The 121896-nt window shown below is 46.0% G+C and overlaps 5 protein-coding genes and 1 long non-coding RNA gene across 21 annotated transcripts; 4 read left to right on the forward strand and 2 right to left on the reverse strand.

Annotated features, from left to right (window-relative positions):
* Positions 1-9886: 9886 nt before the first annotated feature.
* On the forward strand, positions 9887-26157 carry ZBTB8B (zinc finger and BTB domain containing 8B). Of its 5 annotated transcripts, XR_009156614.1 has the most exons (6): positions 9887-10510; positions 12500-13599; positions 19474-19652; positions 20479-24405; positions 24599-24698; positions 26094-26157. XR_009156614.1 is itself a non-coding variant. In XM_058195999.1 (4 exons), the coding sequence occupies exons 1-4, from the start codon at positions 10164-10166 to the stop codon at positions 20779-20781; spliced, it is 1929 nt and encodes a 642-aa protein (XP_058051982.1). In that variant the 5' UTR covers positions 9887-10163; the 3' UTR covers positions 20782-26157. The 5 variants fall into 5 exon arrangements, 2 of the variants coding, with proteins under 2 accessions (XP_058051982.1, XP_058051983.1); XR_009156612.1 differs by having other exon boundaries at positions 20479-24698; XR_009156613.1 differs by having other exon boundaries at positions 24599-26157.
* A 4860-nt stretch (positions 26158-31017) lies between these two features.
* On the forward strand, positions 31018-64614 carry ZBTB8A (zinc finger and BTB domain containing 8A). Of its 6 annotated transcripts, none has more exons than XM_058196158.1 (6): positions 31064-31151; positions 32652-32748; positions 36867-37821; positions 44878-45047; positions 57903-58231; positions 58894-64614. In XM_058196158.1, the coding sequence occupies exons 3-6, from the start codon at positions 36885-36887 to the stop codon at positions 58907-58909; spliced, it is 1452 nt and encodes a 483-aa protein (XP_058052141.1). In that variant the 5' UTR covers positions 31064-31151; positions 32652-32748; positions 36867-36884; the 3' UTR covers positions 58910-64614. The 6 variants fall into 6 exon arrangements, 5 of the variants coding, with proteins under 5 accessions (XP_058052140.1, XP_058052141.1, XP_058052139.1 ...); XR_009156617.1 differs by lacking the exons at positions 31064-31151; positions 32652-32748 and adding an exon at positions 31816-31948 and having other exon boundaries at positions 58894-59050; positions 59701-64614; XM_058196157.1 differs by lacking the exon at positions 32652-32748 and having other exon boundaries at positions 31018-31151.
* Positions 64615-64746: 132 nt separating this feature from the next.
* ZBTB8OS (zinc finger and BTB domain containing 8 opposite strand) lies at positions 64747-75884 on the reverse strand. Of its 2 annotated transcripts, none has more exons than XM_058196170.1 (7): positions 75536-75884; positions 75199-75223; positions 74048-74169; positions 72043-72125; positions 71549-71601; positions 71018-71054; positions 64747-64945 (listed from the first exon to the last, which is right to left on the reverse strand). In XM_058196170.1, exons 1-7 carry the CDS (start codon positions 75621-75623, stop codon positions 64904-64906), a joined length of 450 nt encoding a protein of 149 aa, XP_058052153.1. In that variant the 5' UTR covers positions 75624-75884; the 3' UTR covers positions 64747-64903. The 2 variants fall into 2 exon arrangements, with proteins under 2 accessions (XP_058052153.1, XP_058052152.1); XM_058196169.1 differs by lacking the exon at positions 64747-64945 and adding an exon at positions 67184-67413 and having other exon boundaries at positions 75536-75880.
* A 116-nt stretch (positions 75885-76000) lies between these two features.
* Positions 76001-86685, forward strand: RBBP4 (RB binding protein 4, chromatin remodeling factor). Of its 2 annotated transcripts, none has more exons than XM_058196163.1 (12): positions 76001-76216; positions 77331-77478; positions 78814-78959; positions 79387-79560; positions 80137-80252; positions 80344-80504; positions 80663-80789; positions 80998-81075; positions 81334-81410; positions 81494-81551; positions 84891-85001; positions 85747-86685. In XM_058196163.1, the coding sequence occupies exons 1-12, from the start codon at positions 76201-76203 to the stop codon at positions 85810-85812; spliced, it is 1278 nt and encodes a 425-aa protein (XP_058052146.1). In that variant the 5' UTR covers positions 76001-76200; the 3' UTR covers positions 85813-86685. The 2 variants fall into 2 exon arrangements, with proteins under 2 accessions (XP_058052146.1, XP_058052145.1); XM_058196162.1 differs by lacking the exon at positions 76001-76216 and adding an exon at positions 76356-76502.
* An 818-nt stretch (positions 86686-87503) lies between these two features.
* Positions 87504-101787, reverse strand: SYNC (syncoilin, intermediate filament protein). Of its 5 annotated transcripts, XM_058196167.1 has the most exons (5): positions 100519-100637; positions 98565-98925; positions 95808-96761; positions 89006-89130; positions 87504-88516 (listed from the first exon to the last, which is right to left on the reverse strand). In XM_058196167.1, the coding sequence occupies exons 3-5, from the start codon at positions 96759-96761 to the stop codon at positions 88456-88458; spliced, it is 1140 nt and encodes a 379-aa protein (XP_058052150.1). In that variant the 5' UTR covers positions 98565-98925; positions 100519-100637; the 3' UTR covers positions 87504-88455. The 5 variants fall into 5 exon arrangements, with proteins under 5 accessions (XP_058052150.1, XP_058052151.1, XP_058052149.1 ...); XM_058196168.1 differs by lacking the exon at positions 98565-98925 and having other exon boundaries at positions 95808-96766; positions 100519-101787; XM_058196166.1 differs by lacking the exon at positions 98565-98925 and having other exon boundaries at positions 100519-101785.
* A 2236-nt stretch (positions 101788-104023) lies between these two features.
* Positions 104024-120576, forward strand: LOC131204670 (uncharacterized). The gene is made up of 2 exons (XR_009156618.1): positions 104024-117840; positions 118226-120576. It is a non-coding gene; the product is annotated as an uncharacterized LOC131204670 (long non-coding RNA).
* The last annotated feature ends 1320 nt before the right edge of the window (positions 120577-121896 follow it).

The following is a 121896-nucleotide window of genomic DNA, read 5'->3' on the forward strand; positions in this document are numbered from 1 at the left end:
TGTCTTTGCACAGAATTGGATACGGACTAATATTCCCGGGATAGGGCCCGGGATAGGGGTTATTCCTCTGCCCTGGTTCTCCTAGATCTCTCAGCGGCTTTTGATACCATCGACCATGGTATCCTGCTGCGACGGTTGGGGAGTTTAGGAGTGGGAGGCACCGTGTTTCGGTGGTTCTCGTCCTATCTCTCCGATCGATCGCAGACGTTGACCTCGAGGCGCCTCATTTGTGGGGTGCCACAGGGATCGGTTCTCTCGCCTCTCCTGTTCAACATCTATATGAAGCCGCTGGGTGAGGTCATCAGTGGTTTTGGGGTGAGTTATCAACTGTACGTGGATGACACCCAGCTGTACATTTCCACCCCTGACCACCCCAATGAAGCTGTCGAAGTGTTGTCTCGGTGTTTGGAGGCCGTGTGGGTCTGGATGGGGAGAAACAGGCTCAAGCTCAACCCCTCCAAGACTGATTGGCTGTGGATGCCAGCATCCCGGTACAGTCAGCTGCAACTGCGGCTGACTGTTGGGGGCGAATCATTGGCCCCAATGGAGAGGGTGCGCAATCTGGGGGTTCTCCTGGATGGACGGTTGTCTTTTGAAGATCATTTGGCGACCGTCTCCAGGAGAGCTTTTTTTTTTCTACCAGGTTTGCCTGGTCCCTTTCTAGACCGGGATGCCTTATGCACGGTCACTCACGCCCTCATCACTTCTCGCCTGGACTACTGCAATGCTCTCTACATGGGGCTCCCCTTGAGGAGCACCCGGAGGCTTCAGTTGGTCCAGAATGCAGCTGCGCGGGTGATAGAGGGAGCCACTCGTGGCTCCCATATAACACCAATCCTGCGCAGGCTGCACTGGCTACCTGTGGTCTTCCAGGTGCACTTCAAGGTGTTGGTTATCACCTTTAAAGCGCTCCATGGCATAGGACCGGGATATCTTCTGGACCGCCTTCTGTTATCACATGCCTCCCACCGACCGGTACGCTCCCATAGAGAGGGTCTCCTCAGGGTGCCGTCAGCCAAACAGTGTCGGTTGGCGACCCCCAGGGGGAGAGCCTTCTCGGTGGGGGCACCTACCCTCTGGAACAAGCTTCCCCCAGGACTTCGACAACTTCCTGACCTCCGGACTTTTCGCCGTGAGCTGAAGACGTATCTATTCTTCCGAGCAGGACTGGCTTAATAGGGGTTTTTAATTCATTTTTAAATGGGGTTTATTTTGTTTTATTTTATATTCTGTATTTTATATTTAAATTTAGGCCATATGGAATAAGTTTTTTAAATAGTTTTTATTGTAATATATTGTATTGTTTTATTTGGCTGTTCACCGCCCTGAGTCCTTCGGGAGAAGGGCGGTATAAAAATTAAATTATTATTATTATTATTATTATTATTATTATTATTATTATTATTATTATTATTATTATTATTATTATTATTATTATTATTATTATTATTATTATTATTATTATTCCTTCAGAGGCATTGATAATAAGAAAAGTATACGACTGTGCAGAAATGGATAGGTTGTCTATGGAAATGAAAGAGAGAGAAGAATCTGAGTACCAAGTTTGGAGTAGATGGTATACCTGGCTTGAGAACAGGAGTAAAATTAATGTACAAGATGTAAAATGTATAATAGATAATGTATAATGATATAATGATATAATATTGATGATAATTTGATTATATGTGAGTAGATATTACTATAACTTAAACAATTGTATAATATAGGTATTCTGTCTCCTTCCCCACTTTGGAGCAACGAGCTGGCCTTCAGCCAGTGGATTCACGGCTCTTATCAATCCTGGAAGAGAAATCGCAGCTGTATGCCAAAGTTCAAACAAATGACTCACAGAGTAAGACTTTCAGCTCTCTTTGAAATGGTTCAGCTAATTTTTGCTTCCCGTGAAATGAGAGCAGTCCCAAAGCTCCTTATATATCCTGTGGGGTGGGGCTCCTGCCCCATCCTTCCCTTTGATGACGCCGCCTCTCTAATCTTCTGAAGCGCGGGTCGATCCAAGCTTGATTATTATTATTGTCAGCTGGGTCTGAAGGCATAGCCAGGGGAAGGGAGGAATCAGGGGATGACGGCCTCATTACGTCCTCCGACTGGTTTGGTTCTGGCTCCTGGAGCTGGGCCAAAGGAATCGGTGCTCCTGAAGTAAGCCTTACTGGCCCTTCCCCCTCACTCTCGGAGTCACTTTCGGGCATGGGGTCAGGTTCAGGGGCTGGAGTCACAACAATAGGATAGTGAACCATAGAAATAGAATCTATGTAAATATGAATGTTATGGATGATATTGTTATTAATATGGAAAAGCTGTGATAAGTGAAAATTTGTGTTTTGTGTTTTAAATGTTCAAAAATTTTAATATTTATTTTTTTTTAAAAAAAGGAGTGGGGAGAGTATTGAGCCCTGTGGCATACCATAAAAGAGCAGCCATAGGCTGGATCTGTCACTTCCTATTCGCACCGATCGGGATGAACTTTAGAGAAAGGAGCCAAATCCAGCACAAAACTGCACCGCCCAGCCCTAAACCCCACATCCCAAAAGGATGCCATGGTAGATGATATCAAAGGCCACTAAAAGGTCAAAGAGACCAAAGATGCTTGCACTAGCCCCATGCACCAGCCTCTGCTGATCTTGGCAGAGGTCATCCGCAAACCGACCAAGGCTCTTTCAGTTCTGTAGCCTGAATCTTGATTGGAAAAAGTCCACCTAGGACCCTCTGAAGGTGCCAAGCAAAACATCTTTTTCTACCATCTTCCCTAAAATGTGAAGGTAGGAAACGGGTTGAAAATTGTCCAGGCAGGTAGGACCAAGTGATGGTCTTTTTGAGGAGGGGGCTAACCAAGGTCTCCTTAAAAGGCCCCAGGAACATTCCCTCCTGCAATGAAGAGTTTAGCCTGGACCCATCTGCTGGTCACCATCCCAGAGGCTTTTACCAAACAGGAGGGAGATGGATCTAAGTGACAGGTAGTTGCACTGACAGTGTAAATTGTATGGTAAAGTAAATTGCATGTAAATTGTATCATTGCACCCACAAAGCCACCAGGAACTAAAAGGTGGTGGTGAAAATTAACTGAGGTGGATACAAAGCCTTCATCCAGTGAATCCCAAAGTGTTGGCAGGCAGAGTTCATTGGTTCGTGTGCCCTTCACTGCTGTCCAGCAGTTGTCTGTGTGTTAATGCCTCGCTTTCTGAGAAAGGCAGCTTGCCTCTACATGCCAGAGACTAGATAAAGTGTTTAAGAGAGACAAAGAGACAAAACAATATAAGAACCTAAGTATGTAGGTGAACATTAAAATGATAGCTTGCTTGCTCTATGCTAACATCCTAATTGAAGACTTCAGATTATTTAGTTTTATTTTTCATTATCTAGCAGTTAAGTACTACTAGAAGAAAATCTTGTATTAAAGGAAACCGTTCTTAAGTAATATGCTGGTATCAGTTTATTTCTGACAAATGGTAAATCAAATAAAAATGTTTTTTTTTAAAAGAACAGTTCTATAGAAGGAATACTCCAGACATCTACCAACTCTCATTTCATTCCTGGGGTTATTAAAATGGGAGTTTGATCCCTGAATTCTTTCTGAAATGTATGTGACCACCAATATTTGCAACACAGGACTCTGTTTGCCATAGAAGATTATAGAGATGTTCAAGCACCTTCCAAATATGGGATTACTAGGTTTCCATAAATCTGGGTTTTCCCTGGCCATGTCCTTACATTTCTGGGTAACAGAACAGCCAGGACAAATAATGCTTAAACTTTTAAAGGTTTAACAATGCCCTGGCTGATGTCATTTTCCTTTTAAGTTCTTGCTCTTGTCAGGCTGGCTTGTGGCAGGGCAAGGATGACGTTTGCTGACCTATTGATCAGCCGAAATGTCAATGGTGCAGACCCGCAGCATCCACATTTTGGCTGATCTGCTCCTGGCTGGAGATGGGGCAGGGCCAAGGCTCTGGGCCAGATGGGTTGGGAGTAGAAGTGCAGCCATAGGGTCGCAAGACTGAAGCTGCTGATGCCACTTCAGGCCTTCTTTGCTTTGGAGAAGAGACCTGATTGTCCCCGTGCCCTGGGACAAGAAGCAGCGACTTTGGGTTTTTAAATTAGGACGAATGGCTCTTCCCTCAAGCCCTTCCTTGGCAAGATGGCTATAATAATGCTGACCTCGTTTGCTAAATGGCTGGGACAATGAATGAGACTTTGATTTGCAGCAGTAACATTCCTTATTATTGTCCTGAAAACCTCGCGGTCCCTTTACAGATTATAAACAAGAGTAGCTTGGAAACAGCTGTTGGGGGTAGCAGCTGGAAGGCCCGGCTGGGAAGGTCCCCTGCTGTGGCAGCGGCTTCTTGGATCCCACCTGAGCTCTTTGGCAGGGACCCTCAAAAGTCCCCTCCCCCACAGAGACAGAGGAAGATTCCTGCCCCTCCCACTCAAAAATGTGCCTTTGAACAAAGAGGCGATTGAAGGTATCGATTGCAAGGTTACCTTCCCAGAGGGCTGTGCCCTGGACACACAGAGCAGGCTCTTCCATAATTCCACTTTTGGGAAAAAGGAACAATTATTGGGTAAATAATGGTATTCCAGAAGAAGGGAGGCCGGCCCTTTTAAGCACGTCTGTTGACACACAGGGACACCTTCCTCTCCTGCTGGGCAGCTGTGGTGAAGCTGACTTTGGGGCAGTGCTGATTGGAAGCAGATGGTGTGAATCCATGGGATGCTCTTCGCTGGCCAAGCGTATCTGGGAGGGGGGGAGGCATTAGCCACCCCTGAAGCCCCAGAGGGGCCTTAATCAGGCAAGCAAAAGTCTGATGCAAAATAGCACAAGGAGCAGCAATCACACAGGCAGAGGGGCTCCTTTCTCTCACAAACTAAGACCCACAAGCAATAATTAACAGGGGACTATCCTGCCTTCATTCATGACCAGTAGAAGCAGCCAATTAAAAACAAAAGTACAGTTGGGACTTTGCCAATCAACTGAACTGTTGCCCACAAGCAACAATTCAACAGACAATGTAAGGAGAAACTCAATACTGAGAACAGAAGTTGCCTTTGGAAGTCGTGGGTGCTTCATCACTGGAGGCTTTTAAGTAGAGACTGAACAGCCACTTGTCAGAAATGGTATGGTCCTGCTTTAGCAGAGGGTTGGACTAGAACAGGGGTCACCAACTGATGGTCTGTGGACCACTGGTGGTCCGCAGAAAAATTATTTGCATTTTTTATATTGCACTAAATCAGGGGTCCTCAAATTACGGGCCCTGGGCTGGATATGAGCAATGAACACTTGCTGCAGAGTCTCCTCTTTTGGGGTCTTTTTGTGCAGGTCAGAGGGGGCAGAAATTCTGACTCAGGGTCTGTTTCAGCCACCTGGTGCGGGGCTTTGGACAAAGGCTGGAGGGAAGAGCTGCTGGTGGCGAAGAGCCAGAGGGCCTTGTTCCAGTGGGACTGCATCATGGCCAGGAACTGGCTAACCATCTCAGCCCGCTGAGCATCCAGGTGCCGGTACCTGGCCTTGCACTCCTGCAGGTCTTCCCTCTGCTCGTAGTCCTCAGTGAGGTGCTTCTGCTGAGCCTCCTTCTTGGTCAGATCCAATTTGAACTGAGCCAGCTGTTTTGCCAACTCTTTCTTATGGTGGCTGCTTAGCTCCAACAACTGCTTCCTGTTGGGGTCCTAATGAGCCCGGGCGGGTGGTCCAGCAGTGGGTAGGAGGGGAGGGGTGAGTAGAGGCCAGCAAGGCACCCCTTGATGTGAGTGACATCAAGTTGGCCACGCCCACCCAGTTACATGACCACCTAGCCATACTCACCCAGTTGGTCATTACGCAGATCATATTAGTGGTCCTCAGGATTTAAAATTATGAATTTAGTGGTCCCTGAGGTCCGAAAGGTTGGTGACCCAAGGTCCCTTCCAGCTCTATTCTGATTTTGGTTGATTGGTTGATTGAAGGCTTGAGGGAAAGGCATAGCACGGAAGAGAAGAGGCCTGGAATGAACTGCCCTTGGGGGAACCTGTTGGAATTGTGGCATAATTCCAGCCCCCAAGGCCTTGTGGGGCTTCTCCCCATCTATGGATTCACAAATGCCCAATTGACATTCATTTGGAGTCATTTTAGGAGGAGCTGAGTTAGGAGAGTGTCTTGTGTGAGCAGTGGCTGGCTAGCTGGAATAGGGAGTAAAGATGTGTTTATTTTTTGCTTTGTCTACTGGGGATGCCTGCAGGTGTGGCCAAGAAAAGCCCAGATGGTTCCTGTGGTGGAGCAATTAAAGCTCTGGGATTTTGCAGATGGAGCTTTTAATTGCCCCATTCTGGGTCCATTTTTACTTTTTCAATTGCACTTTAGGGACATCCCTGCATCCCATCTACCTCTTTCCTCTGACCATACCAGATACTTTCCAGTCATGTCAAATCTTTTGGGCTTGGCATATCAAAAATTCAGAAAATACCAAATTCAATTCTGCTAGTAGATCACTGCCTCCCGAACAAAAGAGACACAATTCTTTACCTATTCATTTATTTAAAAAAATACAGTTCAATAAGGAGTGTTGCTACACATTACATAAAGAAACATCAAATAATTACAGAAATGAAATTAAATAAAATACAAGTAAAACAAACTCATTTTGCAGTGTCTGCTTAAAAGCACAGCTCTCTTGTGTGATTTCCGGAGGGTCCAGAGCCTCAAGGTTTTGTGTGATCCAATGGCAACCCAAGGTGGATTCAGAAAAAACACCCAAAACAGGAAGGGAAGCCGTCTTCCTTTTCTGGCGCTAAGGCATTGTGCTTGTGATGGCCACACTAGTCAACACTCCCAGACCAAGAGCCTGATGCTGCAGGGGAAATGCAGCCTGGAGTCTTCCAGATGATTCCTCCAAGGTCTGTGCTGAGCACAGCTGGATGCGGGAGATCAGCCAAAGCCACTAAGAGCACTTCCAGGAAGAAGCTCAGGTCGAAAAGAAGTCAAGTCAAACATGTGACTAGATCATCAGATGAATAGAATTCCTGCAGCAGACGATTCTGCACGTTTGGGTTTGAAGATGTATCGGAGTTGGGGAAATGAAGACAGAAAGATCAGGAATTGATCTGAAATGAAGAATGGGGCAAAAATGCTTCTTACATAGAAGTAGGAGGACTTCTGTGGAGAAATAAAAGCAAGCGGGAATGAGATACGAAAGCAAATGAGACGAGACCTGGGTCAGAGCTGAATGTGCTCAGTGAAGGGGGAGTGAAAAAATGTGATAGAATGTATCCAATCACAAAACAGATTTACCAAGTGAATAAAACAATATGTGAAGTTAAGGGAATGGGGTAAAAGGAAAAGGGGGGGGGGTGTAGCTAGGTATGCAAAATCAGGCAGTATAGAAAAGCCCTCCTCAACTGGGGCTCCCAGATTACCAGACTCATATTGATTTAGGATGATGGAAGTCCAACGCATCCTGAGTCTGGCAGGTAGCAGGGAGATAAAATTAGTGGACCAGCAAAATGCTGTGAATATAATTTTCTTGGACTTCAGCAAGGCATTTAATAAAATGGACCACAACCTACTACTTGATAAGATAGAAAAATGTGGGATAGACAGCATCACCACCCGATGGATTTGTAACTGGCTGATCAACCTTACTCAATATGTAGTTCTTAATGGAACTGCACGTACGTGGAGGGAAGTAAGCAATTGGGTACCCCCAGGTTCTGTCTTTTTTTTTCTTTATAAAAAGTTTTATTGGTCAAAAAAGATTTATGCAAATACATATCAGGTATGGTAAATTTTCATTTTTCTTATACATGATAAGAATTTTACTCAAAATTTTAAACACATACAACAGCCATATGGCAAGCAGGTGAAACGAAGTAGCTAAGTTTCAATCTTACATACACAATGAGGAAGGGTCAAGAATAATCAGAATATCATACGAAAGAGAATAAGGAAAACCAACGCAATACCAAATATCTTTATCACTTCCTAGTTTTGGATCTCAGAACTCTGGGTTCAACCTGACCCAACTCCAGGGCCGCAACAGCGGCAGCCGCCTCCGCCCCATGGTCTATAACCTCCCCTTCTTCAACTCCTGGGTCATCTAAATCCAAGAGGGCTTTGTGTTCCTCCACGTAGGCCGCAGCCTCCGCAATTGTACTAATTTTTTTCGTAATGCCCTCCCGGAAAATCATCAATCCCTCTGGCATCAGCCATCTGAAGCCCACTCCCTTCTGGTACAATTTGCTTGATAAAAAGTAATATTTCTTTCTCATTTCACGTACCTGTCTGGGAATCTGCCTCAGAATGGCTATCTCCCTGCCCCTATAAGTCAGTGCCCCACTCCTATGTTTTCTAAAATTTCATCTCTCGTCTCTCTTTTCACAAATTTGACATGAACCTCTCTAGGAACTGCATGCGTGCATATTGTGAATTAACTCTATAAACTCGATCCACATCCCAATTCATAAAATCAACACCTCTCCCAAGAAATTCTCCCAACAGTTTAGTCACAACATCTCTCAAGTCTTCTTGGTCCACTTCTTCCAAATTTTGAAACCTAAGGAAATAAGACATTTTATCCATCTGTAGTCCAAGCACAGCATTGCTTGTCGTCTCCCTCTTTCTGCACTGCCGCATCTCACCCTCAGACCTTCCACTTTCTGCTTATTTTCTGCTGAGACTTGTTGAGTATCCTTTAAATCCTTTTGGATAGTCACAATTTCTGCTCTTATTTCATCCAGTTTCTTGTCCATATTAGATAACTTTTCCAGAATTCTCTCCATTTCTCCAGCAGTTGGTCTCTGACCTTTTGCCATTTAAAAAAAAAAAATTTTCAAAATCCTCAGGCAAGCACAGTATCCTTATAATTTCCTCCGGATCCACCAGGGGGCACTCACAGGAGCAACGAGTCCAGAGTACAGTTAATCAACCAGGAAGCCGAAGTGATGTCATCAAGATTCTCATAGTGAAGGCGGAAGCTGGACGCCACCATTGTTCCCCAGAGGGAGGGGGGGCCTCAAACCCTCCCTCCTAAATTTCTCCATCACCTCTTCTCTCCAGAGCTCCACAAAACCGGTAATCTTGTTATTTTAAGTTCTCCTCTCTCCAAAGTGATTCGTACTCCTTCCAGTCGCAGGGGAGAAAAAAAAAAAAACCCCCCCGCACTCCGGAGTACTCCACTCACGTTTGCCGATATTCCCTTCCCTTCTTCATTCCTCAATTCTTCTCCGTTCCCTGTTCACCACCAGGCTGCTGCAATTATAAATCCAAAGCCCCGGTGTCACCGGGCACAGCGGCCCAGGCGACGACCAAAGTAATGGCCGCGGCCTGTGGCCTCCGATCCCCGCCGAGCCTAGGACGCGCCAGCATCGGTCCCCCCAGTCCTGTATATCGGCTGGGAGACCCCTGGCGAGCCGTCCGTACGGCAGGTGTCCTTTTCGGAACACCTGGCCCCTAAGGGCCTCGGCGGCGGCCGGATTCGGACACTGGAGGCAGGAGAAGCCTTCCAGACGTCCGTTGCCACCGGACACCGGAAGTCGTCTCCCTCCCCCAGGTTCTGTCTTAAACCCAGAATTCTTCAATATCTTCATCAAGGATTTAGACAAGGGGATAGATGGGGAACTCATCAAATTTGCAGATGACACTAAACAGGAATCACCGACATTCCAGAAGATAGGCTCAAGATACAGAAGGATTTTGACAGACTTGAACACTGGGCCATATATAACAAAATGAAATTAAATCTGGAGAAAAGTAAAGTTTAACAGGGGAAAAAAAGCAAATGTACAGGTACAGATTAGGTGAAACTTGGCTCAATAGTAGTACCTGCAAGAGGGATCTTGGAATCCTAGTGGACAACCATTTAGATCAGGGGTTAGATCAGAATTCTGGGAGTTGAAGTCCACAAGTCTTAAAGTCGCCAAGGTTGGAAACCCCTGATTTAGATATTAATTTAAAGTTGCCAAGGTTGGCAACCAGCCAGCATTAAAAGCTTTAATCCCAGAGCGGACTACAGCCTAGTGTGCCAAAGGACTCTGGTCTTTGGCTGATGCAAGAAGCTTCCCCGTTTAAGCCGCTGTCCCTGAACTTCAGCAACTTTTAAGATACGTGGACTTCAACTCCCAGAGTTCCCCAGCCACCCTGATGCCTTGAAGGCCGCACATCTTCAATTTGCTGAGCCGCTGCAATGAAGGCGGCGTCGCTGGGCTGGAGCCCCGGGACGCCCGGCTGGCTCTCTTCGGCCTCCCCCTCCTCGCGTTCTCCTCACAGACCGTCCGCCATCCTTTCTCCGCCCCCCCAACCCCACTCCAGCCCCGGCCGAGGAGACTGCAAGTCCCGGCAGCCCCACAGAAGCCCCGGGGGTGGGGGGTGGGGGCTCCGTTGGCGATTGGCGCCGAGCAGGGTGGGCGGCCCCTGCAAGCGGGCTGGCTGCCGGTGCCCCTGCCGGGGGGGGGGGGGCTCTGAGCGCGCGTGCGCGTGCCCGCCTGGGGGGAGGGGGGGCCGGCAGCAGCCGCGGCGGGCGAGGCGAGGCAGGTGAGGTTGCGCTGCTTGGCCGGGAGGCCGGCAGGATGGGCGACCGCCGCCCTCTCTCCGGAGGCGGCCGAGCTGAGCTGACCCCAAGCCGGCCTCCCTCTCGCGCTTGCGGCCGCTGCATCGCTGGGACGGCGGAGGGTCTGGTGTAGCGGGCGGGGTCGGACTAGAAGACCTCCGAGGAGCCTCCGGGAGCCCGCGCTTCGCCTGGCGGGAGGGCAGCGCCGACGGAAGGCAGCGGGCGGGGCTGCTGGGCGCGAAGGGCTCCGTCCCTCGGTCTCCCGGCGGGTCCGCGAGGGGCGCCTCGGATGGGCGCGGAGGGAGGGAGGGAAGCGCCTCTGGCTTCGGCCCCGCCGCGCTCCTGGGGCTTCGTTGCAGGCCGGCCTGGAGGGTCCCCTGGCTGCCTTCCAGCCCCCACCGGGGCCGAACACCCCCCGCCCGCCTCCCGGATGATCAGCCCCGGGCAGAGCGGAGGCTGCCATCCACTGCGGAGCCCTCGGACTGATGCGCCGCTGGGGTTTCAGGAAAGCTCCGCCAGCACTAAGGAGCCCTCAGGGCTGCGCTTGCCTCGGTGGTACAAATGCAGGTTCATTGAAGAAATCCTGGTTTGTTAGACAACGGTTGAAGCATGAGAGCCAAAACCTGCTCCTGCTGCTGCTGCTGCTGCTGCTTCACAGGCCCTTCATTCCTCTGAACCTGGTGGTTCATTTAGCCCTGACTGTGAATCTCCTATGCTTGAATATCTCACTCCTGGGGCCACTAAGCCAAATGAATGGGAAGCCCTCAGTTCTGATTGACTTATTTAGAGAAAGGGATCCTGATAAGCATCTGCCGTCCTGTTTTGTGGGTTTGTGAATGAATACTCACCCTCTGAGGGGAAGGAGGAGTAGGATCTGTGGGGCTCCCCTGGTCCCATCACAGCTTTTGCTTCCAACTCCAGGCAGAAGGAACCCAAGGACTTCTAACCTGGAGGCGGAAACCATCATCTCTGTGGCTATAATATTACAGCAAAGAGTGCCCTTACAAAGGCCGAGGCCAGAAGGGAGGCTGGATGGCCTTGCCTTCCTTTCCTGCAAAACCCTGAGATGTTGAGGCTCAGCCCCTTTAATCTGGTACAGTTCTTGTAGTTGCAAACAAAGAGAAAAGTGGAAAATCCTGGCGGTTGCCTTAGTCAGGAAAAGGAAGTTTCCAGTTGGAGGAGAAAGAGCTTGCTTGCAGCTGCTTGGAGAGAGGGAGGGATGTTCTGAAAGTGAAAATGGCTGGGAAAATCTTACAAGCAGAGGCAGGGATGGGATTGCCAGGATCCAGAGGTTGGTGTGTGTTTTCCTTTCTGGCAATGTTGGAAGTTTTTGTTCCTAGGACTGACAGGTCCCCGTGGAGGTTTTCGGTGTGTGTATGTGTATAAAGGACAATCCTGCAAAGTCTCCCATTTGGTCTAGGACAAGGGTCTCCAACCTTGGTCCCTTTAAGACTTGTGGACTTCAGCTTTGCTGGCTGAGGGACTCTGGGAGTTGAAGTCCACAAGTCTTAAAGGGACCGAGGTTGGAGACCCCTGGTCTAGGAAAAGAATACTTTGCAAGGTACCCCATAGGAGCAGAAGGGGAAGACAAGTGGAAGCAGAGAAAGGGGGAGTGGCATTCTTGTTCCTGTTTGCCTCCCCCCCCCAAAAAAAAAGTTCTGGAAGTTTCTGCATCCAGTCATTGGGTTACCCAGAAATAAACCAAAGTTTGTGTGCAGCTCACTGGGAACTCCTAAGTTAAGTCGATGTCAGGGCCATCCAGGTGTGATAACCCAGATTAGTGTTTCTCAACCTGGCCTCAACTCCCAGAACTCCACAGCTAGCACTTGATGCTTAGGTATTCTGGGAATTGAAGTCCGTGCATTTTAAAACGTCCAAAGCCGAGAAACCCTGGATTAGATAGAGTGCAGAACTGAGAGAGGAAAAGGACTCCTGATGACCTAGGATTCCCACTGCGGCTTCTCTATCCACAGCCCTTTGAAGACCTCCAAGAGAGGCTGCCAAAGTTCAGCTGAGGCCACCCTGGAGGTGGCCTCGGCTTGCCTCCATGCCCTGGAGCTGCGTGACCTCGCTTGGTCCTCCTTTTCCTTGCAGGGCCCCCTGACCGCTCCCAGCTGCAGAGCCATGGAGATGCAGTCGTACTACACCAAACTCCTGAGCGAGCTGAACGAGCAGCGGAAGAGGGACTTCTTTTGTGACTGCAGCATCATAGTGGAAGGGAGGATTTTCAAGGCCCACAAGAACATTCTCTTTGCCAACAGCGGCTACTTCCGAGCTTTGTTGATCCACTACATTCAGGACAGTGGCCGGCATAGCACAGCTTCTCTGGACATTGTGACCTCGGAAGCCTTCTCCGTTATCCTGGACTTCCTTTATTCAGGTAAGCTGGATCTTTGTGGGGAAAACGTGATTGAGGTCATGTCCGCTGCCAGCTACTTGCAGATGACTGACGTGGTCAACTTCTGCAAGACGTACATTCGATCATCGTTGGACATCTGCAGGAAGATCGAGCGAGAAGCTGCCTTCTACCAGGCGGACAGTGGGAGCTCCGCCAGCTCTGCCTGCCAAGGCCCATCCTGTGGTGCCAAGTCCCAATGCTCAGCCTCCGCTTCCTCTCTGCAGGACAAGGATGGCGTCCCGGACTGCCCACAAGGGCCTCCCCCCTGCGGGGACTGCAGCAGCTGCCATCATCATCTGGACCTCCTGGCCAGGGAGCCCACTGGCCGCGAGTCTCCGGATGACACCAGTTCCTCGGCACCCAAGGTGATCGAGCCAAAGGTCGAGTTTGATGTGGACGAGGTGGAAGTTGGGGAACGTCTACAGCAGTACCCCACTCCCTTGACGATCGAGCAAATTGAAGAGGGGCTTCACGGGGGGCAGGCCATGGACCTGGCATGCAGCAGCTACCACATGAAACAGGTTCTCGAAGCCTTGCTGCGCAACAGCGCCTCCCAAAGGAAAGATGAGATGGTCCATCCTTTTGTGCGTGGCTTTGAGGGCCGGCCAGAAGATGCCGGCTTGCCCATGAGCTCCATGATGGACCTTCACAGTGACTGGTATGGAGATGACACAGGTAAGCGGAGTAGGGTGCAGCTTCTCCCTCTGCAAGGGGCTTGTTTTCTGATTCAGTGATTTCACAGTGTTTCATTCCTGTGTGGAACTGAGGTAATAAGGTGCATTAAAATAGCCGGGCTCCAAAGGAAGAATGAATCTTAATTCCACAATCTAAAGCTTCTGGGAAGGTGCAGAATTCAACAAGTATTTAATAAAGGTAGTCCTTGACATGCGACCATTTATTTAATGATTTAAGTTACAACCGCACTGAAAAAAATGACTTGCAACCAATCCTCACCGCAATCCCACGCTGATGTGATCAGTCTCCAGGTGCTAGGCAAGAGGCCTCCGTTCATGGCACTTGCAGCCTCCTGGGCTCGTGGGATCGCTCTTTGTGAGCTTCCCAGCTGGCTCCAACAAAGTCAAGGGGAGAAGCCAGGTTTCCCTAATGTTTGCATGATTCACGTAACAACTGCAGTGGAAATTATGGTCCCAGTTGTGGATGTAAGTTGGGGGATACCTGTATTAGTGTTGGGATTCTCCCTTCTGCTTCATTTTCCTTGCGCCCCTTCCGAAAGATGATGGGCAGGTTATGATGAAGGGAGAATGAAATGTCATAAAATGAAACCATTCATTCATTCATTCTGCTGTCTTTGTAACCTGCCCACAATCTCCACTTAGGATAAGTCTTGGATTTAAAAGTGCTTTCCAATTGTTCAGTGAGAATGCGGAAGGCACAAACAGTTGAGGATACCTTTAAATGGTTCTACCTGTTTCAAAGGCTCTTGCATTGAAGAGCAGACTCGGGCATTTAGAGAGGAGCACTTGACCCCTGCCTCTCCGTGGGATGCAGCCATAAACCACCTAATGACGACGTCTCGCTGAGCTGTTTATGAAACTACTGGCAAATGTTCCTCTTTGATGAAGGAATGTCCATCTTCTGAAATTCTGTAACTTACACAAATTGAAATTAGAAGTTGAAGTTGTGTACTTTTCGATATTGACTTTGAAAGATGTTTGATTTATTTACTTACTTATTTATTAAATTTATATGCCACCCATCTCGCTATCCAAAGTGTCTCCGGGTGGCTGACAATGCAGTCCTTTAATGCAGATCCAGAAGGTGGATGGCTTCAGGGGAAATCTAATTAATTTAGAAAGGACTCTGTATATTTTACGTTAGTCTACTCAGCATGGACTAGAATTTGGGATTGATGGTTCTTTCTAAGAAAATCTCCTTTCATGGCCTCCGAGAGAGCATTTTCATCAGCCTAAGAGACAGAAAAGTTACCAAGCAGCAATTTTCAAAACTAAAGGAAAAAAAAAACAAATTTCAGAAATTGCATCTTTGATCCATGAAGTGCTTGCATCTGAACTTCAGTTACCATTTGCTGGGCTTTCTGGTTTTTCTTTGAAGACGTTTCACTTCTCATCCAAGAACAACCATGACCTGGATGATTGAGAATCTCTATCTATTGGCTGAATTCCTTCATTATTTTTTTTTCTATACCATCCTTCTCTCCCAAAGGACTCAGGGCGGTTTACAGCCATTAAAAACTTATACAAAACAAAAGTTAAAAACATAATTAAAAAACTGATTATAAATGGCCTAATAAAATTAAAACAATACAAAACCACTATAAAACCCCCAGTTAAAATTTTTCCATCAAGCTAGCCCCGCACGGTGAAATAATATAATATAATATATTATAAATATAAAATAAAATTTATATAAATATAAAATAAAAAAGTCTTGAGCTCGTGCTTAAAAGACCGGAGGTTGGGAAGTTGGTGCAACCCAGGAGGCAACTCGTTCCAAAGGGCAGGGGCCCCCACAGAGAAGGCCCTCCCCCTGGGGGCCGCCGGTCTACATTGTTTGGCTGACGGCACCCTGAGAAGGCCCTCCCTGTGGGAGCGCACAGGCTGATGGGAGGCTATAGGTGGCAGTAGGCGGTCCCGTAAGTAACCCAGTCCTATGCCAAACTGACTTTATCATAGTACCTTTTAAAGATTTGTTCTGTAAAACTGTACATGAAACATGAATGACACCAAAGGAAATTAATCCAGGAAAGATTAAATATACCTGTTATAAGAGAATTTCAGTTAAAGCTCACATCTTAGTCCTGATCAATGTATTTATCTACTGGGGCTTTGCTGGTTTTAGCCTAATGGAAACTGCCCTTCATTTGCACAAGTCCCAAGACAGCTAAGTGTTAGAGAAGAATAAGCAATGTGCACATTAATATGGACTAGGGGTGACATGATAGCAATCTTCCAATATTTGAGGGGCTGTCACAGAGAAGAGTGGAGGTCAGCCTCTACTCCAAAGACCTGAGGGCAGGAGAAGAAGCAATGGATAGAAACTTATCAAGGACTGGTCCAACCTAGAACCTAAACTGGTCCAACCTAGAACACTCAATCAGTGGGACCAGAAGTTGTGAGTGCTCCTTCACTGGAAATTTTCAAGAAGAGACTGGGCAAGCTATTTGCCCAGAATGGAATAAGGGTCTCCTGCCATGGGCAGGAGATTGAAACAGAAGACCTCCAAGGTCCCTTCCAACTCTGTTATTCTGTATCAGGGGGTCCTTAGATATTTTGGCATTTCCACTTGTTCAGTGCCTTTAGGACTGTGAAAATATGGATATAAAGTAGTCCTAAACTCAAGGCCAATGTTTGTGGAACTTTTAAGATATGTGGACCTGCTGGCTGGGGAATTCTGGGAGCTGAAGTCCACACATCTTAAAATTTGCAAGATAAAGAAACTCTGCTTGATTCATGACTTGGTCTCTCAGCCTCTGTCCTTTATCTGCTTCAAGGAATTATTGCTGCTTCTACCCTCCTGACCTTCTGTAAGGGCCTGAAGCCCCCCCTCCCCCCTCCCCGCATCATGCTGAAGGTGGATGGATTAAGAGAAAATCTTTCTCCTTTCTTCCCCATTTTTAAAATTGTAATGTTATTGTTATTAGAATATTTATTTTTCACGGTTTTATTGATCTTTAGTGCTGTAAGTGTCCAGAGTCACCTTGAGGTGAGATGGATTGCAAAGAAATCAAATATAGATGACTAATGGCCAACTCTACTGCTGGTCCTTTTTTTAGAAGGCCAGGAGCCCTTTGAGGCCAAGGGACCAGCTGTGTGGGCTACCTCTTCTTCTGCTTTCTCTCTTCTCACAGGCTGGCTGGCTGGGGCTTCCCTCACGTTTCCTCCCCAGAAAAGAGCCCGTCGTTCTCCCTGCCTGGAGGAAAGCGGTCCTGGGGACAGGAAGGTCTTCACTTGGTCTCCCCTTTGCCCTCATGTCAGTTTCCTTTTCCCTGTTGGGGTGGTGGTGGCAGCAGCAAGGTCCCCCACTCCTGCCTGCTTTGGTATCCCACCTTGAATCAATTTTAAACCAGTTGGGCTTCAGCTCCCAGAATCCCCCAGCAGCTTTGGGAGCTGAAGTCCAGTGGCTTGAAGTGGCCAGTGTGGAAAGCGCAGAAGAGGAGCTGGGACCCTAATATTAGGCTAAGTGAAAAGTGGAATTAAAAATATAGGATAACTGAAAGTTACGGGTAGTCCTCGATTTATGACCACAATTGAGCCCAAAATTTCTGTTGCTCAGCAAGACAGTTGTTAAGGGGGTTTGCCTCATTTTACGACTTCCCTTGCCCCGGTTATTAACTGCGTTGCTGCAATTAAGTTAGTAAGATGGAGGTTAAGTGAATCTGGCTTCCCCATTGAAGTTGCTCCCCAGAAGGTCATAAAAGGTCCCTGCGACATTGCAACCTTCATAAATACATGCCGGTTACCAAGCATTCAAACTCTGATCCCATGATCAAGGGGATGCTGCACTGGTCATAGGTGTGAAAAATGGCCATAAGTCACTTTTTTCAGTGCCGCTGTAACCTTGAATGGTCGCTAAACAAGTGATTGTAAGTCAAGGAATACCTGTACTCAAATGTTTGTACCAGGTATATCTAAAAAGAATACACACTGTACATCAGTGGTCCCCAACCTTTTTGCTTCCACGGATCAGTGGCGGTGGCTTCAGTGGTCTCGTTGCCAGGCGGAAATGCTTTCACGCATGCAACCTGAAACATGCAGATGCTCAAATGAAATTTCACATGCTTGCCTGCCTCTTCAGCGGCCCGCTTCTCAACGGGCTGCAGCCCTGTAGCGGCCCAGGTGTTGGTGGGCTCCCTGCTGTACATCAACACAGAACGTGAATCCAGCCAATTCGTAAAAAGCAGCAGCATTCCCAGCAGGCTTCGGAGCATTGGCCCCTAGAGCTGCTTCAGGCTATGTGGGGCAAGTCTTTGTATCGCTGCTACCTTTGGTCGCTCATGTGCCACTAATGGCTTTCTGTGAGATGCTCTGGAGCAGAATGACTCCAAAAGGCTGGGATTACACATGAGCTCAGCCCTGGGTTACCTGTGCAGCAGCGGGCCAAAATGATGCAAACCTGGGGAGGTGGAAGGCAGAATAGAGGGGGCCAGAGTTGGAAGGGACCCTTTGAGGTCAGCGAGTCCACCCTCTTGATAGTGGTGTGTGCACTTGCACACAGCCATAATACACTCAAATCTGTGATCATGATTTACAATTTTTTATGCCACTTTCCAGCCTTTACAAATGGTTTCTGGCAAAAACACCACAAAAAGTAGTTGTAAAATCAGGTTGGCATTGGCCATGATGACGGTCATGATCTACAATGGAAATTCTGGACTCCATTAAAGTTGTACTACCTGTAGAGGACTCCCCAGTGGGCTCCCAAGGCAAACCACTGACTTTAGGGTGAGGGGGAATTCGGAAGCGTCTTTCTCCCCAGCCTCCAATTTCTTGGTCGTAGCATTGCACCAGCTACCACAGTGAAGTCTGTATATATGCTTGCTACAGGATATATGTATGTATGTATGTGTGTGTGTGTATATATATATTTCTTTTCATAGGTTTTCACAGGTATAGGTATGTAGGTATATAGGTATATATATGTATATGTATATATGTAAGGTGGCTTAGTGGCTAAGATGCTGAGCTTGTTGATCAAAAGGTTCAGCAGTTTGAATCCCTAGCGCCGCGTAATGGGGTGAGCTCCCGTTACTTGTCCCAGCTTCTGCCAACCTAGCAGTTTGAAAGCACGTAAAAATGCAAGTAGAAAAATAGGGACCACCTTTGGTGGGAAGGTAACAGCGTTCCGTGTGCCTTTGGCGTTGAGTCATGCTGGCCACATGACCACGGAGACGTCTTCAGACAGCGCTGGCTCTTCGGCTTTGAAACGGAAATGAGCACCGCCCCCTAGAGTTGGGAACGACTAGCATGTATGGGCGAGGGGAACCTTCACCTTTATGTATATATATATGTATATATGTGTGTGTGTGTGTGTGTGTGTACATACATACATACATATATACATACTCATAGTAAAGGTAAAGGTTCCCCTCACATATATGTGCTAGTCGTTGCTGACTCTAGGGGGCGGTGCTCATTTCCGTTTCAAAGTCAAAGAGCCAGCGCTGTCCAAAGACGTCTCCATGGTCATGTGGCCGGCATGACTCAGATGCCAAAGGCGCACGGAACGATGTTACCTTCCCACCAAGGTGGTCCCTATTTTTCTACTTGCATTTTTACGTGCTTTCAAACTGCTAGGTTGGCAGAAGCTGGGACAAGTAACAGGAACTCACCCTGTTACAAGGCAGCACTAGGGATTCGAACCGCCGAGCTGCCGACCTTTTGATCAACAAGCCCAACGTCCTAGCCCCTGAGCCACTGTGTCCCCAGATACATATACATACATACATATATATATCCTGTAGCAAGCAAAGAGCAATAGAATTCTCTTTCCCCTCCCAAATGTTTGCACTGTTATTTTTAAATCCCCTCTTTTGAAATGGTCCCAAATGCTGTTTCCCTCCCCCCACAGGTGATGTCCTTGTGGTGCCCATCAAGCTGCACAAGTGCCCGTTTTGCCCCTACACAGCGAAGCAGAAGGGCATCCTGAAGCGCCACATCCGCTCCCACACCGGAGAGAGGCCCTACCCCTGCGAAGTTTGTGGCAAGCGCTTCACGCGCCAGGAGCACCTCCGGAGCCACGCCTTGAGTGTAAGTGGCACGTCGGCTGCACCCGCTCATCCGGGGAAGCCGTGTTCCCATCGCAACGGGTGATCAGCTTGTGGATGTCAGGGAGGGTTTTGGAAAAGGGCTGGGCATGACTTGGGCCGGTACAGGTAAGACACAGAGTTTGGGGCATCAGCCACATTGTTTGTTCATTGTACAAATCTTTATGGCTGCCCAACTCACACCCGGTGACCCTGGGCAGCTCACAACATTAACATACACCACCCATTTTCCCCACCCCCACAAGGTAGCAGCAACATAATCATACCAACCCCTTGATCGCTCCTTCTCCATGCAGCTGATGGGGGGGGGGCAGTCGTACTTCTGGGGGAAGGATGTTCCATAAGGAAGGGGCCACCCCCAAGAAGGCTTTTTGTTGTGGTCCCAACAGATGACAATCCCGTAATGTGCCCTGCCTTCCTGTTCGGGTGGGCCGGGTGGATGGAAGATGGGAGATTATAGGTGATCCTTCAAATAGCCTGGCCCAAGGCCATGCGGGGCTTTAAAAGTGACAACCAGCACCTTAACTGGGCCGGAAGCAGATTGCACCTCTTGCAAAGGAGGTGGCCATGCTTGTCTGGGCTGCTGCGTTCTGCACGGATTGAAGCTTCTGAAGGCTCTTTGGGGGCAGCCCCACGTAGAGTGCATTACACTAGTGCAGACGGGAGGAGACCAGGGCGTGGATATTTGAGATGGGCATGTTGGTCCAGGAATGGGCATAACCAGTGGACAACCCAAAGTTGGGCAAAGGCCCTCCTGCCTACGACTGCCACCTGTGGTTGACCATCCTGCTTGATTTCTGGATCTGCAGGTCCATCGGTCCAACAAGCCCATCATCTGCAAAGGCTGCCGGCGGACGTTCACCAGCAGCCTGACTCAAGGCTTGCGTCGCTTTGGCTTGTGCGACAGTTGCACGTGTGTCACCACCACGCATGAAGATTCCGTGCCCATCAACCTCAGCCTCATGGAGCCTTCCTCCGAAGGGCCGGAAAAAAGTGACCCAGACAACGACTGGCCCATCTACGTTGAATCGGGGGATGAAAACGATCCACCTGAGGATGAGGAGGCTGATCCCGACCATAAGCAGGGCCTCCATGAAGAAGCACTGATGTAGCAGTCCGGTGGGGGGGAGGGAGGAGGGGAGGAGGGAGAGGCTGGGCCACGGTTGTGAATCCCTTTTCCTTATTATGGGTGGATCGACCCATACGGTTACCTAGAATTGCATGAAGGTGAGTCCTTTTTATATAAAAAGAAACAATTCTCTTTTGGTGACCACAGATGGACTTTGTCATTCCAAAAGGTCTTTTTCAATGGTCGTTGCTGTGCATGACTTATTTGGAAAGGATTCCAGGTTCAAGGGTGGGACCAACAGGACTCCCAGCTGCAGTTTCGAGAGGTTGGGTGCCTTTTGCAGCCGGCCTCTTCTCTGCTTACTTGATGCAGCCTCTCTTTTTCCTCCCTACTGCTGCTTTTTCCTTGAAGTACCCTTTGGATCCAGAAAAGATTTGGAGGCACAAGCTTTCCTTCCTCCCTCCCTCCCTGTTCTGATCTTTAATTCTAACTTAGAAATGTAAACATGACTCTGTCCGTGGAAAAACTGGAAACTTCATTACCAGTTTGATGCTTGAATTGAAGAAGAACTGCTACAACAGAATCCTAATTTTTAGATATTTTTATCACTAACTTTAATGGATGCTTCGGCTCTGCCTCAAGTCAAGGGCACATAAAAAGTTTACAAATCTCTGGAGTAACAACCTTGGGGATTGCAGTGCCTCGGGCACTGACGTGCTTTGTGCTTAAACCAAAGGGCCCCTTTTGTCTTGAGCTGTGTGTCGGTGGCAGGGCTTCATGGCTGCACTTGATGAGAGTGGAGCAGAAAGTCTGAAGTTCATTTCTCAGCATTTCCAACTGAAACACCAAGATATTTTGCTACCTGACTGGCTCAGTATCAGCAGCTGCCTTCATTTCTTGAACCCAAAGCCGACGGGTGCTGTGGCTGGCTCCATGTGCGCAGTGCAAGCTACCACAGTGGATGTACTGCTTGTGGGCCCTTAATCAATGTCGGCACATGGTTCATACTTCTAGGAAGAAATATGAGAGGGAAGCTGATGGTACTCCGGAGCCAGAGGCAGGGACACGTGGCCTCAAGTGCTGTTGAGTAGAGCTCCAGCATCTTCACTGGTGGCTGAGCTGGGACCTCTGGCAGGGCCCAGCAAAGAGCATGGAATGAGCCGGTCAGGTCAAAGTTCATAGAACTCCACTTTGCCCTTGTGCATTGCAAAAGCAATGCTATGAAAGATTTCTGGGAATATCCACGTTCTGGACCTGGTGGGTGGGGGGAAATTGGGCCCTTGCAGGGTCCCCTTTCTGGTGGTGATTATATTGTGAACACGGAGTCACCAATGAGCCACAATTCTTCAGTTTACTGCCTCACTTCTTTCCAGGATACGTGCCTCTCGTTGCACAGATACATGGTAATATGGGTAGATTGTGTTGTATCGTCTTACAAGTTTGTCTCGTGTGTGTTCTATGTTTTAAAAAAATACAGTTTCAACTTTGCTTTATTTCCATTGATGGCATACACTAGGGATTTGGTTTCCTATAGAATGTGAAATTACTCAATTTATGTCCTCAGGTTGAATTTCGAGAGGCTATTTAAACAATCTGGGGAGCTATCAAAACACATTGGATATAACGGAACAAAGTTACCAAAGGAAAAGCCAATGAAAATCAAAAGTGTAAAATTGTATGTAGTGGTTTGTAGCTTCCGTATTCAGATTAAATTCACCTTCCCCATCCTGGTGTCAACCTTACCAGGTAGACCAGGCAGGAAAATAACCAGATAAATTAATTCTACTTTATTGTAAAGTTACATTCATAGAACCTTGCAAGTCCGAAGGTACAATTCTCCTGCCATCACCTTTACAGTCTGAGAAACTAGGGAAGGTCTCTCTTCGGCCTCTTGCCCCACCCGCTCTCCAACTGTGGACTAAGCTGTCTCTAGGCAGCCTCTCTCCCCATCTCACAAGGCGTTTCCCACATGTTGGTACACCTGGTGACCTTCCCAGTGTGCTGGACTAGCTCCCACCTGGCTCTACAGACTAGAAATTGTGGAGATTAATCTGGAGCATCTGAACAGCACCAACCCAGGTAGTTGGAGCAGAAAGACCTGGTTTCTAGTTCTCCCTAAGACATGGAAGTCAATGTTAGCCAATCACACCCTCTGTAAAAGCTGGTTAAAAAATCTGCTTACTTGTTCTTTAAAAACAGAATTGTCCCTCCTCTGCTTCCATATTTCCCAAGTGCAAATCCCCAAGGTGATTATTGAAAAAGTTCAAAATGGTGCGTGTGATTACACAATCAAAGCCCTGCTGTTTTGTGTAGCTGCTCCTTTGACTTCTTTTATTTTCCCTCATTTGCCTTTACATTGTCAGGTTCCAAGGAATTGGGGTAGGTGTACATCCCACAACCTGGTTCCCCTCAAGTGTGCTGAACTACCTCTGACCAACTCAGCACTGCAGCAGTCTAAGCTGCGCCCACTTTAGCTCATGGCTCTGCCTGGACTGGATTGTGGTATAAACCCATCTTGGCAGAGCATTATTTTTCTGCCATGGCCTCTGGATGAAGATGTTGTTTCTGGCTCGGGAGTCAGAAGATGTAAATTGCCTTCAGTGGACCTGGTGTAAATACTAAAGTTCTGTCCACCATCCAGGAGGCAGCCTGAAGGTGCATAAAGTAGATTAGGCTTTGCTCCTTGGAGGAAGTCAGGAGATGGGCAATGATGAGGAATAGCATGAAGCATTGAGAGAGAGTAGCAGGAGCAGCAAACATCACAATCTCCTGAAGGGAGAGGTGAGACCATTAATCCAACTGGGTTGTGGGCTTCTGCAGTGGTCAAAATGCAGTATTGCAGGCTAATTCTGCCGGCTGCCAGCAGTTCGATTCTAACCGGCTCAAGGTTGACTCAGCCTTCCCTCCTTCTGAGGTTGGTAAAATGAGGATCCAGATTGTTGACGGAAATAGGCTGACTCTAAACCATTTAGAGAGGGCTGTAAAACTCTGTGAAGTGGTATATAAATCTATAAATAGCAGTGCTATTGCTATTCTGGCTTGGAGAGAAAAGTCAAGATGGTCCATGCTCAACACAAATCTGGTGATTAATGGACAGAATGCTGCAGTTTTCTTGGTGATAAAGGTTTACTGTAAAGCTCTTCCGTGGTTTAGGGACTCTTGTTTGCATCAGACAATTCAATCTGGTTTCAGTAATTTTCTTGAGAGTAGAAAATGAAGCTTATTTATATAAGGGGAAAGAGGAGAGAATTCTTATCAACATTCCCATTCTGGTCAAAACTAGGGGTTATTTTGTTCATCCCATTTGTGTTTCATGAAATTGTATTGTCTTTGGCTTCCCTGTGAGGACACACCACCTGCATATTCCTTTCATCCTGCAAATGCTAAATTCTATTATATTTCTGTGAAGCCTTTTAGTCTAATCCAAATTTGGCATTTTGATAAGCAATGCTTAAAAAGAATGGAAACAGGCTTATTCCTAATATAATTTTGATTACTTTTCTATGAGCCCAAGAAACTGTTTGAGCTTAGTTAGTTCAAAACTATTTCCCTTTACTTAAAAGATGCAGTTGAGAGATTAACAGCCTTGTTTTCTTGACTGCTTATCAGCCTCAGAGGTCTCCCCTGCTGGGAAGTCCCATTGACTGAAGAAGACAACTGCTTCTAGGTAGGCTTCAGCCTCTCCAAAGTTTCTTTTATTTTGTTTTCAATGAGTAGTAAGTTTTTAAACCACAGATCTTTAAACTGATGATTTTTAAATAAAATTGTTTTGTTTGGTTTCCTCTCTGACTACAAAATTTAAATCTTTATGGGATTTAATGAGTCAAAATTCTTCCTTAACTTCTGCTTTTATATCACAGGAGCTTATTGAATGGAAACTTAAAGCAAGCTCCTTGAAAAGATAGATTTAAAGACACCCACGCAAAACTTTCATAAATCTTGAATTTCAAGACTTCAAAGGTAGGCAGGCTGGTGCTAAAGTTGCATTTAAATTTAGTGAAATTACATGTATTGCTTGAGGTCTCCCTCAAATCAAGCTCACCTCCTTGTGCTTCCCATGGATCGTTGTTACCGAAACCAGGTGCCTTTTCTACTCCTGGGATGTTTGAAATTCCCAGTTTACCCAGAACTCTGGTGGTTTCCCATTCTAAGCAAATCCGACTTTGTTTAGTTATTATTATAAATTCCTGATTATTCAATAATTTTAAGAGGGTCTGGGGACGCTTGAAAATCTGTTTTCAAACTGTTGTAGGAAAAATGTGCTTTTAAATGAGGAACCAAAATGTTGGGAGATGGATTCAACTAAGGCTTTTTTACTGACATGCACAACTATAGTGACAGCTGGGATTCCCAAAAAATTGCCCCAAATCCCACAAGGTTACAGGTTATGTACACTCTGGAAGGCAACTGGACTTTCTTGTTTTTTCTTTTGAAGACGTTTCACTTCTCAAAAGAAACAAAGTCCAGTTGCCTCCAACTGCCGTCCAGCTGGGTGGGTGATTGGGGGAAGCACCTTTGGGACAACCATGACCTGGATGACTGAGAAGCTCTACAGACTTCTACTCTCTGAAATGTTACAGTAATTAAAAATGGCAAAGGCAACTTGAAGACACATGGACTCCAACTCCCAGAATTCCCCAGCCAACATGCTGGTGAGTCCACAAATCTTAATGCTGTCAAGATTTAAGAAATGCTGACATAGACACCAGGAAAGGAAAATATTTGGCATAGATCTTGATAACCAGAACGTAGCATCTGATCAGAACATGGCTTGGCCTTGCTGTGGGCTGCTTTTCCATCAGAAGCTCCAAGCCGTCTTTTCTCCTGAGACACCAAGCACTTTCTTTCCTAAACGACATCTTTCGTGGTGCCCAAAGTTCAACTTCTTTCACGCCAAGGAAAAGACAACCTAGTTACCTGTCTCCTTCCACTCCAAGCTTATGAGGCAGCTTTCAGTCAACTGCTGCTTGGAATTCCTCGTGGCCATCATTTATGTTAGCTAGAATATTATTTTTATACGACAAAAAAATAAAATAAATGCACACCAGGGGCAGAAAATTCAAAAGAAACCTGAAAAAGATTCATCTACAAGCAAGCAAAATCTGGGAAATTAGTCTGTGTGAAATAGTTCTCCAGTGCTGTCCACCATTGGCCTGTGTTTGTAAGCAACCCCTCCCGATGTTGGGTTTGTCTCAAGGCAAAAGGGTTGGAAATAAACCAAAGCAGAGAATCGACCTTGCCCACATTGTGTTATTTTCTCTGCAGGATGTGGAACAAATAGGAAATGCTTTGGTAGTTTTGTTTCCACATTGGTGCATCATTAAGTCTTTGTATGTTTGTGTCATGTCTCTTCAGATAGCTGTAGCAGCCCAGGACTTTTGGAACTGACTGTGAACAAAATAAAGTTTTGACAACAATATGAACTTGGTAAGGCTTATGCCAGTATTTTTTGGGGAGGGATTACATGATTGAACCCAAAATTACAGTTGTAAATTGTTGTGGTCATTAAGCAGGGCAGCATGTTACAGTTCCTGATTTCATGACTCTTTTTTTTTTTTGCAGTGATCATTAAGTGAATCCATTTTCAGCAATGGGCATAAGTGAAGGGTAGTTTCTGGCAAAACCTGTCATAAACCATGGTCATGTGACTGAGGTGCTGCAAAATGCAATCCCATGACTGCGGGGGCGGGGGGCGCTTTGGAACCTTGAAACCAGGTGATAAATGCCTTTGGGGAGTCTGGTTGTAAGTCAAGGACTACCTGAAACTGTTTCTCTTGAGAAAGGCAATCTCAATTGTGGACAATCTTGTCTTTTTGTGTGGAATTTCTGTGATTCGTCAGTCTTGCTGTACACACTACAGGAGGGGTGTATTAGTCCATGGTGGCAAAAAAAAAATTAGGAGTCGTTAGCACTTTTTCCAAGTAACAAGTAACCAAGGAACTCAAGCCAGGGGTGAAATCTACTTACCTTCCTTACTGGTTTGGAAGGGCACGCGCCCCACACGCAGACTTGCGCATGCACAAAAGGTAAAAGACACATTACGCCCCAAACTAGTGGCTGGATCGCGCAATCCGGTCCAATCTGGAAGCATTTCACCCAAGCTCTATTCAATGACCCTTAGAGAACTGGGCGAGCTACATTGATCAAAAATCTAGAATGAGGGTTCATTCAACCAGCCCGACCCTGGGAAACCATCCCAGCTCCCCAGGTCTGTTCTGAGAAAAGAAAGATGGGTCCCTCTATCTGTGTGTGGACCATAGAAGGTTAAACACTGTCAGTTTAGAAATTTTTACCCCCTGCCCTTCATGAAAAACATGCTGGCCCATCTGGCAAAAGGGAAAATTTTCACAAAGCTAGACCTGCGAGAAGCATACTACTGAGTTAGGATCAAAGAGGACGATGAGTGGAAGACAGCGTTCAACTGCCCCTTAGGGTGTCTCTAGTTCAGAGACCTCTTATATAGACTGCAAGGAGCCCCTGCGGTCCTCATGCAGCTGATAAATGAGGTGCTGCACGAACATACAAAGGGGTGCCGATATATTTAGATGACATTTTAATCTATTCAGAAACTATGGTGAAGCATATCAGGCTGATGCAGGCAGTACTAAAGAAACTCCATGCTGCTTAGCTATACACTAAACTTTCTAAATGTGAGTTCCATCAAAACAAGATTGATTACTTGGGTTACTGAATATCCCACAAAGAGATAGAAATGGACCTAGAGAAAGTCTGTGCAGTACTGGACTGGGCTCCACTCCACACCAGGAAACAACTGCAGAACTTTTTGGGATTCGCAAACTTCTATTGGCAATTCATCCCGTTGCTTGCACGAATCACTCTCCACGTCACGAACGATAAAAACAGCCAGCCGCTCCAATGGACAATGAACTGTCAAGCAGCGTTTGAGTAATTTAAACACCTGTTTGTAGCCAAGCCAGTCCAAAGCTCCTTTTGTCATCCAAGTTGATGCCAGCAGTGTGGTTATGAGGGCAGTCCTCCTACAAAGAAATCAGGAGGGGCCCCCGCAACCATGTGTCTATACATCCAAAAAACTCACCAACATCAAGTGACGGTGAACCGTTTGAAAAAAAGAGGCATACGCATTGCGATGGGCATTATTTACATGGAACACTTCCTGACGGTGGTCAAGGCTTCTTTCAAGGTTTGGACAGATCACAAAAATATAGAGGCCCCACCCCCAAAATAGCTGTCACCTAAACAAGTTTGATGGGCGCAATACTTCAATCGCTTCAATTTCACACTGAAATACCTCCCAGGGGAAAAAAAATCTTCCTAGCTGATGCACTATTTAGCATTCCTCCATATTAATGAATGCCTCACTCTTAAGCCAGAAATAGTCAGACCAGTCATCCTTCCCACCAACTAGCAGCCCCAGTAACCATCAGGGCACAAACAAAACCAAGGGCCCCAAAAACTGAAGCCACCTTAAAAGGAACCTTAGAGGGAGACAAATGCTTCCAGAAACATAAGGATGAATGCAGATGAGAGATGGTTTGGCTTGGGTGGGAGCTAAATTGTTTGTCCCGAAAAGCCAGAGACTGCTAATTCTAGAGAAAAGCCATGACTTTATAACTGCGGAACATTTCGGGTTCATAAAAATGCTCCATTTGATCAAATGACAGTTTTGGTGGCCATCGCTGAAAAAGGACATTGAAGGGTATATCGCAAGCTGCCCAGTATGTGCCTCAACGAAATGACAACAAAGAGAAAGCACCAGGACTCCTTCAAACAGTAGCAGAGCCTAGCGCTCCATGGAAACTCCGAGAGCTCAGGAAATACGGTGATCTGGGTCATAATGGATCTATTCTCCAAACAAGTACATTTTGCAGCCTCCCAAAATATCCCTTCTGCCCATACCTTGGCTAAACTTTTCATGAAACATTGTCTTTAGCATGGGGCTCGGCAATGCATAATCTTTGATTGTAGAGTCCAATTCACCTGGAAGATTTGGCAGGAGTTTCTGGAACTTTTGGGGACCTCTAAGCTCTAAGCTCCAGTAACCATCCCCAAATTAATGGGGTGTGTGAATGAGCAAATGGGGTTCTAGAACAGTACCTAAGATGTTATGTAAACTACCAGCAAGACAACTGGACGGAGCACCTTCCGTTTGCTGAAGTAGCATACAATAATTCTGTCCATAGCAGCACAGGCTTCACCCCATTCAAGGTGGCCATGGACCAAGACTTTGCCTCAATACTGGAATTACCCCATCACCTCTCTCAAAGACTGGGTGACCCAATTACAAGACAGCTGGCCATTAGCTAGAAAATGGCTAGAAGAGGCGAGAGACACCTATGAAAAGCAAGCAGACAAAAATGCACAAAGTCTAAAGACTTTAATGTAGGAGATCAGGTGTATCTGTTTACCAAGTACTTGCAATCCAGGCAACCCTCAAAAAAACCAGGGCCCAAGTACGTTGGACCTTTTCCCATTAAATGCCTGATTAACCCAGTCACAGTAGAGCTCGAACTGCCCAAATAATTCAGGTGCATCCACCCAATTTTCCACTGCAATCTGCTGAAACCTGAGGTGCTCTTCCCTCCCACGTCCAATGCCACCTCGCCCCACCTGAGCCTCTCATGATCAAAGGGGAGCAGCATTTCAAAGTCAAAGACATTCTGGATTCCTGCAAACACTGGTGGAAGATCGAGTACCTGGTGGCATGGAAAGACTTTCCCACTTCCGAAACTGAGTGGGTGGACCTTAAGCATGTTAAAGCCACCAAATTCCTTAAATGCTTCCACAACCAATACCCTGACAAACCAAGGTGATCTAATCCTGGTTTTCCTTGTTCTCTTTCTCTCTCTCCCTCTTTCCCTCCCTCCCTCCCTCCCCCCTTTCTTCTTTTGCAGGACTAATGTCCTTGTCAAGGGGGGCAGCGTGTCAGGATCTCCATCATTGGCCTGGCCCCTTGCTGGGTTCCTGCCACCCAATGAGAAGGAGGGAGGAGGCATTGGGGGCAATCCACACCTGTGCATCTAATGGTGGGAAATGGGGAGGTGATGGTGGTGAAATGTCACTTTTTTCAATGACATAACTGAAAGGTCACTAAATGAATGGTTGTAAGATGAGGACTATCTGTATACATAGGATTAAAAAGCATTTGGAAGAGTGTACTGTTTGCAGTTCAATCTACAAGTGTTTAATGTGCATAGCAATTGAACAAAATTGAACTACTGTGTGTGTAACGTAGGACAACCAAACCAAAAACAAATATCACTTATCCTCTTTGCCCATAAAGTTTTCCAAAATGAACTGAATCTTCATTCAAGATAAAGATCTGAAGAGTCAAGATTGGAACTGGATGAGAGCCAGCTGTTTCTCAATGAGGACTTGTAAATTAGGTAGTCTATGGGAATCTTGGCTGAATCATATGCCAGGTTAACCCTCCTTTGGTAAAGTTGAGACTTCCTCTAAGTAAATCACACACACACCAATTTTATCGAAAGCCACTTTCGCTGCGATCCAGCTGGGTAATAATTGCGGGAGCTCCGGAGGATGGACTGAAGGACGGGCGCAGCAGCTCCGGGAGGGCCGGGCGCCCTTCTCTGCCCTGGGCGGCGGGGGAGCGAATGGCCTCCGGGGCTTGCTAGAAAAGCCCTGAAAGAGATCGCGCACAAACACGGCTGTTCTTCGGGTCATCCCGGGGCCCGTCAGATGCCTCGGGCAGTTTTCAGTCTCAGCCGGAAAAGAGGCGCTTCTAACCACCCGGTTCCTCGCCCGTCCAGGGACCGCAGCCGCCCCGGCATCCTTCGATCCCTTTTGGCGAGCTTTGCGCCGCCCGGAGCTCGCCCGGCCGCTTGGACTCGGTCAGAGGCGACAGGAGCTCGGCCCTTTCCCCCGCCAGCTGATCCCACCCGGCCGGCGAGACCGTTCTTGCGGGCGCAACCACGGCCGGGCATCCGCCTCCTCGGACCCGGGGGACGCGGCGAAGGCCGGGCGGGAGGAGGCGGAACCGGCGGGCGGCCCGGAGAACTCCGGCCGTGGGGAGCCCCCGGCCCGACGGGAGCGGGCGGGCGAGGCCAGGGCGCCGGCGGGCGTTCCGGGGGCGCCTGGGAGGGCAGCGCCAGCCGGACGGGCGCCAGGACGGGCGGGGCAGCGGCGGGGGGCGCCCGGCGGGACCGAGGCGGCGAGGACGGGCGCGCGCGGCCAGACGGAGAGCGGGGGGCGCGCTTGGCTCCTGCCGCGCTCGCTGCGTTGCCCCTTTAATTGTGTCCCCGGCCCTCGGGCGCCTCTCTCCACCGCCCACGTCAGCAGCCACCTTTGTTTCTCTCCGGCCGGGCTGCGGGCGGCGGAGCCCGCCACGCTCCGCACCGCCACCCCCGCCTCGCCCGCCTTCCAGCCGCCTCCGGAGCCGCAGCCAGCCCAGCCCAGCCCAGCCTCCGCCGAGCGGTAAGTCACCAGCGGCGCCTGGCAGCAGCCCCGGCGAGCAGGGCGTCGGGTGGGCTGAGGGCGCTCCACGGCCTCTGCCACGCCCGCCCGGAAAGGTGCCCGCCGGCGCCCCCAGAGCCCGGCGCCCCAGCGGCCCCGGGGGGGCGGCCGGGCGCCATTTGCCGCCGTCGCCGCCCCGGGCGCAGCGCTCGCTCCTCGCAACAAAGGGCGGCGCGGCCGATGCTGCCGGGCGCGGCGCTGAGAGCCGGGCGCCCGGGACGGCCCCGAACCGGGCCCCGAGCGGGCAGGGCGACGGTGCGGAGGGCGGGCGGGGGAGCGCGAGGGAGCGGCGGTGCCCCCCGCGAGCCTCCAGGGGCTCCGCACCAGAGCCGCTGCCTTGGCGGGCTGCCGGGGCTCCCGACGGCCGAGCAGCCAATTCGGAAGCGCGGCCAAAGACTGACGGCGCCCTCGGCCAATACGCCGCCGCGCTCCCTCTTCGGCCGGGCTGGCCCCGCCGCTGCCCCGGCTGCCCGCTCGGCGCTCACGGCGGCGGCGGCCGGTTGGGCGTCCGCAGGCGGCGCATCTCGCATCTCCCTTCCGCCCCCGGGCGGCCACGGCGCGGGAGTCTCTTCGGTGGCCGCGCTGGGCCGTCCTCGGAGCGCACCTGAAGGGCGGGGACCCTCCGGCTGCCCCGGCGCCTCGCAAATGGCGGTTTGCACGCCGCGCCCCGCTCCGCTGCCCGCGAAGGCGGCTTGGCCCCCGCCGGACCCAGCGGCGCCTTCCCGGGGAGCCTCCCGCGGGACCCTCCGGCCTGCAAGGCAAGAGCGGAGGGGCGGGAAGTGCCCCTTCTCCCTCCCCCAGCCCCGGCCTTCCTTCCAGGCGCAGGCCGGAGATGCTGCCCGAACCGCGCCAGCGAGGGACGCCCAGCCTCCGGGGACTTAAGCGGGCTAGCCGCGGGTCTCCTCGCCCGGAGGCTTCTGCCGCCCTGACGAAACCAGCCGGGCAACGCGGAGAGATTCGCCCTGCGCGTCTCCACCTGAGCAGCTGCTTCGAATGGCCAGAAGCCTCGCGGGGAAGGCTGGCTTGGGGGGGGAGGCGGTGGCTGGCACCGGGTCCCGAGGCCCTTTAGCCGCCTCCAGAACTCCGTGCTCCTCCCTGGTCTTGGTCAAAGGCCCGGAGCATTTGGGAAGAAGGGAAGAAGGGACCAGCAGCCAAAACCACCGTAATGGAGAATCAACCCCCCAACCCCCCCAACCCCTCACATAGGATGCCAGTTTGGAATGAATGTGTGGCGCTAATCAACCATCGATTCCGGTGGACCCTTCAGATCTAAGAAGTGTCCCATTCCCAGGCAAGGCACTAACGGTTTGCACAGCACCCCAAGCCAAGTTTGGGTAAACTACCCATCAAGGTGCCTTGCTTTGTAACCAAGATTGAAGCTGCCTGATCAGAACCTGGTTGGTGGCATTTTGAATTTTGCACAGACCACATCCTGTAACCTAATTTATATTTCTTTATAAGATTATCAACTGCCTGCATTCTGAAAGTCTTCCTTATAAAGTCCAGTTAGGACAACAGTGGCTGAGATGCAGCAGACAGCTGGGGAAGAAGGTGCCATGTGGGTATCCAAGCTTTTGGGGTTAGTTTGTTGTGTGAGGATGGCCATTGATTAAACGGGCTGATTGCAAAACAAAAATAGGTCTGCAGGGGGACATTTTTGCTGAGGAATAAACCAGACTGGACAGGACTAAAATAGAGTAACCTACAGACTAGACTGAAAGAGAAGAGCTTTCCCAAGGTAACCACGGCTGGCCCAGGATGATGTTATGAGGGGTGTGAGGCAGGTTGAGGATTCTTTTCCTCTCCTAGCTGCAAACTTCCTGATAGTTACATCAGCTGCCTTAAGTGCAGTCCTGTGTGTGGCTGAAAATGACCAACTCTTTAAATGTGTGGTATGGATTTGGGGGGCTGCAGACTGTAAATTCCTGCTGCAAATATTTAGAGCCACTGACCCGGAGATTCTCCTGAGGATGAAGGGACTGCTTGTACCAAATTCTGCCCCGTTTGGCAGGGTAGCAGAAAATACTGGGGTTCCTGTGTGAACCTCACTGGTTAAAGGAGACACAGAAATTGATTTTCTGTTGTAGAGATGCTGCTTGTGTGGCTGAAAAGTATGCTGTGCTGTTTTCCATAAGGTTCTGTAAGTACCCTGAGACAATCTTGGGTTTCTTAGAAGCATCCTGAGAATTTTAGGAAGTTTTAACTAGGCATTTCTTGTGTCCAGTTTTTCTTTTTTAATACTGTAATTAGCCCAATTTCCAGTTGCTCCAGGGATCGCAGCAGGACTGTGTACCTTGTTTCCCCCAAAATAAGACACCCCTGATAATAAGCCCAATCGGGCTTTTGAGTGCATGGCAATAAGGCCAAGCGCTTTATAGTTTTTTCAACCCTGAAATAAACGCTTGGCCTTATTTTCTGGGAAACACGGTAGTAATTACTGTAGTTAAAGTAGCGGAGAAAAACAAAATAATAAGCTCATTCAGAACTAGCCAGAAATAAGCAAATATTGCTAAGTATGGGTAATCCTTGATTTATGATCTCAGTTGGGACAAGAATTTCCATTGCTAAGCAAGGCAGTCAGTAAGTGAGTCACCACTGATTTTGCCACCTTTTTTTAAACCACAGTTAAGTGAACCACGTGGTCATTAAGTTATGGTGGCTTCTGTTCACTGGAACATGACAACTGCCGTAAATACAGTTGCCATGTGCCCAAATTTTGATCTCACGGCTGGGGATGGTATGATGGTTGTAGGGACCAGTTGTCACTTTTAGGATTATAGAATCCTAGGGCTGGAAGGGACCTTGATCTTCTAGTCTAAACCCTGCCCAAGGCAGGAGAGCTTATTACATGCTGGATAAATGGCTGCCCAATCTTTTCTTGAAGACCTCCAGCAATGGAGCACCCACAACTCTAGGATGCAAGATGCTTTATTGATTAATTCTTCTCACTGTCAGGAAATTTCTCTTTAGTTCCAGATTAGATCTCTTTTTAATGAGCATCCACCCATTGCTTCTTGTTCTGCCCTCAGGTGCCTTGGAGAATAAGAACTCCCTCCTCCCTCTGATTGCTCTTCAAGTACAGAAAGACGGCTCTCGGGTCTCCCCTGAGTCTTCTCTTCTTCAGACTACACGTACCTAGTCATGCCCTCAATCGTTTATCCAATGGTTGTCTCAGCCCCCTTATCATCTTTGTTGTTCTTCTCTGCACTCCTTCTAGGGTTTCACCATCTTTTTGTATCTTGGTGACTAGCACTGGATGCAGTATTCCGAGTATGGTCTCAGTACTGCCGTATAGGGCGGTATTATCAATTCTTAAGGTTCCGATGCTGTCCCTCTGTTGATGCAGCCTAGGATTGCATTGGCTTTATTGGCAGCTGCAGCACACTGCTGGCTCACATTTAAGTGATTGTCCACTAGGACTCCCAAGATCCTTCTCAGAGTTACTGCTGTTGAGCCAAGTACTATCTATTCTATTCCTGCGTATTTGGTTTTTCTACCTAAGTACAGGACCTTACTTTTGAATTACATCTTGTTGGATAGGGTTCAAGATTTTTCTGGATCTTAAGCCAATCTTCTAAAATGTTGGCTATTCCCCCCCCCAGTTTGGTATCGACTGCAAATTTGATGAGTTCCCCTTCTATCTCCTCATATTATCCCCTCATACTCAATCCTACATTCTTCAGTACCCCTTAAACTTTAAACTAAACGAAGGTTTTTAAGTCAGGACTGTCAAAACTCAGCTGCAGAATGGCCAAAGTTTCTCCACAAGCTTCCCAATCAGGCAGCTTTTTGACTCCCTCTCTCTACCCTTAACCAATTCTGGGGAAAAGGGGTTCCTGTGCAGTTGTGGAAAATTGATGAGAAGTGAATGTGGAAAGGGGATTCACGCGCACCAACAACAACTTAGCTTACATGCCACCTGCTAGCACGCCAATCAATGCAGCGTGTTTAGCTGTATTCACACAACACTAAACATTTCTGGAATTAGCCAATTGTGTAAACCCAGAAACCTTAACAACTCAGAGTCAGAAAGAGGATAATAGAATCATAGAATTGGAAAGGACCTAAGAGATCATCACATCACTGCCCCTGCATACTACACTATACCATCCCCAAAACATATAACTCCAAAATATCTTGGGTCAATTGTTAATCAAAGCTATTTTGTACAGATCCCAAAATCTGGTCACTTTGTAGTAAGGGCTGTGCACTAACTAGCTATGGAGAAGGAAGAAAGTGATAGAGAGGCTGGAAAGAGAAGGCTTCCACTACAGCAATATTTTTCAACCTTAGCAACATTAAAATATGTGGATTTCAACTCCCAGAATTCCCCTCCCAGCATGACTGCCTGAGGAATTCTGGGAGTTGGTCCACACTTCTTAAAGTCGCCAAGGTTGAGAAACACTGCACTATAGAAACAATCGCTACACTTTGGTAGCTACTGAAACCGCTTTCAAACATTGGGAGCCCCTAAGCGCTGCACCTTGCTGCTTTCCAGCCAGGGGGAGAGAGCAGATATAATGATTGACACTGCATGAGGGTTGGTGTGATGCTAGGCAGGAAGGAAGAAACAGCTGATGACTATTCCGCCCTGCATCTTGCCAGATCCAGCAGCCAGGCAAGGAGCAACACCATGGAAGCCACTGCAATGTATTAATGCTCACTAGTAGAGCAGGAACAGTGCTGGGGATGCCAGGGTGTGTTTGTGTGTGCGCGTGCATGCACACGCTTGCCTGAAGAATTGTTTCTAATATTTGCTGTCTTTCTCAACCTCAATAGCTTTAAGTTAGGAGGATTTCAGCTCCCAGGCCGACGTCCCCAGTCAGCATTAAAAGCTCTTAGCCCAGAACAGGCTAATAACAATCATCTCCTGCAGTGGGGAATGCAAAATGAATCCTGGGAACCTGGCTGGGGAATTCTGGGAGATGAAGTCCATCCATCTTAAAGCAGCCAAGGTGGAGAGTGTAGTACTGGGCTCCCACAATTTCATTATTTAAATCATTCTTCTCTTTAGAACCCTATGGACTAGAGCCTTGTTTCTCTTTGGGGGAATACATAATTCCATGCTTTTAGTTAAAGAAGGCTTCTAGGATCAGTTCTCAGCATCTTCAGGTAAGCCAGGAGGGATTTGCTGCCTCTTGGAGTGAGCGAGCCATTCTATGCCCAGCAGTCCAGCTCACCCCTTCCGTCTGACTTCCTAGCAGATGGGGGCTGCTGCAGAGGGTTGGCTGGTGGGAACTGGAAGATGGGCCTTTTCTGCAGTGGCCCCTGCTCTGTGGAACTTCCTTCCCTCAGAGATTAGTAGAGGCCCAACCCTCTTAGCCTGTCAAAAAGCTCTAAAAACCGGGCTGTGTTCCCATAGGGCATTGAAGGTGCTAAGGGCCCAGCTTCCTGCCTCTACTGTTAACTGGCTAAGCATCTTGGCTAGTTATTTTGTGATGTTTTTGATTGTTTTTAAAATACTTTTGATTCAATTAATTGTTTTTATACTCTTGGGATTATAGGTCACTCAGAGTCATTGACTGAGATGGGCAGCTACACAAATAGCTATAGGAAATGAATGAATGAATGAATGGGTGTATCTCTCTGTCCCAAGGTCTGAATATAGCTTCCTGTTAAAAACCTTGCAGCCGCTGTGGGTATGTAAAAATAGGCCCTCTCTCTGCTCTTTTGCAGCGTAAACCCGGTTTCAGAATGGAGATTTCTTCCCACCAGTCCCACCTCTTGCAGCAGTTAAATGAGCAGCGCCAGCAGGATCTGTTCTGCGACTGCAGCATCCTGGTGGAAGGGAAGGTCTTCAAAGCCCACCGCAATGTGCTCTTCGCCAGCAGCGGCTACTTCAAAATGCTCCTCTCCCAGTGCTCCAAGGAGGCCGGCCAGCCCACCACCACCACTTTCCAGGCCTTTTCCCCAGAGACCTTTTCGGTGATTCTGGATTTTGTGTATTCAGGCAAACTCTCCCTCACTGGCCAGAATGTGATCGAGGTCATGTCAGCCGCCAGCTTCCTGCAGATGACCGACGTCATCAGCGTCTGCAAGACTTTCATCAAGTCATCCCTGGACATCAGTGAGAAGGAGAAGGACCGCTATTTCAGTCTCTCGGACAAGGAGGTCAGTTCCAATGGAGTGGAGCGCTTGTGCTTGTACAGTGCCGGCTGGAGAGCGGAGTCCAGCCCCCCCCATTCCCACCTCAGCCCCGACCGAGGGACGTGCGTGATCAACAGCAACTCTTGGACCAATTTCAGCTACTACCCGTCCGCCCCAAGAGCCGCCCAGCCTCTCTCCAAACACGACCAAAGACAGGAATCCCTGAAGAAAAGCAGGCATTTGGGGCTGGCCCAGCCTGCGGATGGGCCCCCCTACAAAGTGAACAAGCTGGAAGACCGGGCTGCCGAGCAGGCGAGCCACGCTCCTCCGTCTGAAGAGGAGCTCCAGGTGGACTCGGAAGGAGATTCCTGTCCCGCCGGCTACCAGTACGGGCAGGGCTCGGATGCAGTCGCAAGAGGGCTGGCTGTGCCCCAGCACGAGCACGAATTGCCCCATTCTGCCAGCAAGTCCAAGTCTTCCAAAGCCGAAGAGCAGTACCCCAGCATGCCCTCTGTCTTGGGGGTCATGGGGAATTGGGCTGAGGGTAAGAGCCTTGGCACTTCCCAAGCTTTGGCAGAAGCTCAGTCAGGGGTGGGAAATTAACAGGCGTGGCTCCCTCAGAATTGCTAGTTCTTGGGAAGTTCCAGGAGACGCGCCATGAATGTTTGCTGAGTGCTGTGCAGGACTCAGTGGATTTTGGAAACTGGGCTCTTTAGCAGAGGTTTCGCTCTGTTGCTGTCTTTTCGCTCCCTTTGCTTAAGGGGAAGGTGGTGGTGGGTGGCCGAGGCAGGGTTCTTGGGGCATGTTGGGCACAGAGTGAAGCCCATCCTGTTGGAGCTGGCCCCAGCAGGTTTTGACCTGGCATAGCAATGTGTTAGCTCTCCTGGGTAAACCAGACAGGAAATGGGACTAATGAGCTAATTCTACTTTATTCTAAAAGTATATTAAGAGAATCTTGCAAGTCTGATGGTAGAAACTTCCTACTGCCGCTTTTAGCTGCTTGATCCATTAGGGTGGATCCTTCCTAAGTTTCCTCCTCTGATGGTTAAGCCGCTGGATGCTCCCCCTTCTCTGATCCTTCCCTGGGCAGCATCTCTTTCCTTTGTCCCCGGAGGTCATTCCTAAATACTGTTTTCTATTGCCTGCCCAAGACAGTTTGCTGCCAGAAGCAGATCCACCAATGACCTCCCTCACCGTTATTAGAAAATGCTGTCTGACTGAAAGACACAATTCTGCTTTCTTTGATCCTTTGCTCAAGTTGACCAGATGTTGCATCCAGCTGCACAGCAGGGCAACCCATTGAATGTGTCCTAACTGCATTTGTTCTAAAGAGGCTTTTCATGTAACTCACATGAGCTATTCACAATTCACTTTTTTTTTTAATTTAAGAGAAATAAACTCTAGGAGTTGTGTCTTCCCCAGCTGAGTGCCCACCAGCTGTCTTGGGCAGCCTAGCTCTTTAGCACACAGATGGTATGAATTATAGCACACAGCTAGAAGGGATCGGTTGGAGAAGAGCGTCTGAATGGGTTTTTGTATGAACTTAAGTAGTCACATAGTTTAGTTCAGTTGACTAGTGTGGCATCATTCAAGATTGCCATCAGCTTCTTCCTGCAGTCCCCAACTTGAGCAAGTGATTCTGGGCAGCTAACAACCATCTATTTGTATTGCACCACCACCACCACCATCATCATCATCATCATCATTATTATTTTATTTACACAAAATGACAGTATACACAGCAAACGAGATAACTATGCTAGATTTTGTATCATAGATCACTAGTCTAACACTTCCCAAGCGTTTAGGACTGCTGATGTATCGGCCAATTATGCGAGCAGATCCCAGTAAGGTGGCCTTCTGCAGCTGACCAATGGTGATCTTGTCAGCGCCAATTGCTTTTAAGTGCTTGCCTAGGTCTTTAGGCACAGCTCTCCGTGTGCTGAGTACCACTGGAACCACCTGCACTGGTTTATGCCAGAGTCTCTGCAATTCAATTCTCAAATCTTGATATCAGGTGACTTTTTCAAGTTGTTTCTCATCGATTCTGCTGTCACCAGGTATAGCAATGTCGACTATCCACACTTTTTTCTTTTTCACAATCGTGATATCCGGGGTATTGTGTTCCAAAACTTTATCAGTCTGTATTCGGACTGTTTTGCATGCTCATTTTCAATCACTTTTTCAGGCTTATGATCTCACCAGTTCTTTGCTACAGGCAGATGGTAGTTGTGACACAAGTTCCAGTGGACCATCTGAGCGACTGTGTTGTGACGTTGTTTGTAGTCGGTCTGAGCTATTGTCTTACAACAGCTCAGTATGTGATCAATGGTTTCATCTTCTGCTGCTGCTGCTGCTGCTTCTTCTTCTTCTTCTCCTCCTCCTCCTCCTCCTCCTCCTCCTCCTTCTTCTTCTTATTATTATTATTTTTACAAATAACATGGTAATCAATACCAGTTCTTCCTCCTATTTCCCACACAACAACAACCCTGTGAAGTGAGTTGGGCTGAAGGAGACTCTTCGTGCCTAATGTGGAACAAAAACTCAGGGTCTCCTGCTTTTTAGCATGGTACCTTAACTACACTAAATAGCAAAAGAACCACAAAATCTGCAGAATAAGAGTAGAGTAGAGTAGAGTAAAGTAGAGTACAGCTGGAAGGGACCTTGGCGGTCTTCTAGTCCAGCGCCCTGCTTAAGCAGGAGACCCTCTACCATTTCAGACCAGTAACTGTCCAATCTCTTCTTAAAATCCTCCAGTGTTAGAGCACTCAAAACTTCTGGAGGGAAGTCCTTCTACTGGATAGGAAGCCAGTAGAAGGACTAGGTCAGGAAACTTCTCCTTAGTTCTAGGTTGCTTCTCTCCTTGATTAATTTCCACCAGTTGCTTCTTGTCCTGCCTGCAGGTGCTTTGGAAAACAGGTTGTCCCGTCCTCTTTGTGGCAGCCCCTCAAATATTGGAAGACTGCTATCGTGTCCTCCCTGGTCCTTCTTTTCTCTAGACTAGCCAAACCCAATTCCTGCAATCATTCTTCATACGTTTTAGTTTCTTAATCATCTTCGTTGCTCTTCTTTGCGCTTTTTCCAAAGTCTCAACATCTTTTTTGTAGTGTGGTGACCAAAATAATTGACTGCTGAATTTAAAAACAAAAATAAGTACCATCTCTTGGGAGGCCTCATTAGTTCCTACCTAGAATGTCAGGAAACTTCATCTCTGATTTTTATTTTCTTGCTGATGATTTCTGGGTTCTGGCCTTGTGGCTGTGCCAAAATTGAGCAAGGGGGCAATCCACAGAATTGTTATATGCTACCTCTGCAAAAGGCAAAAGGTCAGCCCAATTGTCCTGTTGGTAAGTAATGTAGCACCTGAGGTACTGTTCCAGGACTGCATTAGTTCACTCACAAGCCCCATTAGTTCAGAGGTGATGGGAGGCACTTAAGCCCTGGGCAGTTCCCAACAGCTTCAAGAATTCCCACCAAAACTGTGATGTAAATTGCAACTCTCTATTGGAATAATGCACTCAGGTGCACCATGCAACCTACATATACACGTGTTGTACAAAGAGTTTAGCTAACATCTTTGCGGAGGGTATTTTGAGGCAGGGAACAAAGTGCACCTGTTTTGAAAAAAGATCCGTAACAACCCAAATAACAGTGTTGCCCCCCACTTTCAGGCAATTCCATGATAAAGTCCATAGATACTTTTTTCCATGGTGCCTGGGAATTAGCCACAGTCTGTAAAAGCCCTGTGGGTTTTCCTGGAGGTCTTTTTGCCGCAACGCAAACTGGACAACTTTCATAGCTTTCAATGTCTCTTCAATGAAGGCCACCAAAATTGCCTCTTAACCAAGTGCAGGGTTTTTACAAATCCAAAATGCCCTGCTGACTTAGAGTCATGGGCACCCTTTAATAAGGTGTCTCTTACGCTTGAGGGTACATATAATTTGGCCCCAACCCAAGCCAGTTCATCACGCATGGTGCAGTCATTTTGGTGAGTGGTAAGCCATTCATCAGCTTTTAGTGCTTCTTTGAGCTTCTCACACAGTTCACTTGGAATCTCAGACTCCTCTTTCCCTTGAGCTCTAGTGCTTACCAGGGTTGCTAGCTGCTTCAAGGCGATAACAGGTCTGACCACTTCAGCTTTAACACCCGTTGTATTGGGGCAATCTAGACAAAGCATCCGCCATAAAATTCTTCCCGCCGGGACATAACACAGGGTGAAGTTGAAATGATTAAAGTGTTGAGCCCAACAGATTTGTTTAGGGGATAGCCTGCATGGAGTTTTCAGGGCTTCCAGATTTTTATGGTCAGTCCATAACTCAAACGGCACCCTTGCCCCTACCAGGAAATGCCTCCAAGTGAGTGGGGCCCACCGCACTGCATATGCCTCCTTCTCCCATATCACCCACCTCTGTTCAGTCTCGGTGAGTTTCTTAGAAGTGTATGCGCATGGCTATAGCAAACCCTGGGTATTCTGCAATAACATCTCCCCCACAGCTACATCACTCACGTCATCTTTTTTTTTTCATAAAAAAGTTTTATTTTTACAATCATATCAAACAGCTCATCCAATGTACAGTTATATACAATTAGTCGGGCTTGCCCAGTCACACCCCCCCTTTTTAACACTCTTCCCTCTTCTGCCTTCTTCTACTTTCCAGACCTTCCTCTCCTTCTCTTATCTACATCCTCTCCTCCCTCCACCCTACACCTTCTTTCTCCCTCTTCTACCCCTCTTCCTTCCTCTTCTCCTCTTTCCTACCTCCTACTCTCTCCTCTTTTCTCCCTCCCCATCGTTCTAAAATGGTAACTGGGCAGACCCGACCCTACATTAATTATATTTATACATCTTCAATAATCCCTGTACATTAACCATCACTCCATCTCTACCTCAACCCCCAATTCCCTCCCCTTACCCCCCACCCCCACCCGACTTCCCAGAACTAAATGCAGGGTATCAAAACTAACAATCATAATCCAAAATAATTCCTAAATTATAATCTCTAGTCACTCCACACATAATCACACTCTCAATTCCCCTCTCCGTCAGAAATATATCTAATACAAAATATTTCCTAAATTTACTCATATGCATCTTGACCAGCAACCTGAATCTTCTCCCCCTTATATGAGGCTTGCAGAATCTGATTTCTCACTGTTCTATTTGTAAAATAAATAACAACATCCCTTGGCAACTTTTTTTGCCTTGCTATCCAAGAATTCACACAATATATTTTATCAATTTGATAAGCCACATCTGCTGGACGAGCTGCTAATATCTCAGCAAATACTTCAGAAAAAATTTCCCTTAAATTCTCTTCTTTATTTTCTTTCAAGCCACGGATTCTTAGAGCAAATTCCATATTTCTATATTGTATCAAAACTATTTCATCATCTGTTTTTTCCATTTTACTTTGAAATTCATCCATTTTATTTTCTAATTTTGAGTTACGTTGCTTGATTTCTTCAACTTCCTCTTCTAATAAAATCACATTTGTTGCCAAACTTTGTACTGCAATTACAAATCCTTCTTTAACTTCTTTATTTCCCACTTGAATTTCTAATATCTGCTCTTTCATTTCAGACATCTCATCAGTTATTACTTTAAATTTTTCTTGTATAAAGTCTTTTAAGTTCTCTTGTAATGCCTCTAAATTCAATGTTCTAGTCTCTGCTGTATGAGCTGGAGAGGCACCAGCTGATGAAATTCCAGAGCCCTTTGTTACAGTAGACTTTAATTGTTTGGCTGCCATCTTCTATAAAATTATTTATTTATTTATTTATTTCCAACTTAATATTCACTTTAAATCTTCTTAACCTCTGAGAAACACAGTCTTTTAAAGCAATATTTAAAAATCTCTCCTAGATTCTGTCAGCAGGCAGCAAAGAGTTAAAGTAGCAAATAACATGCAATTTACCAGCAGCAGACGGGAAACACTAAAAGTATCATTTTCGCTTTCCACTGGTTAGCTTGTTAACAATTCGCCTCCATTTTCTTGCTATTTTCAAGCTTGTTACAAAGTAATGGGGAATTGGCTTGGCTACTTGCATAAAGTTCTCCCACTTTCGTTCTGTCCGGTATAATCCTTTATTGTCCAAAATAAATCTCGGCGTTTGGTCGTGGTGATTGGTTCCGCCAAAGCAGAAAAATCCTCGGATCTGGAGCACTTCGGGTTGCTGGAGGGAACTTAACCCTTCAAACCCCTTTTTTCTCAGGGGCTTTAGGGAAGTTCTACCTCTACCCTGCAGCTCACCTCCTCTTCTTCTCCTGAAGAGGGGTTTTTTTGAACCGCTGGACGGCAGATTTAAGCTGTCCTAGCGATTCCACATAATCCAGAGGTTGGTGATCGTAAAGATCACCACCATCACCTACGGTGCCAAACAGGAAGTCTCCATCACTCACGTCATCTTGAATTACAAATGGGGCATCTGGGTCGGGGTGCTTCAGCACGGGTTCTGCTGTGAACAGTCGTTTGAGCTTTTCAAACACTGCTTAACATTCCATGATCCACTTAAGTGGCTGACCCGGTTTCAGCTTCCCCTCACCCTTAGTCTTTAAAAAGTTGGTGATTGGCAATGCAATCTTTGCAAAGGAGGGGGTGAACTGTTGGTAGAAATTGGTGAAACCCAGGAAGCTTTGCAATTGCCTCCTAGTGTGGGCAGTCCCAGCCAACAAAGTGGGGAGAAGCAACAGACCTCATTTTCTGCCCAAATCTGTCTCCTTCACTCAACAGTGGAAAAAAGCTGGTGCCAGAGGCCAAGTTTGGCCCTGAGAGGGATGGGAACAGGCCTCTGGCATTCGGGGACAAAAGATGCCTGTGAAAAAGCTGCTGAGCCTGAAGGAGGCACTCGCTGGAAGAGCAGCTCTTGGGCAGACTCTGACTGGGCCAGGCTGTTCCAGGTGGCTCTGACTGTAATTGAGCCCAGAATTATAGTTATAGGTTTCTACCAATCGTTAGGCAGATCATGACCCCACCTGGTTTTATAACCTTTTTTGTAATGCTGCAGTTGTTAAGTAAAACAATGGTTCATAATGGGCTGGTTTTGCCCGAAACAGAAAATAAACCTATTTCCAGCAAAAAGTGTTGTAAATTGTGACTCTGGGATCCTGCAAAGGGCAGTAAATGTGGGCTGGTTGCCAAATGCCCAGAATGCAGTCATAGGCTGGGGGTGGGGCAGCCATCAGAATTTTGAATTTGGGCTGTAAGCATCCCTGGAGAAGCCTGTCATAACTTTGAATGGCTGCTAAGGAACTAGCCATAAATTGAGGACCACCTGCAGTTTCTAACAGAATCTGTTGCAAGTCATCCTTGCTCACTTTAACGAGATTCAGCCAAGTAAACACACAAAGATCAACCACTTTGCACACTTTATAGCAAGGTTTCTCCATCTTGGCAACTTTTAATACATGTGGATTTCAACTCCCAGAGTTGCCGGCTGGGGAATCCTGGGAGTTGAAGTCCACATGGGTTAAAGTTGCCAAGGTTGCAAAATGCTATTTCTATATGCTTTCCAAAGCCATTGGATGACCGGTACGCCCACTCAGCCCAGTTGGAGTTTGTCTTGAGGATTTTGCAGCTGAAGGGATTGCTTTGTATTCCAGATGACCTGCCACGGATGAGGTTCAAATGCCCCTTCTGCACCCACGTGGTGAAACGGAAAGCAGATCTGAAGCGACACCTTCGCTGCCACACAGGCGAGCGGCCGTACCCATGCGAAGCCTGCGGGAAAAGATTCAGTCGGCTGGATCACTTGAGCAGCCACTTTCGGACGGTAACCTTACTTTTTTTTTATGTTTTGCTTTAAAATGGTACCCCCCCCCTCTCTCTCACACACACACACACACACACTAACTAACTAGGAATTCTGGGAGTTGTAGTGAAACACATCTGGAAATGCCAGATTGGCAAATCATGTGTTTCTCCAGGCAAATTCTGCATTGTAGAGAAACACCAGCTACAATGCAGCATCTTTAAAAATCCCATTTTCTATGTTTAGCTGAAATGTTAATTCTAAAGCCCAAGAAAAGTGACTTGAGCTTAAATAGCAAATAGGAATACAATTGGAGCTTCCAGCTGGAATTAGCAGGATGTCAAAACACCATTTTAGTTTTGGATGGGTTATTTATTTTTTTTAGTTCAGTTGCAAAACTGCTCTATCTTGTGGGCTGAACTCAACTAACTCCCCAACTCAGTTGGGAGTTAAAAAATAGAATACAGAATTAACATTATATCGCATCATGAAATAACTTTTTCTATCAGTTCTGTTGGTCTATCCATTCTACCAGCAGCAGCAGCAGCTCCTTCCAGAATCCAGGAGTAAGTATCCAGTTAAAGTGGTTAAACATGCAGCCCCGTATCCTCTTCCATGGGGCTGTTCCACAGCACAGGGGCTACTTCTCGTTTTCTCCCTGTCCAGTGGGGGTAGATAATGTACACTGAGAGCATATGCACCAAGACAAATTCCTTGTGTGTCCAATCACACTTGGCCAATAAAAAAAAAATTCTATTCTATAATGGCCGGAGGAAGGCTAAGGCCCGCCATAAACCCCTCAGCTGCCTGGAGCGCCTGGTATGTCCATCCAGGAGAAGATGGCCAATGACCACTGCCTGCTCTGGCCGGTGCTACAGGTGCTTTGATTGCAATGCCACAGCCGCCATGAAGTATAGTTCGATAATGTGCTAGAGATGCTATGCTACATATACGGGTAGTCCTCGACTACCTGTATATGTAGCCCTCTAACCACAATAGAGCCCAAAATTCGTGAGGCTAAGCAAAGCAGTTCTTAAGTGCATTTTGCCCTATTTTATACCCTTTATGCTATAGCTGTTAAGGAAATCACGTACACTTAACGACCACTGTAGTTGTTAAGTGAACCATGTGGTCGTTAAGCAAATCTGGATTCCCTCATTGATCTCGTCAGAAATTGGCTGGAAAGGCTACAGATAGTGGCTGCCTAACCCTGGGATGTTGCAACTGCCATAAGTAACATATTTTTCAGATGATAAGGTGCACCTTAGTTTTTGGGGAGGAAAATAAGAAAAAAGCTGATTGGCTGGTTGATCGGCCTCCCGGAATACCCCCAATCAGGTATTCCTAGAGGTGAACTTTAGCAACAGGTTCCTTGGTTGTGAGCTCAGCGCCTTGTTTTTTCAGCCTCTGAAAACTCCGTTTGAGAGGCTGGGCAGGGCTACATTCGGTGTATAAGACGCACCCAAATTTTCACCAGGGGTGAAATCTAAACATTTTCCCTACCCATCCTGAGAATGCAGACTCTTCCAGAACAAGAATCTCATTACTTCCGTCTTCACTGAAGTATTGTCCATTGTCCATCCCGTGGCTACTGATTCACTCCTTCTTACCAATATACAAGGGAACCTTAAACTCTCATGTTTGTCATTTTAACAACAGATATGAATAAATACGATATTTCAACAATAAATATGTATCTTTTGCAGTTGCACAAATACTAGATATACTGTATTATCACATAGGTAGCCCAAGGTTCTTCTAACAATCAGTCACTTTTCCATGAAAGCTTCAGATCTTTTATCATACTTGAACATTCCTGGTACTTTCAAAGCACTGTTTGTGCAGTCAAAGACAAACAGCCTGATGCCAGGTCTGCCTGTTGCCAAAACAAGAAACGGATGGAAACACTTCACCCTTCCTTCCAAAAATAAAAAGTTGCTTTTAACCCTTTACATAGAGCGGGTGGAAGAAAGAGATGCAAGCACTTAACACTATAAATTGAAGCCATATGTGATCTACAATAGGCGTTCGAGTTCTTTCATAATAGATTAGTAGTAGTACTCTGTACTAGTCCAAAAAACTAGACTAGTTTTTAGATTAGACTAAAACATCAGAGCAATATCAATAGCACTTAGACTTATATACCACTTCACGGTGTCTTACAGCCCTCTCTAAGAGGTTTACAGAGTCAGTCTCTCGCCCCCAACAATCTGGGTCCTCTTACCAACCTTGGAAGGATGGAAGGCTGAGTCAACTTTGAGCCTGGTGAGATTCGAACTGCCAAATTGCAGTCAGCTGGCAACCAGCAAAGTAGCCTGCAGTACTGCATTCTAACCACTGTGCCACTATGGCTCTTAATCATAAAATGACAATACAACAGAGAAATAAAAATGGCAAATAAGACACTCGGTATTAATAATAACTCACAAACTCATTACCCTTTCCACAACCATGCCCAGTAGAACAGCCAGATCTTAAAAGCTTCTCAAAGCATTGCTTTGTGGCGAAGGTTGTAGAGAGCTGCACACCAGCTACCCCAGTTCCTGGATGAAACAGTCTATCTGGACCCGTTCCAGTCCGGCTTTCAGCCTGGATACAGCACCGAGACAGCTTTGGTCGCGTTGGTGGATGATCTCTGGAGGGCCCGGGACAGGGGTTATTCCTCTGCCCTGGTCCTGTTAGATCTCTCAGCGGCTTTTGATACCATCGACCATGGTATCTTGCTGCGCCGGCTGGAGAGTTTGGGAGTGGGAGGCACCGTTTTGCGGTGGTTCTCCTCCTACCTCTCTGACCAGTCGCAGACAGTGTTGGCAGGGGGGCAGAGATCGACTATGAGGCGCCTCATGTATGGGGTGCCGCAGGGGTTGATTCTCTCGCCCCTCCTGTTCTCGCCCTTCATCTATATGAAGCCGCTGGGTGAGATCATCAGTGGCTTTGGGGTGAGTTACCAACTGTACGCTGACGATACGCAGCTGTACTTTTCCACCCCAAGCCACCCCAACGAAGCTGTCGAAGTGCTGTCCCGGTGTTTGGAAGCCGTACGGGTCTGGATGGGGAGGAACAGGCTCAAGCTCAACCCCTCCAAGACGGCGTGTGCATGCACGGTGTGTGCCAAATGTGCGCTTCACAAGTATGTGCACCATAGGGGCTACTGCGCAGCCCGGAAAAAGGAGTCTTAAAAAGGTAAGTAGAACAGCGAGGGGGGGAACTGCTGTGCCGCGTGATTTAGATTCGCTAGAAAGCAGGATTTCCAGCTGAATATAAATCGCACGGCACAGCTGATCGTTGAAAATACCGATTCGGACGGACCGGGAACATTTTTTTACTACCAGTTCATGTGAACCGGTGTGAACTGATGGCATTTCACTCCTGTATTGAGGGGGAGGGGCTTCCAAGCAGCGGGCACAGTGCAGAAAAGGCCCACTTTTATTTATTATTATTATTTATTATTATTTATTAAATTTTTATACCGCCCTTCTCCCAAAGGACTCAGGGCGGTGTACAGCCAAAAATAAAACACAGGATATATACAATTAAAACCAACATTTAAAACATAGCAGATTATAAATGGCTAATAATTAAAAATTTAGATTTAAAATTTTAAAAATATTAACAAAACCCCAAATTAAAATTCAACACTATTATGCCAGTCCCGCTTGAATGAATAAGTGTGTTTTTAGCTCACGACGGAAGGTCCGAAGATCAGGCACTTGACGTAGGCCAGGGGGAAGTTCGTTCCAGAGCGTCGCTGCCCCCACAGAGAAGGCCCTACTCCTGGGGGCCGCCAGCCAACACTGTTTGGCGGACGGCACCCTGAGGAGACCTTCTCTGTGAGAGCGTACGGTTCGGTGGGAGGCAAAAGGTAACAGCAGGCGGTCTCGTAGGTACCCGGGTCCTAAGCCATGGAGCGCTTTAAAGGTGGTAACCAAAATCTTGAAGCGCACCCGAAAAACCACAGGAAGCCAGTGCAGACTACAGAGCAGTGATGTTACGTGGGAGCCACGAGCGGCTCCCATTACTACTCGCGCAGCCGCATTCTGGACTAACTGTAGCCTCCAGGTGCACCTAAAGGGCAGCCCCATGTAGAGAGCATTGCAGTAATCCAACCTAGACGTAACCAGAGCGTGAGTGACCGTGCATAAGGCATCCCGGTCAAGGAAGGGACGCAACTGGCGGACCAAGCGAACTTGGTAAAGGGCCCTCCTGGAGACGGCTGCCAGATGTTCATCAAAGGACAGCTGACCATCCAGGAGGACACCCAAGTTGCGAACCACCTCCTTTGGGGCCACTAACTTGCCCCCAACGGTCAGCTGTGGATGCAGCTGACTGTACCGGGGTGCCGGCATCCACAGCGTCATCCACACCATCTTGGAGGGATTGAGCTTGAGTCTGTTTCTCCCCATCCAGACCCGTACAGCTTCCAGGCACCGGGACAGCACTTCGACCGCTTCGTTGGGGTGGTCCGGGGTGGAAAAGTACAGCTGAGTATCATCAGCGTACAGATGATAACTCACCCCGAAACCACTGATGACCTCGCCCAGCGGCTTCATATAGATGTTGAACAGGGTAGGCGAGAGAATCGACCCCTGAGGCACCCCACAAGTGAGGCGCCTCGAGGACGACCTCTGCCCCCCTGTCAACACCGTCTGTGACCGGTCAGAGAGATAGGAGGAGAACCACCGATAAACGGTGCCCCCCACTCCTAATCCCTCCAACCAGCGCAGCAGGATACCATGGTCGATGGTATCAAAAGCCGCTGAGAGATCTAATAGGACCAGAGCAGCCCCTGTCCCTGTCCCTCCAGAGGTCATCCACCAATGCGACCAAAGCCGTTTCCGTGCTATAACCGGGTCGGAAGCCGGACTGGAACAGGTCTAGATAGACAGCTTCCTCCAGGTGCCGGGGGAGTTGCCATGCAACCACACTCTCTACAACCTTCGCCACAAAGCGAAGGTTGGAGATTGGACGATAATTTCCCAAAATAGCTGGGTCCAGGGAAGGCTTCTTGAAGAGAGGTCTCACCACCGCCTCTTTCAAGGCGGCGGGGAAAACCCCTTCCACCAAAGAAGCATTTATAATCCCCTGGAGCCAGCCTCGTGTCACTTCCTGAGCAGCCAGCACTAACCAGGAAGGACACGGGTCCAGTAAACATGTAGTTGCATGTAACCTCCCCAGCAACCTGTCCACGTCCTCGAGAGCCACAGAATCAAACTCATCCCAAATAACCTCAACAAGACGTGTCTCTGTCATCTCGGTTGGATCATCGCAATCTTGGTCCAAACTATCCCGAAGTTGAACGATTTTATCGTATAGATAACCGTTAAACTCCTCAGCTCGTCCCTGTAAAGGGTCATCCCGTCCCTCTTGATGAAGAAGGGAATGGGTCACCCGAAACAAGGCGGCCGGGTGGTTATCTGCCGATGCAATGAGGGTAGAAACGTAAGAACGTTTCGCCTCCCTCATTGCCACTAGGTAGGTCTTAGTAAAAGACCTCACTAGTGTCCGATCAGCCTCGGAACAGTTAGACCTCCAAGTACTCTCTAGGCGTCTTCTCCGGCGTTTCATCTCTCTCAGCTCCTCGGAAAACCAGGGAGCCAATTGAGATCTACGCCGGGTCAGAGGCCGCAAAGGCACGACACGGTCCAAAGCCCCAGCCGCGGCCCGTTCCCAGGCCGCAATCAGTTCTTCAGTCGTGCCGTGGGTAAGATCCTCAGGAAACGGCCCAAGCTCTGTCAGGAACCTCTCTGGGTCCATCAGGCGCCTGGGACGGAACCAACGCATTGGCTCCGTCTCCCTGCGGTGGTGAGCAGTGGTCCGAAAGTCTAGGCGAAGAAGAAAATGATCTGACCATGACACCGGTACCTTCACTATATCTCCTAAAACCAGATCATTAACCCACTGACCAGAGATAAAAATCAAGTCTAGCGCGCCTCCCCCGATGTGTGTAGGGCCATCAGTTACTTGAATCAGGTCCAAGGCCGTCATGGAGGCCTGGAACTCCTGAACCACCGTTGATGACAAGCCGGCCGATGGCAAGTTGAAATCCCCCAAGACCAAAAGTCTGGGAATCTCAACCGCCACGCCAGCAAGCACCTCTAGTAGCTCAGGTAGGGCTGTAGTCACGCAGCAAGGAGCCAGGTATGTGATCAACAGCCCCATCTGATTCTGATGGCCCCACTTCCTGGGTCCTGCCAGTTCTTGTGACACAATCTTTTCAGTGGTGGTGGGTGATTGATGTGCTTGGAGAATTTGAACCCTCTGCCCTCGGGCAGCTGCTTTGAAGTTGCAGAAAAGTCCTTTTCAATCCTCCATTCAGCTTTACATTTGAACTATGGAACAGCTGAATTTGCACATGGGATGTGCCAGATTCAAGGAAAGGAATCTGCAGGGAGACGGAGCCGACACGTTGGTTCCGTCCCAGGCGCCTGATGGACCCGGAGGGGTTCCGGACGGAGCTTGGGCCATTTCCTGAGGGTCTGGCTCACGGTTCGGCTGAGGAACTTGTTGCGGCCTGGGAACGGGCCGCAGCGGGGGCCTTAGACCGTGTCGTGCCTTTGCGGCCTCTGACCCGGCGCAGGTCCCAACCGGCTCCTTGGTTCTCCGAGGAGCTGAGAGGGATGAAGCGCTGGAGAAGACGCCTAGAAAGTTCCTGGAGGTCTAGCCATTCAGAAGCTGATCGGACACTAGTGAAGTCCTATACTAGGGCTTACCTAGTGGCACTGAGGAAGCGGCGTAGCTCGCCTCCTCCCTCATTGCATCGGCAGATAACCGCCCAGCCGCCCTGTTTGGGTGACCCGCTCCCTCCTACACCAGGGGAGCGGATGACCCGTGCAGGGACGTGCTGAGGAGTTTAACGGTTATCTATACGATAAAATCGTTCAGCTTCGGGATGGTCTGGACCAAGATTATGATACGGGTGAGACGGCTGAGGTGGTCTTGGTGACATTTTATGGGATGAGTTTGACCCTGTCGCTCCGAGGACATGGACAGGTTGTTGGGGAGGCTGAATGCCACCACGTGTTTACTGGACCCGTGCCCTCCTGGTTGGTGCTGGCCACGCAGGAGGTGACACGAGGCTGGCTCAGGCGATTCTGGCGCTTCTTTGGTGGAGGGTGTCTTTCCGGCCGCCTTGAAAGAGGCGGTGGTGAGGCCCTCCTCAAGAAGCCTTCCTGGACCCGGCTGTTTTAGGTAATTATCGTCCGGTCTCCAACCCGCCGCGAAGGTTGTAGAAATATGGTGGCATATCAGTTTCCTTGCACCTGGATGAAACTGTCTATCTAGACCCGTTCAGTCCGGTTTCGGCCCGGTTACAGCACGGAGACGGCTTTGGTCGCGTTGGTGGATGATCTCTGGAGGGCCAGGGATAGGGGTTGTTCCTCTGCCCTGGTCCTATTAGACCTCTCAGCGGCTTTCGATACCATCGACCATGGTATCCTGCTGCGCCGGTTAGAGGGATTGGGAGTGGGAGGCACCGTTTATCGGTGGTTCTCCTCCTATCTCTCCGACCGGTCGCAGTCGGTGTTGACAGGGGGGCAGAGGTCGGCCCCGAGGCGCCTCACTTGCGGGGTGCCGCAGGGATCGATCCTCTCGCCCCTTCTGTTCAACATCTATATGAAGCCGCTGGGTGAGATCATCAGTGGGTTCGGTGTGAGGTACCAGCTGTACGCGGATGACACCCAGCTGTACTTTTCCACACCGGACCACCCCAACGAAGCTATCGAAGTGCTGTCCCGGTGTCTGGAGGCCGTACGGGTCTGGATGGGGAGAAACAGGCTCAAGCTCAATCCCTCCAAGACAGAGTGGCTGTGGATGCCGGCATCCCGTACAGTCAGCTAAATCCGCGGCTGACCATCGGTGGCGAGTCATTGGCCCCGATGGAGAGGGTGCAACTTAGCGTCCTCCTGGATGAACGGCTGTCTCTAGAAGATCATTTGACGGCCGCTCCAGGAGAGCGTTCTACCAGGTTCGCCTGGTGCGCCAGTTGCGCCTTTCTGGACCGGGATGCCCTGTGCACGGTCACCACGCCTCGTGACGCCTCGCCTGGATTACTGCAACGCCTCTACATGGGGCTCCTTGAAGGGCATCCGGAGGCTGCAGTTAGTCCAGAATGCGGCTGCGCTGGTTATAGATGGAGCCCTCGTGGCTCCCGCATAACACCCATCCTGCGCAGGCTGCACTGGCTACCTGTGGCCTTCCGGTGCGCTCAAGGTTTTGGTGACCACCTTTAAAGCGCCCATGGCATAGGGCCGGGTTATTCACGGGACCGCCTACTGCACCAGATACCTCTCACCGACCCGTGCGCCTCACAGAGAGGGACTCCTCAGGGTGCCGTCAGCTAGGCAGTGTCGTCTGGCGCCCAGGAAGGGCCTTCTCTGTGGGGGCTCCCGCCCTCTGGAACGAACTCCCCCCAGGACTCCGTCAACTTCCGGACCTCCGAACCTTCCGTCGCGAGCTCAAGACACATTTATTCATCTGTGCAGGACTGGCTTAGATTTTAAATTTATAAGGGTTTTAAATTGGTTTTAATATTTATATTTTCATTTTAATAATTGGGCATTAGAATAAGTTTTTTAATGATTATTTTAATTTGTATATTGATGTTTTATATGCCTGTGAACCGCCCTGAGTCCTTTGGGAGATAGGGCGGTATATAAATTCGAATAATAAATAAAAAATAAATAAATAAATAAATAATAAAAATTGATGGGGAGGAGGTCAGAAACTCAGAACGGTGGCCAGAGGCATGCCATCCAAGCCAGGCTCCTTGTTTAAATGAAGAAAATGGCAGGTGTGGGATTGGGGGGAGATAAAAATTACACGTTAGGGTAGAATCTTCTCGGGTGGAGGCACATTTCGCCATGAGGCATTACACTGCACTGAATCCAAAACAACGACTGATAAATAGTAGTTGTTGGGTTCCCTTGACTTATGACCATAATGGAGCCTGCCTGTTACAGTGGAAAGTCACAGTAGTCATAAAGCAGGTCACCCATGTGACCAACCCAATTTTACAACTTTTTCTTCAGCAGTCATTGAGTGAATGTTGCAGTAAGCGAAATGAACACGTTGGTCATAAAGCAAACCTGTTTTTCATTATGGGGTATTTTGCCCAAAACTGGAAGTAAATGCTGGTTTTTGGCACAACTGTTGTAAAACGCAGTCACAACCATAAGTGCAGGTCAGTTGTTGAGTATCTGACCACAATTGCTCACCCCCACAGCCTTCAGAACTTCAGAACTAGGTGAAAGTATCCTTTTTTGGGGGGGGGCTGTAACTTTAAAGAGTTGCTAAGTGACCAGTCCTAAACTGAGTACCTGCTCTAAAGCAAGCGGTTGATACTAAACTGGCAGGAATAGCCAAGACTCTAGAGGATAGGCTGAAGATCCAGATGGATCTTGACCGACGTGAACACTGGGCCCTATCTTAACAAAATGAAATTCAGCGTAGAGAAAAATAAGGTCTTACACTTAGGCAAGAAAAACCAAAAGCACACATAGAAACTGGGGGAAAACAGGTTTAATAGCAGTGACTGTGAGAGGGATCTTGGAGCCTTAATGGACAACCAGTTAAATATGAGCCAGCATGTGCAGCAGCAGCCAAAAAAGCCAATGCAATCTTAAATTGCATTAACAGAAGGATTCAATCGAGATCTACTAATATCACTCTATAAAGCCTGAGTAAGACCACACCTAGAGTCCTGCATCCAGTTTTGGTCACCACACTATAAAAAAGATGTTGAGACTCTAGAAAGAATGCAGAGAAGAGCAACCAAGGTGATTAGGGGACTGGAGGCTAAAACATACGATGAATGTTGCAGGAACTGGGCATGGCTAGTCTAGTGAAGAGAAGGACCAGGGGAGACGTGATAGCTGTCTTCCAATGTTTGAGGGGCTGCCACAGAGAGGAGGGGGTCAAGCTATTTTCAAAAGCACCTGAAGGCCAGACAAGGAATACTGGATGGAAACTGATCAAGGAGAGATTCAATCTGGAAATGAGGAATTTTCTGACAGTGAGAGCAATCAACCAATGGAACAGTTTGCCTTCAGAAGTTGTGGGAGCGAGCAACATCACTGGAAGCTTTCAAGAAGAGACTGGACTGCCATCTGCCAGAGGGTGTAGGATCTCCTGCTTGGGTGGGCGGTTGGACTAGATGACCTACAAGGTCCCTTCCAACTCTGTTAATCTGTTAAATCTGTTAAATTTAAATTAAATCTGTTAAAATGCAAATAAATGCAAATAAAAAAAAATTCATAGAAGCACCTTCTTCTCACCCTGTGGGGCGCTCAGCATAAGGTTAATACTACGGTTGGATCAATTGTCTGATTTTGTCTCTGAAATGCAGCTGGCAGGTGGCTTCAGTTCATTTGGGAATGGGCAGCAGTCCAAGCACAGCATCTGCCTGCATCTCATTAAAGCGGCTGCATCTGATTCAGGGCTGGGCAGCTGCTTCAGTGAGTTGCAGGCAGGTGCTGGGTTTGTGTTGCTGATGTTTCTTCCCAATGAAAGCTTTTTGTAGCCATATTGATAGTCTCAACACCCTGCAATTCCAGAAAGCTCAGGTGCTGGTCTTGCTACATAGAGAACACAATAAAGATGTGCATATCACAACAAGTTCTTGTGCATAATGTCAAAGTGATGTGGCATTCTCACTTGTAAAGGAAAGGGAGCCCTCTTGCTCTTGAGTGAGCTTGACACACGGGTGTGTGCGTGTTCGCTGGGCTGCTCAGATGGACGTCTCAGAGCCTGGAAAAGGGAGCAGCATTTTGCAAAACGTGACCAGACCAGACTTTGCACATTCCTATCAGGGAAGCAAGCAACAACCTCTGGGCTTTTCAAGAGACGCTCTTGATGAATCCTTGCCCTGATTGTTGTTGTTAGTTGCAGAGTCAAGTCCGACCCATCGCAACCCCATGGACAATGTTCCTCGAGGCCTTCCTGTTCTCTACCATCCTCTGGAGTCCATTTAAGCTCACGCCGACTGTTTCAGTGACTGTTGTGACTGAGGCCCAAGTAGGTAGTAATAGACTTAGTCTGTGGAAAAAGAGACTTTATTTGAACAGATGGGAATTACTTCATTCCCAGCGTCGTTCAACTCAAAGTAAAACAAATGCCTCCCAAACACAAATTCCTCAGTTATCTCACAAACCTTAGCCCAATTAGGCAAACTGCCAAAGGCGCTTCCTGGCAAATGTCCAGAAGCCACAAAAACAAAGACATACATGAAGCAGAGGATGCAGCTACAATGTTGTTTTCCAGCAAAGCTCAAATGCCGTTACTGGTCTGTTTTAAGCCTTATGGGAGGGGCCAGTCATCTCTTGGTCCTACTCCCGAGTTGTCCTCACTGCTTGAGCTGCTCTTGCCTTTTTGCAGCTCTTCTCATGTGTGTATTAGGAACAGGCTCCTCCTGTTCCTCTGCTTCACTACTATCAGTCTCTGGAGGGCTGGGGTCCGCACCTCACTTCCCGATGGCCCTGGCCTCACCTCAGCCTCATCGCTGTCCGTTGCCAGCTCCATAGGCTGCTGAAGGACCACAACAGTGACTTTATCCAGTCACCTCATTCTCTGTTGTCCCCTTCTTCTTTTGCCCTCAATCGTTCCCAGCATTAGGCTTTTCTCCAGTGAATCCTTCCTTCTCATTAGGTGGCCAAAGTATTTGAGTTTCCTCTTCAGGATCTGGCCTCCTAAAGAGCAGTCAGGGTTGATCTCTAGGACTGACCGGTTGGATCGCCTTGCAGTCCAAGAAACTCGCAGGAGTCTTCTCCAGCGAGAAGGCCTCAATTCTCCGGTGGTCAGCCTTCCTTATGGTCCAACTTTCACAGCCATACATCGCAACTGGGAAAACCATAGCCTTGACTGTACGCACTTTTGTTGGCAGGGTGATGTCTCTGCTTTTTAGTCAGTTGCCCTGATTAACATCAATTAAAGGAGCACTGAAATGCAATTCTCCAATTTCCAGAATCACCAAGCCACGCCCACAATTAAGCCACACCCACAGAACTGGTAGGGAACATTTTTAGATTTCACCCCGGATCTAGGGTCTCCTGCTTGAGCAAGATGTTTTTTTTGTTTTTATTTATTTATTTATTTTTATTTGTCACAACAGTATATATAAGCATAAGTATGTAATAACTATATTAATTGGATATAATGAAAGGGAACATTAGGACAGGAACGGTAGGCACGCTGGTGCTCTTAGGCACGCCCCTTACAGACCTCTTAGGAATGGGGTGAGGTCAATAGTAGATTGTCTTTGGTTAAAGCTTTGGGGATTTTGGGAAGAGACTACAGAGTCAAGTAGTGCATTCCAGGCATTAACAACACTAGAAGTTGTTAATTAGTTAATTAACTAATTAATTAACTAATTAATTAACATTAAATTAGTTAGTAATTCTAGAAGACCTCCAAGATCCCTGCCAACTGCTATTCTGTTATTTTTCTGAAGAAGTATATTTTGCAAAGGGTGGAGTGCATGTGTGGCTAATATAAACATAATATTGAAGCAAAAAAAATATTACTTGAAACTGTCCTTGCATTTTATAACTTGGTTGATATCACCTTGCATCTTATGGAAGTATATACAAAATTGTATATAATTAAAACATTGTACAAGAAGTCAACCTTGACTCCTGCGGATGTTATAAACAACTTCATAAGAGTTTTCTTCACAGCCACAGAGAAGTGGTTCAGCGCCTTTTTCATTCTTTTTTTTACCTCCCATCATATTCAAACACTACTTCTGTCCAAATTAAATTGATTTAACTTAGGACTAAATGTAACTGAGTCATTCTCTCAGTAAGGAGAGTATTACTTGCTGTTGCCACACAATTCTATTTCCATCTAAGCACTTTCTGGTAATGTCCCCTCCCATCACTGCAGATCCATCAAGCTTGCAAACCCATCTGCAGAAAATGCAAGCGTCATGTCACCGAAATGACAGGCCAGGTGGTCCAGGAAGGGACAAGACGCTACAGACTTTGCAACGAGTGCCTCTCTGAAGCTGGGATTGACAGCATCCGCATTGATTTGGACACAGAACCGCCTCCGGAGTTTCCTCTGGAAGAGGACAAAGATTCCAACTGGAATTACAGCGAAGACAATAGATCTGATGTGGAGATTGTAGAGGACGGCTCGTCTGATCTGGTTATCCAGCAAGTGGATGACAGCGATGATGAAGCCGAGGAAAAAGATGTAAAGCCCAATATCAGGTAGGTATGAAGGACTGATCGTGAATAGAGTCTCCCCCCCCTCCTCCTGTTACGTTACATATCATTCCTTGTCTTGAGTGTTGACGCCCAGCCTGCCTGCCTGCCAGCCCAGGGTTCAAATGGACTCTGCTCTAAAGGCTTTCCCTGGTTGGGGTCACCTGCATGCAGTGACGGACATGCCATTGTGTGTTTTCTGAATTTAGCTACTCCCAAGTATCGCTTTTTTATTGCATAAGGAGGCCTTCGTTTCATGATGGCGCAATGTATGAACAATTATTTGCAAACGGTGACCGTGATAACTTTTGATAATATAAAATTGTCCTCTTAATCCTTTTACAAAATTGGGAAGCCCTTCAAAATAAAAGTGAACAACTTCATAGTAATTGACTTACTGAATTAAGTTTTTTTGCAAATATAAGAGTTTTGTTTAACTATAAACACTAATATGAAAAAGGTTAGCAGTGTTTCAGCGTATATTCAGCCACGGACAGTAACCTCAGCTCTGTGTTATCTTAGAAACATGGCCAGTACGTGGACAACAATTTATAATCCTTCGGCAAGCATGCACCTTCTCCAAAGCATTGTTTGTTTATTAAAAACACTTACGTTTTCAAAACCAGTTTTTGATTCCCAAATCTCTTTTCGGTGAACCCTTTCGGCAGGCCTTGCACCCGGTAGAACAACTGACACTTTTCAAATCCAGCACCGGAGCACATGGGCAGTAGTGCAGCTTTTCCTCATGATGCATGTGTTCACATATGTTCACTTCCTTGACTTTATGGAAATGTTACACTGCACCAACATGCGGGGTTGTGAGAGGTAATGTATTTTCTCATTTAGCCCAACACTCTTTGGTGACACAGGTCATTGCGATCACTTCTCCTGCATTTTTGCAGTTTCCTTTTTCCAGTTGTGCTTTTTGTTTCTCTCTCTCTCTCTCTCTCTCATTGAAGCAATAAAACAGAAAAAACCAGATGGCCATTAGATGGAAGCAAAGGGATACTAAAAAGCTTAGCTCCATCTTGCCAGTGATTGATAGAGGTGTTCAAAGTTTGTGAATCCTTTGAATGTTCAATATTTCTGCATAATAGATTTAAAATGAGATCTGTTCTTGACACAAGTCCTAAAACTAAAAAAAGAGAATTAAACAAATCCATCAAAAGCATTATACTTGTTCACTGAGGAAAATGATCCAAAGCCACCTATGTGGCAAAAGTACATGAAGCTTCGGGCAAGGTCTCCCAACCTTGACAAATTTAAGTTGTGGTCGTCAACTCCCAGGATTTGCCCCGGTTGGGAAACCCTGCCCAGCTCATCTGAAGGGGAAATCAGAATTCGGTATTTCAGTCAGTGGGAAGAGGATCAGGTGTGAGGGCCATCTAACTTAAAGAACAGAATTAATTAAATAAATAAATTTAAGCAAATTTACTTATTCAATTTATATGCTGCCCATCCCACTATTGTTGCAGTGACTCCGAGTGGCTTCTGCATATTCACTATTAAAGTCTGATCTTCAGAACTCGTGAAGATGTGGAAGTATGTTGTGTGGAGAATAGATCATGTTTTACGTCATATTTACAGGTAATCCTCACTTAATGTTTGTTTGAAGTTACCAGGATGCCCAAAATTGAATTTAATTTTGAAGCTCTGACTGCTGATCCTCCCCCTACCTTTGCAGTCACATAAACACAGTTTGGCCTTTACAGCTGTTTGCGACATCCTGTGTCACATGACCACAATTGTTGGTGTTTTGCTTGCCAGTTTGGTGGCATTTACTTCTAGTTTCCAGAAAAAAAGGCTATTGGATAAGATGGAGTCATTTAACAACTGCAGCAGAAAGGGCTGTGAAATCAGGCATGGTCACCCAGTGACTCACTTAATGACCACGATGACTTATGAGCATAAGTCAGGCCTCAATTGTAAGTCGAGGATTACCTGTCTGTAGGAATATTGAACATTCAAAAGGATTCACAACAGAGGTGGTATTCATTTACCTTCGCTACCGGTTTGCAAATGTGAGCGTGCCCTGCCTTTCCACATGCGCAGGACCTTCTGTCAAAAATGGGATTGGATGACATCCAGGCAGGTGGGCGGAGCCTTCCGCAGCCGCCGCTACCAGTTTGCCCGAACCAGATAGAATCGGCTGAATACCACTACTGGGTCACACATTTTTAAGCTTCATTGTTTATTTTGGCACCTTAGACAGAGTATCTAACATCTCCCACTGTTTGTTCTTGGGGATCAGGGAGGTTCCTTTCTCCCAAGTTGCTCTTTCCAACCTCCGTCTCTGCCAGGATCATCCACCCCTGTTCACAGCCAGCTGCCAAGAATGGACCTATTTTGGGGGATCTAAACAAATGAACCTGGATCCTTCTGATTCAGTGATCCCTGGAATAGTAATTTCATTGGGGAAGAAAATGCTGAGATCCTGATCTAGTTGCTATTTATTGTAAAACACACATGACTGGCAAAACACCTTTCACTTGCACAAGACAGCAAAACCCCACAAGCCACCCCCCCCCAGGCCAAATGGCAACTGCAGTCGAAAACTAGAGGAACAACATCTTTGAGTCTCTTGGTTTCTACGGCAATCAAATATTTTGCAATACTGTTTGGTTATGCAAAGTGGACATATTTCAAATACGTTTAAAATATTTACATCCCATCCTGGTGCCAGATTGTGACCGATCAAGGCTACCATTCCACACCTTAGATCCTTCCTATCCTTCCTATAGGAAACCGTTCCTCAGTCTCAGAAACCTTTCAGATGCATGGACGTCAGTTCCCAGAATACCTCAGTCAGCATAGGAATTCTGAAAGTCCACATATCTTAAAGTTACCAAGTTTGAAAAATACTAATTTAGCATTTCCCAGTTGTCACAACTTGTAGACTGTGGTTGTCAACTTCCAGAATTCAGAGTGGCATCCTCTGGCAGCTGAAGAAGTAACAGGTAGTCCTCAACTTATGATTACAATTGAGCCCAAAATTTATGTTGCTAAGTGAGATGTTTAAGTGAGTTTTGCCCCATTTTACAAACTTTCTTGCCACAGTTTTTAAGTGAATCTCTCCAGTTGTTCAATTAGTAGCATGGTTGTTAAGTGAATCTGGCTTCCCCATTGACTTTGTTTGTCAGAAGGTCGTAAAAGGGGACCAGTGATCCCAGGACACTGCAAAGGTCACAAGTAGGTCAATTACCAAGTGTCTGAATTTTGATCACATGGCAATGGGGATGCTGCAATGGTCATAAGTGTGAAAAATTGTCATGTCACTTTTTTTCAGTGATGTAACTTTGAACGGTCATTAAATGAACTGTTGTAAGTCAAGGACTACCTGTGCCACATCTTGATGTAACAAGGTCATTTTAAAGATAGCTTGATCTAGCAGGAGCTTAAATGAATCCACCTCTCATCATTACCTTGTTACAATGTAGCTTTCTGCTAAGCAGATACTGTAATAGAGAGCTAAGATATTATTTATTATTTATTCATTTTTTATTTATTTTTAACCTGCTTCTATTTTTGTAAATAACTGAAGTCAGCGAACATACCTAGTACTCCTTTCTCCTCCTATTTTCCCCACAACAACTCTGTGAGGTACATTGGGCGGAGGGAGAGGGACTAGCCCAAAGTCACCCAGCCAACTTTCATGCCTAAGGCAGGACTAGAACTCACCTTCTCCCGGATCCTAGCCAGGTGTCTCAACCACTAGACAGTGGCTTATTACATTCAATCAATCTACTCTATGCATTGATGGGAGAAGTGGATTCCTGCAACGTCTCTTGCCAGGCGTTGCCAAAAACTCACGGGCTATGGCTGACATATGCAGAAATACACAATCCTGGTCACCAACCAAGAGTCTCATTTCAGACCATTCACACACCTTTCAGTCACCACTTACCCATCTGGGAGCCCTCCTCTATCTTCCAATCAAATCCAGGCATGGAATCCCACGTGAGCCCCCAATTCGGGTCTGAGCCTGGTGCCGAAGCCGATGAAGAACACCAGATGCAAGGTGCAGGTTTGTTTCCTTTTACCGAAGCGCTCCAAGGAAAGGGGTCCTGGCCAAAAATGCCAAGGAACCCTGAACAATAGAATAGAGGAAGCTTTATACAATTTCACTAAAGTGCAAGGGGGACAAGACGGGATATATATAAGAAATATCATCTAATGAACATTTTAGTAAGGATCTAACAATTGTTCTATTGGTTCCTTGCCGTCCCTGTCCCTAAGACTTGGCTAATGAATGCTCCAGGAGTTATCTAGTAGACGTTCTATTTGCTCCAGGCCATCTCTATTCCTAACTTCCAGCTGTGGTATGCAGGATGTCTAGCTTTTGTTACTGTTATCAGTTCTTTAACCACCCAGGGTTGATACAAGTTTTATATGGGCATAATCTCTCCGAATAAGCATTCTTTGTTCTTGCCAGGCAGGCTCCACAATTAGGCAGGCCTTTTTTTAGCAGGCAGCCCATCATTCATGTCTCCTGTTCATGGGCTCAGCTGGGAGCAACTGGGCACCAGATCCCCAGCCTCTTCCAATGGCCCGAATAGAAATGGAGTTGGGTACATGTAACTCGGTGACCGGCAGCGTCACAGCTGCTGAGTGCATCACCTCTCTTCTGCTGGCCTCCCCCGGGTCAACCTTGACTCACAACGACAATTTCTGTTGCTAAGCAAGGCTAAGGTTAAGGTTAAGGGAGTTGCACCTGATTTTACAAGTTTTTTTGTCAAACACCGCAGCTATTAAGTGAATCACATAGTTAAGAGAATCCATCTTGACTTTGCTTGTCGGAAGCCAGCTCGGAAGGTCAGAAGCCCAGTTGCTGGCTCAATGTCAGGCTGCCTCCGTTCAAAGCCCAAGAAAGAAAACCCCCAACTCCATTGAGATAGAGAGGAGTTTGAAATGATAGCAGCGAAAGCAAAGCAAGATCTAATTCAAAACCTGTGAAAGTTTCAAACTGAAAGTTTCCCCAAATCCCTCCCTCCAGAGTCCAGTGCTGAGGGTCCAATCAACCTCCAGTATGATATATGAAGCTCATCTTCAGGTATTTCACCCATCTGGAGTCCTGGGATGGTTGGCCTTGACTGGGTGTAAACAAATCCACACAGCAACACAGTAATTCTTGAGTGCAAACCTCCCAGTTCACATGGGACTTCACCTCACCAGCCCACTTCCCCAACCCAAATGCCATGCCCCCCCTCCCCATTGCTATGGCAGCCAATAGGAAGCAGGCAGCAAAGTTGAACCCCATGCTGGAGATTCGGCTGACACTCAGCTTGGTCTGAGGCATTTCTACCCCACCTGGGATCAGTTTCAGAGGGGATTGGGGGGGGGGACATATTGTTCCTTTCCCAGCATAGGGGGCCTTCCTGTCTTTGCTGTCGCCTGTTGGGAGCCCAGCAAAACCACCGTTTGCCGGTGGCTCCATAGTTCTTGTGGGCGGCTCTGCTTGACAGTTTGATCTCCTTGGATTCGTTTCTTGGGTCCCAGCAGGCATGAATTCTGCTCTTTCTGTATGCTCTGTCCAGAAAAAAGGGAGCTTGGTGGCTTTCTGGCAGACATCTCATTACCCACAGCTGTAACATCAGTGGTAGGAGGGAGGGGGCTTCCTCTCAATTTACTACTACTACTTATTACCACTGATGATGTTACCTAGTTGAGTAATGAAATGTCTATAGGAAACCCTCAAGCTTAGAGGGTAGCAAGGACCCCACAGTCCAACCCTGAGCTACAAATATTCTCCTTTTATCAATATCAGTTCAAAATTTACTTTTTTCTCCTTCCAACTCTTTCTGAGAAGGAAAATGATCCGTTACTGGGAAAAACGATTGGTTGCAAAAACGGGTAATTTGCAGCTTACTCCACATCATCCTTCAGGTTTTTTCATGCAACTGCAGTGTCGGCCCAGCATCTTGGTGGGATTTTGGCTCCTGGAGTTTCATTTTGTGAAAATGGCCACTTGGAGCTGCCTCTGGCTGTCCCAGCGATTTCCAGACTAAAAATGCATAGGAAGGGGAAGTACTTATTGCATTTCCTTCTGGTGCGGACGAGGGTCCTTGTTTCTGCACAAGCGATGGCAACTCCAAGGACAAAAATGAGGCTCTTTCCCCCTCCTATTGGTGGTGGTGGAGGAGGTCCTGAGCTGCGGCATGAGGAAAAAACTGCCTCTGGGTCTGGTTGCTTTGGCTTGTAATGCTCTATAGTGGCCTCCCGAGGAGAGTGGAGCCAGTTATATCCAGGAGGTATTTTCAAGGGGGTATTTTCTCAGCCCTCCTTCTGACCCACACAAGAGACGGATCCTCAATGGAAGGCAGGCTGGTTGCAATTGTTTTTTCTGTAGTCCCAATTATCTGTCTGTACCTGTCCTGTTTGGTTGCTGTAGCAAACCAGTTATTTCTCCCGAGTCTTATAAATTGTGCTCATAAGCTTACATATGCACTGCAAAATTTGTGAGATATGGGCCATTTTCATTTTCACCTTCGTTCATGTGACCATTTTGTAAGTAAACATGAGCAAGCAGATAAAATATATTTATTTGTAATGTGATTCAAATTAAAATATAAGCCATCATAGTGCAATCATTAAACAAACCATAGCAATAAAGGATACAATAAAACAGCCGTTCAAAAGTTTGCATACCCTTGATTATTCGGGCGCTGGTTGGGATAGTAGTCAGGGGCAAGGATCTGCGCCTTGTTTCAGTGTAATTAGTGTCTGAGTATTGTGGAAATATAAGAGGAGGAAAACAAAGGGGGAAACGTCATCCATGCTGCCCCTCAGGTGCCTTCCACAGACAGATCATCTCTCCTGACTCTCCAGCTGTTAGAAAGAAGCAGAAGGTCGCAGAGGAACATTCCCCCCACAGGCCCTTCAGAGTAGATTGAGGTGGAGGCTGAAGTTCACAGTGCTGTTTTCCCTTTAAGAAGTTGATAAATGCTGGTTTCTTAACCATAGGAAAGAGAATCCCCTCAAGACACTGAAAACCTCCCAGGATACACAAGACAGTTTCCCCCCAACACCAGACCACCAAACACCTAGAGAAAGAATAGATTGTCCTACTACCCCTTGGGGAGGGAGGGAGGGAGGGAAGGACGGCATTTCCTCTATCAGACTTCCCACCTCTCAAACACGGAGACCACTTTACTAGGAACCTTACTGCCCTTTTGCCCTGTGTCAACTTCAAGAGCAGCCCAATGAACCATCCTCCACTTCTAACAGTTGTTCAATGGCTCATTCATGACCCAAGTCTCACTTGAACCCAGAACTCTCTCTTTTAACAGCATAGCCAATAAATTTCTTTGGTCCCAGGAAACATTCATTTTTTTAAAAAAGATCCAGGACTGTGCCAACTTTGTGGCTTAGAGAAACCAGGGAGAAAGCAAAAGGATTTGTGAGGAGAGGCAACTCCACTTCATAGTCAGGAAAAGGAACTAAAAAGAGATCCAAAGATTTGAAAATGCCCATCGGTGCTCTCAAACTCTCTGAGCCAGAAATGGGAAACGAGGGGCTCTGCTAATACTGAGCCGGGTAGCTCAAGAAAGATGTCAGACAAAACTGCTGGAAGGAAAAAACCCAGAAGTGGTTTCCATGGGCACACGGGCTTCTTGGATGCCGCGTGGTGCAGGCGCAAGGAGCTCCTGGAACAAAAATGGGTTGCGGGCAGAGTTGCCATCGCTGCACCAACGCCCAAAGCGGCTCACTTGCAATATGCCAGACGGCACCTGGAGGAGCCTTCAAACCTCCGGAACCAAATCTGGGCCGACAAGACCAAAACTGAACATTATGGACACAAACGCTTGCGAAGGCACAACCATCCCACCCAGGAAGCCTAGAGGTGGGTCTCCGCTGCTTTGGGGTGGGGAGATTCGGCAGCAGCCCAAGTCGATGGCAAGAGGAACACAGCATCTCATCAGAAAATACGGGAGGACAATTTGCGTTCATCAGCTCCTAAGCTGCACACGGGCACCACCTGGACCTCCCAAAAAGGACAAGCTCTGGCGTGGCTGTCAGTCTCATGACCTCAGCGCTACTGAGCCGCTTTGGGGAGACCTCAAACATGCAGCTCATGCTCGACAACCCAGTTCTCCACCACAGGGGGTGTCCGCAATATATATTCTTTATGTATTGTTTTATACGAAGACATTTCTTAACCTTAGTAAGAGTACCACAGATGATCTTGGTTTAGACATTTGAGTGGTAGTCCTTGATTGACAATCACAACTGGGCTTGGAATTTCTGTCATAAGTTAATGTGGTTGTAAAGCAAGTCATCAAGTAATTAGACCCAATTTTACGACAGCTGCAGTTGACGGAAATCCAGCTTCCACAACTGACACTGCTTGCCAAAAACTAGCTGGAAAGATGGGAAATCTCAATCACATGACCATGGAGTAATGGTCGTAACTGCGAAGACACTTTTTCTGAGCCCATCGTAACTTTGAACCATCATTAAATGAACTGTCATAAGTCAAGAACTATCTGTATGACACAACTTGTGTATTCTCTTCAATATCTGTGGACTACCTGTTTTAACCATGCCGTAAGATCTGCAACAGTGTGAATAGCAGATCCTCTTTACAACTTCTCATCCATGCAAACCAACCATAATTGCACCAGTGCTGATGCTCTCTCACCAGTCATGGAGGCTAGGAAAGAACCGATCAAGGAGAGCAGAAGATGAAAGCTCTGCTTTCACGGCCACCTGATCACGGAGAGCGGGGCTGGAGGAGGGGCTGCAGGAGGACCACCTCTTCCAATGTTTCTTATGGCTACGTGGGGGGGGGGAACTCAATTACACTGAAATGGATATTCAACAGCATATTCCCCAAGGGGGAAGGGAAGGAAATAGCAAAATTAAAACAAGAAAATAATTAATCCTGGTTCATTTCCATCAAGGAGCTTGTCATGAAATTTCATGACAATTTCATCTCTGGCTTTCATATCTTCTCAATGGCTGCTGCCTGAATCTGCACCTAGAGCTTCTTTCTCCTGGCTTTCGGGTTTCTGGACTGACTGGCTTCTGTGCTTCTCTTGAAAACAATTCCCGTTGCTCCAAGGGCTGGATCCAGAGGAACCATCCAGCAGAATGACCTTTCTTTAAATATCGATTATGACAAAAACTTCTGGTTTTCCTTCTTCCAGGACCTGCATGGCTGAATACGTGATTGCTTTGACTTCTGTCCCCTGAGATGAACAAGCAAGGGGGAAACAGTAAATAACTTAATTCATTCAACAAACCATGTTTAACCATGGCTTATTCGGGCAGCATTCAAACATCCTTGTCAGGAGCAGAGCTTAGAAATCAGATGTGAATATTTGAGCAAAAGTGTCCCTTTGCATTGGATCAGACTCAGAACAGCTAACAAGGGAAGTACTTGGCCAAACTGGAGGCAGTGAGTGTACACTCACTTGGCTCCTTCTAGTCAAGATGAAAATAAATGCAGTTTCTGAATGTATAAATCATGCCAAGCCATACTGTTAATTGTTGTTGCTTGTAAGGCATGGGTCATTTAACTGTGGTTATGTGGACCTAAACAAGTGTGGCTTCTCTAGTAAATCATGGTTAAATGAGCTACGACTTAGGGCGGGTGTCGGCAACCTGCGACTCTAGAGCCGCATGTGGCTTTGGGCCCTCTGCTGCGGCTCCCTGTCCCATCACTGGTTGGCCCCGCCCCTTGCCCTCCCCTCGCAGTCACTCCTCGCCTGGCCTGAGAAGGTAAGGGTGATGGAGAAGCAGCCGTGGCTGATTCTCTGGCACCTCACTCTTGCTGGAGTTTCTTCCGGCCCTTGTTGGTGCTGGCCGTGCCTCGGTTGCTTGGAGAGACGCACAACCTGCTCTCCACCCTGAGACACTGACCCAGCTGGAACCCACGCTGGCCTCGCTAACACGAGGGCTGAAGGGGTGGGAATGGGATCTGGGGGGTGGGATGAAGGAAAGGGAGAAAGGCCTGCAGCCGCCAGCCGCAGCTTTAAGCTCAGGGCAGTGGTAAAAGGAGGCTGGCCCTGCCGAACCTCACACGCCCACCCCGGAGGTCAGGCTCAGAAAAAGCTGGAGCAGCCTCGCCAAAGACGGTTTCTCCCTCTCTGTCTATGTGTGTATGTCTCTCTCCCACTATGTCCGTCTGTATCTTTCCCCCCCCCTCCTTCTCTTGCGACCCCCTGGCCCACTGGAGGATGTACACAAGAAGGGAGATGCTTCGTCAAGCAAGCAGCCGGGTTTGTCCAAAGTGCAGCAAAGTGCACATGGGGCGGGCAGCCGCTCGCTTGAGGGTCTCCCCACTCATGCACACCCTCCCAGCCCCACCACAGCCGGCCAGGGAGTCGCAAGAGAAGGAGAGGGTGAAGGGTCGCCCAAAGGGAAGCCTTTCTTTCGCTGTAGCTCGTGCTCGTTCCTCAGCCAGCCCGGATTTCCAAAAAGTTGCCAAAAAGAAAAGGAGTAGCAAAGAGCCCCACAGAGAGCTCGCTGGGCTTTCCGAGAGTGAAAAGAAACACAGAGACAGGGGAGAGAGAGACACACACACACACACAGAGATAGAGAGGGGGGAGATAAAGGGAGACATAGGAAAACACACAGAGATGGGGGGGGGAGAGGGGAGAGAGAAGGAAACATAGAAAAACACAGAGATACAAAGAGAGGGAGGGAGAGATATAGAGAGAGAAGGGGGAGGGAGAGGGGGGAAGTTAGATAGATACAGTCATGGCCGAAAATGTTGGCACCCCAGAAATTTTTCCAGAAAATCAAGTATTTCTCACAGAAAAGTATTGCATTAACATGTTTTGCTACACATGTTTATTCCCTTTGTGTGTATTGGAACAAAACAAAAAAAGGCAGGAAAAAAAGCAAATTGGACATAATGTCACAAAAAAATCCAAAAATGGGCTGGACAAAATTATTGGCACCCTTAACTTAATATTTGGTTGCACATCCTTTGGAAAAAATAACTGGAATCAGTTGCTTCCTATAACCATCAATAAGCTTCTTACACCTCTCACCCGGAATTTTGGACCACTCTTCCTTTGCAAACTGCTCCAGGCTCTCTTATTGGAAGGGCGCCTTTTCCCAACAGCAATTTTAAGATCTCTCCACAGGTGTTCAATGGGATTTAGATCTGGACTCATTGCTGGCCCAGTGCTTTGTTGCCATCCATTTCTGGGTGCCTTTTGGCGTATGTTTGGGGTCACTGTCGTGCTGGAAGACCCAAGATCTCTGACGCAAACCCAGATTTCTGACACTGGGCTCTACGGTGCAACGCAAAATCCTTTGATAATCCTCAGATTTCATGATGCCTTGCACATAGTCAAGGCACCCAGTGCCAAAGGCAGCAAAACAACCCCAAAACATCATTGAACCTCCACCATATTTCACTGTAGGTACTGTGTTCTTGTCTTTGTAGACCTCATTCCGTTTTCAGTAAACAGTAGAATGGTGTGTTTTACCAAAAAGCTCTATCTTGATCTCATCTGTCCACAAGACGTTTTCCCAGAAGGATTTTGGCTTACTCAAGTACATTTTGGCAAACTGTAGTCTTGATTTTTTATGTCTCTGTGTCAGCAGTGGGGTCCTCCTGGGTCTCCTGCCATAGAGTTTCATTTCATTTACATGTTGACGGATAGTTCGCACTGACACTGATGCTCCCTGCACCTGCAGGAAAGCTTGAATTTCTTTGGAACTTGTTTGGGGCTGCTTATCCACCATCCGGTCTATCCTGCATTGCAACCTTTCATCAATTTTTCTCTTCCGTCCACGCCAAGGCAGATTAGCTACAGTGCCATGGGTTGCAAACTTCTTGATAATGTTGCGCACTGTGGACAAAGGCAAATCTAGATCTCTGGAGATGGACTTGTAACCTTGAGATTGTTGATATTTTTCCACAATTTTGGTTCTTAAGTCCTCAGACAGTTCTCTTCTCCTCTTTCTGTTGTCCATGCTTAGTGTGGCACACACAGACACACAATGCAAAGACTAAGTGAACTACTCTCCTTTTTATCTGCTTTCAGGTGTGATTTTTATATTGCCCATACCTGTTACTTGCCCCAGGTGAGTTTAAAGGAACATCACATGCTTGAGACAATCTTATTTATCCACAATTTTGAAAGGGTGCCAATAATTTTGTCCAGCCCATTTTTGGAATTTTGTGTGACATTATGTCCAATTTGCGTTTTTCCTGCCCTTTTTTGTTTTGTTCTAATACACACAAAGGAAATAAACATGTGTATAGCAAAACGTGTGTTAATGCAATACTTTTCTGTGAGAAATACTTGATTTTCTGGAAACATTTCTGCGGTGCCAACAATTTCGGCCATGGCTGTATATAGAGGGAGGGAGGGAGGAGGGTTTTGTGGTTCCCAGTGGATTATCTGCCCTAATGACTGGTTGGGTTGGCATGGTTAGGGGGATCATGTAACTGGGTGGGAGTGAGTAACGTGGACTTGGCCATGCCCACCCAGGTTTTGTGGCTCCCAATGTTTTTTTTTCTTCTGTGGGAAAACGGGTTCAAATGGCTCTTTGAGTGTTTAATGTTGCAGACCTCTAACTTAGGGCAAGGTATGAACCCAACCACATCAGAGCTTGCTTTTTTCCAAGTTGCCGTTTTCAGAGGAATCTATTCACAATTATTTGAGTCAGTTTCCTTTTAGCTGAAAGGTTAGAATGAACTATGTGGAGGATATAGGAATGCAAGGAATGCAAGGATTGTTTTCCTGCAACGCAGAAGGATGCTCAACGAAGCCAGATTTGACTCTGATTCACTAGTCCACATTAACTACGTTGAAATTTGTCAGAGCATACCTGCGGATGCTTCTGCAAAGAGAACTCTTCTCCCCACCTTGAAAATAAAAGAAAACAATCATTAGCAGATTACCAAAGTAAAGCATTTTTTTAAAAAGCCATCACCAAAGGAGGGGGAAGCCTCCTGCATCATTTAAACCTGTGGGTCGCAGCCCGCTACGGGGCTGAGGCCTATGACCAACCAGTCCATGTGAGTGGCACACATACTCGCAATCCCACTTGTGTGACAATCTGTGCAAGCATGTATGTCTGCCCCTCACACAAAATCATCCTCTCTTCTCCCCCTCTCCCCAGGCCAGCTACCAACCCAGAAAAGTGGTGGAACCGAGATTTAAAGGCAGATGAATTTGATCGCAACGGTGTGCATTTTCTTTCCCAAAAGTTCATGAGAAATCACGGTGAACAAGAAACCAGGCAGAGAGATGACACTTAGTAGCCATGTGGACTCTTTGCAGAATCTTCCATGAAAATCACAGTCTTTAGATTTTAGAACTTCAACTCTTCTATTTTAAACTGCATAATTTCACTTACCCAATAGATCGTATCCTGAAATGTATTGGGTCGATGTGAAGCACTTTCACTTCCTATAAACAGAGAGGAATTTAATCTTAGTACGAAATCTATACACCTTCACAGGCTTCACACAGCTCCAGTAGCATCTCCAAACACCAGGATTCTTAATCCAAGCAGAACGATTCCCCACTTTCTACATACACCAAGGTGCACCTGAAGCAGTAACTTCTTAGAGCCTACAAATTGATATTCTAGTCTGCTCCAGCATCTTGAACAGCTCATATAATCTAAACAGATGCTATAAAAATCCAATTCACAAGAATGCAACTAATGGGACCTTAACAAAATACATTCCTGCTCCTCTTCAGATTTTCTCATGGATTAGTTGCAGTCTTATGATTCTACCTCAGCATCGTAAGAATAGATGAATTCAATAGGTCAACAAGTTCATTGCAAAGAGCCAGCATATAAAATATCCCTATTTCTGAAGATGTAAAATAGTAAATACTCACTCTGGGTATGAAAAACTCCTCAGCGCTGAATTTATAGAGCCACTCATCAAGGAAATGAAAGAGAAGAGAGAGCATGTCATGTCCTATGGAAAAATATATTAAAAACCTCAGGTGGATTGTCAAAGCAGAATTCCTCCTCCTTGCCCAAACACATCTAATTCTCTCCCTAAACAGCTTTAGGTTGGGCAAACGATATGAAAAGAGATCTTTGTGTGAACCATGCTGGGAGGGCTCATTAATTTCTTGCACGTTTTTAACTATGCTAAAACATTCTTTTTTCTGCTTGTTTGTTGTCCTGGACTGAATGCAAAGAAAGTAAAATTTTCTGCCTACCTGCAGGAATTAACAATTATGTTTACAAGTCTTTAAAAACTTTGAAGAACTATTTTACACCATGTGCACTATTTAGCAATTATTTTGACCATATCATTTTTATGCATATTTTCCACCTCCAAGATGTATAAACTTGAATGTTTATTGGCTATAAGCATATCAGGTGATGTGTATTTGCGTAATGAGGGAGGGTGTGGCGGAAGAAGATAAACACCCTATATCAAGGTGTGCATAATTATTAGGCAGCTTCTTTTCCTCAGGCAAAATAGGCTAAAAAGAGATTAAACTGACTCTGAAAAGTCAGAAGTTTTAAAGTCTTTCAGAGAGATGCAACATTCTTGAAATTGCTAAGATATTGGGGTGTGATCACAGAACCATCAAATGTTTTGTTGCAAAGTCAACATGGTTGCAAGAAACGTGTCGAGAAAAAGACGCACCTTAATTGCCAAAGACTTGAGAACAATCAAACGTGAAGCTACCAGGAACCCATTATCCTCCAGTGCTGTCATATTCCACAACTGCAGTGCCCAGAAGTACAAAGTGTTCAGGGACATGTCCAAGGTAAGAGAGGCTGAAACCTGACCACCACTGAACAAGACACATAAGTTTGAAACAGCAAGTCTGGGTCAAGAAATATCTGAAGGCAGATTTTTCAAACGTTTATGGACTGAAGAGATGAGAGTGACTCTTGATGGACCAGACGAGTGGGCCCATGGCTGGATCAGTAACGGCCACAGAGCTCCACTTCGACTCAAGATGCCAGCAAGATGGAGGTGGGGTACTGGTATGGGCTGGTAGTATGAAAGAACCCTAGTTGGATCTTTTTGGGTTGAAGAGGGACTCAAAATCAACCTCCAAACCTACTGTCAGTTTTTAGAAGACACTTTCTTCAAGCAGTGGTATAGGAAAAAGTCTGCATCTTTCAAGACAACCATTTTTATGCAGGACAATGCTCCGTAGCATGCATAGAAGTACTCCACTCATGGCTAGCCATTAAAAGGCCCTAAAGATGAAAGAATAATGACATGGCCCACTTTCTCACCTGACCTAAACCCTATTGAGAACTTGTCGGCCCTTCTTCCACGGGAGATTTATGGTGAAGGAAAACAGAACTTCTCTCGGAACAGTGTCTGGGGGGCTGTGGTTCCTGCTGCATAAAAAGTTGATCGTCAACAGGTCAGAAACTGACAGACTCCATGAATGGAATGCTTATGACTGTTACTGAAAAGAAAGGTGGCTGATATATTTTTTTTGAAATGTCAGAAAAGTTTATTTGTACATTTTGAGTTGTTTATTTTTTTCACTTTAAGAGATGCAAACAAAGGAGATGGGCAAATTTTCATTTAGTTGCATGATAATTCTGCATTTTAATAGTTGCCCAATAATTGTGCATACATAGATATACTCTCAAGAAAGCCAAAACCTCGCTTTTACTTCCTTAAATATTTAATCTATGCTGATCTGGTTGCTGATTACTAGTGGAGAGGTGCTGGAGTCTTTTTTTTCCTCTTTTGTGCTGGTTGACTGACAGATCTTCATCTTTGCCCTTTAAAAACACTCATATAATTGAAGGCAGTCTTCTTAAAAATTGTTCCTGCCCATGGCTGTTGTGGGGAAAAACTTCTGGGGAATGCCCAGTTAGAACACCCAGGCTCCAAAAATGCTTTCTTACCTTCCGCTTCCACTTCTACTGTGTCAAGAGGTTCAACGGTCTCCGTGTCTGTCATATATCCAAACATGGCCATAGCACATTGTTCAAACGCCTCTTCCAAGGTATCACCCCAGGCATGCAACCTACAAGTTGATCAGAATTAATTCTGCTTGGTAGGGTGGTCCTAGCATCAGAATAAAATATACAGATGAGAAATCTGAAGACCAGTGTATCAGAAAGGACAATTCAGTTGACTTTCAGGATATAAATAGTAAAAATTTTATATTTTGAGATCTCCAATCTCAATCAATAGCTTTTAATTCTGTGGCTTGTATTCAATGTGCTTAAAAATGACCTCTACTATAACTTGCTCTTTAGAAAAACCTTTGTCCCCACCCACTTTTCTTCCCAGTCTGCAAAGGAATCTTTTACAAGATGTAATCTCCCAACAGGTACAAACCCATACACTGGACTTAAGCTAGAAGCTTTTGGGGAAGGCGTGTATTTTAGGGACATAAGTCCTGTTTTGCAGATAGAAAGTCCATATTTGGTTCCTCCCCTTTACACATGGAATTGGGGACTGGAGAAGCTTCCAGTCTAGAGAATGATTATCAGTTGAGTTGCCACCCCAAACATAATTTCTGTAAGCCATTATTTCCTGACTAACTCCTCACAACCCAGTCACAAATTTGCTAAGCTACAATAGAATCAATTTAATGGACTCAAATTAAGAGTCCCTTAAATTAATTAAATCTAATTAAGCACACCGTACCAAGATAAAATTTTCTGGTTTAATATATAACACGGGAACCTGGACACCATATGCAACAAGATGAATAAGTAGCTTAAGATGGTACAATACTTTGGAGACAGATTTAAAATGATGGGCTAACACAGGGGTCTGCAAACTTGCCTCTTTTAAGACTTGTGGACTTCAACTCCCAGAGTTCCTCAGCCAGCAAAGCTCTGGGAACTTTGGGAGTTGAAGTCCACAAGTCTTAAAAGAGCCAAGTTTGCAGACCCCTGGGCTAACATATTCAGAGTCCAATAAGATCAGAGTTACCAATGAGGAATTACGAGATGAAAAAGCCCAGAGAAAGAAGGGGCATGGCATAACTTAGCCCTCCCGCTTCCAGTTATTAAAGAGTATCTGCTTGGGTGAAAATACTCACTGCACATCAGCCGTATGATCCAGATCTAAAGGTGGTTTAAAAAGAATACATAAGATCAATTAAAAGTGAAATCCACAGAAACCACAACAAGGCCTCAAACTCAAGGATTTTGACTTGCTAATGAAAAAGAAATCCTCTCCAATTCAACCTTTCAGCAATTATTTTTCCAGACTGGGAAACGGAAACCGGTTGTTTTAGCCACGCTGAAAGCTACCGTTGAGCAAAGAAACCGAAGTGCGGAGGTCTGGGTCTCACGTGCCATAAAGGCAGGAGGGGGGGGCGCATTTTCTCCCGTCCTTTCCCCGCCCCTCCCGCCTTCGCCCAGGGAAGGACTCACATTCGTACTTCTTCTGGATGGCCGGGTATTTGCCTTTGACCGCTTGCTGCGCTTCCGTCAAGCCGTAGTCGCGCCCGTCGTCCGCCATGGGCCCGGCTGCTCCGCCGCCCCCGGGAGGCCGGAAAGGCTTCGGAGGCCCGACGCCCCTCAGCCCGAACCCCTCGGCGCTGCTCTCCGTTCGCCTCCGCCGAAGGGGCTTCTGCCTGACCGGCTATCCCGGAAGGGGGGAAACCGAGCAAAGGAGCGAAGGGCTGGCAACTGGGGAGGCGACCAAGGGGGGAGGGGGCGCCTTTCCCGGAGCAGCCCAGCCCGCACAACCTCCCCCCCCCGCACGTCCCACCTCGGTCGAAAATGGCGGCTGACGGGGAGGGGGGAGGGGGGAGGGGGAGGGAGCTCGCGCGCGCGTGTGGCCCTTCCTGCCCCGCCCCCTCCCGCCATTCCCGCGCTCGTGATTCGCGGAGGAGGCCGCGGCGCTGAGGGTCTCCGATTGGCTGCCGTTGGCGCGAAGGCGTCGCGCGCGGCTGCGGTTCTGAGGCGACGGGCGAACGGGGGGGGGCACGGGAACCGGCGGCGGCCTCGCCAAACGGTAGAGGCGTGCCCAGCCAGCCAGCCGTCGGAAACCGGGAGCCGCGACGCTGCACGCGCAGCCCCGATAAGTCGCCATCATGGCGGATAAGGAAGGTAGGCGAGCCGCGCTCTCCCGAGGGGGGGAGGCTCCGCCGGAACAGGCCCCGCTCCCGCACTCCCTTCCCGCCCTGGCGGGGAGCCCCTCGTCCAATCCCGGCGCCCGTCGGCCTGGCCCCGCCCCGTATCCCCGACGCCGCCCAATAGGGTGCGCCGCTCGCTCTGGGCCCGCCCGCTCAGACGCTTCCCCCGCGGCGGCGAGTCCGCGCTTCTGGGTCCCTCAGCGGCGGCGGCGGCGGCGAGTGCGCCGGGATGAGGCGGGCCGGGCTGCCCGATGGCTCAGGTAGGAGGAGGCGGCGGCGGCGGCGGCGGTGGTGCCGGGCCGGGCCGGGCCGGGGGGAATCCCGATGGCTTCCCAGTTTCCTGGCAGGGGGCTTGGCGCTCTCCCCCCCCCATTTCCCCGGCAGTTTAACCCCACGCCGGCCTGAGCCGCCGCGTCAGTCGCGTCGCCGCCCTCCGGAGCAGCAATGCTGGTGCCGCGGCTGCCCCGGCGCCGACTGTGGGGCGGAAGGGACGAGGCCGTTCTTCCCGGGCGCTGGGCCTCCCTCCGCCTCGGCCTTTCTGCGCAGCCCCGTTTCTCCTTGCCATCGTCGGCCCGGCGCGGCCCGCTCGGCTCCCCTCTGGCAGCGAGAACAGGCCTCGCTCTTCCGCTCGGTTTGGTTGCTTTCCTTGAGACGAAGCGGACTGGGAAGCATCGCCGCTTGATAGCCGAGGAGGAGGAGGCGGCCTTAGGCCTCTTTGTTGTACAGCACGCCAGAATCGGCTTTTCTTTTTTTTCTTTTTTGGAGCATTAAAGCAAAATGACAATTTGATCCCCCTCCTGTTGTGTGTTGTCTTGTGAAAAAGACTTAGAACTTTAATATTGATATTGTGGATAATAACCTCTAACCACGGAAAAAATGGTGTGCTCAATACTAAGGTCTATACATGAGTATAGGATTGCATGTTTAATTACTAGTTTTTTGCATTTCTTGATAAGGTGGTACATAAATACTTTTGTGAGGTATAAAAAGTATCTTCTCTTCTATCACGTATTGTGAATACTTTGCTTTACTAATTTGTTTTCATGCTACTATAAAATTAATTGTATTGCACTGATGTTATATTTTAGCTGCCTTTGATGATGCAGTGGAGGAACGAGTGATCAATGAAGAATATAAAATATGGAAAAAGAATACTCCCTTTCTTTATGACCTTGTAATGACACATGCTTTAGAATGGCCCAGCTTGACTGCTCAGTGGCTTCCTGATGTAACCAGGTAATTTTCTAAGAATTACAGTTTAAGCATGTATAAATATTGAACACAGTGAAACTTATGAAATAAACATGCTGGAAGAGTAGCTATAAGTGTCCTATAGTGTCCTATAGGGCCGTGGGTGGCTCAGGCTGTAAGATAGCCTGTTATTAAACAGCTGCTTGCAATTACTGCAGGCTCGAGTCCCACCAGGCCCAAGGTTGACTCAGCCTTCCATCCTTTATAAGGTAGGTAAAATGAGGACCCAGATAGTTGGGGGGGCAATAAGTTGACTTTGTATATAAATATACAAATAGAATGAGACTATTGCCTTACACAATGTAAGCCGCCTTGAGTCTTCGGAGAAGGGCGGGATATAAATGTAAATAAAAAAAAATATAGCATAAATTTAACTTAAAGGCCTTGCTGTTATTAACTCTAGGTGCCAATAATCTTTGCCTGCATGTATTTCTTGCAGTCTGCTTGCTTTCTCCCTCCCTCCCTTAGCATAAAATTATAAATGCATTCCTCCTTACCAGATACTCATGCACAGTGCATTAAGTTCTATAGAATGGAATTGAGTTCTGAACGGTGCATATTAAGGGTAAGACTTAAATGCACACAATAGTCCTCACCATACTTTTAATTTTCTTTTGCAACTATTTATTGACATATAACAAATAGGGCTGAGCACAAAAAGTAAAACCTGTTTTAATTCAGAATAAATCTTGTTCCACAAGTTTTGCTAAACCATTATGGATGAGTTGTGTTCAGCAAAAACAAAATCTAAAATGTAGCTGTTGCAGAAAAAATAACTCAGTCCTGGGAAAATAATGGTCAAATCTTCAAGGTAGGCATAGCCAAGAAACAGGAGTCTTGGGACAGGCTTTTATATAATTAGAATGTTGTAACGGGAAGCTATCAAAGCCCCTCTCTAATTCACGTTAATGCTAAAGTGAATCAAGGTTGCTTGAATTTATTTCTCACATACCTTTTCTGTAATGCCTTGGCCTTCTCTGAGTCAGATGGTATTCTATTACACAGGTCTTTCCTGTGTGGAATGGTACTTGGGCCCAAAATAATTTTGCGAGCAGATTCGTTTTTGTTTTTTCTACCCAGTGGAGCCATAGCAGATTGACCTGTAGCAGAAGAAATCTGGCTGGTCTCCCCCACCCCCCTATCTTAGCCAGAGCTTTTGTTTCTTTCTTGCTTTTCTTAGCAAAATATTCTTATTACTTATGGGTGCATTAAGTGCTCCGAGGATGCTTTTTCTTGGTTGTGTTCACTGACTCTATTTAATTAGTCTAGCTTTTTTTTTCTTTTTAAGTTCAACCCAATCTCATTTTAATGGCATTACAGACCCGAAGGCAAAGATTTCAGTATTCATCGGCTAGTTCTTGGGACCCATACATCTGATGAGCAAAATCACCTTGTAATAGCCAGTGTTCAGCTCCCCAATGATGATGCCCAGTTTGATGCCTCACATTATGATAGTGAAAAGGGAGGTAAGAAAAAAAATTAAGTTTTTAGTTGTGGGTTTAGACCTATTTTTTAAAACATGGCTTGTGTAATTGCATTTTTTGTGTACTTTTTGGCAGTACCTGATTTCTTGTTTTGGTTTTATTGACTAATGGGTTTAAAATCATTCAATTATGTATGCAATAGGTACATAATTAACATTGATAATGAGCTGATAGAAAATATTACTATTGTAACACTATAAATATGAAATGTCAGCATTTTGATTTTTTTTAGATAAAGGAAAGCTTTTAATGTCACATTTGCTTGAGCACAGTCTAGTAATCAGCAATAGTATTTTAGGCTGCTGTATTGCATTATTGCATTAGCTTTTATATTTTATATTTCTGTTCTCAATTCGTATCCTCTTATGAGCAACAAAGTAGACTTGATAAACCTTATCTTTATTTCCAGAATTTGGTGGCTTTGGATCTGTTAGTGGAAAAATTGAAATTGAAATAAAGATCAACCATGAAGGAGAAGTGAATAGAGCTCGTTACATGCCTCAGAATCCTTGCATTATTGCCACAAAAACTCCGTCGAGTGATGTTCTTGTATTTGATTATACCAAACATCCGTCTAAACCAGGTTTTTGCCGATTTCCATATTTTTCATCTCCTGTTTGGAAATATAATCTTAAGAATGTTATAATACGCCAAATAATCACTATTTGAAAAGTAACATTTATGCATTTAGGCAAGTAGGAAAAGCATATAATAGTGGTTACTTGGGAAGGATTTTTTTTTTTTTATTGAAAAAGTTTTAGAACAACAATTAAATTTTTCCCCCTCCCCCACCTTCCCCCCTCCCTCCAAAACCCCCTCCCCCCCGACTTCCCGGAGCAAACAAGGTATAGTTCATTAAACAAACAGTCATACATTAAATTTTTAAAATCTAACACAATTATAATCCTTCTCTCCCACATAACCTGACTTCTTCCATTACTTGGGAAGGATTTTGAGTAACAGTTTAATTATGTGGTTCTACTAGATAGTCAAGTTTTCTTAGCTTTAATTCCAACTTGAAGCAAAATTAACACTTTTCACAATAGTTACATGCTTGCTATTTGCATTTCCCTAAGTGTTAAATGTTTTAAAAAATGAGAAGCAGTGATTATTATTTTATTACATTTGTGCTTTTGCTCAGCCACTGCTTTCTTTGTAGATCCTTCTGGGGAGTGCAATCCAGACCTACGTCTTCGGGGGCATCAAAAAGAAGGTTATGGTCTGTCTTGGAATCCAAATCTTAGTGGACATTTGCTTAGTGCATCTGATGATCATGTGAGTAGTTATGTGCTTAGCACATCCCATTACATGTAATAATTGCCAGGTATATTATCCTAACCAAACACACTTTCTCTCCTTGTTTAAGACTATTTGCTTGTGGGACATCAGTGCTGTTCCAAAGGAAGGGAAAGTGGTGGATGCTAAAACTATCTTCACTGGTCATACAGCTGTGGTGGAAGATGTTTCCTGGCATTTGCTCCATGAATCTCTTTTTGGATCTGTTGCTGATGATCAGAAACTCATGATGTAAGCAAAGCAGTATCCTTTATCTCAAACTGAATTTCGGGTTTATTTTTTTTATAAAGAGAAGAGGGTTTTGTTACTCACACGTACAATGATGTATAATATTACTAGCCTATGAGAACAGTTTCTCAAACTGAATTTTCTTTTCTTTTTCTTTTAAGCTGGGACACCCGTTCAAACAACACTTCCAAACCAAGCCATTCAGTGGATGCTCACACTGCTGAAGTGAACTGCCTGTCTTTCAATCCTTACAGTGAGTTCATCCTGGCTACAGGATCAGCCGATAAGGTACCTAATTAGAATTACCGTATGTGTAGTGTTTTGCCTTTAAATTCATGGTTTCAGTTTAGGGGTCTTCCTATTTAAATCAGCATATTCCTAGGGGTTTTTTTTTGGTATTGAAGAGATATTGGACATATGATTAGCACTATATTGACTGCTATATATGAAATAAAAATGTTTTAATTTATCAAACTGTTTTGATTTTCCTGGACAGACGGTTGCATTGTGGGATCTGAGAAACTTGAAACTAAAGCTGCATTCCTTTGAGTCACATAAAGATGAAATATTTCAGGTAATCCACATAAAGGGTGTGGAATGTTTTGCTCTTAATCATTTGGCAAGTTCGCTGTTTTTAGGAAGATCTTTCAAAAGTTCTACAATTAAAGCAAACATTTGGTTAATGCATTTTTTTGCTCAAGGGGAGTGCACAATACTTCACTCACCATTAAGCTTTTTTTGGCCAAATACCTACCAGTAGCTGTTCCGAATTGTCATTAAGTGAGGACTGCCTGTACTACAACAGTGTGTTTTGCATCATCTTACTCCACAGGTTCAGTGGTCACCACATAATGAAACTATTTTGGCCTCCAGTGGTACTGATCGCCGATTGAATGTCTGGGATTTGAGGTGAGCATCAAATTAGTCTAATGACATGTATATAAATTTTTATCAGGAATGGTTTTTATATAATGCAACTTCTTCTTCTCTAGTAAAATTGGAGAAGAACAATCTCCTGAGGATGCAGAAGATGGTCCACCTGAATTGCTGGTAAGTGGGTACTTTAATCAACTCAACTACTCAACCCAATACAGCACAACCAACACAAGCCCTAAAAAGAATAACTATACGTCAAGAACATCTCAGACTAGTACAGCCAGACTACTATAGCTACAACTACAGAGAACAGACTACTACAACCAGATGGAATCAGCATAGTATACAAGCCAACTAAAGCCTTTCAAAACATCCAAAGTAAACCAAAAGATCCAGCAGCCCCAGAAGAAAAAACAGGAGCCATCTACAACATACAGTGTAATGACTAGAACAGCCACTAGTAGGACAAACAAGACTGGCAGAATGCATCCATGAACACCAACCAGCAGTCAGAAGACATGGTGAAAACTCTTTAATTTCACAGTTAACCATAATTTCAATTGGGAAACTAACCTACACCAAGCCAAATCGAAAAATGCTAGGGAATTTCTAGAAGCCTGGCTCGCTGACAAATTAGCCATCAATAGATACATAGACACAAACAATATCTACATACTGTGCAAAAGTGATAATCAACAAGTCAAAAAAGGGAACAGAAAGACCAGAACGTCTCCCCACCAACAATTGGCATCCAGATGAGCATAGATTTATTCCATCAGATCAACAATAAGCCCAGTGGTGGAACTGCCAAACAAGCCAATAGAAAATAGCCCAACCAAAGACCCTCTGAGATCACCTCTATCAACACTTGGAGGGGAAGCCACTAGAATATAAACTGAAAGCAAACCCCACTGCTTACTAACACTGACGATGTTACCTAGTGGGATAATGAAACATCTGCAAGAAAGCAACCAGGCTCAGAGAGCTTCTCCTCTCATCTTGCTGCAATGCTCTCTCTGCTACATCTTCCTGTTTGAAATCTTTTACCCAAAAATTCTAGAGTCAGTCTGACAGAACAACTTTTTGCTTTTGCCACCTTCTGTTATGATCTGTTTTGTCCTGAGATGCACTTTCCAAATCTACACAGTAGTAAAAGAGGTAGCAAAATAAGGTAAAGTGTATGGTTGAATGATGCTTGTTCATGTACCCTACAGTTACTTTTGAGTGTGTGCAAAAGTGTGATCGCATTGGGCAAATTTTCTCCAGGTTGTATCAGTCTGGTCCGTCTTAGTTTGTCCTCTGATTTCCTCTGAATACCATACACCAGTGGTCACCAACTGGTGGTCTGCGGACCACTGTTGGTCCATGAGAAAATGGTGGTGGTCCGTGGCGCACCTGGGTGGAGGAGCTGCTTCCAGATAAGCAATAGCCAGTCCTGTGACTAGAGCTCTGGAAGATGGGACTGGCCAGGCAGCTCATGGCGGGGCTGTAAATCTCCGCTGTTGAGGGAGGTTCGGGCAAGTTGTAACTCTGCAGCACAGCCCTCGCTGGCTGGAATGAGGTAATGGTGCAAGGGGGGGGAATGGCAGTGCAGGTGAGCCGAAGCAACGGGTGGTGGGAACCCTGGGCTGTTTCTTCCCCCTGCTGTAAGCTTCCTGTCGGCTGAAGTTGCATCCATGGTGCCTGCACCAGCATCCGGAGAGGAGCAGAGAAGAAATGCCGCTGCTTGAGGGGGGTGGGGGTTGGGGCGAGGAGAACGGCGAGACTCAGGGAGTAGGTCAGGCAGAGCTGGCTGATTCAGGGCTGCTCAGAAGCCATCCCCACCTCTGCCAGAAGTTTGGGTGGCTCAGCTTCTGATCCCTCACACACACATGCACAAAAACAGGTTGGAGAGCTCTCTTGCTCGCTCTCCAAGCGCCCCGTGCATAGCCCATTTGAGGAAAGGGCACGCATGGCTGGGCGTGTTTGGCTGCAGGAAGAGGCGCGGAGCAATGGGGTTGTTTTGTTCACCGCAGTGGTGCTTCGGGAGAGGAGGCAGATGTCTGCAGGTGACAACTATAATGAATAAGTCTACCTGCCCTCCTGAAGCACCACTGCGGCAAACAAAACAACCCCATTGCTCTGCGCCTCTTCCTGTAGCAGGAGCTGGATCTCATGGCTATTTCTTCCATTCCTTGTTGGTGCTCCTGCACCTCAGTCTTGGGGAGACACTTGACTTCCTCTCAGCCCCAAGACGCTGACTGGCCCATGAGAAAGAGTGGTAGAGAGAGAGAGAAAGATCCAGCAAGAGACGAAGCTTCGCTCCCATTCTGGAATATGGAGCGAATCTCCATTCACCCCCCCTCCCTTTCCCTTGCCAGGCGAGGAGTGACTGAAGTGAGGGCGAGCAGCGGGGACAGCCACTGGTGGATTCAGCCAACAGGAAGCTAAAGCAGGGGGAAGAAACATTGCTTTGGCCCGCCTGCACTGCCATTCTTCCCCCCCCCCCCTTGCACCGTTAACTCATTCCAGCCAGTGAGGGCTGTGCTCCAAAGCTGCAAGTTTCTTCCATTCCTTGTTGGTGCTCCTGCACCTCAGTCTCTTGGGGGGGATGCTTGACTTCATCTCAGCCTCAAGACACTGGCTGGCCCATGAGAGAGAGAGAGAAAGGGGGGAGAGATAAAGAGAATGAGAGAAAGAGAAGGGGGGAGAGAGGGGGAGAGAGAGAGAAAAAGAAGGGAGGAGAGAAAGGTGATAGAATTAGTGGGAGAGAGAAAGATGGGGAAGAGAATGAGAGGGGGACAGAGGGGAGGGGGAGAGAAAGGAGGGACAGTGCCTGAAGGACCCCATCCCATCACTGGGAGTCCAGGCCAGCCAGCAAGCAGCACGCTGGATTCATATTAAGAGGTCCCCGGGATTTAAAATTATGGACTTGGTGGTCCCTGAGGTCCAAAAGGTTGGGGACCACTGCCATAAACTATTTTGGTTTTGAGGAATAAGTTCTGAAAAATCATTGGGCCACACCAATAATTGAGTGATTTGAAGAAATCAAATACTGAAGCCTAAAAGTTCAGTTCCTGCGATAAATTTTGCACATGTTGACTTTCTATGTTCATGTAATTTAAAATAGAAACTCCAGCAACTTTACTGCTAGGCTAGTATTTTACTGTATTCTCGAATCTGCTTTTAAAAGCTTGTATATTACTTTAGAAGTAAGTATTAATAATTTATATGGTCAAGTCTCTTGGATTTTACGAAGTTTATTTCTGATAGGATGCATCATTGCTATTACTGGACTAGATTTTAAATTTATATTGGTTTTAATGGGTTTTATTATTTATATTGCTTTTTTAATTATTTGGCTGTGTAGAATAAGTTTTTTAATTGTTATTTTATTCTGTATTTATTTGTACTTTTTTATCTGCCTGTGAACCGCCCTGAGTCCCTAGGGAGATAGGGCGGTATACAAATACGATAAATAAATAAATAAATAAATTGTGTATTTATGTCACTTTCTCTTGATTCTGATATTAGTTCATTCATGGGGGTCACACTGCAAAGATATCTGACTTCTCCTGGAATCCCAATGAACCCTGGGTAATTTGTTCTGTATCAGAAGACAATATAATGCAAGTGTGGCAGATGGTACGTATTTGACTGATTATTTCAAGGCTAAGCCAAATTGCAAATTTTAGATGACTGTTCCATTACTTTTGTTAGTTTGCAATCTTTTAATCATTCCTTGCATGAACAATGGTGACCATAGAATTTTATGGCAATATTGGGGATATTATGGCAATGTCTCTATATACAGAATGTGACATTCTAGGATATGCTTGTTGAAAGTTGCCGTATGCCAGGGCTGTCAAAACTCCTGGCCCATGGGCCGGATGCGTCACATGCTGGCCGTGCCCACATCTGGTTTAATAAAGGGGGGAAAGTCCCAATACGTCACATGACGACGTGAGTTTGACACCCCTGCCTTATGCTAATCAAAGGAATTTATCACCCGTATTTGAGGAAAGGATAATAGAATCCTTATGATAGACATAAACAGTGTTGCACATTAAAGCTCCTTAATGTTACCTGTCAGTGACACTATTAAGAATTGTGGAGTTTTTGGTGCTTCCTGAGTTTGGTGGTTTCCTTGCAGACGTTTCCTTGCAATTCACATTGATGTTACCTCGTTGGGTGAACAAGGTAACATCAGGGTGAATTTTAATAAAAGTCTACAAACAAGCCACCAAGTTCAGAGCACCAAGGACACCACAGTTCAACTGTGAGCTACATATATTTTCTTCAATTGGATTGGTTAACAATTGCCTTCAGAATTGTTATGCTTTGCCCACCAAATCAATACTTCTCTCTCTCTATTCATCTCCTATTGTAGGCTGAGAACATATATAATGATGAAGATCCTGAAGGAAGTGTGGATCCAGAAGGACAAGGATCCTAGACATGGCCCCTTTTCTTATTTCTCTTACTGTCCTCTTCCTGCCTTTTCTAACTATCCTACTATTGACAATATTTGAAAGAAGTAAATCACACTGCATTCAGCAACTCATTTATGAATGCTGTTTATCTGAGAATGTAAAAGGTTGCTGTAGAATGTTGACAGATTGGCCTTTTTTGACCATTTCTCTTCTAAAGAATTTGTGAGTTATGCTAGTGTGAATATCTTGCCACAACTATGATTACTTTGTGATTTTTTAAAAAACAACAATACAAGGTATGCTCAAACTGTTGCAGTACAAGTTGCAGAGGGGATTCTCTTATAAATATTTTTGGTGCCCTCCAATAAAAGTGTTGGAATTACTTTTGTTCTCTAATCAAGTTCTTGGCGTAGATAAATCCAATGCAGGTTCATCATTTCTCATTCTTGTCTCTAGCTGCTGTCAGTGAGACTTTGTTCCTAGGTTTCTCTGTAGCATCTTGTTCCCTCTATCATTTTCCAATAAGACATCTTAGGATGTTAGGATATGAATATAATATGGTGATAGCCTATATATCTGCACATTGCTTGGCTGTCTCTGTATCTTTCTTGAAATGTGTTTCATCTTTTATTTCTTGTTCATTGTTTTTGTGTTTTAACTTGGAAGACCAAGTTGTAAAAGGTGTTTCAGCTGAGTGATAGATCGCAGACCTCATGCCCAGCTTCCTAGAATTGAACACTGGTAGCAGGTATACCTAATACAGAATGATGAAATTACTTCAGTTTGCCTCCAAATATTTGCTGTGTAGATTTAACTGTTTCACCAGCAGCCAGTGTAACTTCATGAACCCTGTAAAAAAACCTTCAAGTGAAATAAATTCATTTTTTTATGTAGAATGTGACTTCTCTTTTTTTCTTCACTTGAACATGTATAGATTTTTTCACCAAATTATATATTATTGAAGTTTGTCTTTTAGGTTTCTTAGGAGCTAGAGATACTCTTTTGAGTTACGATTATAATTGAGCCTGGAACTACAATCATACAACATGGTGGTCACAAATTGAGTCGTCATGTGGTTGGACCTGATTTTTTTGACATTTTTGTGGTGGTTATTAAGTGAATGCCATAGATATTAAATGAATCTATTTTCCCCAATGGGTATTTTCTGCCAGAAATAAAAAATGTCACAAATTATGGTCATGTGACTGTGGGATGCTACAAATGATTATAAAGGTGAGGCTGGTTTCCAAGCACCCAAAATGAGTGTGGCTGGGGTGCGGGGTGTGGGTTCAGGGAAAGAAAAAGGTGAGTAGCTTATTTTGGGGAGTCACGTAACTGAATGGTTGCTAAGTGACCAAGGGCTTCTTGTATAGGTAGATCAGCTGAAGTAGATTGTTCCTAGCCATTGGGAATAAAAATGGAGTAATGATGTGTCACTGACTAAATCAAGATGGCCCTAATGTTGAAAGCTCTACTTGGTTGTGCTGATGCTTTTTTTGCAGTAGTTCTGTGCTTAATAGTTCTGTACCACACCACTTAGCAGCAGTCCTGGTTGCTGTCACCTGGGTGGTTAGGCGAGACAATTTCCTACCAGTTTTCCACAATCAAAATCTGTGGGAGGCCTGGGAGGAAGTTGCCAGTCCCAGGCTTGCAGGCAGGTAACCAACTGCCCTGTGGGATGGGGAGGAAGGGGCATGATGTGAGTCGGAGAGACTTCAAACTTGCAATTTTGGTTTTTATTTTTGTATACTGTTCAGAATCCTTGAGAGTGAGTGGGCGACCATATAAATTTGTCTTACATAAATAAACTTTCCCTGCTAGCTTCCTTGTTGATTTTTCTGGAGAAGTGCACAAGGAAGGTTGCAAATGGTGATCACGGTGTGCTTGGCAATTGGTTTTTTTTTTTTTTAATTTACATTTATATCCCGCCCTTCTCCGAAGACTCAGGGCGGCTTACAGTGTATAAGGCAATAGTCTCATTCTATTTGTGTATTTACAAAGTCAACTTATTGCCCCCCCAACAATCTGGGTCCTCATTATACCTACCTTATAAAGGATGGAAGGCTGAATCAACCTTGGGCCGGGCTCGAACCTGCAGTAATTGCAGACTACTGTGTTCTAATAACAGGCTCCTTACAGCCTGAGCTATTACGGTTGTAAGTGCAAATAGATTGCCAAGCACCCAAGTTGCAATCGTGATTGTGGGGCTGCTGGGACAGCCAGAAGTCCAATGACGTAATTACCATTCTTTCGGTGTCATAACTTGGAATGGTTGCTGATTGAATGTCATAGATTGAAAAATCCTAAAGGAAAGCAGTTCTTGTATGAAAAGTTTTTGATTGAAGTTTTGTTTCTTAGTAACATACATTGCAAGTCTACAAAAAGCTCGCTTCCCTGCTCATAAGCAAGTTTTATACAGAAAATTAAATATTGACAAAGGTTTTGACATGTCATCTGAGTACATTTTAACAATTGCTGATAATGCTTATCTGGTGGTCTGTTAGTATCAGGTCTGTCATAATGGCCACATCTCAAAAATCATAATCCTTTTTGACAGTAAAAATGCAAACTCTCATCCTAGAAATCTTGCTTATTGTTTGCTACCGGTATTAGTCGGATGGAGTCCATATTAGTTAAGCAGAAGGAAAGATGGCCGTGTGTAGGATTCAGTCTTCATCTTTCTTCACTTCCGATTTGCAGAGTTGCCCGTACATTTCTAAGCAGCCTCTGTGAGAATTGAGAATTGGTTATGCAGCTGCATCAGTTCTATGTTACAAAAGACAATATATTGCAAAATAACGTTTGCTCTCGGGGTACTTAGAACTCTGAAACTCTTATGGATCCTACTTAGAAGGAAACTTGACAGTAGAAAAAGTTATATAACCATTTTTATATCAAAGCAAGATATCTATTTGTTATAATTTGAATATTGTACAAACAAATTTTGTCTACACAAAATATTTAGATTATATGCTAATTATGCCACCATGGTTTTTCTAAATATTCTGTACAAAGTGAGATGCTACACAGTTAGTATAGTAAGAGTGGCTATTAAGTTACACTCCTAGCCCAAAGGCCAAGAAAGTAAGGTACAAAGGTAGTAAACATCCTGGCCCCAAAGTGTTTCTTCAATTATTTTCTATTAATTTTCTATTTATGGTGTTTTCTTCCTTATTTTGCTTTTATGTGGATATGGATCAAAGAAATGAAACCTACTTGTAAATGGACAGTTCTTGATGTAAACTGACTTTCAGTTCTTCCAATTCTTGGTTCTTTAGTTGCTGAAGTTGAACTCCAGTCTTCAGTTCCCTTACTCTGTTTTCCATCTCCTCCACTTGCTCCTGTGGGCGAAAAAGACAGGTAATCCTCAATTTACAACCAGAGTTGGGATTGCGTTGCTAAGCAAGGCAGTTATTGAATTATACCCGATTTTATGACATATTTTGCCGGAGTTGTTAAATGAATCATGCTGTTAAGCAAATCAAGCTTCCCCCATTAACTTTGCTTGTCAGAATTCAGCTGGGAAAATCATAAGTGTTGATCAACTGCAACTAACATAAATACACACCAGTTGCCAAGCCCCTAAATTCTGATCACGACGGGATACTGCATAGGTTGTGTGAGGGCTGGTGAGAACTTTTTCAGTGCCTTTGATTTTGAAGGATCGCTAAACAAATGGCAAGCTGAGGTCTATCTACTGGTATGTAAATTATCTCCTAAAGATAATTTAAAGAATTTAAAGCTTTAAATTCTTCATGGTGGCCTTAAGTTGCAGTCAAGATGGATGTGGCTTTGCAATATTAAGGAACAGCCCCTTTGGTGTGAATTTGGGCAATGGACAAGTGAACTAAAATGGACACTTGCAAACACAGAGTGTCAGCCCTGGAGGCCCTCTTTTTCTTTGGGTCTTCAGGGCTGCCACACTTGGTGGATGGGCATGCTGTGGGAACCGGGAAGGGGGTGAGATGTATAGCCAGAACAAGGATGTTCAGCCTGCACCTGGAGAGCTGTAATTTGGAAGCAACTCCAGTTAGGATGGTGACCTGATTGGAGCATGTGATGGATATGTGGGTTCCAGGGAAGGGACTTTGACTTTCCTTTGGGTTGGGAAAACCCAGGAGACTTCAGATTCGGGGTTTCCCAGATGTGCCAATATAACATCTCTAATAAAATGGAATGTTGAGGAAATGCCTGCCTCGGAGTCTTACTTGGTTGAGGGTGTTACTTGGAACCCTGACATTAACCCGAATTTACTTTAAAAACTCAACACAGCTCCAGGGTGCTGAGCCCCGAGCGCTGACCCGCTTGCTGGGCGGCGCAAACTTAAGGGAAGATGGAGGAGGAGACGGCAACTACCAAAAGAGCTACAGGGACTAGCTTGTAGGTCATCCTTGAGACACCACCTACTACCCTTCAGAGAGCATGGTAGCAGCATCAGAGATTGTGAAGGCTGAGCATCAACAAGGCGCCCAGCCCAAAGAGCCGGTGCCCTGGCAGATTGCTCAGCTGGATCCTTCCCCAGGGGCCAAGCCACGGAAGCCAAGCCACCCCAGGAGTTGGCAATTGGGGGGATGCAGGAACCTGGGATTGCAACAAGCAGAGTGGAGCATGCCCAGGTCTTTGTATGGAGGGCGGCGAGGCCTGAGCCCAGTGATTCCAGGGAATGGAGTCTCCTGCCGCCATTGCGGAACCAGTCGCTAGTGGGGCTTCCAGAGCGGTTTGACCAACTCAGCATGGGCAGCATCGCACAGCACCCCTAACTAGCCAGCCCCACTGGGTCCTGGTTCAACCCACATTCACTTTTCCGGGCCTGGGAGCCGCAACCTTCCAGAGTGGAGCATCGGCTTCATTTCACTTGGCACAAAGTGGATCATGCTTTAGCCTCCTGCACTGTCAGCCACCCCTCCCCTGCGATTCAAAGCGACTTTTGGGGAGGCTGGCCTATTTCCTGAACTGCATTTGGTCCCACATTGACCGTTATGAGGACCAGTACCAAACTGATCAGGATATAGTGACACTAATTACGGACACCATGATGGAGGGAGCAGCTGCAGAGCGGCCCAGTTACATGATGAAGGGGCCCCAGAGCTAGAAGACGCTGACAAGTTCATGCAACTGCTCTGGGCCCAATTTGAGGATACAGCCCACAGAGAGGAAGCCGAAGTTCAAATCAAGGCCCTGAAGCAAGCGGGCCGACCCCCAAAAGAACTCTGAGAATTCCGAAGGCTGGCCAAGAAATTGAGAGACTGGCCTGAACGCCTCTTTGTTTACCACTTCAAAGTGGCTCTAGACCAGGACCTCAGGCAAGCTTGTGGCTACAGGGGGGTTCTGGACTGGTACCAGATGGCCATAGCCATAGACCTAGAGATCCACCCGCACCAGAAGCCCACCCCAGAGAAATCAGCTAAGATGGCTCTGGGTCGCCGAGCCCCTGCAAAACGGCCCTGCCAGGAATGATCAAGTGCTTCTAATGTGGCCAGCAAAGCCATGAGCGTCCGAGTGCCGGGCTCCGGCTCCAGCCCCAGTCCCTCAACTCCAAACTCCATCGGCATCTCGGGGAAGAAAAACCCCAAGAAAGTCACCAGACAAGGGAAGGAAGGGTCTCTGAAGGATCAGAGCTGAAAAGCTTAGAGCATACATAGAGTGTAACCTAATTCAGCTTTTTTTAATTGCTGTTGAAAGAACTCCACGGTAACCTAACGTGCCAAGATAGCTCCATTGTAACCCAACAGCTATAGATATGCCAAGCTTAGCCTAGCAAAGTAACTTCATGTGAAAAGTAAAATGTGGATTCTGCCAAGTAACCTTGCTTGTAACTGAGAATGTGTGTTCAGCATTCCCTAACAAAGCTCTAACTTAACACTCCAGAAAATGTATTTCTTTCTCCTTCTGAAGTCTCTTGTTTCTGGAGCGCTGAGAAAAATGGTGAAATTCGTGTAATATAAAATTATGTTTCTATAGCCATAACGTTCTGTGCAAGCTGTGTGAGCCATAAGATGTTTGGAAAAGTTTTTTTGCGTGCGCCTGCTTTTCTCTCTGTCTGCTGTTAAGGTGGGAGTCAAAAAGGTCGTCAAGTCTTTTGCTTTCTAGCTAGAAAATAAAAGCTGATTATCAGTAGCCTCGTGCTCAGAGTTTCATTGGACTTATCAGATTCTGAGCTGCCTTCAAAAACTTTACAGTATAAAGAATATACCAAAATTATCACTATTAAAAAAACCGAGATACACAAAAATTATCACGTCAGTTAATCCTTAGTTGGGTAACCTTTAGCATGAATTACGGCCTTACAACATCTTCCCATGGAAGATGGGAATTACCTAATTGGTGAAATAATTCTGCAGTATGACCTTAGTTACAATCTGCTGGCCTGTAGAAGATTCACTGTTTGCTTTAAAAGTTTTACCATCATGAGATTAAATGATTTTGTTCATTCCAATTATCTTTGCACATGAAAGATATTAAACTGTCTTAAAGATATGTTTAAGACATATCTAGACGTAATACTATAATCATCTTATGCTGATGTTTCTTGATACAGATAATTCTTGACATGACATTACACAGCTGGAGACAGACTTTCCGTTGTTAACCGAGTTGCCCCTGATTTTACAAATTTGTTGCTGTTCCTCCAATGACTTTGCTTGTCAGCCTTTGCTGGCTGGGAAGTAGCAAAAGGCAGAGTGGATGGGATGCACCGCAACCATAATAAATACACACAGGTTGCCAAGGGCCTGAATTTTGACCAGATGACTGTGGTGAGGCTGCCATGGTTGTTATTGCAAGGACCATCATCGCTTTTTTCAATGTCATAATTTTGGTCGTTAAATGAATGATGGTGAGGACTATCTGTATGGAGAGTGTTGGCATGACAGCCCTTGGTGCTGTTTCAGGTGCATTTGTGGCTTGTTAGTTGTAGTCTGTTCCTGAAAAGAAATGTTGTGTCTGGTCCCAGTGCATTTCAAAACTTATTATTCTGATGTCCCCCAGATCCAGGGTTCCTTCGAAGTCCTCACTGGCTGAATATATTACAGATAAATCCTATTCATAGAAAGCAAAATGTGCTTCTGTGGCCACAAAAATAGGCCGTTATTTATATACTCTCCAGAGAGGGGTCAGATCACATGGTTTAAAATCTCACTGAGCAAGTAAATAGCTTTCCCTAATCCTGCTAGTTTTTCCTTTTTGAACAAAGAGGATTTGAATAATTGAAGAAGAGCAATAAAGTTTCCTTAGAAAAGGAGACCACCGTTGGAATTCCGACTCTGCTGGAGTTACAATCCTTATGATCTGCAAGCTGTGCCACAGATTCGAAAAGCTGCTCTAAGCAGAAACAAGATGTCAAATTTAGAAGTTCCATCATTCCACAACATCTGTCCCCTACATAGCGTAGTGAGCGTGTAAGAAAGGATCGGTTGCAATAAAGCCTTGAGAGAACTTGTTAAATCAAGACAAAAAGACAAAACGGCCCCCCTGCCTCTGCTACTGAACTGCAAATAGCCCCCGCCCAGCTGAGCTGTGAGGAAACCGAGCTTGATGGATGGCAGGGAGTTATGCTTCTACGCTCCGGTTTAAAATAACTTCCTCAGGCAGAGGGCCTAATAAAGATGCAGCTCAGTTCATGAATTGCAGATTATTTTCTCATGAGCCAACATAATTATGGTTCCTTTGTAAACTGAATGTAAGCTTACAGTGCCTTTGAGGAAAGCACAAGATACTTTCTTTAGTTATTCAGATATAGATAACCAACTTTTACGGCTCGTTAGTCAAGATAATCAGAGTTATATCTAAGAAGGTGGCATAGAAAATGACAAGCTTTTCTCTGGCTTGCTTCATATAACTTGCTACACCATTACGACAGTCATATTTGGTTTGGATTTGCGTGTCAAAGATGGTTCCTCTCACCATACAGGTAGTCCTTGATTTAAAAGTTACAACAGCACTGAAAAAAGTGGCTTATGACTGGTCCTCACACGACCATCACAGCTACCTACAGTCACATGATCAAAATTTGGGTGCATGGCAAGTATGTGTAACAGTTGCAGTGATCACAATTTGCAACCTTCCCGATTAGAAAAGTTGATGGGGAAGCCAGATTGGCTTAATGATGGTGTGACTCATTAAAAAAATTGCAGATTTTCTTAACAACTGTGGCAAAAAAGTTCATAAAATGGGGTGCAACTAATTTAATAATCACCTTGTTCAACAATGGAAATGCTGGTGCCAATTGTGGTTGCAAGTCAAGAACGACCTGTAAATGTGTTGCAACACAACCATCCCAGTTGGGGGGCTCAAATGGGACATGGGTCTAGACCCGTGATGGCGAACCAGTGGCACGCGTAGGCGTAGCCATATCAGTGGGCACGCCAGCTCAGCTCCGCTGTGCATGCGCACACCAGCCAGTTGATATTCGGGCCTTCTGGACCCACCAGAAGTAGGGAAACAGGCTGTTTCCTGCCTCCGGAGGGCCTGTGGTGGGTGAGGAAGGTCCATTTTTCTTTCCCACCTGGCTCCAGATCCTCTCTATGCATCTAGGGAGGCCCTCTGGAGGCCCAAAACGGCCCGTTTCCCAACTTCCGGTTGGACAGAAAGTGATGTTTTTTGCTGTCCCCAGCCTCCAGAGACTCCTAGAGAGGCTCTGGAGGTTGGGGACAGCAAAAAACATCACTTCCTGTCCAAGTGGAAGTTGGGGAAAGGGCCATTTTGGGCCTCCAGAGGGCCTCCGAGGGGGTGGGGAAGGCTGTTTTCGCCCTCCCCAAATGCATAGAGAGGATCTGGAGCCAGGTGAGGAAAAAAAACGGGTCTATCAGGCCATCATGTGCCAGGAGCGGGGGCGGGAGGGGAGTTGCGCTTGCATGCGCAGGGCAGGGTACATAGAATTATGGGTGTGGGCACGCGCATGCGAGAATACCCCCCCCATCGTGGCATGCAATGGCAAAATGACTCGGAGGCTTCAGTTGGTCCAGAACGCAGCTGCGCGGGTGATAGAGGGAGTCCCACGTAACTCCCATGTAACACCTCTCCTGCGCAGACTGCACTGGCTACCTGTTGCCTTCCGGGTGCATTTCAAGGTTTTGGTTACCACCTTTAAAGCGCTCCATGGCTTGGGACCTGGGTACTTACGGGACCGCCTTCTGTTACCTCATGCCTCCCACCGACCCGTACGCTCCCACAGAGAGGGACTTCTCAGGGTGCCGTCAGCCAAACAATGTCGGCTGGCGGCCCCCAGGGGAAGGTCCTTCTCTGTGGGGGCTCCTACTCTTTGGAATGAACTTCCCCCTGGATTACGTCAAATACCTGACCTTCGGACCTTTCGTTGCAAATTGAAAACATATTTGTTTATTCGCGCGGGGCTAGCTTAAACGTTTTTAAACTGTTTAACTTTTAAATTTTAAATTCTATTTATATTTTAAATTGGGGTTTTTTAGATTTTAATTATTTTAGTTTTTCGGCCAATTGTGTAATAAGTGTTTTAATTTAGTTTTTTAATATTGTATATTGTGTATGTTTTTAGCCTGGTTGTACACCGCCCTGAGTCCTTCGGGAGAAGGGCGGTCTAGAAATTCAATAAATAATAATAATAATAATAATAAAAGGTTTAGCCATCACTGGTCTAGACTCACTAGGTGAGCACGGGAAAGCCAGCCTGGCCCTCCCATGAAGGCCTTTGAGGTTTATCTGGCCTTTCCCAGAGGAAAGTTGCCAGACTGGGAGATTCCTGTATTATAGGCAGAGAACAGTAAAGTAGCTAGCTTGCACCCTGTGTGGGTCTGGTTGTTTGCGCCTGACAAGACACAAAGCTAATGTTCCAGACCAAAGCATTATGGAGCTTTTTTGAAATGATTTTTCCCTCCTCTTAATTGGTTGATTCACTCACCTGTAGCAGCCCAATGTTGTTCTCAATGATCGAGTTTAGCCCGAAACTCCCTTTTGCCCTGCCAAGCTACCTTGCCAGGCAAGTGCTGCATCAAATGGCCTAGCAGCTAACAGGAAGAGGGTGGGTGGAGGCCATAAGGCTTACCTTGTATTGCAGGACCTCTTCATCGCGCTTCTGCTTGATCAGCAGAATCTGGTCCTCCAGGTTCCTGTTTTGCAGTAGCAACTTGCTGACTTCTCCCTGCAAGGGCCTCAGGGTCTCCTTCAGTCTGTGGATTTCACTCTGTGTCGTTTGCAAGGCTTTGCTGCTGGCTTCTCTCCTTTCCAAGAGGCGCATCAGCTTCGGTTCGTAATGCTCCTCCAAGCACTGACGGTTCTCCAGTACAAAACTCTCAAATTCCATGGAAAGCCGCCGGCTCTCTTGGAGGTGATGGCTGCTCCTCTCATGCCGTGGAGCCTTCAGCCTCTGCCTAAAATGTTCCTTCTCTTCCTCACAAGTCTCTTTCAACTGGGACAGCTCTTCCGAGAGCTGGCTGACTCTGTTCTCCAGTTCTTTTCGGTAGTCCACGTGCTGAGCGACTTCGTACCTCCTGGTTTCCAGCTGATACTGGCATGCCACACATTCCCGCGTCACCCTAAATAGTTTCTGCTTCACCTGTCGAATCTCATCCCGCAGGTTATCCTTCTCCAGCTCTACTTTGGCATGGAGCCTGTAGGCTTCCAGAATCTCTTCATGGGCCCGTTGGAGTTCCTCGAGAGCCGGTTGGCGTAAGAGTGTGAGTTCCTTAATGAGAGAGTCCCTCTCCTCCTCTAGCTCTTCTACGGCTTCAATGCATTGCTGGAAACGTTCGCCAAGATCTTCCATGTCCACATGTTGGCTCTCAGCAGCAGACAAGTCTTGGCAAGTCATGGAATCCAGAGAGCCCAGTGAGGCCCCAGCAATTTCTGGATTTTGTTGGAACTGAGCACTAACAGGGTCCATGTAGAAGAACTCGGGAACATTTTCTTGGTTAAATTCTGGCAGTGTCCCTACACCGGCAATATTTGGCTCTAAGGTTTCTTCACTATCCTGCTCCACCGGAAGTTCAAAATCTGCCATCTTTTCTTGAAAAGAGAAAGGAAACTGTGAATCAGATCTCGAGAAACGGGCATATCCTTGTACCACACAGATGCCATAGCTTCGTATTGTAAATAGAGTAGGAAAGTGGGGATTTAAAGACATTAAATCAAGAAGTCGTAGAAAGACTTATTTAAGAAAGGAGAATTTGAAAAGGACTCACAGTGGCACAGCATTTCTGCTGTTAAAATATTTAAAAAGCGTTCTTGCCCAGCAGCTCCATTTTGAATTACAGCGCTTTAAAAACTGAAATCCTTTTTCTGAATGTATTTGCCAAGAGGCTGGTCTTCATCCTGGGGCCTTTTCCTGATCCCTTCCCCACAAAACTCGAAACAGCCATTATATTATTTGGCCGACTCTGCTCTAAGCCATCCTCTGTACAGCCTCCATATGATGTCATCCTGGAACAGAGAACGTTCTCAGCAAAATGATTAACTTTGCTGTTTCTGGGAAGGGTGTAATGCAGAGGAGAGACAGGGGCAGACAGAATTTCTTAAATACTTTCTGACAAGTTAGTTCGGAGAAAGTATAAAAACACCCCAACCCCCTGCATGAGTACCTGCCACACAAACACAAGCGTGTGACCTTTATTTGCCCATATTTTGCCAATTTATATGCCACTCATTTGCCTTTTTTTAGGTAGCACATGGGATTAGAAAACAAACTGAAGAATTTTCTTTTCTAAACTCTGTGTTGCATTCTTCACCAGCAATTGCTGGTGGTTCTTGCAAGTCAGTCTCACTGGAGACTAATATGGAAAGGGCAGAACAATAGGTAAAGGTAAAGGTTCCCCTCGCACATACATGCTAGTCATTCCCGACTCTAGGGGGCGGTGCTCATCTCCGTTTCAAAGCCGAAGAGCCAGCGCTGTCCGAAGACATCTCCTTGGTCATGTGGCCAGCATGACTCAACGCCAAAGGCACACGGAACGCTGTTACCTTCCCACCAAAGGTGGTCCCTATTTTTTCTACTTCCATTTTTTATGTGCTTTCGAACTGCTAGGTTGGCAGAAGCTGAGACAAGTAATGGGAGCTCACCCTGTTCCGCGGCAGCACTAGGGATTCGAACCGCTGAACTGCCGACCTTTTGATTGAAAAGGTCAGTGTCTTAGCCCCTGAGCCACCTTGGCAGAACAATATACGCAGATAATTTTCAACTTATAACCATTCATTTAGCAATCACATGAAGTTACAATAGTGCTGAAAAAAGGAACATGCAACTGACCCTCACGCCTACAACCATTGCAACATCACCAATCCCATGATCAAAACTCCAGCGCTCTGCAACTAAGAATGTATTTATGATGGTTGCAGTGTCCTGGGGGTCATGTTGACAAGCAAAGTCAATGGGGGAGCCAGATTTGCTTAATGACCATGATTCACTTAACTGAGGTGATTTGCTTAACCCCCATGGCAAAAAAGTCATAAAATCGGGCATGACTCACTCAACAACCACCTTGCTTAGCAACAAAATTTCTGGTCCCAATTGGGTTTGTAAGTCAAGGATTAACTGTGTATTTTTTCCCCCCTAGAATATAGTGGTTGTGCATGAATGTAGCATGTGGTCTATGAACCTGCAGGTTAGCAGAGATTGTAAATATTCTGTCCTCCTAAAGTCCTCTTCCAGTGAGGGGCTTCGGGAAGAGAGGAAGTAAGAGATTTCTTTGGGCTAAGGAAGGTCATCAAGGAAGCAAGGACTTCAGAAGCAGATCTAGGAGACCAGCCTCATGCCCCCAAATCCCAGGAGAACCAAGACTAACTGGGTGGGTGGGGCTCATATACAGACCTTACAGTTTTTGACAGTTTTAATTCTCCTTCTGTTGCTCTGCTCAGCTCAATGACTGCCAATGTGCATAAGTGGCGAATTAAGCCTCATGCAATGATGTGGCTATTTTTCTAAGTTTTTATTCAGATAAACATCCTTTACTTTTTGCGAGTGCTGAGTTTTGATTAGCAGCGTGGCATCCACTCTGCTGGGATTCCTAACCCTGTTATGACAGGAGAGATCTTTGGTTTGAGGCGTTGTCAGTTTCTCTTCTGTCAATAAACATTGGCAGCTGTTTTGAGGTTAGAGTCTTTGGGTGGAAAAATATTGCCAGTTGCTTCAAATGTTTGTGTGGTCACTCAACCCATCTTGCATAGAAGGACTGTGGTTTAAGCAGAAAAATGAAATGAATTAGCACAACTGAAAGTATTTTTTTTCCTGAGACATAAATGTATATGTTCTCCTTATCTTGGCAACGTTTTTTTAAAGTAAATATTGATCCAACCCATTAGCAGTTCTAAGAAGTTATGTGGTTTATTTAGTACTGCTGGCTAGGAATCCAGCAAATTTTAATCTCAGTGTATCTGAGTGCCAGATTTGGGAAACCTGAGTCAGTGTTATGCAATTCCAAATATTTAAGCATCCTCTAATTTATGTGTGGGTTTTTCTGACGAACATATGCAATTTCCACCTCCCAAACTGTTTGCATTTCTCTCCATATTCTTCTAATCCTCCCTTAGCCCACAGCAGGATTAAACCAAAATAGAGAGAACTACACTATTGTTTTTCTTCTTCCCATTTCACCTTCATTTTCTTCCTCTTCCATCGTTTCTGTCACACCTGTCGTGTAATTTACGCACGACAGAAACTCGTTGGCTCAGTTTTCAGTGGACATCCCGAAGCCAAACACTCTTTTGCTCCGAGGGAGGGGGGGGAATTATTGGCAGAGCAGAAAATTGCACGAAGGGCGGAAAAGGAGTTGGAAAGGGAGTCGGGAGGAGGAACCTGCGAGCAGGAAAGCCAGGAGCGGAGAGATGGGAGGCCATTCGAGAAAGGGACAAGTCCGGAGGTAGGAATGGCACAAGTCAAACAGCAACGAAACGGGCGATTCAATTCTAGAACGGATTATATTGCACCGACAAATCTGAGCAGTTTAGTCGGGCTTCAGACCAGCCGCTGCTGCCGCTGCCGTTGCTGGGAGCTCGCTAAGCCCTGAAGCTCAGCTGCTTTCCCGGCCTCGGCTGAGGCGGTTGCGCCCGCGTGAATCAGCAAGGCTGCTCCGCACGGCGGCCACGGCAAAGGTCCCTCCGGGCTGGCGATCCCCCAGGCGCTTGGGGCGGAGGCCGAGCTCCGGCTGTTCCAGGGAGCCGGCCGAGCAGGAGCCGAGCCCGCGAGCGACCGGACGACGCGGCCCCGTCCCCGCAGCAGCAGCCGAGCCGACCCGGGGAGGAAAGAGGCGAGCAGGAGCGGCGCGGCTCCGGTAACAGGTGGCCGTACAAGGGCGGCCTCGCCTTCCAGCGAGGGAGCGGCTGGCTTCCACGCGCGGACGGGCGGGCGGGCGGCCGAGCCTCCGCCGAGGCAGGCGGGGGAGCGGCAGGAGCCTCGGCCCCTTTTCCCAAATAAGGCCGCTTCCCCCTCCGCGGGCTCTCCTCGCCCAGCCCGGGCTTGCCGCGAAGGAGCCCCTCCCGGGAGCCACACCTGCCCCCCGAAGGCGCCCGGAGCCCCCGATGCCCCCGGCGGCTGCACAGCTGACCGGTCGGCGGGGCGGATTCCTCGTGGGGCAGCGGGAGTCGGGCGGCGGGTCTCTCGCTCCAAGTTTTCCGAAGAGCCTCGCCTGCCCCTCCCTCCCTTCTCCCCCCCCCGCCCAGGGCAGTTGTCGCCTGGCCAGCCCTTCAGCCGGAGGGAGCGCCCCTCCGCCGCCCGAAGCCCCCCGCGACGGCGCCCCGGAGCCCCCTCGGCGCCAGGCGCTGCTCACCTGCCGCTCCGGCACGGCCACCTCCAGCCGCGGCTGTCCCGAGAGGAGGAGAGGCGCCGTTATTAATAAGCGGGAGCGGAAACCCGAAGCCCGCCGCGGCCCCCCCCCGCCGCCCCCCGCCCGGAGGGAGGAGCCTGGCGAGGGGGGCGGGGCCGGGGACGCGGGGGGCGGGGCGACTGCGGTGTTTCCCCCTCTTGGGGGCTCCTCGGCGGGGAGGCTGAGGGTCGCGTGGGCTGCGAGGGCAAAAAACCCAGGACAAAAGGGAATCTGGTCGCCTCTTTGCCGGTTAGCTTTGACCGGAAGCCCCTCAGCTGCCTCTCAGGAAAGCTGCAGGGGTCTCGCCTGAAAGGCAAAGGCGGCCTGACTCTCTGGGCGAGGTGGAAGGGACCTTGGAGGCCCTCTAGTCCAACCCTCTGCTGAAGGAGGCGCCCCGGTACCTTCCCAGACAAATGGCTGTCCAGTGTCTCTTCTTTCCAGCCTCCAATGATGGTGCGCCCACAACCTTTGGAGGCAAGTCGTTCCACAGGAAATTTCTCTTGAATTCCCGGTTGCTTCTCTCCTTGCTTAGTCTCCATCCGTTGTTTCTTGTCCTGCCTTCAGGTGGTTTGGAGAATAGCTTGACTCCATCTTCTTTACGGCAACTCCTGAGATATTGGAAGACTGCTATCATGTCACTCCTGGTTCTCTCTTTGTTAGACTAGATTCAGCCATTCATCGAGTGCTTTAGCCTCTAGGCCACTTGTCATCTTTGTTGCTCTGCACTCCTTCCAGAATCTCCGCATCTATCGTGGTGAGCAGAACTCAACACAATATCCTAAGTGTGGTCTTCCCAAGGCATTAGAAAGTGGTATCAATATTTATTTATATTATCCCTCTGTTGATGCAGTCTAGGACTGCATTAGCTTTTTTGGCAGTTGCCGCACACTGCTGGCTCATAGATGAGGGTCCATTGGGACGCCAAGATCCCTCTCATGGTTACTGCTGTTGAGCCAGGTACCTCCTTCCATATACGTGCATTTGTTTTTTCAAACCTCACTGTTCTCACCATTGAATTGGCTGCTGTTGGAGAGGGCTCAGGGTTCAAGTCTGTCAAGACTCTCTGAATCTTGAATCCATCTTGCTTAGTGTTCCCCCTACCTTGGTGTCATCTGCAAATTTGATGACTTCCCCCTCTATATTTTCCTATATTTCATTTTTTCTATGTATTACATACTGGTAAATGTAATGAATAAATAGATAACCGAGGAGTGTCTCGGACCCTGAATAGTGTCCTGGCATTTTTCATACAGTAATGCTGCTACATTACAGCTAAAAAAAAGGTAAAGAAAAGTTCGTATTTTACCATCCTAAGCAAAAGAATTATTTATTTATATCCTGCCTTTATAATTTTTACAACTAACTCAAGGCTGTGAACATATTCAGCTCCTTCCTCCTATTTCCCATAACAAGATCCCTGTGAGACGGGTTGGGCAGGGAGAGAATGACTGGTCGAAGGTCACCCAGCCGGCTTTCATGCTTAAAGCAGGACAAGAACAAGTTGGTTTTTCTCTGCCTCAAAAAGCTCAGAGACCAAAGCCTCTTTCTTGAAACATCGTAGGACAAAATGTGACACTCGCTTGATTATACAAACCATAGTTAAGTCCGGCAGAATTCTGTGTTGTCAAAATGTAACCTAAATCTTAACAGTGTTGTGTTTTTTTGGAAGGGTAAGAAATTGATTTGCCTTAAAAGCCCTCTGCCAAGCTGTTTGTGAGTGACCAAAGAATGCTGAAAGCATTTTAGTGTCCAAAGCCAAAAAGTTGATTTGTGCTGTTTTCTAAAATAACAACCACAATATATTACATCCTTGCCTGTATGCTGTTTTCTTAAGGAGATTCTACCTGGGGGGCCCATTGCAGAAAGCCCAGGTGACTCCAACAACTGAGAAGGAGGGAGATTCTTGTAGTGCAAGGTGGGAGGGAGGGAGAGATGTAAGGAGGGCAAAGGCTTTGGTGTGAAAATGTTCCTGCACTTGTTCACTCAGCTGCAAGTACTGGAATAATGAGAGGATGGGATAGCATGGGATGAGACGGAATGGAATAGAAAGGATAGGATAATTATTGGTATACTATAGTCATTTGACCAAATTAAAAATATAAAACTAATACAAACATACAAAGAAAACAATAGGACATGTTCATAATAAGTTGTCACCCCTACAATTAAACTCAATCTGATCTAAATGGCCTTTGAAATAAAGAGTTCAGTCTTACTAGTGACATGCAGGTTTGTTCCTGGCAAAAAATAAGACAGTTTCTCCTGGGTGTCCCAATATCTTTTACTTTTTAAATAAGAATCTAAGCAAGCAACCTTCCTGCAGAGTCCAGGTTGCAGACCATGCAAGAAGTTGTCTTTCGTGGCTGGTGTTCCACAAATGGAACGGAGTGTTTCTTCTAACGGAACTGCATGAAACCTCCCGGGGAGCCCAACTGTTGGAAACAAGCCCTAGAAACAGCTCTTCCCAGATGCTGAGGCACCTGAGCATTTAAATGTTTCTCTAACTGGGCAGCTGATGGCTAAGAGGCCTTATGATGGAAAGGGGGCCTGACCAGGGAAGGGAGTCGGCCGTGGAAGCTGCCTGCAGCCCTTGCTGGCTTCCTTCCCTTTGTTTGCTGAAACCCCAAAGCTCCCCTGAACAAATCAGAGGCGCGAAGCCGCTCCCCACTGCCCCCTCCTCTGCCGCCAAGCCTAAGATTTCCTTGGTTTGCTCACTTTAAGGTGCAGCTGCACAGCAAAAACTTCAGTAAAGACAAAAGAAATCGGCTTGAAAAGGAATGAAACCCAGGGCTCTTTTTTTAAAAACCTAAATGTGCTTTTGTCCTTTTTCAAGAATGCAGCTCAACCCACATGCTCTCCCCCTCCAGCTCTTCCCCCTCCAATCGCAGAGAGGTGTTTGACTCAATAGTATAGGAATGCTGTGAAGTTGGGTGAGGTTGCTTGTGTATATAAATACCCAACTAAATCTCAGTGTAGGAACGGCCAGTAAAGTTACAGCAAAGGGTCAAAGAGAGCCTTCTGTGGCATCAAGAGAGTCCAAAGGTGGGCACCTTGAGCTGTCCACGCACCTGTGCCCAGAGGGGCCCTGAGAGGGAAGGGGGATTTTGGGGAGGGCAGCCAGGAAAGGAGAGCTCCTGATGCCCAGGGTGGACTGCAAACCTTCTCTGTTTGTGGACACAGCCAGGCAACCGTTGGCCGTGTGTCATGCAAGAGGAAGGGGCCGATTACTTGATAATACCCAAGGCAGCTACGGGTTCCAAGAACAACACGGCCTGTGGCAGCAAATCCTGAATGGTTTGTATGTGTGTGCCTCTGAGTTGGTGTGTGTGCGCACGGGCGTGTTCGAAGCACATAAGGTCCCACCCTAAAGCAAAGCAAGAGGGTCTATTTTCGGGTAGCAGCAGAGATTATGCTAAGAAACAGAGAAATCAATTCTATGGTAACCATCTGGATGATCTCCAGGTAAACGTTCTCTATGGATGTCCTGATTTTTATTTTTATTTTCCCTGGGGTTTCCTTTCTGCTTCACTTGTTTACTTACTTTGCTAGGACACCTTTAATCAGGTACATTTAATCCTCTCAAATTTTGCACTCATATTGGCATACTTTTGTAGTTCTTCCTAATGCAAGGTTTGTTTTAAGCCTGCTTTATTGAAGAAAAAAGAAATCATGACCTGCTCATCAAACCCAAATAATTTTCTCTGTATTTTGGGTCGTTTCCCAGGTAGTATCAAAAGCTTCTTTCCAGCAGGAAATGGAGGTGTTTTTTTTAGTGTGCTCTCTGGGCATCACATCTACGCCTCCTGCCTAGCAGACACTACGTTGGTGGTTCTCAACCTCAGCAATTTTAAGATGTGTGGACTTCAATTCCCAGAATTCCCCAGCCAGCATGGGGATGGGAACACGGCTAGGAAATTCTGGAAGTTGAAGTCCATAGATCGTAAAGTTGATGAGGTGGAGAAATAGTATAGTGGACCAGGACTTTACTAAATAGCTCTGCATAAGGGTTGTTCTGGGGCAGAACGTGAGTGCAACGGAGTCCCCCCAGTCGGCTGCTCCAGGTACAAATCCTAAATTGATTTGCCCCAATTTGACAGCTATAGAAAAAGGTATGTATCTGGAGGGGGGGGGGAAATCTTGCACTCTTATCTCTTATCTTTTTTTTTCCTTTTTTTATTTTAGCACTGTCTTGACTCCACAGCAACTCTAAGTGGCTCAAATATAAAACAGAATACAAAATCAATTCATTAAAAATGCAATAATAAATAGCAAGCTATTATATATGTTATATAACAGTCTGGGTAACAACTTCAACACAAAACAAAAAATATCAATCATATCTAACAAGGGGGGGGCGGGTATCCACCCACCCTTCCCAAGGCCTGGGGCACTGCCAGGTCTTTAAGGCTTCCCAGGGTGGCATCATCCAGATCTCGGTGACAATTTCATCCCAGACACTAGACAGGGAACCTGATTCTTGGCTCCAGACAATGTCACTGTTGATTGAGGGACCTGGAGCAACCTGCCATATTGGCTGAGCAGATTCCACTCTCTCAATTAGCCTGATCCTGGGCCACGTAGGGCTTTCTGGGTGGTAACCAGTAGACTGAATCCCTCCCAGAAGCAGACTGGCAACCAGGGCACTCATGAAGCAGGAGTGTCACATGGGCTTGCCAAGACAGACCCACAGATCAGGCCCTCTAATACCCCACAAAGGAGGAGGCTGGGAGTGCCCTCTCCCTGCAAGCCAACAGCAACCCAGGTGAGGAGGAGAATCACTGCAGGTGTTGTCACCAACCGTCCCCTCCCTCCAGCTGGCCCAGAAGGATGGCTTGGCTGAGGATATAACAAACTTCTGAAAGATCAAGGAGCACAAGGATGGATGTCCCACTTTCATCTTGGCTCCCACCACAAATCATCTACTGGCATGACCAAGTCTGTCTCCATAAGATATTTTAGGATAGTTGTGTATTTTGCCTTTAAGACAGTACTTCCTCCTGGAGCTCTTCAAGAGTTTGGGATGTGGATGTGGTGATGGCCACTAACTTGGGTGGCTTTAAAGGGCTAAACCACTTGAAAAGTTTTTGGACGACAGTCTGTGGAGGATCATTATCCTGAATATTCCAGGTTGGTGCAATGGGCCTTGTTGCCAGGGAACATGAAGTGGGGAAGGGCACGTTTCCGTCTCCAGTTCCCAAGCTCTTTGGAGGCATCTCATTGACTACTATGACAAACAAAGAACTGACCTCATGGGCCTTGGCCTGATCCAGCAGGACTGTGCCCACACTTGAATGGGAATAGATACACCTTGGTCCATTTTTGCCTCATACAATGACTTACTGGATGCTTGCAGGAAGCCCACGGATCAAGGCATAAACAAATGTTTATAAATATGGTTTTATTTATTTATTAATATATGAAAAGGCAGCATTCCTCTCCCGTAGTAGCTGCTCCCATGTATCTCGCATGTAGAGGCAGAGAGCACCTGTGCCCCAAGCACCCCATAGGCACCAAAGCTACATTTGTCTATTAAGAGCCACAGTTGGCACAGTGGTTAGATCGCAGTACTGCAGGCTAGTAGTACTGCCAGCAGCCAGCAGTTTGGCAGTTCGATTCTCACGGGCTCGAGGTTGACTCCTTCCATTCTTCCAAGGTGGGTAAAATGAGGACCTAGATTGTTGGGGGCAACATGCTGACTTGGTTGCCCTCCACTTAGGGCTGTGAAAGCACTGTGAAGTGGTATGCAAGTCAAAGTGCTATTGCTATTGTTATTCCCCTTTAGAAGCCATCCACATGAGCAGCCAAGTAACCATTATGGGATATACAAATTGATTGCAAATTGCATGGAGAAAGATTTCCTTCCTTCTAGGATCAGTTTTGTGGAATGGTCTCTAGTTCTAGGATTACAGGAAAACTCCCTGTTCAGCTGTTGATCGATTGATTATAGCAGGGGTGTCAAACTCGTGTCGTCACGTGACGTATCGGGACTTTCTCCCCCTTCACTAGTGTGGGCGTGGCCAGTGCGTGACGCATCCGGCCCATGGGCCGCGAATTTGACAGCCCTGGATTATAGGCTTTTAGCAACCAATAAATAGATTTTCTCCAGGATGGTCCCTTGAGTCCTCCAGGGACATAACCGTCACCACTGCAATTGCAGCCATCCACTGTGATTGTCTTCATCTTCTTTTTCCTTCTAACTTTCCCAGCATTATATTGTAGACTTACCAAGAATAATTTTATAAACCTCAATTGTATCTCCTGGTTTTCTTTAAGCCGAAGCAGCTCCAATCCTGTCTTCTATGGAACGTGTTCAAGCCCTAGAATCATTTGGGTTGCCCTCCAGTTCCTGAGTTCCTCTTATGGTCACCACAGGTCACACAGTGTTTGGGATGCTTGTATGAATTCCAGGATTTTTACATAAGGTGGCCTAGGAGGAGAGCCACGTTAGTCCATAACTGCCAAAAATCAAGAGAAGGCACTTTACCACTTTTTAAGACTAATATATAAAAAAGCATTAGTTTTCTGTTCAGTTATAACTTTTCATAAAATTTGTTAGTTTGATTTTTAAATAGATATTTTGTGTGTGTGTGTGTGTGTGTGTGTGTATGGGATGAAGTTTGTGTTTAAGTGTTTTTTGTGTACGAGGGGCATAGTTGATGCTCTTGAATGGCGAGACTTTGGCTGAAATACTATATTTGTTTGGTGTGGCATGCAAAGGGTCGGCATTTCCCCTGCCCCACCCTGCCCTCCCTTTTCCTGGCATTTGCACAGATGAATTGCTGGTCTATACAGAAAAAGATGGAAGCATTCTGGAAGTTTCGCCCCTTTTTTTGCAGGAGCCTCACCCAGCTCAGGGCCCAGTGTTTTGGACAAAGGGAAGGGTGGGAAGTCGCCACTAAAGCCCTCGTCTTTTTTAGCTGCTGCAAAAGTAACGTCACTTCTGTTTTGTTCCTGAAACTGCCTTTTTTTTTTTTTTTGCTCTTTGCCTATTTTCCTGTGTTCTTCCCAAGTTATTTTTAGACTAGGCGAGCAGCGTATTGGAAAATTCCTGCCATCACTGTTCCCGTTCAGTAACTGCTTAGAAGGGGTCGGTAGTGAACTCTGCTCCAAGGTTGCATCTTCCTGGAGCTGGGCTGCCAGCCTCTCTCAGAGGAGTGAGATCTCACCATCGCAGGTCGGCCCAAGGCTGCCCCCAGCCCTCCCAGGGTCTGTTCCCAGGTTTAGTAGAAGTCCTCCCTGGCATCAGTCCAGCCATTGGTGAATCTTCCTCTTGCCATACCAGTAACTCTGCCAGCTCTGGACAGGTCACTCTCAGACCTGTGATTGACAAGTAATCAACCAATTTGAAGGCTAAGAAGTCCCAGTGAAGAATGAGTGCTGCATAAGGCCGATGCTGTCACTGTTGCTTAAATTTAGGTGCTTCTTTTCACAACCAAAGATGCTGCCTTGCAGCAGGAGCCCCCTAATGCTCCTACGCTCACGTAGCACTCTTAGCCCCTTCCCATCTGCCTCATTGCTGGGGGGGGAAGCTGCTTAGAAACCTTCGCTGGCTCCAGCCGAGGCAGAGCGCCCTCCTACGAGAATGCAGGACCAGTAGAGGGGGTGTCCAGTGTTTGATTGCACCGGCTTTGCGGCAGGATATCCTGTCCTGCTGGATTGAACCCTTGGCCCATTTTGTTCAGCAGTCTATTCCCCCAGTGGCCAACCAACTTCCCTGGGAATCTTCTGAGTCCTACTTTGAAGTCAGCCAAACGAATAGCCGGCATATTTTGTGATAAATCCATTGATAACATATCCAAATTATAATGGTTATCCAAATGGAGCCATGGAAGAAAAGATCTTTATAGAATAGAAGAGTCCTACAAAAACTCCAAGCTTCATAATTTCAGAAATAAATGGAACAACAATTAGAAGAAAAAATCCCATGGTTTCCTTGATTTCAGATCAATTCAACATTGTATGATAAATTGCAACACACATCTGTGTATCTTTTTGAAAAAAATGTTTTTAATAGAAACTAAAGGCATAATTTCAAAAATTTATCAAATTTGATTTGAAATAAAACAGATTTTATTTCAATCTACTATGGCAGAGGTGTCAAGTGACGTATTGGGACTGAAAACAAACCCTAGGCCGGGAGTGGGACAGCCCTGCTCTACGGCCCAAGAGAAACTTAAGAGAAACAATCAGAAGATAATACTTCATATTATCGGCACCCTGAAGGATTTTATCAGCATCCAAAATGAAAATACGTCATAAATGTTTATATTTGCAGTATCAAACATCAATACAAATGTTACAGATATGGTATCTTCTCAATAGACAGTACAATGACATGATAGCAAGTCTGTAAATTGAAGGAACAGAACAGAGCTGGAAGGGACCTTGGAGGTCTTCCAGTCCAACCCCCTGCTCAAGCAGAAGAACTGTCCTATACCATCTCAGACAAGTGACTGTCCAATCTGTTTGTTGTCTCTGCGCCCCACGAGCCGGGCCTGCTGCTAGAAAGTGACTTGGAAAGTGTGGGGGAAGGGCCGTCAGGACTTACCTCGGGAGCACCGGCTTCCCTGGCTCAGCTCCAGGAGCCAGAGGCAGGCCAGGTGGAGGAGATAACGAGGCCTCCGTCCCCTGACTCTTTCCCCCCCAGGCCATGCCTCCAGACCCAGCTGATGGCAATCAGGCCTGGCTGGACCCTAGGTTTTGTAGGCAGGAGAGGCGGGAACAACAGAAGCAGGGGTGGGGCAGGCCTAGGAAGTGCTGAATCATGGAGCCACACCCCACAGGATATAAAGACAGCAAGAGCTGCTGTGCCTCTTTGTAGCAGGCAAATTAACTGCTTAATTAAGAGCTGAAGTACTGTTTGTTCCTGGCATCGAGAGAGATAACAGAGACACTTGGCAGACGCTCGCTACTTTGCTGCCAGAACTGATAGTGCCGGCTAATTAAGCCATCGCTCGGACGGAGGCGAGAGGGGACAGAACACTGTTCTTAGAAACCTCCAGTGATGAAGCACCCATGATTTCTGGAGGCAAGCTGTTCCACTGGTTAATTGTCCTCACTGTTAGGATGTTCTCACTTTCAGTGGAAATGCAATAAAATATCAGAGTTTAGAAGAATGTGTTTAAAGAAATGTCTCATGGAACTAAACAATATATTCAGTTCTTTCCAAAGCTCAGCCTGCCTCACATATTTAAGGGCTAGAATAAAAAATTGCAAAACAAAAGGCCTCATTAAGTCTTTATTTGTAAGAACCAAGTTAGTCATTGCTAAACAATGGAAAAATCTGGATAATATTTCAGTAGGTAGATGGCATAGGATCTAGTATGTAGCTTTACTTGAAGTCTCTGAAAAAATCCATCGTAGGTTGAGCTGATGTACTGAATCATTGTTTTACAAGGAATGTAGAATTTTATAAGCACCCTGGAAATATCTTGTACCAAACATTGGCATTTAAAAATGTACTGACACTAACTAATTTCAGGAGTCCGTTTTTTTTTTAAAAAAGTCTAACCTTCACCTTCGTGCAGGAATTCAAATTCGATGCTGTCTGCAATAACAAATCCAGATACAATAACATCACATTGTCATATCACACCAAAGATTCTTACTCTGCTTGTAATCAGCAATTATTCCAATAACTTTCTCAACCACGACAAGATGGGTGGACTTCAACTCCCAGAATCCCTCAGCCAGCGTACCTCATTTGACTATCCCCAATCCTTCATATATGCATTTTATTCATTTATTTTATTTATACAATTTATTGTCCATTTTGTCAGGGTGGCTTACAATCATAAGATATTAAGAAAGTATAAAGTGAAACATAAATTGATACACAGGCAAACACTGCGGCTCAGTTAAAGATGGGGAGGCTGGGAGGAGGATGGGATTTGTTGTGACCCTGCCTGTCCAATGGGCAGAGCCACGTTTTTAGGCTCTTATGGAAGATTGGGAGGATTGGAGCTGGCCTTACTCCAGGGAGCCAGATGTTCCAAAGGGCAGAGAAGGCCCTTATATCCTGTCTCTACCTATTATTTTTATAAATAACTCAAGGCAGCAAACGTATCTAATATATTTTCCTCCTATTTTCCCCACAACAACAGCCCTGTGAGGTGGGCTGGGTTGAGAGAGAGTGACTGGCCCAAAGTCACCCAGCTAGCTTTCATGCCTAAGGCGGAACTAGAACTCACCGTCTCCTGGTGCCTTAAATGAAGAACTTGGTGCCTGAAATGAAGGAGCATAGTGATCAAACCAATATATGCTGATTTACTGCTAGAAATCATTTGTTATTGATTTGTTATTGGCTTCTGCTCATATTATTGTATACTGTCAGAAATTAGTTGTTAGGAACTAATTCTAGCTTAGTAAATTGTAGCCTTGATACTGGTTAGCATTAGTACCAAGTTTGTTGTCTTGCTTCTGTATCTCATTTCTGTTCTTGGCTTCAAAGCTAGGCACATCCTTGAAAATATAGAAGAAACTGTTACCTAAGAATATCAGGCCCCATAGATAAAAGAACCAGAGTAGGGAGTTTCCTGCCTCATAGATTCTGAATCCTGAAAGGATTCTGTTGAATAAACAACTTGGCCGGGGAGGGAAACCGCCCATACACCAGGCCATAGGAATGCTCCAGAGATAAGGTGGGCTGAGACGGGCCTGAACAAAGAATGCTTTACCATGTTGGTAACAAACCTTTGTCTCTGATTGGGTAAACTTTGTTTCTAATGGGGTAAAATGTATATCATACTCTGAGCCATGCTCACAAGGGGTGTGGCTATTACATGCGTTTTGTCTGTATGCTTTGGATATAGTTTTGTCACCCAGCCTTTTTACTTTGGCCATCAATAAAAAAAGCGGTTATTTTTTGCAAGTCTCGTCTTGAGTCTCACTCTCTCTGGCAACTCAGTGGCTCGGGGAAACTTCTAGGACCTTACATAACCATTACACAAAACTGTCACTTTAAGGTAGAAGGCGGCAAGGGCAGTTCTGGGTGTTGAAGTCGACACATCTTAAACTTGTTTAAGTTGAGAAAGACTGCTCTATCCTGTTAATAATTGTTTTGAATTTTGTTTTTGTCTTCTGGGCTATTAATTTATTCCAACCAGTTCTGTGCCTTTTGAAAAACTGATCAATGTTCTCTTCACTTTCTTCTCCATTAATACAAATGTGGAAACAGAAGGCCCAGGTTGAATCTTAACAGCATTCCACTCCATGGCTCCACTCCATGGCAGCAGTATCCCCAAGGCCATCATCCTGCTTTTATCAGAATGACCAATCTCCAGCTGCCATGTTGCGCCCAAGCTGCCTTCTTGGGCTACGTTGGAGAGACTGCAGTGCAAGCAGAAAAGGGGTGCCCTCCATTGCAATGCTGGTCTCATCATGCCATGGCCGCAGAGTCAGCCAGGCACCCATTTATATGCCAGTTGAGTGGCATTGATCATTAACCAGCTTCTTCAACAGAACAGTGCGAGGTACGTGGTCAGATGCTTTGCTAAAAGCAGAATCTATTATGCTCTAGTTACCTGATGAGAAAGTGAGATCAGTCCGTCAAGGTTAGTCATGGCACTCCAGTCCATGCTGCATTCTGGTGACTAGGGCTTTACTTTCAGGGTGTCCTTGGTCTCCCTTGTTGCCTTGTGGTTGTGTTTTTCCTTCCTTCCTTCCTTCCTTCCTTCCTTCCTTCCTTCCTTCCTTCCTTCCTTCCTTCCTTCCTTCCTTCCTTCCTTCCTTCCTTCCCGTTGGGGGTGGCTCTGCCTCTCTGGTGTGTGCCTTTCCCTGCTTTCTCTTGCTGGAAGGCCTGGCTGAGGGCCTCTCCTGGTCCCTGTCCAGGGTGCCGGTTGGCCCTTTCTCTCCAGCCCTCATTCATTCCGATGAAAGATGCTTTTCCCACTGCAAGCGGGTGCTGCCCATCCGTTAGAGGAGGCTGGCTTGTTTCTTGATTCCAAGGGATCAGGCAGTGAGGGCTGCGGGTTGAAAGGCTGGCACACACCCTGTGGCTTTTCCATTGGGGCAAAAAAAACCCAGCCCTCCAAAGATACTAGTGTTCAATATAGATAGATACACAGGTACTCCTGGACTTCCGACCATATTTAATGATGGTTTGAACTTAAACGGGACTTACAAACCATCCTCAAAGTTATGACCGTTGCACCCTCATGCATCCACATGACCTGACACTTGACCACAGGTCTGCGTTTACAATGGTTCCAGCATCTTGTGGTGATGTGATTGCAATCTGCAACCTTTGCCACTGGCGTCTGACAAGCAAGGTCAGTGGGAGAAGCTGGGTTTGCTTAATGACCATGGTATAAATGGTTGCTAAACTAGTTTTTTTTTTTTTTTGAATTTATATCCCGCCCTTCTCCGAAGACTCAGGGCGGCTTACACAGTGTTAAGCAATAGTCTTCATCCATTTGTATACTATATACAAAGTCAACTTATTGCCCCCCAACAATCTGGGTCCTCATTTTACCTACCTTATAAAGGATGGAAGGCTGAGTCAACCTTGGGCCTGGTGGGACTTGAACCTGCAATATTGCAAGCAGTTGCTGTTAATAATAGGCTGCATTAGCCTGTTGCGCCACCAGAGGCCCCTGTCTATATATTTATATATAGACAGTCTATATATATATATATATATGAGAACTGTCTATATATTTATCTGACTTTAATAATAATAATAACAACAGAGTTGGAAGGGACCTTGGAGGCCTTCTAGTCCAACCCCCTGCCTAGGCAGGAACCCTACACCATCTCAGTCAGATGGTTATCCAACATTTTCTTAAAAATTTCCAGTGTTGGAGCATTCACAACTTCTGCAGGCAAGTCGTTCCACTTATTAATTGTTCTAACTGTCAGGAAATTTCTCCTTAGTTCTAAGTTGCTTCTTTCCTTCATCAGTTTCCACCCGTTGCTTCTTGTTCTACCCTCAGGTGCTTTGGAGAACAGCCCGACTCCCTCTTCTTTGTGGCAACCCCTGAGATATTGGAACACTGCTATCATGTCTCCCCTAGTCCTTCTTTTTATTAAACTAGACATACCCAGTTCCTGCAACCGTTCTTCATGTGTTTTAGCCTCCAGTCCCCTAATCATCTTTGTTGCTCTTCTCTGCACTCTTTCTAGAGTCTCAGCATATTTTTACATCGCGGCGACCAAAACTGAATGCAGTATTCCAAGTGTGGCCTTACCAAGGCATTATAAAGTGGCACTAACACTTCATGTGATCTTGATTCTATCCCTCTCTTTATGCAACCCAGAACTGTGTTGGCTCTTTTGGCAGCTGCTGCACACTGCTGGCTCATATCTAAATGATTGTCCACTAGGCCTCCAAGATCCCTCTCACAGGTACTACTATTGAGCAAGGTACCACATACACGGAACCTGTGCATTTTGGGTTTTTTGCCTAAATGTAGAACCTTACTTTTTTCACTATTGAATTTCATTTTGTTAGAGAGCGCCCAATGTTCAAGTCTGTCAAGATCCTTCTTAACTTGAGCCTATCTTCTGGAGTGTTAGCTATTCCTGCCAGCTTGGTGTCATCTGCAAATTTGATGACTTCCCCATCTATCCCCTTGTCCAACTCATTGATGAAGATGTTGAAGAGTACTGGGCCTAAAACAGAGTCGTGGGGTACTCCACTGCATACTTCCCTCCATGTGGATGTAGTTCCGTTGAGGACTACACGTTGAGTGCGGTTGGTCAGCCAGTTACGAATCCATCTGGTAGTGGTGTTATCTAACCTACATTTTTCTACTTTATCTAGTAGTAGGTTATGGTGTACTTTAGCAAATGCTTTACTGAAGTCCAAGTAAATTATATCGACAGCATTCCTCTGGTCTACTAATTTTGTCACTTTGTCAAAGAATGCAATAAGATTAGTCTAGCATGATCTGTTTTTGACAAACCCATGTTGGCTTTTGGTTATTACTTTGTTTGCTTCTAGGTGTTCGGTGATTCGTTGCTTGATTATCTTTTCCAGAATCTTCCCCGGTATTGAGGTCAGGCTGATAGGTCTGTAGTTTCCTGGATCTGTTTTTTTTTTCCTTTTTTGAAGATGGGAACTACATCAGCTCTTTTCCAGTCCTCAAACAGTTCCCCTTGAAAGATATAGTTCAGTGGTTCTGAGATCTCGTCTGGCAGTTCCTTCAGAACCTTGGGGTGTAATCCATCCGGTCCTGGTGATTTGAACTCGTCTAGGGTAGACAGATGTTCACTTACCATTTTCTTCCCTATTTTAACTTTGTGTTCCTAATCTGTTTTTTGTGGTGCTGTTTTTGATAGGTTGGATTGTTTTTTCCTTTTGTGTAAAGACAGGTGCTAAAAAATGAGTTAAGTAGATCTGCTTTCTCCCTGTTGCTTGTCACCTTCTTGCCACTTCCTCCCAGCAATGGGCCAATTGTTTCCTTGACTTTTTTCTTGTTTTTAACATGTTGGAAGAAGCTTTTTTTGTTATTTTTTACTTTTGTCCCTAGCCTTTGTTCGTTGTGAGCCTTAGCTTTCCTCACTTCATCTTTACAGGCTCGGGCTATTTGCTGATATTCTGCCTTAGTTATTTGCCCCTCTTTCCACTTTTTATACTTGTTCTTTTTGTCTTTCAATTTGTCAGATAGTTCTTTATGCATCCATGCTTTGATGCTTACTTTTTATTTTTTTATTTAAAAAATGGTTTCATGCTAACAAGCATGAACAGGAGAAATCTGTGAGATGCTTTTAAATTTATATGACAAAAAGTAATAGTCCCTTAATAATAAATATTTCAGATTTCAATGTAGCGTAAAAGAGATCTTTGCCAAGTCTTTAATTCAGGCCTGAATATGACCATAGGCAAGATGGCCTCAATCTCATTCCATTCCATGGATGCTATTTTTGAAAAGCGAGTTCATTGTTAATATTGCTTGGCTTTGCATTTAACTCACTACCAGGTGCTATAGCAGATAAGAGTGCAAGACATAAATCAAATACAGAAGCAAAGCTAATATTATTTTTTCCAATTTATTAAATTTTTTATTGTGAGTTTATGGTTTTCAGCTCCTAAAAATGTTTATAAACCCTCAAACATACTCATAAGGCCTTCATATTAAATGAAATGGTTTCTGAATCATGAGTAGTTTATACTCCATTTATTATTCTTTATCAATGCATAACTTTAAACAGCATTTTGATAATTTTTCATAATTTATTTTTATTTTAAACAATGTGGATTAACTTGGTTAATCTAGTATTAGAGAGTAGTAGATGGTATCTAGATGACTCATGTTTTGACATACTACAGAATGGATCTTTGTACATTCATGTGCCTCCTCTTAACCATTTTTAAAAAAATCATTTGTACACTTATTTTATTAATTAAATTTATTAAATTTATTAAGTGTTTCAGCTGATACTTCATAGATGGGTGCTTCAATGAAAGTGAACTGTAATTTTTCCTGTAGCTTCCTTAAGCATTCCTATAGAGTTAAATAGATATTTTTAGATTCCCTGAAAGAGCAGCAAAGCAGCTGATCCATGATTTTTGTTTTTTATCTTAAGTGCACTTTGCAAGCTGCTTTCAGCCACAGCACTGGCTGCAAGGCATGAATAATATTACTGCTTTAATGTGAACAGAAGCAACTGCTAATTGGAATCACATTTTAATGCCTCTGAAGTGCAGATCTCCTCAATTTATAACCGCAATTGAGCCCAGAAGTTCGGTTGTTAAGTCAAAAATTCAGGCAGTCGTTAAGTAGGTCACTATATGACCTGAGTAAATTTTATGAGCGTTTTATGAGCGTCATAAAGTGAGTCATCATGGTTGTTAAGGTTATTAAGTGAATCCAGCATATCCAGTTGCATTTGTTCCCGTTTTCTGCTGAAAAAACGTCAAAAATCTCAGCCCCACAACTGTTGGATGCTGCAGCCTGTCATAAATACTGGTCAGCTTCCAAGCACCCGAAATACATTTGTGACTTTGTCATCAAGTGATGAGGTATTTTCAGCACTAAATTGTGACACCGAATGAATCATCGAGAACTAACTGTCAACTCTATGGTAGTATCAAATAGTTCTCTGTGCTTTCAGGATCAGAGGGCATTCTCAGTTGTTGTTTCAAAATCTGCCATCTATGGGTTAGCAATGGCTTCAGATGCTTAACCCTGTTTAAATGATAGCTACAGATTTGAGATTGATTCATTAAAAATTATATTTAGTGCATGCTGGATTTTCCAAAGAATGCATTTGAGCCAAGGGGCATCTGACTTTTATGATGGCATCTGTGGGCTCACGGAGCCACATGATATAGTCATGGGATCATTTAGCGTTGTTTTGGAATCCGATGTTAATGTACCTTAGTAGATTTATGGGAAAAATCTTTAAACATTAAAGATATTGATGTAATGTTGAATCATAAACCAAAGCTTTGGGATTTGACTGCTTATGAGGAATTGTGCTGCTATGAGAGTTGGCAAAAGGAATTATATTAAGAAATAGGTAAAGTCATTTTACTCTGGCTACGAAGGAATGTTTTCCTACCAATCAAAGGATGCAGCAGAATATCTTACTAGGGCAGATATTTTGAGATAGCTTACAAAAATATCTTGTATGGTTATAAATAATGAATTCATTGGGAAACTGATGACTCTTGATAAGTTGTAAAACAGGTTTTTTGTTTGTACTTTTAATTTTTTAAAGTTTCTTTTATTCTAATATTAGAAATTGGGTTTTTTTTTACAAAAAAAAAGATACTAAATAAACATATTTTTAAAATTGCTATCTATCTATCAATGTACAGAAAAATAGATATAAAATACAGTTAAAAATTCAGCCCCAGAGGAATCTGATACAATATCCCTGACCACTGAATTCAGTGAAGGAGGCTGCATTGGACCAAGAAATAATAGAAAAAAGCTGAAACTATTAAGTCTATTCCTTTGTTCTTTCATTTGACATATTTTAGCAGCATTTTTTTATATCGGCTGTTGTATCATCGATATGAATATGTCCTAGAAAAATGAGGCAGTTGCCACTGGTGTCTGTCATTATTACAAAACAGACTTATTAAAGACACTTGTTCTACACAGCTAATGTCAGAATGAAGACTAAAAAAATAATGATCTGCCATAATCTTTTTTTTTACTTTTGTTGCATTATGAGCAATTATATGTTGTCATTTTCCAAGGTCTTTGCAGATTTTCTGAGTAGTGGCCCTTCTTATAGGTTCCTGCAAACAGTCATCAATCTCAAGGAAATTGTCAGATACAGCTGGTGTGAAATGCCATCCAATGCCACGTTCTGGTCACAGCGCTTCCCACGGTGGTCTTTCCAGAGTTAAGAAACTCTGATGGAATCACCTCTTCACCTCGGGTGGTGGTCTCATCCCAAACTCTCCCCATCCAGAAAAGTTTCCTGGAGTTTTGCTGCCTTCTAACTCATGCCAGGGGCCTTGTTAGATTTCTAACCAGATTTTTCTAATTGTTGTAGCCAGAACATCAGATTGGAAGAGTTTGCCAAAAAAGTCAGTATGTAGCATTCTGGTTTATGTAGTACAGAATCCGTGGTTTCTCAATTTGGCCATCTCACCAGTAATGTCTTCTACTTTGAGCATTGTTGGGTCTAGTCCATGTATGATATGCCATACACTAAATAAATAACTATTGTTGAGGAAGATTACATTTTCATTTGTTGTTATCTATGCAAGGAAGCCCTCAAGCTACTACACAAGTGGGCACAAAGTTCCGGATCATCTACAGCCAGGTGTCTCAAACTTGGCAACTTTAAGATGTGTGGACTTCAACTCCCAGAATTTTCCAGCCAATTTGCTTCCCCCAGGACTTCGCCAACTTCCTGACCTTCGAACCTTCCGCCGCGAGCTTAAGACACATCTATTTATCTGCGCAGGACTGGACTAGAATTTTAAATTTTTAAATGTTTAAATTTTAAATCTGGTTTTAAATGGGGTTTTATTATTTATATCTCTATTTTAAATATTCGGCCTATGTAATAAGTTTTTTAAATTAATGTTTTACTCTGTATATTTCTATGTTTTTTATATGGCTGTAAACCGCCCTGAGTCCCTAGGGAGATAGGGCGGTATAAAAGTGTGAATAATAAGTGTGAAAGTGTGAATAATAAAAGTGTGAATAATAAATTTCAACCCTGATATTTCGCAATATTTGGGGTACAGAAGCCCATATGTGCTGTTTGGGTAATTCTGGCACAGTTTTTTCTTTGTTTCATAGTTTCGGCATATGTGGGAGAGAGAGGTCTTCATATTGGTTCATCGATAAAGAGAAAACAGTTTGTGCTTTAGAGGGTTGAAAGCAGATCTTGTAACCTTTAAAGACTTGTAAAGCCCACTGGCAGTACCTGCTGTGTCCAGGTCACTGTTTCCTAACCTTGGCCATTTTAAGGCAGGTGGATTTCAACTCCCACAATTCTCAGCCACCATGCAGTACATGCTGGGAGGGGAATTCTGGGAGTTGAAGTCTCTGCGTCTTCAAGTTGCCAAGGTTGGGAAATCTTGATCTAGAGTTAAAGAAAAACTCAGCACTGTCTGTTTCTGCGCCTCAGTCAACCACACTCCAGGAATGGGCATCATTGGAGGTGGAAAGACGAGTCCTATGGGAGCTACCAGGCCACCTGCACAGACTAATTGTGGACATCCATAGACTCTTCTGGCCTTTCATCATCACTGAAGCCAGAACATTTGACCAGCTGGCTTTGACATAATGAAAAGTCACGGTTGCCTCCAAAGTGAAGGAGGACATTCACAGCTGTGTTCAGCCTTCTGAGGCTGGAATCAACATTCCCGCTGCTTCCATACTTGGGCAGGCGCTTCCCCTCATGGTTTTGGGCTCCCGATCCAGGTTGGCATCCAACCCAGCCCAGGGAGTGTCAGTTTAAATTGGCTGGCAGCTACACGGTCAGGATTTCTTCCTTCTCCTTAACAGAAGGAAGAAAAAAAGAGTTCCTTCAGCAAGGATTTGGATTTCTTTCCAGCAGAGAAGCAGTGAGTCATCCATTCAATAACAAAATAATAACAGATTAATTGAAAAAATTGGAAGGGACTTTGGAGGTCTTCTAGTCTAACCCTATACCAAGCAGGAGACTCTACGTCATTCTGGACAAATGGCTGTCCTTAAAAACCTCTAGTGATGAAAGCACCAACAACTTCTGAAGGCACACCCTTCCACTGGTTCCTTGTTCTCATTGTTAGGAGAATTAAGTCTCCTTAATTCTAGGTTGCTTTTTCTCCTTAGTTAGCTTCCATCTATTACTCCGGAAAATAGGTTGTCCCACACCTCTTTGTGGCAGCCCCTCAAATCCTGGAAGATTGCTATCATGTCACCCCTAGCCCTTCTTTCTACCACATTTCAGACAGCAATACAATTGAACGTGTCCAGAAATATTTTACAAGAAGAGTTCTCCACTCCTCTGAATACAACAAAATACTTTATCCCACTAGACTTGAAATCTTGGATTTAGAAAACTTAGAATATGCATATGCACCAAGACAAATTCCTTGTGTGTCCAATCACACTTGGCCAATAAAAATTCTATTCTATTCTATTCTAGAACTCTGCCGCCTTTGACAGGACCTGTGCTTAACTCATAGAATCATCTATTGCAATGTCCTTCCTGTTGAAGACTACTTCAGCTTCAATTGCATGAATACACGAGCACACAATAGATTTAAGCTTAATGTTAACCGCTCCAATCTTGATTGCAGAAAATATGGCTTCAGTAACAAGAGTTGTTAATACTTGGAACACACTACCTGACTCTGTGGTCTCTTCCCAAAATCCCCAAAGCTTTAACCAAAAACTATCTACTATTGACCTCACCCCATTCCTAAGAGGCCTGTAAGGGGCGTGCATAAGAGCACCAATGTGCCTACCGTTCCTGTCCTATTGTTTCCCTTCGTTATATCCAATTAATATAATTATTACATACTTATGCTTATATATTGTATAGTTATTTCATGCTTATGCTTATATATACTGTTGTGACAAAATAAATAAATAAAATAAATAAATGAAACAAACCCAATTCCTGTAATCATTTTTCATACGTTTCAGTCTCCAGCCCCTAATCAATCGTTCCCAAAGAAGAGAAGCCTTGCCAGCTGTGTCCACGTCTTCATATCCTGGCAAAGCTTCCCCAGTTGTTTCTTCCTACTGGGCAGACCATCCCGACCTGGGCCTTGCTCCTCTTCTTCTCTCTGGGTGCCACCCCAGGAAAGCAACGGCTGGCCAGGAGAGAGGGGTTCACCTCCCCACAGATGCTCTTTTTTTGACAAGCAGGGCCACCTTTGGCCACAAGAGGGCGCCAGAAGCACACTTGATCTCTTTCAGGACAGTCCAGTGGATTGTGCCAATGTGGAACAGTAACAGAGTTGGAAGGGACCTTGGAGGTCATCTGGTCCAACCTCCTCCTCACACAGGAGACCTGTACTAGGGATTCGAACTGCTGACCTTTCTGATTAACAAGCTCAGTGTCTTAGCCATTGAGCCATCTAGATATGTGTGCTGCAGACTTGGGAGATGCCCCCCCCCCATCTCTTTAGTAATGGAGTTTGCACATCTTTCAATGCCATTTTCTGTATCCTCTGCACTGGGGGCCTCTGGGCATAGGAGAGGGTGGGTGTAGTGCTGGGGCTAGGAGCAGGGAGAGAGAACAGTTTGTGTTCCCCACTCAGTCATGCAAAGTCCCCAGGGATTATCCATACAGACCATAGAATTACATTCACTAGCAACCCTCTGAGATGCCCCTGAACTCAAATACTTGTATAGAGTGCTTAAAGTCTTGGAAGTAAACATGTAAAAGTAAAAGCAAAATGTGCCACCTTTGGGTCCGTTTAAATTTAACTCCAGTTCTTTCAGCTATACAAAGAGACAGACTAATATAGGAGCAAGAATCATAGCCTTCCTAGCCCCATACTTTGGATTTCCCCAGGATCCCCAACCTCCCTTTCCCTGCATTTCTCTTCCCTCCTTTCCCTGACTTCCTTCCTTGACTTCTCCAGCCCTTCTTTGCTTCCTGGGCATCAGCTCAGCCAGGGCACCATGTGTGTGAAACCTTTGAGTGACTTTTCCACTAGATGGGCATGGGCAGCATTTTTTGCCTGGCGCTTTTCAATCTCAGCAACTTTTAAGATGTGTGGACTTCAACTCCTAGAATTCTCCAGTAAGCCATGCTCACTAGGGAATTCTGGGAATTGAAGTCTACATATCTGAAGGTTGCCAAGGTTGAGTAACACTGTTTTGCTCTCTTAATTTTTATACTCTTTTAGTTTTATGTCATGGAACCCAAAGTTACAATATTATCTGAGGAGTGAGCCTTTGGAGGTGTTATTAATCTATTTGCCTG

This window comes from Ahaetulla prasina, chromosome 10, assembly GCF_028640845.1.
Source record: "Ahaetulla prasina isolate Xishuangbanna chromosome 10, ASM2864084v1, whole genome shotgun sequence".
NCBI classification, from domain to species: Eukaryota; Metazoa; Chordata; class Lepidosauria; order Squamata; family Colubridae; genus Ahaetulla; species Ahaetulla prasina.

What these genes read in the sequence shown, in the direction of transcription:
- ZBTB8A (XM_058196157.1), top strand. Translation starts at nt 36,885, where the DNA reads ATGGAGATTTCTTCCCACCAGTCCCACCTCTTGCAGCAGTTAAATGAG. An exon ending in CATGGGGAATTGGGCTGAGG is followed by an intron (nt 37,822 to 44,877) that starts GTAAGAGCCTTG and finishes TTTGTATTCCAG; the next exon opens with ATGACCTGCCACGGATGAGG. An exon ending in TGAGCAGCCACTTTCGGACG is followed by an intron (nt 45,048 to 57,902) that starts GTAACCTTACTT and finishes CCATCACTGCAG; the next exon opens with ATCCATCAAGCTTGCAAACC.
- SYNC (XM_058196164.1), bottom strand. Translation starts at nt 96,884, where the DNA reads ATGTCTTTAAATCCCCACTTTCCTACTCTATTTACAATACGAAGCTAT. An exon ending in AAGAGGTCCTGCAATACAAG is followed by an intron (nt 89,131 to 95,807) that starts GTAAGCCTTATG and finishes TTTCGCCCACAG; the next exon opens with GAGCAAGTGGAGGAGATGGA. An exon ending in CAAGAACTGTCCATTTACAA is followed by an intron (nt 88,517 to 89,005) that starts GTAGGTTTCATT and finishes CAATTCTCACAG; the next exon opens with AGGCTGCTTAGAAATGTACG.
- ZBTB8OS (XM_058196169.1), bottom strand. Translation starts at nt 75,623, where the DNA reads ATGGCGGACGACGGGCGCGACTACGGCTTGACGGAAGCGCAGCAAGCG. An exon ending in GATCATACGGCTGATGTGCA is followed by an intron (nt 74,170 to 75,198) that starts GTGAGTATTTTC and finishes ATCAACTTGTAG; the next exon opens with GTTGCATGCCTGGGGTGATA. An exon ending in CTTTGCAGAAGCATCCGCAG is followed by an intron (nt 67,414 to 71,017) that starts GTATGCTCTGAC and finishes TGTTCATCTCAG; the next exon opens with GGGACAGAAGTCAAAGCAAT.
- ZBTB8B (XM_058195999.1), top strand. Translation starts at nt 10,164, where the DNA reads ATGAAGGCGGCGTCGCTGGGCTGGAGCCCCGGGACGCCCGGCTGGCTC. An exon ending in CGGCGGGCGAGGCGAGGCAG is followed by an intron (nt 10,511 to 12,499) that starts GTGAGGTTGCGC and finishes CTCTATCCACAG; the next exon opens with CCCTTTGAAGACCTCCAAGA. An exon ending in CTGGTATGGAGATGACACAG is followed by an intron (nt 13,600 to 19,473) that starts GTAAGCGGAGTA and finishes CTCCCCCCACAG; the next exon opens with GTGATGTCCTTGTGGTGCCC.
- RBBP4 (XM_058196162.1), top strand. Translation starts at nt 76,472, where the DNA reads ATGAGGCGGGCCGGGCTGCCCGATGGCTCAG. An exon ending in TTAGTGCATCTGATGATCAT is followed by an intron (nt 80,253 to 80,343) that starts GTGAGTAGTTAT and finishes TCCTTGTTTAAG; the next exon opens with ACTATTTGCTTGTGGGACAT. An exon ending in ATAAAGATGAAATATTTCAG is followed by an intron (nt 81,076 to 81,333) that starts GTAATCCACATA and finishes CTTACTCCACAG; the next exon opens with GTTCAGTGGTCACCACATAA.